We start from the raw sequence: 144,179 nt of genomic DNA on the forward strand, positions 1-144,179 counted from the left end.
CCCTGCGAGCTATGATAAAAAAGCCAACACGATTTTTGGCACATTAATACCCCTATTTATGTAAAAAAATGTTGCCAAAGTATTTTCTAGTGAATTTCAGTCTTGTTTTTTTTAATCAAAATTGAGACCATAAGAAATTTAAATATTCTAATTTTGACTTCATTTTTAGAATTATCACGCTTCATAATAGTTAAGTACCAAATTTCAAGAGGGTAGCTCTTTTGTATTAAAAAAATACAAGAAAAAGTAGCGTCTGGTAAAGAGACATTAAAGTGACGTTGAAAATTTTGGTCTGAGATGAGTATCTATATCTCAGAAACGACTCAGAATTGTGTACTGAAATTTGCACACTTAATTTACTCATGAATTTGTATTTTTGTGCCAAAAATCATCCAAATCTGATAGGGTTTGGTGATATGCCCTCGTTGATTTGGCATGGAATGTCCCTACCACCTGTTCTTATCTATGGCCAACACGGTTTGGGGAACAAATTTGACCTCAATAGAAGCATTTGAAAATTGGTTGGCCGAGTTTTTGTCAATAGGGACTAGTGTTTCTACTAAAATGGTATTATGAAGTTGGATTCTTATTGTTCACAAGTTATTAAACAGAACAGGGAACAGAACTTGCCTTAAATTGATTCCAGCACTTCTTATAAAGTATTGAAATAAAGCAAAAAATACGAACTTGCTTTTTCCCATAACCTAATATTTAGAATTGTAAATCCTAAGCAATGTTTATTGTGCTTTTTTTTTTTTGGGGGGGTTGATAACTTGAACGATGTTTTATGAAGCATTTATCATTATTTTTACATTTTTATGGAGATAGCATCTAAGCATTGAGTAACTACGTGTGAGGGGGGCCATGAAAAATGGAAGTAAATCTTCTAAATTAATAAAACAAATTTATATTACTAATATTTCTTATCATTGAAGCCTAATAACTAAACTAAATAAAATATTAATATTATTTTTAATGTTGAAGGTTCTCCTCTCCATAGCAGTAATACATCAAAAATCACATAACCGGCAGTTATGTTAAAAAAGGTCTCAATTCAGTAGTAAAATAAATAACATTCCTGCCTTCTCCTCGTGCTGAACAAAATGTACATAGTTACTATATGTATCGTTAAAGTTGTAAAAATATGACCTACTAGTATATTAAAAAAACGAAAATAAACTTGGTCACCCTAAAAATTTGAAGAACCTTTGGGAAAGACACATAAGCAGGAATTACCAAGATGTCAATCCCCAATTCTACACCAATTCTAAGAAGGATTTACACTTATAATTTCGCAATAAATTATCAGTGTTACATATCGTCTTTCACGCATAAGTGAATACTTTATACATATAAGTTATATGTTCTCTCATCAAAAATAATGATAACAACTTTGAAATTTATAAAACACTTCCGGTTGCAACTACAAAAATAATCGCACTCCTCCAAATTCATATTTTTACAACTAGATGTATAGTCAGGGGCGTCCGCAAGGGGTGAGCTGTAGCTGCCCCCCCCATCCAAAATAAGGAAGTTTTGTTTTGGACAAGAAAAAAATTATTTTATGGATGTTTTTTCTAAAAAGTCAGAAATTTTAATTTTCAAAAAAAAAACCAATATAATCTTACAGATGTCTCTGATATTACTATATATTATATACAACTCTACAATAGATTTAAGGATCGACATCGGAGTTATTCATACTTATAAATCTTTAAAAAACGTCCAAAGAACCTAATAATGACGTTTACAAACCAACATGTCATATTTTATACAGCCCAAAAATTGCGTAGTAATGAAATTAAATTGAGGTTTCGTATTTATATCCTACAGTAGGGATTATACAATTTATAAGTAAACATTATTGTGTAGGTAGGTACAAAGGACACCATAAGAGTCGGTTTAGTCGAAATTATTCTCTTGATGATATTCCCTACATAAGATTAAATTAATGGTGAGGTATGTTAGAATACTTAAAAGCATACTCCGAATATTCTCGCAAATAATTTAAGGAGGGGAGGAATGAGTAATCAAAGCATTTTTTCTTAGATATAGAGCAATGATATCAAATATAATTATATTGCATTTATCAATTCAATTGATCAGTATTCTGATATCTTAGCAATGTAAACAGCTAAATGGAATTTCGTGTTTAATGTACAGAAGTAGTGTTACTATTTATTTATAATGATTTAAGTAAGTATGAAGCACAATTTGTGTCTAATGACCCCATTTGTTGTTGCCATTGCCTAGACATAAATCAAATTAATTAATAAATACATAGTGAAGTAAGTAAATGTGTTTCAACATTGTCGTTATATCAAGAGTAACAGAAAAGTCAAAATGGTCATTTAAAAAAAAACCATGTACATACATAAATGGGCTAACACTCACTAAAGTAGAAAATTATGTTTTAGAAAGATATTTTTTTATTTTGTTTTCTGATTATATTGTATGTGATTAACAGTGAAACAAAGTTGAAATAATGAGAATAATACTATATATAGTACAAGTCAACGAAATAATACTAATGATAAAATTAAAACAAATTTAAATAAAAACATAACTATGACAATAATAAATAAAAAGCCGTTTTCATGTTTGCTATTTGCATGGTGGCTTTTGTTTTTAAGCACATACGTCATCATTATAAATAAGTACGTAGCCCTGCCTTAATATTGTGCAAAATTGTTTAATATGTATGTAATAAATTTTACAATATATTGTATTGATTCTGAATAAGTATGGGTTCCCAATTCAAATGGATTAAAATATGACAATTTTCCAGTGTTATTTTAATCCTGTTTATAAGGGTGGCAATGCCCAGAGAGTAGCTGTCTTATCTGCACTGGAGCTCAAAAAACTAAAGTCTGTTGGATGCCATCGACCCGATATCACTTTATCAGAATGAGTAGCAACTACTACGCTGGGTAAAGGACTAGTAAGATCCCCTTGAAGATCTGTAAGAATTACTTTGTTATCATAGCCAGTGCTCAGCAAGTAAAATGCACTAGGAGAGAATCGTACAGATCGCACATCCGAATTATGAGGCTTGAAGGATTGAACTGTTCGACACCCTCGAATATCATATAAAATAATAGAAGAATCTTCATGACCAGTTACTAGAAGTCTGCCAGAAGGATCCACTGAGCAAGAAGCGACAGACGAGCCTCCATACTGAACCATGTTAACACACCCACGTGATCGAAGATCCCAAAAGCGTACAGTCTTATCTGCAGATCCAGACACAAAAAGTGCACCTCCCCAAGTGTAAAGGGACAAAATATAATCCCTATGTCCAACGAGGGCATGAAAAGGAGACGCGATTGTGCAGTCCGTGAGATATATCTTACAATCACCAGCACCCGCAGACACTAAATATGAAGACTTTGAATCGTCCAAAAAAGTGCAATCTCTGTAATCAAATATAGAAATATGTAATTATTACACTTGCAATTTAAATAAATTGTTTTTTGTATTCTTCGATAAAGGAAGGCGTAGCAAAAAATAATAGAAACCTGAATGATTTTCCTAATTAATAATATTGAATATTAAAAAAATTCAACTCATATGAGTAAAATTAGACAGACGTATTGTTTTCAATCTCTTGAAGCAAACACGTAATATTAAGGATCAAATTTAACCTCATGCAAATATTTATGTCTTAGTTCATATTTAAAAAATTATAAATTATTAAATGAAAATAATAAGTATATTTACTCCATTTATAATAGTTACTAAAAAGACAACAGATTGTATCATTCAATTTTTTTTAATAAAAAAAAACGAATAATAAGAGTCATACATGAGAAAATTCCTATTCAAAAATGAAGATATTATATTTAATTAGTATATTTTTATTGTAATAATCACCTTATGGTTCCGTCGTGCATCGTTAATTCAACTTCGTTGCCTTCAAGAGAGCAGGTATCAGTATTGAATTTCATTAGCTTAACTGTTTTATCATTAGAACCAGTGGCTACTAAATTTCCAGAGTTATTCCAAGATAAACAATAAATAGATCCCTTATGGTGCTTCGTTCTTTTGAACAAAACCACTGGTTGATTTGTCTCATGACTTTCTGTGAGTTCATCAATGTTGGGATACTGACAAATTCTGAGTGTTTTAGAGTTCGAGCCAACAGCGTATATTTTTCCACTTGGATGAAATTCAGCGCAACGTAAGGCTTGTACATCCTCAATGGTCGTAACATTTAGAAATCGAGATGTCGAGGAGGAGGAGGAGGAGGAGGGAGCTGCTTTAATATTGTTGTTGTTTTGATTAGTATTCTCAATAGAGCTTGGTTGTTGGGGTTTGTTATTTTCGAGTGCATGTGATTCTGGAATGGTGGGAGTATTTTCGTCAGGCTTTGAGGAATGATGAAGTCGTGTTTTACTAACATACTCCATTTTTGATGTGTCTGTCTCTTTGGATAACTGACTTTGTGGAATTTGTGAGGCTTTCGTCGCGGAAAGTTCTTCTTTTAAAAATAATTGATCAACAGATGTGTCCATGAGTTTCTTTCCAGTCAAATGAAAACTAGCAAAACTTTTTGACATGTCCACCATGGAATTACCACTCGGATTATTTCTATGAACCCCATTTTCTCCTATACACCTATTACCTCCTTTTGCAGATAAAGCACCAATATTTAAAGACTTTGTCATGATTTCTGCTCCTTTCGACCGATGAGGCATGGCTGAATGAGGAAATATATTTGGTTTAATGGGAGTTACTAGCATATGCTCCGTCCAGTTGGTCTCAAGGACAGGAGCTTTAATCCGTTCAACATCAACATTAAGTGAACGCTGTTCAAAGGGACAACTAAAAGTTTCGGAGGGAATGCTTTGTAGCCATGACAATAAACTTAGGTCTGAATCACTGAAATCTGAATGACTAAGTAATTCAGTGAATTGTATTTGTCCTCCAGGCTTTTTAGGACCTGTGGCTTTTTGCTGACAATAATCGACACAAGACTCATAGAGTATTCCTTTGATAAGAAGCTGAAGAAGACGATCATTCGTTGCAGAATGGGGCCCTTCAGTGAAACTCCTAGAAGGATCTTTTTTATTTTCAGATGATCCACCCAGTAGCTCTTCACAGAGAGGTTTGATCTCTTTAAAACATGCATTGCGGCCTTTGTTAGGATTCCAAGTTTTGAAGTCTGGGTGTTCAGAGAGCTTGTTGACGGTGAGAAGAAGGCAAAGATTGGAGTAGACTTCCTTGGTGGGGGCCACTTTCTCTATTTCATTGAGCACTTCAACGACGGCATCCACTGCAGTCTCTGGATTGGGTAGAATGAGAGACTCGCTCTTGATGCATAAGAGTTCAATGTATTTGGCTTTGAGTATCATGAATTGAAAGAGTTTGTAGTTGAATGAGGAAAGAGAGGCCAGAGGCTGAATGAACTCCATCACATCATCCCACTGTCCATCCAATATTAGTTGTCGCAAGAAAAGCATGTCATCAGAGTAGTTCCCATTGATCACTCCAGATTCCCGTTCCACTGTCACCTGCGATATGAACATTTCACGATTGCCCAAGAATTCACATGCCAATTTAATGACATCCTCTTCCTTAAGGACAAGATGAGTCGTGGCGCTGGAAGAAGATGCCATGATCCAGGCTCTTGGATACAGAGTACCAAAACACCACAATCACCACAATCAATGGATGAAGAAGGAATTACTTTACTCAATATCAGGAAATATGGAAACGGGACTTTCGTCCATGCGCGGGCACTCCACCACAACTTCACTTTTTCTCTTTTCTCTCTCTCTCTTTTTTTTTTATTTTTTTTACTTTTTAGTACTACTACTGTCAGCAATCTTCTTCGGCTCTTTCTTCAGCTCACGCACGACTCATAGCCATCATACTTGTCACAGGCACACTAGGCAACAAGAAGAAAAGAAAAGCAAGAAGAAGAAGAAAAGTCCCGTAAAAATTAGATATATATTTTATTACATATTAAACGAAGAGAAACCAACTACCACGCCCGCCGGACAATTAAATGTAGCCATTCATGCCTCAGATTCCTTCTTTAAGATAAACACAACCAGTCAGCCATCATTTTGTATTATTTATTAATATATACGATCCTTATGTCTTCTTTTTCTTATACTGCCTACATTAATATATAATAAATGTTATATACCTACTAATTTTTCAAAAAGAAGAGAAAACTACATTAATACATATTATTTCAATACACTTTGATAATAATATTAATATAGACATTTATCACGCTTTGATCATAATAATTTCTCTCCATATTGATAGTATTTGTTTTTTTGTTCGTACGTATGATTCTATGAAGGAAACACCCCTCAGTATTTATTTAGACATTTTCATCCTTTTCTTAAAACATCACATGGGCCTGTGTGATCAATTATTATTAATGTACCACTGATATATTAATAATAACTGATATTTATAACAAGAAGAAAAATGGTACACATGCAAAGTTTTTTGAATATATAATAACTAAAATGAGTCACTAAAAATTATTATTTTCAAGGAACAAGCTTTTCGTGAACTTGAAAAATTTTACAAGTTCAAATGAAACAATTTATTTTAGGATGGTGTTTCTCCCAAATAATATAACTATGTATTTATTCTGTACAAGTTGCAACTTCTATAATCAAATTGTATAAGTTGCAAATTCTTCCTCTTAAAATATATTATTTAATTAGAACATGGGTCCTTCTAATGACCAACTTTACACAGATACCATCATTTAATTTTGATCTATTAAGATTGTTTATTATGCATTTAACTGTGGGTATTTGAACATTAAAAGGTGCCACAGAATATTTTTATTTAAGTATTTTTATTCAAATAATCAAAAATTACACCATGGAATATTCAATTAATGCATGATTCTCTTTATATATTTACTAATATACAAATCCAAATGATATGTAATATAATCTTTTTTGAGTTCATAATACTTAGAGTCAACTACTTTAAATGATACAATCGATCATCTATGAAATATTCAATAATTCCATGAGCCTCATCCCAAGTACTGTAAATCCTTCATTTAAAATTATGTATTTCATTTTTTGCTAGCAACTTGTAAAATTTGTTTGTACAAGTTACAACTTGTATAAACAAATTATGTATGTATGTAACAATACGAGAATATAATATATTATGTGTTATACGGATTACCCTTTTACTTTATTCGAATAGGTTTAAACATTTTGTTTCATTCCTGAGAACATGTTATGTGCAATGTACATAGCGGGTGGTCCATTGAAATTTGAATTAATTCAATAATAAATGAAGCTTGAGTAATTTAAATTAATTCATATTTCGATATATTAAAGTATATACAATTAATTGCAAAACAAAAGAAATTGGAGCTCCCTAGCTTACGTACAAGTCGAGAAAATGACACTTGAACGTGATCGACGGATTTCCATTCGCGCACTTCAAGCAGTTGTGTGTCTCCAGCACCACCATTTATGCCGCCAGTAAGTCCAAGCGGTGGAGAGGAAGCAGGGCTAAGTCTAAAAAGTCAAACTAGACCAGAAGGAGTTAAAGAAAACAGCCCATAGAAGAGATCTCGAGGTTTCATACAAGACTGTCCAGAGAAACGTTAAGAAGAACGTGGCAAGAGCCTTGTGAAGGTGGAGAGGCCGCTTTAAACTGCACCAATGAAAGAAATCCATCTCCTCCGTTGCAACACTCTTTTGAATTAGTCTTTCGAGTTCTTTTGAACTCTTTTTTTTGACAATTTTGGCCCTCCCTACAGCCCTGATGCCCACCCCATCGACGACCTTTTGGGTGCATCTCGAGGGGAAGCCATGCAGTGTCCTTCCTTCAAACATTGAGGCCATCAAAGTCACTGTCAGCCAGTATTGGAGTTCCATGACAGAGAAATACAGCCGCCGCCTGGAAAACATAATTGCCACTAAGGGTGGCTACATTAATGATTAAGAGAGCTCAGACATACATCTATTTATAGTATTAATTTTGTTGAAATTCTACTGTTAATTAATAAACTATATCTTGATGAAGTTTAAAATTTAAAAGTGTTCATATTTTAATGGACTACTCGGTATTGTGTTTATGTCGTGTATTACAAGTCGCAACACGAATATGAGAGGAAGAATATTAAATGAATGGTTACAGTAGTCAGTACTTATGGAAAGGATAATCATAAAATGGTAATTGTCTAGACAGCCCCCTCCCCCTCCGTCTGATGATTACGGACCTGATATTCCATGAATGGTCGATATATTAATGATATAATGATGACTTTTTTTTAATGAAAATGACTTCTTGATAAGAACTCATTGGGACATTATAAAGTTTTAATTTACAATGCTATATTACTCGTGAATACAAAATAATCTAGTAATTATAATAGATAAATATGCAATTATAAGATAAATGTTAATTGAAATTAATCATGTTGTTATTACATAATGCGTTATGAGACGTCGAAATTGTAACTTGTACAATCGGATTAATAATCCGAGATTATACAAGTTACAACTTGTATAAGAGAATGAAATGTTAGCTACACAAGAATAGCTACTTGGGAGCCCTCTATCCAATTAAAACCTGGGGATCTCAAATTTTAAACACAAAGGAAGTCAAATTTCAGTCGAAAAATACAAATTACTCTGTGGCATCATTTTCTTGTGATATAAACTTTGTATTGAGCTTGTATTTGTCTTATTCCATAATGTTATCAGTCATTATTGTCGTTTTAAATCCTATTTAATTTTGTCACGATATTAGAGCCGTCCATCTTCGGACAAGTTGTGCCGGACGTTAAACAGTCCCTGTTCATATTTATTCCAGTATATTGAAATGGAAAACTGTACTCAGGGGCGGGTACACCATATGAGTTTGCAAAATTTTAATTATATTATTTGTATCTTCTTTTAAAAAAAGCCACCCAAAACCTCCCTCGTCACAAAATCTTACGGGGGGCGTAATTTTTTTTAGTACACACACAAGGAGAGAAAAGGTGCCAATGTCATCAAGACCGTCGCTTGAGATAAAGGTCAAATCATATTTATTATATGCATCTGCCTTTGAATACATTGATATGATACATAGGTAAACCGGTATCCATTTTGTTTTTGTTTTTTACTTTAGCTCATATCTCACATGATGATGAAGTGTATGGATGAAAATATTTGTCCAATGAAACTCTGGATGTATTTAAGGAGGCATTGACTTGCTTATTATTTATTAGATGTGTTAATGATTAAATGTATAGCAATAAAATAAGTATGAACTGCCAAGTTAATAATTTTAGAGGGATATGCCTGTATTAAGTCAGCCATGGTGGATTTTCTCTCTATTTTTGAGAGATTTTTTAAGTGCTCATGGGGATTTCAAATGAACTCTGATTTCATACAACAAACAGGAAGATGTAATCCATATGTTAATAGTCATGATATCATAATTTTTATCTTTTTATGTGATAGCGAAATAAGCCAAGTTAGAACTTGTATATATTTTACATAATGAAATGAAAGATAAGAATCCAAAAAGGAATGATTACTTTTAGCTGTCATTACAAGAAAAAATATATACCTAGGGTTGTAAATTGTAAGAAAAGAATCGGAAAATCAACGTAATAACCCTAACAATTTGAAGAATGTTTTGAAGGAGAGAAAATTAGCCTTCATGCTGTTTCATTAGGTTGACTGCTAGCAGCTAAGTTTGGAAGAAAGTAAACAAGTCCGACCCCATTTCAAGCAAGGGCATAGGCAGGAGTTACTTCATTTTTGATCTTCAATTCTACGCGGAGTTCAATAGGATTTATAACTACTTATAACTCCCTAATACATCCTCGGCGTTACACTTCGTCTTAAATAAGCACACACACACTCGTTGTTACATTTTCTAATTAGATGTTCTCTCTCAAGAATAATGATAATTAGAGATGTAAAAATTGACGAAATCCTCGTGAGTGTAAATCGAAAAGAAACGTAATGTTGGCAACTTTGATAAACGATATATCTACTGACAGAGATCACTATAAAATATTAGTGCATGCTCCTTGGTCGCTAATACTTTTGATTTTTTTTTTTAAATAGGGAGAAATAATATGAATAATCTAGCACTAATACCTTGCAGATTAGAAGCATATTCTTTTTTTTAATGTAAGTAGGAGTTAGACGATTTTCACATCCCTAATGATAACAGCTTTAGAAAATGAAAAAAGCTACTCAGGTTGACAACAACAACTTGCATGCTAAAATTGCATAGGATTTACAGCCCTAGCTATAACCTTAATAATTGTTAACTGTTTCTTTGTTGTATATTTATATTAAGATTCTAATTTTTATTTGAGAATTTTTTGAGAATACATTGTAAAATGTATATACTCCCACATGTCTTGCAATACACTGATATGAGATGCATATGGTATTATGATATAGATAAAGGTTGATCTCATATTGTAGATTTTGTCATGGGGGGAATGGACCATCAAAACGTTGGTACTAATTACATAGTACTAATTAATTAAATACCATTTGTAAATCCATGAGTCATAGTTAGAAATTGGATTTGTTTAAGAGTGCAAGGAGAAGGTTGGAGCGAAGCATCTGGTTAAACTAAATTAGAACCCTTGTTAATATCAGCTGTCTGTTATATGATTTTGGAATGGGAAAATGAGTTACTGCTACAAAAAAGGGAACCTTCTACATTTAAAATCCATAGTATTAGTGCAGGAAAATATTATAATTATATATAAGATCATGTATATTTATTTTATTATGATGTTTAAAACAATTTACACCAAAGATAGTAATAAACAATAATTCTTCTTTTAGAGGGAGATGTTAATACCCCACGACTAATTAAATAATGAAAAGAAAAAAAAAAAGAGCAAACATCAAACTTTTTTGATCTTTTTTTTTTGCTATACTTCGTTTTTTTCTTTCCACTTAAGTTTAATTAAAGTAGGTTGATCAATTGTTAATTGTTCTTTTTAACCCGAGAAATGTCCTCTTTTTACATCCTATCTGGAGTGTCCGGGGACTGTCATAAATGTATGTCTGTTTTATTATTTTTTTGCGGGTACCTTGGGTATAGGTATACATTCGACTATTTGAATCTAATAAATGGGTGTTGTTGTTTGCTTTTTCATACAAATCAAGGTTAATAGAAATACAAAGTTATGCCATCATGTAATCTGCCTTTCCATAATTTTCAATTTGATCTACCGAACTGACTACTGGGCAAGACAGAAATTTTTTGAACAGCGGTACTCCAATAGTAACAGTTATTCTATTTGACGTCACTATTAAAAAGCGTGGTAGAAGTCAAACATCAGTCAGAAAAGCGTTATGGTATAACCTTGTATTTCTATTAACCTTGATAAAAATATGACAAATGGCCCAATGAACTTATGCTATGTTATTGCTGTAATTTATCAGCTCTTCAAGCCCATTTGTAGCGGGCGTGCTTGAGCCTCCGCTTACACCCCTTTCTACCCAAAAGAAACCTCCTACCGACTTCCCTACTGATGGAGCTACGTGTCCTCTTTTTAGGAAATCAAAATATGATCACGCTAAATTAAATTTTTTACTCAAAATCATATTGTAAGTTGAAATATTAATACTTGAAAATAACTTGAGGCTAGCAAACATCATTTATTTCAATAATAATTAACTAATTATTATTATTTAAGTGCCTTTTATCTTTTTGTACAATGATATTTTAATATTAATGATGATTGAATCCGAGTTGGAAACTTGTACTTGAATTGCACTTATGTCTAATTAACAGACTCCAGTTGGACTCGTATTCTCTCTCCAGCCCTTGCATATGAACAATTATTAATATGTGTTAAAAACACCTGTCAGATAGTTAATGAAATGCTTCCGTGATAAGAGTGATGATGAAGAAGGGGGGAAAGTAGGGACTCACTTATGTACTTGTATGTTTGAAACCCACGATTAGCCTTCGTATAATAATACTCAAATGCATTTACTAGTTCATAATAGTAACATTCTATCGTTAGAAGAAAGTTTTGTGAATATTGTGTACACTATTGTACGTTAGAATATTATTATTATGTAATTAAGCACAATTTCATTACGAGCTTTTAGCTAGAGAATTAGATTAATCAATTTGTGTACATACAACACATTGACAAACTGATGTACTGTCTAATATTATAACCACTCCTAGATAAAATACTCATTTTTCATCATAGTTAGTCTTGTTTATTCATGAATATGCAAACTTAGGGTGTGTTGTTGTGCTTGACTTCAAGATAACTAGGTACATGCAAATACAAGAACAATTAATACGAATTTATTTTCCTTTAAGCACCCCTTCTATTGCTCTATGTATTAATATTTTTTTAACTTAATAAATTGGTATTATTATTAAGTATGTTCGTATATTATAAAAAGTAATGCAAAGCCACTCATGATGACTGAGAGGTTTCATGCATGAATCAATGTACTTTTATTTTAATTTGTCACATGACAACATTCAACAGTTGTTCTGTGTGTCTTGCTTAAGACAAACATACAAAATGTGATTGTTGATACATTTTGGTTAGAGAAAATATTATGATTTATATACAGGACTATCAAACATCATAATAATTCCTGATACACTTGATATCTTAATGTTATGTTATTATTTATATATATTGTATACTCTTGGGGAGTAAAATACATGCATATAGCAAGTAATGGACCTCGGCGTGTAAAATTAGATGGCCTTAAATGCCTACTACAATATATATCTAAGCAGCACACATAAAGTCGTATAAATATGTACTTATAAATGTATATGTGAAAAAATAAGCCTACGCTTATTATCAGGCTTCAAATAAAACATAAAACCGTAGCGAATAAGAATCCGTATAAACACGTCAGATTCAAGAATAAGCCAATCATGTATACACTTTATGACACTTAGTTTTTGGGTCTGCGTACATACAAGATAGTTGTACAAGTACTAGTGAAGAAATAGATTTACACTCCGCCACTTATTTATATGTTTTAGTAGCTCACTTTATTATTATTAAACAAATGAATGAATACTGTAAGAGATTTGAACATTCGTGTATGTTAATACGCTCATCATTGATAGAAAATGGATCCATCACTATCTCTAAATGTCCACTTGGCCGTTCCACAAAATTCTCATTCGGAATCACATACTCCGAACACTCCTGAAATTCTAAATTCAATTGTCAATATGACAAATGGACCTTTTGCAAACTTTGCATCGTCTAATTCATCCTCTTCAGCCATTCCTAATAATGAGGATAGGACACTATCATCATCTACAACTACTTCCGCACTTGTATCTAATGTATCAAGTCCATTGACTCATTTTTCAGCGGGAACTCCAGAAAAAAGTTGTTCAGGACTAAGTGTTCAGCAATATTGCTCACAATTTATAAAGGAAGGACTTAAAATGAAAGTGAAACGAAAGCTTGGAGCAAATAACTCAACAAAGGAGGATCCTGTAATAGCTCCTCCAATCAAGAAGCCTAAAATTAGTATAACCCCTGCGCCACAACCAGTTACCAAGGCTCCTCCAATACCAAAGCCTCCTCGCATTGAAATCAAAGAAGAACTTTTATCTCCTGATGATTTAGCTAAGCGACTTCGTCGACGTGAGAGAAACAAACTGGCAGCTACCAAATGTAGAAATAAAAAAAAGGCACAATTCACAGTACTTGCACAGGTAATATACGTAGACAACATTGACAGAGAGTATCCATGTACTTGACAGTTGAAATACTGTCTGATTTAGTTAATACAATATGTGCAATTCTACATGAATCCATATTTTATTATAGGAGCACGAAGACCTCAAACGTCAACATGTATCTTTCAAATCCGAGAGCGCACGTCTCGAAATCGAGAAGAGAAAGTTAACAGAAGTCTTAGAGAAACACAAAGCTCTCATCCCTAGTTGTCCACTCTTCTTAGTCAAACAGGAAGAATCTTCAACGACTGTGACAGAGAAGGAAATGGATCCTTCTCTGGAGTTTAGGAGATCCTGCAGCTTCTCGAATACTCAACAGTCCGCCAATTCAGATTTTTTTTTAGCTAAAAGTGCCATCACACAATCCTTTTACGACTTAAGCAGCCGGTGCATGGCAATGTGAAGGCACGAAATAAAAACAAATCTAATTTTCACAAGTTCAGTGTATCGGCTAATGCAGACATGTCAGAAATGTTTTGTACAAAAGACGAAAATTATTATGAAATAACCTCCTCTTACGCTTCAACCTAATGGTATCACAATAACGATAGGCTATCGTGTTTCCATTCAAATCAGCCAGCCATATTTCCTACAAGTACAATCAACTACACTAAATATAATAAACAAACAGATAAATAAATATAATTGACTTCCCCTTTTTTTATATATTATAGATTTAATTAAATGGAGTGGCCCACTGTAATTAATATTCATTCATAGTGTGAAGAAGGCTATAGGTATAAGTATGAAGACAAAAATATATATGGCGAGAAAGTGACTGATCTAATTTTGAAACGTATACTGTTTATAATTGTAACTTGGCGATTTCCTCCAAAAATTCTTTCTCCTTTTTTAACTTTTCTAATTGATTAGTTTCCAATTTTTTCCCTTCACTTTGAAGTACCTTTAGCTGAGATATTTGAGCTAACTTATCTTGCAGTTTACGTATCTTCTTATAGTTTTGAGAAGGATCTCCTCCTTTTTGTTCCGTAACAGTAGAATCGGCGTTTGAATCAGTAGTCCCTCCATTCAATGAAATAGTTTCTTTTTTCTTCTTGGCAGCCTCTCTGCGCTTCAAATTCTTGGCAGCTGATTTGTTTACACCCCCCTTTTCCTCATTCCCTTTACCCTTTTCATTTTCAGGAAGCTCCTTCTCTCCCAAAGGTGCAGTCATTTGTGAGCCACCTCGATTACGTGCCATCGGAGGGCGATATGCTTGTTTGGATGTCACAGGCGTTGATGACTTAATACCCTTAACGGGTACCTTAGATATAGGAAATACAGGGTAGGGCTTTAAAGGATTCTTCCAACACACTTCCCAGAGCTCTTCCTCGTTTCCATAATTCTTTTCATAGAGGAGGCTACCGGAGTAGTGCCAAATTTTGTAGCCATTTCCTATTCTTAGTCTCGGTGCGCAGGTTGAAGTGACAAATAATTTGCCATCAGGGCTCCATTTCAAGTCTGTTGTGTAAGGAGCTTCAAAGGAAGCCAATTTTTCCTTTTCTCGAATGTCCCAAACCTCAATAGCACCATTAATGTTCCCGAATCCTCCAAAGAGCGCTATGGTGCCTTGAGGGTTAAAATGAACAGCGTTCCTTGGGCCAGTGCCAAAGTCAAAGATTTTGTTACAGGACTTATCATATAAAGTGACTTTAGCAGGCATAAATCCGTACACCACAATAAATTCATCCTTTGTAGGACTCCAAGTCACACAGTAAATAGGACCTTCCTTGGGTGTGCGCATGTTGACAGAGTCTCCACTACTATTCATGAAATAGAGTTGTTGTTTTCCATAATAGGATGAACTATCCACTTCAGCAGTAGAAAGAAGCAAAACAGCATTTCCAGATGCACTCCAGAAAGAATCCATTTTATCGGCGAAGGCGAGACTCTTGTTACCTACCGGACTACTTAGATTAGGGTAGGTAAAAAACTTCGCAAAACTAGCAACAGATTCCTTCTTTTGTCCTCCTTTTTGAAAAATGACAAAATTATTTCCTTTAGGACTCAGGGAAAGATAATCAAATTTGGTATCAAACTTTGGAGATGATTTCTGTAAGGAAAATGAAAGTTGTTTTACTCAGGGCAATAAATTAAAGGAAGGATGGAAATGAGAGAATAAATGTGATGATAATTACCTTAGAATAGTCAGATGTATCGAAAACGAGGATTTGTGAATTTGGAAGTTTTCTCAGAGCTAGAGACTCATCAGATGACCATTGAATGCACCATGAATCCGTTCCTTGGCTTACATAGGAAGCCAAAGGGGTTTCACTCTTGGTCTTGGTGTCCCAAAGATAGACATTGGCACTGGGGACCTGATTGTTACGAATGGCGTATGTCTCGTAGCTCGTCAAGATGCTTCCTTTGGGACTAAACACGAGTCGAGCAGCCCTTTGATGCGGAAAAGAATGAGGCTTGCTCCAGGAGGATCCATCATACTCTGTGAGGAATACCGCCGTACCCTCAGCCCACGCTAATTTGGAGCCATCCATCGAAGTAGCGAGGACCCGGGTGCTGCTCCCACTCTGCGATGGAAAGGAATCGCATGGCTTTGGCTCATCTTCGGGTAACCCTTCCAGGAGAACAAGACCCTTGGCATCACGCACTGCGAGAGAATTGCCACTCCACATCATCAATGAGGATGGACGGAAAGAGTGAGGAACAACGTGGGTGAAGCTGGAGCATAAAGCCTAGTACTGGAATTATAAGTAGAATTCCTCTCTCTCTCTACATATTAGACTCCTCACACAACTTCGAATATCAATATACTCATTACGTCACTAACAGCTACTTTCACTTCTTATTCATTCTAAATAAACGTACTTTGTTTCATTAATTATGTATATCGGTCCTAATATAAACATTAATGTACTATTATTTTTTTAGTAATGTTCATAGTACACAACCCATCATTGTAATTAATCTCTCAATAAATTATTTCTTATTAATGATGCATTTCCATTAGTTATATGTAATAGTAGATCCGTACTTCTGTAACAAGAGTTTGTGTGGTTCTGTATCTGTACCTACGTATCTTTTTTTTCAGATAGTAGTTCCGTAGCGGGATATCTGTACCTTCGTATCATTTTTCAGAAAGTAGTTTCGTATATTCATAATCATACCTCCGTTCTATACCATTTTTTTTTAAATTCCTAACCAAAGAGAAAATCGTCCAAAAAGCCAAAATAAATACTCCTTCTTTATTATCAAACTTTACATTCACGAGTTTATATTGATTTTATTTAAATTGGTATAATATAAAAAAAGGTTTTTATTTTAAATAATTACACAGGTCAACAAAATTATACTTTTTTTTCTCATTACAAATTTTTCTAAACGCATTTTTTGCGCTGATTTCAAACCGGATTTTATAACACGTAAAGTTTTCTAAATACAGTAACAGTGATTTGAAATTTTTATCAATTTCATCAAATCAATAAAAATGTATTTCCATTAGCCTTGCAATTTTATGAGATTATTATGTGACATAGATTAAACTTTATGCAAATAGTCTAATTTAGGGAACACAAAATAAAAATATACTAATACATATAAAGATGATATATTTAATTAGAAGCGTTGTTAATTTGTCTTCCTTTTGTATACTTGGGTGGATTGTGACGATACAGCATCCAACAATAGTCTGTCATCATGGTTTCATTCTAAAATCCTTGGTAGCAATTCTCTAAGTGAAATTGCTCTCCTTATTCGTCAACTCACTGTACCAAGGTTTTTTGTGAAGAGATCTAAGTGGGGATGCAGGAAGTGCATTTTCAACGACATTCGGCACTCAAGTTCTTTTTAAGTATCAAGCAAGTAATAATTTTTAGTTCATTAGTTTATTTCATTTAACACTCGGAAGTAAAATTCCTTTTTTATGGCATAGAAATAACAAACAAGAAAAATCATTTTAAATTACCCCCAAAATTTGGGGTAATTTACCCCTGCTCCCCGACCACTGCCCTAAAGGTACAAACAGGGACATATGTAGAACTAAGATGCAGGTCACTTCTGGTGTAATGTTCCATAGTGAAAAGACTGTCCCACAGACATAGGAAACAACAAAATGTTGTGAATTATGATTTCATACCCATAAGCATTCCTATAATTTTGAGATATTCACAAATGGTCTATTGATAATTGTCATATTTAATTGTTTTTTAGAAGTATTTCTATATTGTCATATGTCTCTTTTATATGGACGGAATGAGCAATGCGAACGGACATAATTTTATTACCTTTATGCAGAAGGACAGCATATTTTATGTTATAATATTATATTCTAGAAGAATAACAAGGGGATATACAAATTTTGACACTCTTAGGTCCATTTCTTATTTAAAAAATATCATTTAAATATAAGGAGATTTTATCAAAATTATTAATTTACCAAAAATGAATAAGCAAACTTATAAAAACAAGATTAGGTTCATCTTAAAAACTGTACGTGCTAGAAGAAATATAAAGAAAGATTTGGAATCAGCGTCAAAAATGTTGTAAGAAACACTAAACTGTTAAACTGTGTTATTTGTATATATGTTGTGTACAAGTTAATGAAAGAAAAAGTTGCAATGTCTTCGTCTTAAAATGCATTATTTAATTACAACACTAGCCATTTTAACTGTCAGCTATACATTAATACCATCATTCCACTTTTATCTATTAAAATTATATGATTATGATGTATTTAATATAACTGTGTGCATTTGAACTTTGTGATGTGCCGCAGTAATTTGTATTCAAATTATCAAAAATTACACGATGAATATATCAATCATTCATGGAATATTCAATTATTTCGTGATTCTCATCCCAAGTTCTGTAAATCTTTAATTAAAATTATTCATCTCATTTTTTGGTTGCAACTTGTACAATTTTCTTATACAAGTTGCAACTTTAAACAACATTATCTATCCTCTTTTTTAATCAGTGATGTGTAGCGAGTCAACTCAGCTCGTGGATCTACACAATGAGGTTATTAAATAAAAATCATAATCATAACCGAAGCTCTAAAAAAACTTATAACCAAAGATGGAAAAATTGTCTAAATCCTCGTGAGCGTAAATCAAAAAGAAAAGTATATTTTGGCAAGTTTGATAAATGTATAACTACGCTTTTAATAAAATATGACATTAATACGGTAGACTTTGTTAATGTCTACAATTAATTATATTTCGGTCTCGCTTCCGGTCTCTGTTCGACTTTGTCGGTTCCGGTTCTAGCGGTACAAGAACCGCTTGAACCGTTAGAACCACTAGACCGATAAAATCACAGCCTTGGTGATAATATCTTGTAGATTAACAACTTAAATATATTTTTTTAATGTATGCTCATGTAGATTTGAACAATTTTCACATCCCTACTTAGTGTTATGACCCATCACTACTTTTTATTATTGGAGGTTTTGAGATATTAAACTAAGACAGAGACATAAAGAGGTACATTTTGATAGATAAATTGTAATATTTGTAGATTTGATACGGACTTCATTTCAGCTAAGTAGTGACGTGTCATTCGTGAACGTAACTGCTCTATGAGCCGGCTATTTAAAGTTAACGACGGGAGCCGGCTCCCCACCAATTAGGAGTAGCTTATCCCAAATGATGGAGTTCTTGCCTTCTTATTATAATTTTTTTTCGTCAGTATGAAATTTTAAGCGAATATAGAAGGATTTTTTTTTTTGGGGGAGATTTCAAGGTAATTCGGCAAATTATGCAGCAGAGAAAATTTTTCTGAAGAGCCGCTTGGGAGCCGAAAGAGCCGGTTCTCTAAGAAGAGCCGGAATTCGCATCACTAACTTAAGTCTGTACCGTATATCCAGACCACTTTTTTCTGATGGTTCCGTATCGATACGGAGCTGCGCTTTTTATATATACTGCCCGACTTTGCGGATTAGTAATACAATCAACAGTGTACATGCAGGATGACTGATGAGCAATGCACTTTTTTATCACATTCTAAAATACTTGACCTTTTTATTGAGTCGTACTGAAATTTTTCTTATGATTTCTTTAAATGTTTCCATATAAACTATTATCTGCCACCTTTTTTGCAAGTCTTGTTAGGAAAATGTGTAAAATATTGCCACCTTTTGAGTAAATATGCAGTATATATTATATACAGTCACTATGTCTCAAATCAGTTCTATAATGTAACATTTTTGTACCTTCATACATATAGTCATTTTGAGTTTTCCAAGTAATTTGTTGCATAATTCATTATTCTGCAATAAAAATGCCTTCATGTTATTATTTACACTTGAACGATGGAAGTTCTAGAACTTATCATTTTAAACCCATCCTACTAGGGACAAACTCCCAAAAAGATTTGTACATATATATCTACTTCAAAACTGATATGATAGCTCGCATAACAATATCCCTCTCTTTATGCCGGAAATACCATCATCAGAGTTGTTTCAACTGATATTGTAATAAGGAGGATATTATTTACCTTAATTATACTTCCTTCTCTCCAATAATTTCTCTAATAATGCATGACTCATGAGTCATCACATTGTACATACTTTAGCATTCTTTTTACATCCTTTTTACATTTTTATCTACTACTATTAAATGACCCCATGAAGTACTTGGAGATAAAAGTTGATAAAACTTACTTTATACATTGGAGAGACTAGTGTCAGTTGAATAAGTTTATACAAGCACGTTCAAAATGTTCATATTTTTTGTTTTTTTAACAATTTCTTTTTCACAAATTCATTAAATCATTAATTGGGAATGAGCGAAGTTTACTTATATTCGTTTGTAAACAAAGCAACAAAGAGTGGTGCCATCTTGTGGCAAAATAATACAACTCTCTGAAGTAAAATATTATTAATATTTAGTAAAAAATTACATGTACGTATGTTTCTCACATAGGAGGTGCTGTCAAAATTCTTCTAAGCATGCACCATTTTTTAAACAACAAGGTACAGACTGTTACACCACCTTCTAGATAGTATATATTTTTCAATTTCCTTATACCTTATTGACAAATATGTCAAGCTTTTTAAAATCAACATCACCATAAACATTTTTATACTATATAATATCTCTGTACTAATGTAAACATAATCAACTTCCCCCATGACTAAGTTAAGTTGATCACCATGGTAGGACAAGATGATTTTTCTTCTTTAAAAAACCACCTATGTATAACCAGTGACATAGTAATAAATGAATAATTTTAAAATGGTGAATGGTTTTACTATTTTATTCTCTAACTATCGGAAAGATGTATGTAAATATAAATAGGATTTATCAGTAAATTTTCTATTGCTCCAAGTTACACGAAAGAGTGAGCTGGTTTTGACGTCATACTGATCCACCAACAGCACAAGGGAAATTAAGTTTTGTTAGAATGCCTTCTTTCTTAAACATAGCTTCGTCATTATTGTCAAGGATAAAAGATGGTTTGTCGGTTATTCAGGTTAATTTTAAGTGATCAATATACTTAGGATTATTGGGCGTTTTTTCCCCCAAAATAAGCTCTAAAATTTTGAAAAATTAGCACCAAAAATATCAAAATTGAGCAATCTGTATTTAAAGAAAGATACAGTTTATAAAAATAATTTATGTTGTTTTATTTTTATAATAACTTATTGATAAATTTTGCTATATTATATCGATAAATCAAGATTTAAAAAAATATATTTTTCCGTAATTTTTTGCCTTTGATCAGTATTGGTAGTTATAAATATACTATAAGACTGTTCAACACCCACATTAGTAGTTGGAACCATTTTAAAGTTAGATAGATCTTCAGAAGTATTTTTAGTAAGAGGTATCCCATCATCACTACTACTGATTATACGTCGAACCTTTTGCTTAAATGGAAGATCAGGATTGATGTGAATTATATTATTTATGTTTCTTTGCATTATGCCTCCTTTTTCTGCAGGAATTATTTTGATCTTTTTTTACCTTCAGAAAATATATTCAGAGAATCATAAAGTGGAATGAATTCTTTCTCTTTCAAGTTCTGTAATTGCTTCTGATAAAAATGACATAATAGCTTTGATGAAGAAAAAAAATTGTTTTTAATGGCTGGATCTTCAAGAACTTGCTGTCAATTTTCAATGATGAGGGCATCATTTTGGTTCAATTCGCATACAATTTTCGTTGTTTCTTCAAAATAGCTTGTATATTAAATGTAACATGGCAGCCTTGACGCATGACCTTCTAACGGCTTAAAACTGGTTCCAATGGGAGTACCTCTCCCACTGAAACTTGCTTTAACCGTTAGGAATCATGAGGAGGTAAGAACGCCATTCCTTAAAAAGACCAGCTTGTCTGGGTTATTTACGTTTTGAAAAAGCTTTATAATTTATTCACAAATGTTGTGTAATCTATGGACTAAACAAGTGGCATGATATATATTTGGAAAAAGTTATTTAAGGGTTTTTTACAGCCTACACCATGTACTGAGCTCCATCAGTGAGTAGCAAATAAAAAATTTCTGAATTGTAAAGGAAGGACATTTCGAAGGGATTCATTGACTAACTTTAACATATTTGGAGCTTTCGGGTCAAGAGAAAGGTTTTTCAGGTGAATTTTCCCTAAAAAAATATCATGAAAGAATCATCAAATCTGTTGTATAATCTAACTAAAATCCAAATTTATCTCATTATTTCATACTGGTGTAGAAAAATAAGCAATTTTTTGAGCGATCCAAAATCTAGTTACACCGCCCATTTCTTTTCGTATGTAAGTTAACTATTCATTATGAGTTATAATATAACCCATTTATTAGTCACGTTGGCATGTAAAATAACCCGTGGGTTGTAATATAAATCGTGTCTATAGTGGATGGCGTTTCTGACGATATTAAATGAATTGACGGTGGGTTCCAACCTGTTTGTTATTCGCGTTGGCTCGCAAGACCACCCATGGGTTGGGATATTAACCGGGGATACATCGGATGGCGTCCCTGATTGTAATACATGCAATGACAATGGGTGTTGACTATAAATCAAGCCCTGTGGATATGCTGTATATCCCATGGGCCGAGGATCAATTTTGTTTGTGAGTATAATGTGAAATTTATAATTTAAATGATATTCAAATTAACGATCTTTTTTAGTTATTATGCAGATTAACGGTTTTGTTCAGTTATTATGCACATTACCTAGTTTTTATGCGCATTAACGGCCTTGTTCCGTTATTTCCACATTAACGATCTAGTTCAGTTATTATGTACATTGACTAGTTTTTTTGTTGTTTTTTGCATATTAACGAATTTCTTACATTAACTACAACATATATGTATATATATATAATCCTGCATACCCTCCTGCAAACGATATCTCTGACACTCGACTTCTAATTCCTTCAGTATGCTTACATTGTGAGAAAAAATGTTCTGGGGGCTCTACTATTTTCATCATTGATAAATTTATTGTAATAGATTAATTATATATATATTGAGAAATTACAGATTATGTTCTCAGTAAGCAATATTTTTTCAAGTAGAAACACTCTTATCTACACAATTAATCAATATATTTTGCCCATGCATGATATTATGTACTTAAAAACAAATATAAGAGGGTCTAAATGATTTTTGGCGATACAAAGATACATTCAAAGTCAGTAAATAAGGTAATACTTCAATTATGAGCTGGCAAATAATTAATTCATTTCATTCTGATAGCATTAAGATAAAAGGAAACTAATTTTAATATTGAGTTAAGCATGTGGTATTTTATCACAATATTTGATAAATTAGCAGAACGAAAACCATTGATGCCTCTCTCCAAATTATGAGAACGGGGGGGAGAGCTGAGAGAATAAGATCATATGAAAAGTGAAGAAAGTAGAAAAAGAGGGGGAGGCGAGAATAAGAAGTACTAAGAAACTTTGGGGAAATCTCAAAAAATATCTCCTCGCTTTCTTCAACAATTGCTTTTTCTCCCCTACTAAACATTTTCTGTGATCATAGTCCTTAAATTTATTCTGTACTAAAGTCATCAACCATATACTAGGTAAATAAACTATATTAATAAAATCAAACAAACCCTGTTTGAAGGTGAGTATTTTCATATCCCCTGATTTTGCTTTCTATTTTCATCCCAAGTGCCAACAAATATAATTTAAAGATTATCTTCTTCTCTATGTAAAACCCATCGGAAACTAAATTTACATCACAAAGCTATGAAGGGTATTTCATTCATGTCAATTGGGGATTTCCAAATGATGTAGGCTGTATTAATTGTAGGATAAAGATCAAATACTTTTATTGGGTAGAAGTACCTAATTATTTAAAGGACAATTTACATCATGACGACTATAACAAAACATATGAGGAATGTGATAGAAGGATTTTTCTAGGAAATGAGGAAATTCTTAATCATTATTAATTAGTTAATTATGCAATCCAAATAATGATCGTTGTCTTTATTTTCAGGGAAATGGATGAAAAAACAAGTGCTTATATGTATTATTTTTGGGCATGTAGCTTTGTCATTTTCATAATTGGCTTCATTAATCTATTTATACTCATTGCTATAATTCAAGCTTTAGGTAAGAGGCATCCTTTGTCACATTTCTAAGTGTTTTTTCGACATCCTAAAATGCACATTTGTCAAATATTTAGGATTATCCCTTCATGGATTAAATACCATGCAATTCCTTCCGAACCAATTGGGAATTAAGTTTACAGACGATCTAATTGCCAATAATATAACTACAGGAAATGGTATAATAAGTAGCTTCAGTGATGAACCCCTATATATTCATGCCAATGATGAGCTAAAATTTCGCACAACAAAGGATGGGGCTAGCCTATTTTTAAACGAAGATGAGGGTCTTAAAATTGAGAGCATTCAATTTCTTAAAGTACAAGATCCTGAATCAAAGAAAATTATTTTCGACTCTCAGTCTCCGATTTTAACATGGGAAGACTCTGTTGAGAACCTTCATATCAACGAGCTAACATTGGATTCAATTAGTTCACCACTTTGGAAGGATTTGTTTATTCAGTCTGACTCCACGATTGATATATTAGGAGCAGAAGGGATTTCAATTGAGTCAAAAAATATAAAAATGGAAGCCGGAGAGCATATCATTTTTTCTTCTGACTCTAAAATAGTAATTGATGCAGAGGACATCCGACTTGACCCTTTGGCCCTCCCTGTAGGAGGTGATGGTGGCTATCCTGGAGAAAATCCACATTTCAAGATTTGTATATGCTTACCATCAGGACTTGTATACACAATCCCTGAAAACGTATCTGGGACACCTATACATTGTGATGATGATAATTACAGTCCTTGTCATCATTAAATGTACCTTCAAGACTCGAAGGTACTTTGATGCATGTAGCAATAGAATATAACAATTATTATTCACTGAATCATTTCTTACACATTGTAATTATAAAAAATTTGCTTTCATATTATTTTAGTATGAAATATGTCTATATTATATACAAATAAAAGGTTCGATCAATTATATAGGAATACATATAATGATTAATCAATAAAAATATGCAACAGATTAAATTACAAGCCAGAACAAAAATAATTATGTATTATATATTTATTATGTACAATAAATATTTATTTATTTATTTAGTCCTAGATAGTTTTGAACAACTTTCTATGAAACTTGATCTCCATATTACCTACTCAGAGATGCCAGACATACTCTTAATTATAATAAGTTTTCTTTTTGAAAGATTCAATCTCAAATCTTTTACGTATAGGAGTGTTTGGATCGCGATAAACAGTTTCACAATGATAATAGTAAATAAATATCCTCAAACAAAGATATTTTTATAAGAAGTCCTTACCTATAGGGACTGTTTAAAGTCCGGCAGGACTTGTCTCTAGATGCACGGCACTAGTATTGCAGCAAAAATCTCATAAGTCATAGGATTGGAAACGATAATTATGACAGAAAGCATAATGAAATGTGAAAAATCTAAGCTCAATGTCAAGTTTATATAACAATATATTCATGCTTCATACAAAATAGCTTCCCTGAAGATTCATGTAGCAAAAGCTATTCAAAGATTGATTTTTTTAAAAATATTGAATTATCTAGAGAGCTCCATGATAAAAAAAAGCTGATAAAATTATTTTTCTCCCCCTATAAAAGGAAAATATGAATGTGAAAGTGACTATGAAATTAGTGGAACAGATTATGAGTTATTACAAATTTTAAAAATACTTATTTAAATTAGATTTATTATTTTTTTTATGTCTGTATTGAAAGAGCACTTACTACGGAAGTGCAGGAACAACTACGGCGAAGTAAATTGTTTCCAATTTTTTCAATACAGACTATAAACATATTGTTAATCAAACTAAGCAATAAATTATTGTGAAACTGTTCGGCAGTAGACATAAAAATATGCAGTTTTTGCTCAACTAACTAATATAGTTACTTAATTCTGAATTAGATTTGTGTGTAATAAGGATTTCTCTTTATAATCGAGTATTTTCAATTTAAGACAAATAACACTTCTTGAACATTGGTTAGCTGTAATGAGTCTTTTCTTTTTGTTGAAGATCTCGGATCATAACTTGGATAAGTTAAAGGGAATAATCTACTAAAAAACACTGTTTAACATGATTTACTACTAGGTATGTTATCAAGGGTCCTGTAAAGAATTTACTCATTACAGAATACATTTTAAAAACTTTAGCTGTTCAAAATTAATAAAAACTGTTTATTCAAGTAATATTTTATATAATAAATTATTTATAGGTTGCATTAAAAGAATAAATATAGTATTTAATAGTAAGCTAAAATATGTTGAGTATGTTAATAATCAGTTCAAATTGTCCGTCGCTCTCTTAGAAGATAAGATAAACCTATTAAATTTTTTTTTGAGATTTTTTTTGTAATAATAGTATTTTCAAGTATTATGTTAAGTTTAGAAATTACACTAGTACCTAGAGTTAGCAAAATATAAAATTATCGTTTGTCTAAAATAAGGTTATTCGTTATGTTATGATTTAAGTATCTAGAAAAATATAAAATAGTTCATTTTTTGTTCATTATACATGATAAATTATGGTTCTAATCAAGATTCTTTATACATAGATACATGTAGTTCCAAAATAAGTCTATTGATTAATTTTTATATTGGAGTTTAAAATATGTACAGGCAAATAACAACCTCTGAAACATCAGAATGAAATCTCAAAGTTACTCGGAGTCATATTTCTATCCTCTTCAACTGAATAAATAACCAAAAAATTCCAGTTGACATGTTCCGATATCAAATTTAATTTGATTCTTGGCATCCATTTTTGCTCATTTTTGAAAGTCTTAAGGATTTTTTTAAATACCGTACAATTCAAACCAGAGGTGGAGACTTTGACTCGATTATCTATTTTCTAGATTTGCGCCATGACTTGATTTCACAATAAAAAAAACTCAAATCTAGACTTGGACTCAAAAGTTAAGACTCACGACTCGACTTTAACTCGAAAGTCATTTCAATTATTTTACTAGATATAACTTCAGGTACTCTTCAATGTATCTTTCATTGTCTCAGGACTTGAACTGGACTCGATAAAAAATTTCATTCACTTGCATTCGTGAGCAATGACTTGAGACTCAACTCGGATTTGCAGTATAAGGACTTTTGCCCACCATGTCTCACATATATCTTTATTTCATTTTCTTTGACTTTGTAAGCCAATCAAATAATAAGGCAGAGTAAAAATTAGCCATTCAAGTGATAGGGTAAAGAAAGCATCCTTTCCTCTTTGCATCAATGCCCTTTTGCCTTTAAGAACTCGACCTTTTCCTTAAAGACTACACGAAAAACGGTACGGGCAATGAGGCATAGTTCTACTTTGCCCGTTGGTCCACCAAAAATTGTCATTATATTTATTGAGAAGACAAATGGAAAATGTGGATAATTAACAAATTCTTTTGATATATTTTGTACTTGGGGCTTTGAAATACACTTTACCTTATCCCTCTTTTCCGACGTCATGATTGCTAACGTGGCTCCAGAGTTCTCTCAATTTTCTCTTTGCATCTAATTATATAATTAGCTTATCACAATTTCATGTTGAAGGATCTTTATATTTTCACCCTATTTAATTTTTAATAACATAAAATAGTACTTCCAATACCACTAGAGAGAGAAAAAAAAGAAGTGGATGGAACGTCGTCCAGCTATTCCAGAGGTTAAAAAAATATGAAGTTTGAAGATCGCGCTCTTTTTTGTAATTGCTACCTAAACATAATTTTTATTTACCAAAGCTGTCATCATTATTATTTTATTCTCGAAGAGACAGCTATAACTTATAAGTATACAATAATCGCTAGTGCGTGGAATAGAGCTTTAGTGTGGAAGACAAAGATTATCTCTGTGGATTTGTTGTGTAGTTATAAGTGTAATTCCTTGTTGGACTCTTATAAGAATTGAGGATCATCATAGCTGTAATTCCTTCCTATATCATTGCTAGATACGGAGTGGAGTTACTGATTGATTATTTCCTTCATCAAGTTGCAGCTCGCAGCGATTCCAATGAAATGCCATGACATCTAAGCTGCTCTCCTCCCAAGCATTCTTCAAATTGTCAGGGGGACCACATTCATTTTTGCTTTTTTTGTTAACATACTGGTATTTAATATTATTTAAATATCTGCCATCTATTACCTTAGTAAGGCAATAAGAGCCACATAAACAGCTGAATCAAGATCTCATGTTATTGCTGCTGACTATTAAGTGACAACACTTTGACGAGAAACAAATATTACTATCAGTCATCAGATATGAAATATTATGTTGTTTGGAGAAGCTCTTGCTTAAGTTTTCGTACCCTACTTTAAGTTTTGAAATAGAAGGAGGTATGATGAATGTTACGTTCTACATATAGGATTCATTTTTGAGGCTTCCTAATCCTTGCTACTTGATTTGCTTAATAGTTTTTTTCTTCCAACTTATTTACAGGATTCAATGAGGATCTACTTTCTAACTAACATGAAGGAATGAAATCAATATGATGAGTCCTGTACATGTAATCTATTTTCTGTCTACACTTTGCTTCTTTGTCGCCCATTCCATTAACTTGCATTTTGACGCTCCACGTCTTAACAACGAGCAATGTCCAGGGATTTATCCACATGTGTTTTCCAGCTCTGTTCCACTCGGTGAACTCAAACTTAACTTTGTGAAAGTTGACACTGTCAACTCTCCTGAAGATTGTGTCTCATCCTGTTGCTCAGATCCATCCTGCAACGAAGCATTTTTATACGAGAAAAATAATACTTTAGCTTGTTATAAGGTGCTTTTCATAATGTAATATTTATTCAATGATGAATACTGTATATCATTCCTTAACTCATACTGCCCTTTATATAAATGATCCAAGTCATTCTTATGCATCCATGTTTTCTAACTTGAAATATGTTATGACGAAAATATTCGTTATTTGGGAATCATATACATATTTAATTTAATTATGGTTTATATGCATAGAAACTTGATAATAAATGAATGTTTTTAATTCATCATTTTTGCATAACTTTTAGGTAACGTGCAAAGAAGTAGAAAATTGTCTTCCTAAAGCAGATGAGAAAGGTAACTCGACTCATGTCGTACTAGTACGATCAGGCCTTTCACAAAATTGGGAAACCCTTCTTGCTCAGCATCAAGTACTTTTACCCAAAAAATCGACTACATGTGAAGTTGGACTTGATTTAGCAACTTGCCATGAAAACGAGGTTTGTACTCCTGTAAACGCAAAAAGTAGAAATGGAAAATGTCAATGCAAAGAAGGATATACATATGACTCTAATGGACAATGTACTAAAGCATATATCAGTGTGCCTTCTAGTGCGACAACAGTTGCATCCACAAAAAGTAAAAAAAAAAAGGATCTCTGTAGATATTTTTATTTAAATTTTCGTTTTAGCTCCTGAACCAACGCGAATAACAGTTGAAATATCTTCCAAAAACATTACTCTACCAAAGAACTCAGCAAGTCTAACTGCTTTTGCTATACCAGAAGCCTCTAACGGAGAAAAATATGAATATGAATGGGTTTTAATATCCAATCAAACCTCTGGTGTCATGGAAAATGGAAATAATCCAACTCTTACAGTGAAAAATTTAATACAAGGAACTTATAGATTCAAAGTAGTTGTCAGGGGAAAATCTGTTATTGGAGATGCCTTTGGAAATATAACTGTTTTCCCCGAAAAAAGAGTGAATAAACCTCCAAAAGCAATTGTCCGTCCAACAAATCAAAAAATTTATCTTCCCATTAATTCAGCTATCATTGATGGATCAGAGTCATGGGATGATGTACCATCGAAATTAGTTTTTAAATGGGAGAAGGAAATAGCTCCCGTCCAGTATCCCTCTCTTTCTTCTTCTGAACAAACTCTGGAATTGAAAAATTTAATTTTGGGAAATTATAGTATACGACTCACTGTTACAGATTCTGATGGTGTCTCTGACTCCACAAATTCAACTCTTCTTGTTCTTCCACAAAAAGATTATCCACCAACCGCCAATGCTGGCGAAGATATAATTATTTATCTTCCTCAAGATAATGTGATTTTGAACGGTAATAGAAGTACTGATGATCATGGAATTGTAAGTTGGGAGTGGAAAAGAGCCCCTTCAGATACAGATCTTGCTGCTGATATTCAAGACGTTCGAACTCCTTATCCCAAAATATCTAATTTGGTCAAAGGAGTTTATACATTTGTTCTTAAAGTTAGCTCATTTCTATGTCTTCAGAGAATCTATTCATTATCTACATATTTTTTAGGTATCTGATGTAAAGAATCAAGTATCTGAGGGTACGGTTACTGTCTATGTGCGTGATCCTATCAATGTTCCTCCCAAAGCAAATGCTGGAGAAGACAAAGAATTATCTCTGCCAGTGAATTGGATAACTCTTGACGGTTCACTTTCTAAAGATGATATCAATATTTCATCTTATTCCTGGACACAAGAATCGGGCCCATCCGATTCTAAAATAATCAATGCATCTGCTCAAGTCACTAATGTCACTAATCTAACTAAAGGTGTTTATATTTATAAGTTGGTAGTTATTGATAATTCAAAGAATAAGGGCGAGGATACGGTTAAAATAACTGTGAACCAAGACACTAATTCTTCTCCTGTTGCTAACGCTGGAGAAGATATGACTGTGAATTTGCCATTGTCTGTTATTGCAGTCAATGGAAGTAAATCTACAGATGATTTTCGAATTGCAAAATGGGAGTGGATTCGAGATGAAAATTCCCTGGCAGCTGGAAAAATTATTGGGAATTCAACCTTTGAGTCCGTTTTATATTTGACAGATGTTGTTACTGGGGAATATATATTTCGATTAAAAGTTACGGATGATCAAGGAAAAACATCTGAGGATTCTATCTCGATAATTGTTCAAGATAATCCTCACAAAAAAGAGATTTTACAGCTTATATTAAATGAAAATTTAGATGCGTTGACATCAAGCCTTCTCGATCGTATTCTAGAACGAATCAAATTATCGATTGTTAGGGGCGATGATACAACTATGAAGATTGAACTTATCTCCTTATTTCCTCAATTGGATTCAAGTAAAAAAAAATATATATTATTGCGTATTCGTATATTTTGGAAATTGTTTGTTCATCTCTCATAGATTTTGTAGTTATGCATTTCTTAATGAAAAAACAGGATAAAAAAGGAAAGGAAATTATCTTGAAAGGTGTTGATGTTTTAAAAACACTTCAAACTAAACTCAGAACAGATCCAGATATCCTGGAATTGAAAGTAATTAATCTAGACACATTAGTCTGTCAAAATAATTGCTCTGGACATGGGAAATGCCATCAAGCAACGAGAACTTGTATTTGCCAACCTTTTTGGATAGAAAATTTTGTACGAAGGCAGCTTATGGATGGTAAAAGTAATTGTGGTAAGTTTGTTTTCTGTGTTGCAATTATAATGCATGTATGCATTGTTTCTATATAGAATGGAGTATCATTTATGTGGGTATATTTTTATCAATATTGACGACAATAATCACTTGTGGCCTCGTTTTTATAATGTGCAAGAATAAGAAAATTCCTGGAAAACTAACAATGAAACGAAGATATACAAAATTAGGACAACATGATCAGGATATGGAGCTCCGAAGTATGTCATCTGTCAATATTTTTTTATAGAAATAAAAAAAAATATATAAATAAAAGAGAGTTATTGATTTATATATATATATATATGTTTACAGGTCCTTACACGTCGAGTTTGATGGAATCTGAAACGGATTCTGACGAAGAGATTATATTCGAGAATGCAGCCAATGGATCGGTCCTAGGAAATGGAGGAACATTAACAAATAGAAACGTATCAGCGCATACTTAAAAGATAGAAGCTCCATTATCCTTATAATGGGCATTATAATTAATGAATACATATTATGTATTTGCCTTCAATGGAATGACCTAGTCTCGCTCGAATTAAAGTGATATTTTCAAAATTCTCTACATAAAAATGGCGATCTGTTTTTCAACAGACATTATTCGTAACGATATTCATCACGTTGAACTTAATTATGTGATATTACATTTTAAATATTGTTACCCTAATAAATAGTGTTTATTATCAATACAGGTTCTAGTCAGGATAGAATTCATGTATATAATTTTTAGGGTTTATAATTATAATTATTATCTTGCTATTACTCCTCCAAAAAATTTACATCTTTATTCCTTGCATTTAATAACCGTATAACGGGAGGCCAGAAAAGCAACCAAGCATGTAACAAGCGTGAAAAATCCAGCAAATGCATAAAAAGTATCCTCATCAAACACGTCCGTAAAACTAGGAGCTTCGTCGTAGAATTTATTGATAAAATTCATGACGGCTGGCCCAGCCTTGGCTTTTGGTTGCGAGTGGCTACCCATTTCTAGAAAAATATGCAGAAAAAACATTAAGAAATGAATAAATAAAGTCAACGAAGGGGATTTTTTTGTATAAAAATATGAACAGGAAATTCAAGATAATAAAAAAATAAAGAGACAATACACATTTATTTATTTAAAATATGTGTAAAGAACAATTTTTATAAAATGGTTCAAAGTGTTAATAGATCGATAAGTTTAAATGTTTATAATGAGCCAACACATACATTTGAGGCTCTTAGGCGAACAAATAGCCTGCATGAAAGAAAAAGTGAGGACAAAAAGCTGATATCTTATTTAAATCATGAGCCTATACCCTTGGAAATAGAGTCACTACGTCAATTAATAGATGAGCTCAGTATAAGCCCGCGGTGTCGAGAATTTTGGTTTCCCAATGAAGTAGACAAAACACAGATAGATTTATACTTTTCACAGAAAGAGGTCATAACAGAGTGGGAAACTAAATACAATAGTCTTCTGAGGCATCAAGTCACACAACAGGATACAGGGTTTTTGGGGATGAGGAGACGAATAAAGGCATTCGTAAGAGTGTTCTCAAATACTAAAGTAACCGAAACGAATGAGACTGCCTTGGATTTACATTATCTAGAAGCATGGATCGATGATCTTAGTGAAAAGGACTATGCCCAAGAGAATTTAGAAATGAAGCTTGTGTATGGAATCGGTAAACACATAGATACATGAAAAAATATTGCATGTTATCACATATTTTTCCAGATTTAGGAAATTTTAAGGAAGAGATGAAAATTGCTGACAAAAACAAGGATGGAGTTCTTTCTAAAAATGAATTCATACAAATGATGATGAATTATCATTCTAGAAATAATTATCAAAAGAGTTCAGCATGGGAGAGAGCATGGAATGCAATAGCATATGCCGATCAAATAAGTTGTTCTCCACCACCATTAGGAATGTTATCTTAGTAATTTTTATTTGACATATTATCAAAATTATTTTCACTAACTAATTAGGTATCCTGTGTCTATGCATTTTGAATGTAGTCATATACTTTGGAGGTCTCATCGTTCGGCCTGATATAAGCATACCTTTTTGTTCAAGATGGATTTACAATCCGAATAGACGCTATGAAGTTTGGCGTTTCTTTACATGCACTTTGATACACGCAGATCCATTTCACTTGATTAACAACATGATATTACTGCTACTAGTGGGAGTCCCATTAGAGATGTATCACTCCACATGGAGAACTCTTTTTGTGTATTTGATTGGCAGCGTTTCGGGCTCTGTCTTAGTATCAGTTATCGATAAGAAGAGACCATTGGCAGGAGCCTCCGGAGGAGTTTCTTCTCTTGCTGCAGCTCATGTTGCGGATATTGCATTGAATTGGACGGAAGATACCATCATTTTTAGACATCGACTTAGAACTAATCGACCCGCAAGAGTGATCAAATCGGAGTGTGTAAGAATAGGACGCTTATGCATAATTGGCTTCATTATCTCTCTAGATGTATACAATTGTCTTAGACAAAGATATGGATCATCCCGTACAGGTAAGAAGAATATTATCACTTCTTCTAATAGCCTTTTCTCTTATCTGGGCTAATTTTTAGGAGACATCAGCTATATTTCACACGTAGGAGGAGCAATATTTGGTTTCCTCGTTGGCTATCTTGTACTTCATCACCACTTTTTTCGAAAAAATAATAAGTTGATTCGATGCTTAGTTTTAATTGGGAACTTGTCTGTCTGGGCATTTATGATCTTGGAACACATTTTTAACGATACTGAATTCCCACCCCTGGATCCTTGTGACTTGAGCACTTTCCGAAAAGAATGCAGCGATAAATGCTATAAATATATTCCTCAATTTAATAACCAATGTAATATTACCTTTTGTTGAGATATGAAAGCTAATGAGTAAGGAATAACAACGACAGTGCCCGTACTGCTACTCTTTTCACGCCTTTCCTCTTATTTGTTATGCATCCAAATAGAGCACAAAATGAAAAAGTCGTAGTGCTATTATTGTTTCAACAATCATCCTGCTCTAGCAATAGGTACACGTAACATGACGACTATTCTCTCAGCCCAAGATGAAGATACAAATCAATGCTTCTTACAAAAAGATTCGTGAATCAGGGTTCAATGTTTTTTTCTTTTCATGTTCAAAGATTTGGCCGGCCATTTATAAATAATTTAAAAAACTTACATAAATATCAAAAGAATAATAAACCTATAAATAATATTTATATTTTATAGATTGCAAAACAAAAACAACAACTTTAAATAACTATATCGGTATATAAGTCAAATTTAAATCTGAACTAAATTAAGAACGATACTGGACGATTTTTATCATAATAGTTATAATTATTTCGATTCGTGTATAAAATATATTATATAATTATTTTTTTATCATCTACTATTTGCTGTCAGTCCCCTTCTCCCTCCCCCTCCCACTACGGGCCCCGGATAGGTGGATGCGAGAAATACATATACATGTAACGCCAATGTAATCAATCTACTATTGAATAAAAATATATAAGGTATTTTATAATGTAAATCTGTAAAGAAACAGAAAAAAGGAACCAAAAAGGTTAGTCAATTCTTCCCTACCATAAAATATAAGTTATATTCTATAGTAGGGAAGAATTGATAACATACTTAGCTTGAGACGAGTCTCCAATTATCTTGGATATTATTATGAACTCAAAAAAGCTATTATGACATAGGATTTGGATTTTTATAATATTTAATAAAAATCAAGGAACTTCGTTTAGAATTCGTGTCATTTCAATATTTTTTTTTTTAAGTTGAATTTCAATAAGATTATCAATTCAATTTAAAGATGGTGTACAAGTTGATTTTACCTTTTTGACAGTCGAGGTTGAGAGTAGTTAAAAAACCAGTCGTGATATTATATTTCTAGCTTTCTCTAGTATTATGCTCGTATTTCATTTTTATAGCTATTTTTGTGTCTGTATTTAGCTGAGGATGAATAGCCAATGGCAATAAATATAAATTAACAAAAGAAGGCAGAGCTCTGAAGAAGAAAGACATTACTCACTAGACAGTCAATTGAGGATTATTACTAAGGATTTTAAAATGTCAGGTTTATTAAGTAGAATACCGTTCTCGTTCGACTTTGAAAATAAGAGGAACTACATTGCATCCATTTTGTCAGGATTTTTGGTAAGAAAGACACTCTCCCTTCCCCAGTCATCACTCATTCCCTTTTCTCTCTTTTAGTTTGCTGCAGGCTGGTGGTTCGCAATTGATGTATCCGTTCTTTATGGAGGAACTACGGACTACAGGCCCATTTTTCACATTTGCGGCGCCTTTAGCACCATTTCTATGATTATGTATGTAATCCGTCTTGGATTGTTACTTTAGACTCTTTACTATTGTTTTTTGTATCTGGATTCTGTATAGGTTGAATATGGTTACCAACGAACATTTAGAAGGGGGAGATACAGTTGGTGGTTGTTGTGGATCTGTTGGGGCTAAGGCATGGTTCTTTACAGGATTTGTTATGGCCTTTGGTGCTCTTATTGGTGCCGGATGGATATTCTTTGGAGAGTATATGCTCAACAGTAAGGGATACATGACAAGAAATAGAGATTATACCTAATTCCTTACTCTTACTATATTTTAGGTGATTTCAACAATTTCAAGCCCTCCACAAACTACCCCGGATTTGGATTTTTTGCCCAAAACTTCCTTATTTTTATAGCGTCTCTCACTTACAGATTTGGAAGGAGTGGACGTTACGAATCCTCTCTTTATTAATAAATAACTATTAATCGATAGTAATCTTTTTATTTAAAGTTGTATATCAATATGTAACTCAGTCATGTTCTTACAAATGTCTATTTCTATGCTTACTCTCATAACGTTGTATTAAAAGGCCCGTCAATGGTAGATATTTATACTATAATACTTTTTCATTTACTTTAATTATGTCCATGTCTGACATTTTTGCACACATTTAAATATGTACTAGATTAATAATATATCTATATATTTTGTACCTAATTATTAAAAATTTATATTGATTCGGTTGTTAAATAAAAAAAATTAATAAGTGAGTAGTAGAGTAGGATCATTCTATTTCATAACTGGACGAATTAGACTGAAGAAAAAAAAAACGCCGTATAACGTGAGTACATTGTTGATATCATGTCCAATGTGGATAAGCCTTGAAGATCCAGAAAAGTGAAAATAAATAATAATAATCATTTCGGTACATAAAATGTTGTACTATTGGTAGCACTTGGCGGTGGTGACGTGATGTGTAAGCCAGAGATGACTGAGTTTTGAGGTGAAACAAAGATTTGCTGCTGTTGGGTGTCAGCACTATATGAGGGTGATATACTACATGGAATGGTAGGAAGCATTTGAGAAACTGATTGAGAAGGGGGCTGCTGCATGAATGACAAAGAGTTGGAGGTTTTGGATGAGGAGGAAGCTGGAACACTATTCCCATAATTGGGTGATTGAACCATAAATGGGGAAGCAGTCTGTTGCAAAAGAAATTGTTGTTGAACCTGCTCTTGATGAATTTGCATTTGCTGTTGTTTGAAGATTTCTTGATGTTGTTGTTGTTGGAACTGTCTTTGTCGTTCTTGGTCTTGCTTGAGCTGTTGTTGACGTTGTCTCTCGTGCTCTTGTTTAATTTGCTGTTGCCTCTGTCGTTCTTTTTCTAAGCTAATTTGTCGTTGACGCTCTTGCTCTTGTTTCAGTTGTTGTTGTAATTGTCTTTCATGCTCTTGAATTATTTGTTGCTGCAACTTTCGCTCCTGTTCGTGCTTAATCTGTTGTTGTCGTTTACGTTCTTGTTCTTGCTTTAGTTGTTGCTGTCGTTGACGTTCCTGTTCCTGCTTGATTTGTTGTTGCCGCTGACGTTCTTGTTCTTGCTTGAGTTGCTGTTGTCGTTGACGTTCCTGCTCTTGCTTAAGCTGATGTTGCCGTTGACGTTCCTGCTCTTGCTTAAGCTGATGTTGCCGTTGACGTTCCTGCTCTTGCTTAAGCTGTCGTTCTTGCTCTTGTTTGAGCTGTTGTTGTCGTTGACGTTCTTGCTCTTGTTTGAGCTGTTGTTGTCGTTGACGTTCCTGCTCTTGTTTAAGCTGTCTTTCCTGCTCTTGTTTAAGCTGTTGTTGTCGTTGACGTTCTTGCTCTTGTTTAAGCTGTTGTTGTCGTTGACGTTCTTGCTCCTGTTTAAGCTGTTGTTGTCGTTGACGTTCTTGCTCCTGCTTAAGCTGTTGTTGTCGTTGACGTTCTTGCTCCTGTTTAAGCTGGTGTTGCCGCTGACGTTCCTGTTCCTGCTTTATTTTTTGCTGTATCTGTAGTTCTTGGTCTTGCTTGATCTGTTGCTGCCTCTGTTTCTCCTTCTCTAAACTGATCTGTTGTTGCCTCTGCCTATGCTTTTCTTGCTCTTGCTTGAGTTGCTGTCTTTGCCTCTCTTGATCTTGCTTGATCTGCCTTTGTTTTTCTTGCTCAAGTTTTAACTGTTGTCTAACCTTTTCTTGATCTGGTTTATGTAGATGTTCTTGGAACTGTTTTGGATTATCAGAGTTGTTAGCATTTTTACACTGATCCAATGAGAAGGGATTGGCATTTTGAGGTGGTGATTGCAATTTTTTTATCTGATCTTGCTTAATAGATTGTTTTTTCTTCTCGTCTTCAAACCATTTGAGTTTTAAGTTTTCATCCTTGGACTTATTATTTTCATCTTTACTAGATGATGAAATATTGGCATTTGATGATTTCGTAATTGTAACATGTGGGGACGACGACTTAAAATGCTGCTGCATCTGTTTTCCAGGCATTGACTGAATTGAAACGGAATTAATGTCAGAGTTATTGGAATGTGACGTGGAAGACTTTATTCCTCCAGAACGAGACATGGGAGATAAAGACTTGTTGGGAACTTGAACCTTTGGAGATTTGCCCTTATGGCTTAATGACTCTACAGTAACACTACCTGGCAATTGTTTTGAAGCAGTAGCTACTGAAGGTGAAACAATATGATTTGGGTAAGAATTCTGACTTGCTGATGTAGCAACAGCTAGTGCATTGGCGAATTCAAGATAACTTTTGGCAGCTTCATTTAAAGTTTTAGAATTACTTCCCGTAATACTATTGATGACATCAACATAAGATTGAGAATTTTTGCTCCCACCCCCAGAAACGGATTGTTTAGTAACACTAATTGCTGAGGATTTGGCTAGTACATTTAACTGTTCGGCAGTGGACTTTACTTTAAGTCCATCAGAGTAAGAATTCACATCAAAATTAGGCTGAGACAATGGGTGTTGTTTTTTTAGAGGAAACTTTATTCGCAGAAGAATGACTCTTTTTCGATTTGGCTGATGACGATGTTGTTGATGGTGTAAGGGACTGTGTTGTAGGACTATTCACAGACAAACTGTTAGCAGTAGGTGTACTTGAGGTAGTACTTGAAACGTTGTTTTTTGAAGGTAAAGGAATATTTTTAATTGTTTCCTTCACAGTTGCAGCTAGTAATTGGAGCTGAGTATCCTGAACTTCACTGTTATTCTCTATTTTTTTCACAGTCTCCGAGCCAGGAGTAGAAACTTTAATCACTTTTTTTGGCTTTTTTCTTAGGCTTATCACTATTGTTATTAGCCTTAGAGTTTTTGGTAACATTTCCATCAAGATTACGTTTCTTTGACCGATTAGAAGATTTACTGTTCGTTTCCTTTCTATTTATCTTTTTGGAGGGCAGCTCTTGAGTTTTGGAGGACATTGGAGTATTTGACTCAATATCTTTCTTAGGTCTTTTTCTCTTTTTAGTGGTAGAAGGTACTGAAAGTATATTTTTGGAAGTATCAGGGTCTGATTCTTCGTTTGCAGACTCGCGTTCTTTAAATTCCAGGGGTCCTGAGTTGACATAGAAGCCACCGTAAGCCGTCGTTACATCTCGAGGTACTATTTCATCGTACACATCCGAGTTGTCAATAAAAGGATCGTTTGAGTCGTAGCCGTAACCTTAAAGAGAAAAGAAAAGAGATGACAAAAGTGGAAAAGTGGAAAAGTGGAAGTGTCCAAGATGAGCCACAATTACCTAAGTCTGCATAATCGTCCAACTTCCGCACTTTCTTCTTCTTTTTTATGGCCTCCACTCCATATTTAGCCTCATACTTGCGAGCCAATGCCTTACATTCCTCATCATCTTGGAGATCATTAGCTGGAAAAAGGACTCTTTTCGACTTTTCCTCTTCTTGAGCGACTAAATCCAGCCAATTAAATTCATTGTATTCCTTGGAGGAGAGATCCTTCAGTTCCAGGATAAAGGAAAATGTCTTCTTCATCTCTTTAGTCTTCACTTTCTTTTTTGCTCCCACAACCATGGAACAGGGTGCTCCGGAATCTTCTTCGCCCTCCACCATTCCGAGGATCGCAGCAATCACAAATATTTACTTAGTAATTCAATATTAATTTCGTGTCCTCTTTTTTTTTCTTTTTCTTTTTTCCTCTTCTTTTCTTTCCTCCGCTCGATTCAAGTTAATTCTAACTTAAAGCTTTAATTCTAGCTAGTAGCTGCTCTCAAATCCTAGCTTAGCTTCGGTCTCCATCAGTTCCTCCTTTTTCTTCTTTTCACCTTATAGCTTCTTCTTAGCTTTATTAATATTAAAAATTTATGATAGAACTCAAATACAATTAAGTACAACTCTTGATCCAGAGATGGGATTCAATATTCAATAGATAATTCACCGCTCACTCTAACAATCAAGGACTTACTTAAAATATTTACATTCACAATGTCCCAAAGAAAGAGGGAAAATTGAACGAGCTACATTTATTCCCTTGGCTATCTAGCTGTACACAAACAATTGTCAATATAATATGTACATAATAGTATAAATATAATATATTTGCCAGGAAGAATGAGGGATGCTCGAGGGAATACTGAGCCTATGCACTCCCCTTTTTCTAAAGTGAGGTGCTTCTTTCCTCATAAATGAGTAAAAGGAAACTGCAGACAACAACCAGTCAAGCAAACACCCCCTTCTCCCGGTTGTGCAACATCAGATGTAGGCGGTTGTTTTAAATCTTACGATAAGTACTGTAAATGTACAGTACACGTTGTGATACATATTTAACAGCCAACCATTCGTGGGAAAGCAAACATCTTCTAGCTCTATTTTGTTTGATAATATCAAATATGTATTCAAGAAATAGGTCATGATGCGTTAGTTTAATATCCAAAATAATTCTTATGATGAAATTCGATCAGTCGCATACGATTTTTAATTTACATCAATTATTTTTTGTTTATTTATCTTGATTAAAACTTAAGTTAATTATACAATTTGTCTAGCAAGAGGTTCTTAACTCCCTTCGTCTCTATTTCCAAAAGGAAGACCATGTGACAGCGTTTTCTGATTTTATTTTACCCTTTTCACTTCTTCCAGTAAACACTGATGCACAGAGTTTATCCTCGGCGATCCTATGTACCGATTTTCTAAAGGAAGGTCGCCTTTGTTTTAAAGCTCTGAAAAATTGAGGGAGTTTCTTACGATTACTCAAAATCTGTTTGGGATTCCCTAAGAGAATGAGTCGATTGATAAGTACGCCCAAGTAAATGTCAGCAACGGAGAATTTCCGCCCTAAGACCCAAGGCTCGAGACTGAATTTTTTTTCTATATCGTCAAGTATGAGAGATATTGAATAAAGTAAAGCCTTATACTCTTCAATTTTTGTGTATCGTGGTAGAGTACTTTTATGTATATCCGCCTTGGACTTCAAAGCGTTTTGAACTGAAGGATCGTCAACTGAGCTTGCATATTCCATAAGTAATGTAGATAAATGACGAACATCATTCCTAATTTTTGAAAAGTAAGGCTCATTATAAGGCTTCAAAACGCTTACTTCAGGGTGAAATGCAATTCCATCACTCACGATGCTCAATGGAATCTAGAATTACACAAAATACGATTAATCCATTAAGTATAGGTTGGAAATTATAATGAAATAATTCAGCTTATTGCGGCATATATATTTATAAATCTTATTTTACTTATAATTATCTTACCTTGCCAATTTTACGAATAAACTCTTGATACTTTGGATATAGAACTGGATCCGTGTTACAAGGAATTAATGGGGGCGGATGAGAATTGACTGGAATGTTACTCTCAAGAAATTCAATGATATTATATGCAGTGGACACAATGTTTGTCTCGTTAAATACCATTGTTGGAATTTCTCCTTTCGCATTCAGCTTCAGAAACCAATCGCCATAATTTTCGTTCTCCGCCAAATCCATATGATATCCTGAAAACTCTATTCCCCTTTCACACAGATACATCAAAACTTTCTCAGACTCTGTTGATTCGCGATAGTGGAAGATACGTATTCGATATGGATATAATTTTCCGCCGACTGAGTTCATTGCATTTAAATCCCCATCAACGTCATCAATTTGTGGACTTGACTTTGTATTTGAAAATGGTACGGCACCAATATCGGTAATAACTTTTGACTCTTCAAGAGGATGATTTGAATCTTGCAGAATGAAAGTTTTACGTCTTTTGAATGTCTTTCGTTCTTTAAAACCTCTGAAATGAGATTGTATCTTTATAGCAGCATCTTTCTCTGAAGTTTGCCTTTCATCATAATTATTGTTTACAAGATTAATATTATCTTCTAGAGGTTTAATATCGGGGCTATTTTTAGATTCAAAATTACGTTCCGAGTATTCTGTACTGTCGTCTTCTAAATTACTTGAGTCAATAACAAATTCAGCATCTTCAAAGGAGTCTGACTTATCTTTAGCACACGTAGCCTTGTTTGCATTTTGTTTGTATTTGGTCATAGAATCAAAATCATTAGTGGAACCCTGTTTTTTTATATAATCATCATGACTTTTTTTACCTTTAAAGTAAGCCTGTATTACAGAAGCAGCATTATTAATCTTCAATAATTCTTGCTCATTGATTAACTTTTGGTCTGGTATCTTGGAATTTAAAGATCCAAACCCAAAGGCAAGCTTTTTTCGAATAAGGTAACCTCGGAAAATAGCTTGAATTACAGTTGCTGCACGTATTTTATAAAAATTTTGTAAAAGTTCATCTGATAAATAGTTTACATTATCGTTAACTATGGAAGGTTCTATAGGATCTACAAAAAATTCATCCAAACGATGATTAGCATTATCTTGTGTAGACAAGTTTAGTTCACAGTTTTTAGGTTGATAATTACGTGTAGCTATATCTTCAAAATTAGAAGCTTTTCTGTTTGTCAAACCAACTCCGTCACATTTAATATTGGAATCCTTTTTTTCAACAATTTCATAATTACATTTTTTTCTTATTTTAAAACCACGGTAATTGGACTGAAGTTTAGTCGCCGCTTCATTAAAATCATCTGGAATAGTTTTTTCTTTATCTTCTGTAAACTTATGATTAAGTTCAAGGAATTCTGATTGAATTTCTGATGTAGTCTCATCCAATGAATCCTCTCGAGGTTTGGTTGCAAGTTCTTTTCTCGCTTTAAACCCTCGATAATTGGCTTGAAGTTTAGTCGCAGATTTGTTTAAGTCATCTGGAACATTTACTCCTTCCATTTCGGAAATCCTGTGATCTTTATCATAGCAAGCTAATTTGGTTTTTGTAACGGTTTTAATTAATAATCCATAATCTATATTTGCAATAAGTTCTCTTCTTGTTTTAAAACCTAAATAATTGGCCTGAATTTTAGTTGCAGCCTCATTCAATGAATCATCTTGAGTTTTAGCTTCAAGTTCTTTTCTTGTCCTAAATCCACGATAATTGGATTGAATTTTAATTGCAGCTTCATTCAAATAATCTGAAACAGTTTTATTTCTACCTTCAGAAATGTTTTGATTCACTTCATGAAATCTTGATTGAACTTCCCTTGTCTCATTCAATGAATATTCTTGAGTTTTAGCTTCAAGTTCTTTTCTTGTTTTAAACCCACGATAATTGGCCTGAAGTCTAGTCGCAACTTCTTCTAAATCATCGGAATAAGTTTTATTATCACCTTCTGAAATGGTTTGATTTACTTCTTCTACATCATCTGAAATTGTTTCCTTTCCGTCTTCTAAAATATTTGGATTCAGCTCATAAAATCTTGATTGAGTTTTTGTTGCAGCCTCATTCAATGAGTCTTCTTGATTTTTCAATGAAAATTCTTTTTTTGTTTTATATCCACGGTAATGGGCCTCAAGTTCAGTTACATCCTCTTCTAAATCATCTGAAGATGTTTTTCTCATAACTTCAGAAATAGTAATATCCTTATAATTTAATATTAATGGGATTTCTATAGGGACCTGACTAAATAAACCATGTTCTGATTTTTCAGCAAGTTGTTTTCTTGTCTTAAATCCGCGGAAATTTGCCTGAATTTTAGTTGCAGCTTCATTTATTTCTTTATCTTCTTCAGAAGTAATTATATAGTTATCTTGTGATCCTGATTGAATTTCTGACACCAACTCATTAACTGAATAACCTTGATTTTTGTATGCAAGTTGTTTTCTTATTTTAAACCCACGGTAATTGGCTTGCAATTTAGTTGCAACTTCATTTAACTCATCTGAAATATTTTTATTTCCTTCTTCATAAGTAATGTTATCCTTATCATGTGATTCTGATAACAACCCTGTTACGGGTTCTTTGTTTGATTTATCAATATTTTGACCTTTAAGTTCTTTTCTTGTTTTAAACCCACGATAATTGGCCTGAAGTCTAGTTGCAACTTCATTTAAATCATTAGATAATTTTCCTCCTTCATTTTCAGAAATTATTTGTTTATTATCTTGGAGTGTTAACTGTTTTTCTATTGGCGCCTGATTTAATAAATCTTGTTCTATCTTTGGGACTAGCAGTTCTCTTGTTTTAAATTCGTAATAATTTGTCTGAAGTTTAGTTGCTGCTTCATTAAAATTATTAGGAATAAGTTCTCTATCATCTTCATAAAATCCTGATTTTATTTCTTTTACAGACTCTTTGATTAAATGCTCTGGATTTTTGGTTGCAAATTCCTTTCTTATTTTAAATCCATGATAACTGGCTTGAAGTTTAGTTGCAGCTTCGTTCAAAACAGTTACATTTTCATCTTCTGAAATGTTTTGATTCACATCATGAAATCTTGATTTAATTTCTGTTGTATTATTCAATAAATCTTCTTTAGGTTTGGCTTTAATTTCTTTTCTTGTTTTAAACCCACGGTAATTGGCCTGAAGTTTAGTTGCAGCTTCTTCTTTATCATCTGAAACATTTCCTTCTGCCTCTTCAGAAATAATTCGATTCAATTGATGCAATCTTGATTGAATTTCTGTTGCGGCCTCATTTAATGAATCATTCTGATTTTTCAATGTAATTTCTTTTCTTGTTTTAAACCCACGGTAATTGGCCTGAAGTTTAGTTGCAGCTTCTTCTTTATCATATGAAACATTTTCTTCTGCCTCTTCAGAAATATTTGTATTTCGTTGATGCAATCTTGATTGAATTTCTTTTGTAGCCTCATTTATTGAATCATTCTGATTTTTCAATTTAATTTCTTTTCTTGTTTTAAACCCACGGTAATTGGCCTGAAGTTTAGTAGCAGCTTCTTCTTTATCATCTGAAACATTTTCTTCTGCCTCTTCAGAAATATTTGGATTTAGTTGATGAAATATTGATTGAATTTCTGTTGCGGCCTCATTTAATGAATCATTCTGATTTTTCAATTTAATTTCTTTTCTTGTTTTAAACCCACGATAATTGGCCTGAAGTTTAGTCGCAGCTTCTTCTTTATCATCTGAAACATTTTCTTCTGCCTCTTCAGAAATATTTGTATTCAATTGATGAAATCTTGATTGAATTTCTGTTGCAGCCTCATTTAATGAATCATTCTGATTTTTCAATTTAATTTCTTTTCTTGTTTTAAACCCCCGATAATTGGCCTGAAGTTTAGTTGCAGCTTCTTCTTTATCATCTAAAACATTTTCTTCTGCCTCTTCAGAAATATTTGGATTCAGTTGATGAAATCTTGATTGAATTTCTGTTGCGGCCTCATTTAATGAATCATTCTGATTTTTCAATGTAATTTCTTTTCTTGTTTTAAACCCACGGTAATTGGCCTGAAGTTTGGTTGCAGCTTCTTCTTTATCATCTGAAAATTTTCTTCTGCCTCTTCAGAAATATTTGTATTTCGTTGATGCAATCTTGATTGAATTTCTGTTGCGGCCTCATTTAATGAATCATTCTGATTTTTCAATTTAATTTCTTTTCTTGTTTTAAACCCCCGATAATTGGCCTGAAGTTTAGTTGCAGCTTCTTCTTTATCATCTGAAACATTTTCTTCTGCCTCTTCAGAAATATTTGGATTCAATTGATGAAATCTTGATTGAATTTCTGTTGCAGCCTCATTTAATGAATCATTCTGATTTTTCAATGTAATTTCTTTTCTTGTTTTAAACCCACGGTAATTGGCCTGAAGTTTAGTAGCAGCTTCTTCTTTATCATATAAAACATTTTCTTCTGCCTCTTCAGAAATATTTGGATTCAATTGATGAAATCTTGATTGAATTTCTGTTGCAGCCTCATTTAATGAATCATTCTGATTTTTCAATGTAATTTCTTTTCTTGTTTTAAACCCCCGATAATTGGCCTGAAGTTTAGTTGCAGCTTCTTCTTTATCATCTGAAACATTTTCTTCTGCCTCTTCAGAAATATTTGGATTCAATTGATGAAATCTTGATTGAATTTCTGTTGCAGCCTCATTTAATGAATCATTCTGATTTTTCAATGTAATTTCTTTTCTTGTTTTAAACCCACGGTAATTGGCCTGAAGTTTAGTCGCAGCTTCTTCTTTATCATCTGAAACATTTTCTTCTGCCTCTTCAGAAATATTTGGATTTAGTTGATGAAATATTGATTGAATTTCTGTTGCGGCCTCATTTAATGAATCATTCTGATTTTTCAATTTAATTTCTTTTCTTGTTTTAAACCCCCGATAATTGGCCTGAAGTTTAGTCGCAGCTTCTTCTTTATCATCTGAAACATTTTCTTCTGCCTCTTCAGAAATATTTGGATTCAATTGATGAAATCTTGATTGAATTTCTGTTGCAGCCTCATTTAGTGAATGATTTGGATTTGTCGATGTAATTTCTTTTCTTGTTTTAAACCCACGGTAATTGGCCTGAAGTTTGGTTGCAGCTTCTTCTTTATCATCTGAAAAATTTTCTTCTGCCTCTTCAGAAATATTTGGATTCAATTGATGAAATCTTGATTGAATTTCTGTTGCAGCCTCATTTAATGAATCATTCTGATTTTTCAATTTAATTTCTTTTCTTATTTTAAACCCACGGTAATTGGCCTGAAGTTTAGTAGCAGCTTCTTCTTTATCATCTAAAACATTTTCTTCTGCCTCTTCAGAAATATTTGGATTCAATTGATGAAATCTTGATTGAATTTCTGTTGCAGCCTCATTTAATGAATCATTCTGATTTTTCAATGTAATTTCTTTTCTTGTTTTAAACCCACGATAGTTGGCCTGAAGATTAGTCGCAGCTTCTCCTTTACCATCTGAAACATTTTCTTCTTCCTCTTCAGAAATAATTAGACCCTTGTCATTGAATATTAATAGGGTTTCTTTAGGGAGCTCACAAAATAAATCATGTTTTGATTTTGCAGCAAGTTGTTTTCTTGTCCTAAATCCGCGAAAATTCGCCTGAAGTTTAGTTGCAGCTTCATTTAAATCCTCTGAAATAGATTTTTTATCATCTTCAGATATATTTTGATTCAGTTTATGAAACTCTGATTGCGTATTTGTTGCAGCATTATTCAAATCTTCTTTCTTTTTCGATGTAATTTCTTTTCTTGTTTTATATCCACGGTAATGGGCCTGAAGTTTAGTCACAGCTTCTTCTAAATCATCTGGAAAAGGTTCTTCACTGTCTTTGGGAATCTTAGTGTTTACTTTATGAAATATTGATTGAATTTCGGTTGCTGCATCATTTAATGAATCTTCTTGAGTTTTGGCTGTTAATTCTTTTCTTATTTTAAATCCACAATAATTAGCCTGAATTTTTGTCGCAACTTCTTCTAAATCATCTGAAACAAGTTTTTCATTATCTTCTGAAATCATTGCATCTGATTCATGAAATATTGATTGTACTTCTGTTGCTGCATGATTCAATAGATCATCTTGAGCTTTGGCTTCAAATTCTTTTCTTGTTTTAAATCCACAATAATTAGCCTGAATTTTAGTTGCAGCTTTGTTTAAGTCACCTAAATTATTTCCTCCTTCAACTTTAAAACATTTTTGATCTAAATTATGAAATCGTAATTGGATTTCTGATGCAGCCTTATTCAATGAATCCTCTTCAATTTTGGATTTAAATTCTTTTTTTGTATTAAATCCATTATAATAAGCTTCATTAAAATCATTTTGAATGGTTTTTTCCTCTGTTTCTATAGAAAAGTAATTCAATTCTTTACTTTGATTGGAAAAATTGCATATACCTTCTATTTTTTTATCATCTTTTGTCTTTTCTTCTAATAATGAATGTTTATTAATACATGCTTTTCCATAATTAGTATTGAATATATCTTGCTCATAATTAATTTCATTGTTTACTTTCATATTGGTATTGTTCTCATCATATTCAGTTATTTTATTTTCAAGAGCTTTTTTGACCTTATTCGATATATCTGTTTTTGTCTTATATCCCTTAAAGTATGCTTGAATAATTGTTGCTTTGATTTGTCGGTCATGTTTTTTTTACAGTTTCTAAATCCATGTCATTTTTTTCTTGTCGATCGGGTTTACAATTAGAAGATTTATCTTCGTTATTATTTGATTCAAATTCATTGGATTCTTTTCTATCGGCATAGTCATTAATGTCAATACTTTTTTCTTCATCACCAATTCTTTGGAAATCTAGCAAATCCTCTTTTGAAATGATCGTGATGTAACTATCAACTGGTTCATTTATTCTAAAATTAGGAGAATTGGTGTTCTCTACGGTTGATAATAAATTAATCTCGTTCGTATCAACATCACTGTTGAAATTTGTGAGTTTTTAGCTGGCTTTATTGCCAAAAAGTCTGACATTAAATCGTTGGGCTCGGAATTATTATCATGAATTTGATTAATGTTAGAATGTGCGAGAGATTTGTTCAGAAATACAGTTGTCTCATCTTTTACTGGTGTCATTGTGGTCTGTTCAATCAAATCCAAATTTGAAAGGCTCATTATATTAGTTAAATCCACTTTAATTTTATGAGACTCATTTTGTTCTAGTTCTTCATTCTGAAGAGCTTCAGCTTGAATACTCATAAAGGAGGACTTATACGTATCAATATTATTACATGTTTCTGATCCAATTATAGTAATAACTTCTGATTCAATGTGATCTGGTCTTTCAAAATTAATTTTATCTTTAGATTTTTTCTTAAAATGTTGTCTGGTCAGATATCCTTTAAAAACAGCCTGTATTAAAGATGCTGCACAATTGATTCCAATACTTCTATTTGAAATGTAATATTGATCATATTTTTTTTCCTTTTTCATAGGTTCAGTTGTTACTTCTCCTGTCTTTTTTTTCACTATCAATTACTTTTCTCCCTCTGGAGGACATACCTTTAAATCCGGACTGAATTTGGGTAGCAGCGTTTTCCATGGGACGAATATGATTATTTTCTGGATTTGGAGTCTTTGGACGTTCAATATCAGATAAATTTCCACAGTTATCCTCTAAAGTACATTCATTTGTTGAACTGTCTTCATTAGTTAAGAAATCATGCACATCCGTGACTGAGTCATTATCTACGCCAATAACTCTAGTTGGTAGTTGAATATCAATTGATTTTGTACGTGTAAGAACATCATTATACTCAATATCACATTCATCAGAGGGTTCTTCAAAAGGATTATCAAAAGGTTCAATTGTGATATCTGGTGTCTCTTCATTATCTAAAGTTTGGACATTTTCTATGTCAGAAAGAATGCTTCCTTTTGTACCAAAGTCGTCATAGTAAGACGTGCCTAAGAAACGAATGAATGTTAATGAAGTTTTAAGCAACTGACCTAATAAAGTTCAAAAATTAAACGATATATGTATGATAGTATGATCATCTAACATTTTTTATGACGCATTACTTCATTTTTTTCCTGCAAAAATGCAATTGATATTTTAAAGGAAAATTGTTTAATCGATTTATTATAGTACTTTTATACATTTACTGTACGTGGATACTCACAAAGTCCATCACGTCTTCTAAGTAAGTCTTCGAAATGCAGAGCCGAAAATTCATATATGTCCGAAGGTTTATGCCGAAGAACTTCTTTGGCAAGACCTTCAAGGATATCTTCCAATCCGCTCGGAAGAGTTAGTCGAATAAACAATGGCCGATCAGACATTATGTGTCCTCATGCTATGTTCTCTATAACCTAAGTTATAAAATAAATTTGTCCTTTTTGATATATAAGTATATATATTTGAAAGCCATGAATTGAAGAAAGTTCATACAGGTATAAAAGGAGTTAATCATAAAATCTCGAGGTAGCTGAACCTTGATTAAATGTACTAAGAAACACAAAAGTTTGAAAAATGAATGAGAAAAAATAACTTCAGAATGTTATTTAACATTCACATATATTTGTAATATCATTGTATATTTTCTTATTAAAAAAAATCGTAGGTATTTCCTGTAGGAATTAATTTAATATGATATGAAGAAATGGTAAATGAAGTACATACGTATATAATATGTGTTACATGTAGATTTTAGACAACTAACAACTGATTAAAATTCAAACAATTTGCTTTGTGAAATCATAGTTTTGCCATTTTCCACCAAAGCTCAGGACTCTATTTCTTTGCTCTTCAAAATCTTCACTTTTTCTGCCTTTCCATCTCCGATGATCTAAATCCAACATGCCTCCAATTATTTCATGAGCAAATTTTTTTGGAAAATAGTCCTCATCCTCTATTACATGGGCAAATCCATTATCCAGGCCGAAATCTACATGAAAATAGGGAAGCCCCTTAGGGATTGAGCGCCTCAGTCCTTTTTCTCCTAATTTGATTAGTTTTTTATTCATTGACCATTCTGTTTCACATTCCTGAATTGCTTTTTGAAAATAAATAGAAGGAGAAGCAACATCTAATTCACTATTTCCTTCATTTGGTATGGGCACAGCTTCAATTTTCATATGGGGGTGCTTCTTCAAGCCCATTACAGTTTCAAAAAATACAACATCCGCGTTGTACTCTTGCTTAAACATTTGAAATAGAGCTTTACGAAAATACTGAATCTCCTCAAAAATGTCTTCATCGACTATCGTTGAACAGCTCACATGAGACAAAGGAACAATGAGACAATGCCCCTCAGTAAGAGGTATATTATCAGGTAAAATTAAAGAACAACTTTTTCCAGTAGCAATGACTAGGTGCTTGGAAAACGAAGACGACTTATGACAATATTGACAGTTTTCTAAGGTCTTTGTCATTAATTTATGCTCTACTATTGCACGTTCTTTTTCTCGAGCAGAGTCTTTTTCAATAGATGCCTTGGATGCCTTACTTACGAACAAATCATCCACGTCAAAATCTTCATTCATTCGTTCCTTAATACGCTTGCCAGATAATCGTGTGAAGGTTTCAGCTTGGCTCTCAGATGATCCAGACTTCTCTTGCATGAACAGTGTTTTCAAATCGTGTCTACTATCGTCAGGAAAGTAGTGGTCTCTATGGCCATCTTTATTATGGGTAAGAGGTTTCAATTTTTTAGATGATGAACGAGATGAGTTGCTTGCATCTACTACATCAGATGGAAGAGGTCTTTCATTTCCTTGAGAATCTATCCTGGTTAATATGACAACTTCTTCAGATTCCTTCCTATTAGAGGCAGTTTCTGAGACTAATTTAGCCTTTTCTAATTTTTTTTTCAATTTATTAGCAAGCTCCGTATTTCCAAGGATCTCAGCTTTGATAATTTTAGCTCCAAGGGCATTTAACTCTTTCTCAGAAAGAATTTTATTTTCATCCATCTCATCTTTTACTATTACAGATTCTTTTTTGATAGATGAAGCCTCCTCTTTCTTGGGTTTGATGCTCGCTTCGGATACACTATCTGTTAATTCATTCTTATCATACTTTCGCCGCTCTTCTGTTTTCCACGAAGAATTTGGATGGCTTCGTCTCCCCCAAGATGAATGTTTCTTCTTCCTATACTCCTCATCTTCTCTTGGTTTCGAAAAATTCCTACTCTTTCGAGGAGATGGGCTCCTACAACTTCGAGAATGTCGTTGAGGTGATCGACTTCTGCCTCCATGCCCTTCAGCCTCTCTTAGGAGTTCATAATATGCATCAAGGGAACCCCACCTTTCCTCTGCAATCTCTTCAATTGATCTTCCTTCAGCTTCAGCTCGTTCTTCTGCTCTTTTAAAAGCCTTTTTCAACCAAGAAACGGGCCCAGCATTAGAACGAACAGATTCATTTGTTCTCGAATTTCCATCCTTACGCAAATGTGGATTTAATTCTAAGGAGGCCGCCTTTCTTGCATTTTCTTCTGATTTCTTCTTCTCTTCTTCTCGATCACGCCGACCCTTAAAAGTAGAAAACATGATGATGATAGTCACACACTCACAACGATAAGGTCGAACTATACACAGATACTCTAATCAGAACTTCGTTCAATTCACAGGTTTCTTTACTTTTATAACATGACGTCATGAATTTTATTTATTTATATGATGACGTCATGGTAAATGCTATGACATTGTGCTCTTATATTATAATTTATGCTATACTATACTTATAAGTTATAATTTATATCTTATAACTTATAAGTATAGTATAACTCTGTATAAGAACTCAATGCCTACGAGAATGAAGTAGTAATATTGTACAAAGACAATTAGGTTTTTCCATTTGATTTTTAACCCTAAAAATAGTATACATTAACTAAGTCTACTGTATTAATGTCATATTTTAATAAAAGTGTAGCTATTCATTTGTAATTCCGTTTCTACCCAAGCTATTTTAGAAACAGACACCGATACTTTACAATAAGAGTCTGGTCACCCTGAACCTCACACTCTGTACGACATGCAAGGTGACTATATATAAGGGAACAGCCCCCCCCCAATAAACTACCCCTCGTCCTTTAACCCCTGAACCCTTTACCCCCCCCAACCTTTTCTATTTTTATTATAGAGAAGTACAGTTAGTGAATGATAGAGGGCCAAAGTAATACATGAATTTCATGGTTGCTTGGATCGGTTGTTGAGCTATAAAACTTTCAAGTTCGAATTGGAAAATAATTAGGACTTCTTAAAATCCTCAAAGTTTTAATTCTAAAATAAATAAAAATAGATGCTTAGGCTCATTGTTTAACCATAGGCATGATATATAAGTAAAGTTGATAATATTGTAGAGAAAAACGCGTGCAAGGGGGGTTAGACATACGGTATCATTGTTTAAAATACTGATGTGATTATCAGCTGCCTGCTTAATTATGACTTTTGAGGGTATAAAGAAAGTATTCATTAGCAAAATGTTTCATGAAGATATACTACGTATAATTGACTTAGACGTTTTTTATCCCTTACAGTAGATTTGAAAACGTCACACACCATGAAATTGTAATTCATTATGAACCATATTCTCAGAATAATAACTAATGAAACGACAAAGTAGAGTATTTCGAAATATATTTGAAGTTCCAAGTTTAAAAAGAAGGCTTAAATTAAATATAATCTACATACTAAAAAATAAACCATCATACATTTATGTTAAATATACTAAATTAAACAATTGTAATCATATAACTAATAATAACAATAAATTATAAATACAGAATATTGAAATAATAGATTGATCCAAATAATATTTTCTTGTTCTGACATGAATTCAGTTAAATATTTCATAACTTTTAGTTGCTAAACACAAGCCAGACGTGGAGTTTAATCAAAAAGAGCATCACCCTTTTTTCCTAATGTAGAAGTTGCTATATACAATTGTGCACATGATAGACATATAACAACGGATGAGATCTAAATAAGTATAAATAATAAAGTAAATGTCAAAATCATAAAATTAGACAATAAATATACTAATAAAAAAATGTTTGAATTAAATCCATCGTAAAGATTTAGTGTAAAAGCTAATTATGTAGTAATGTCCGGCGATATTACTCCTTATTAAGGGCATCAAAAAAGATTTCCCCTTGTTATTTATTCTTCTATAACAACATATCATGAAGGATACGCATAATTGCTAATTATAATGCTACACCCAATGTAACTGCCCCGTTGTTGTGACCATTTAAGCAGTTGTTTTTGCCTTTTATGAGTTTTCTGAACACCATTTCTTGTGGCTTATGAACCATAGCTAATCCTTTAGTGATAAAAAGTCATATTTATTGACTATGTAATATTGGAAAACCTAATGATCCTACTCAAGTCAAGTGAAGAAACTAATGTCAAACTAACTAGTTGCGAACCATCCAAAGCTACTACTCCCATTGTTATGACCATTTAAGCTCTTGTTCTTGCCATTTAATGAGTTGTGTACCATAATTCTTGATCATTTTATCCAAAATATAATCATATTTTATGATTAGATTTAAAAAAAAAAGAATAATAATTACTGTTAGATGGTACAAAATTCAGAGTTCCATTTCGTAATTTTGTGTGAATGACTCTAAATATGCTGAAAATTATCTTAACTTCACAATTTACAATGGGAGTATTTCTATAAATGACATCATTACCAACATCCTCCATTAATTAATGATGGTTCTTCGGGAAGGGAAGAATTTACCCGTGTATTCCTCCATAATTTTTTTGAACGTAGGATGATTAGCAATGGATAAGGGTATATACATGCAATAAGCATCTTTGTGAGATCAGATTTAAAGTCTGACTTGATGTATTCATCATTAACTTGATTTTTTAGATGAATATCCATGCTGTTGATTTGAGATGAGGATAGTGAGTGGCGTGTAATTCTAGACAGGGGACTAAAAGCACATTTATATCGATAAATCCGACAAGCCATCTGTTTCTCATCTAATAAGTATTTTCCAAATTCCTGGGCCTCCATTTTCATAAATCCAGACAGAAGGCGACGTCATTTTAGGCATTTTATTCAGTTCTCTGTCGACTATCAGCATCTAATATTATATTAATATTGAATAATAAAGGCGGGAACGATAACATTTTTGATTGATAGAAGAAGATGTATATTATTTAATCAATGATGCCATGACAAAAAGTAGGTAAAACATTGAATTTTAGTATGTTATTTATACTAGGAATTTAGGGATTAATTATATTGAACGAGTATACACATGATGTCATAATAAATGTCTGAGAAGGATTTTTGGATAACTCCTTAAATACGGTGAAATAGAGTTATGCATATCCAAAATAAATAGATTAATTATATCTAATTTTTAATATATGTGTTTCAACACCACAAAAAACAAATAGAATCATCTAAAATTTTCTCTAGTAATATCAACGGCATATTTGTAATAGAAAGATTCAAAATACTGACTTAGATGCATATAATGATGATCTCGTATTTGATATATTAATTAATAATAATAGTATCACTAATATTTACGCTATTAAGTTAAATCAAGGACTCCTTGGTTAAATTAATATTTAAGTTTGTATAGTTGTTAAAAGGTAGAATGTTTGGTCGTATATTTGCTATTTATGGTAATAGGGGGTGAAATGCTGGGAGTAGATGCCCTGGGGGGGGGTAAAGGGTTTTGGGGTAAAAGAAGGTAATTGATCGGGGGTTAAATGACGGGGGGGGGTAGTTGGTCGGAGGTAAGAGCCCTACAACCATATATAAATGTGAGGCAGCAAGGAAATTCTAAGCTTGTGTTTTTTTCATTATCAAGAGAAGAAGAAAAATTTAATGACGTCACTGTTGAGGTTCATAGCAATGTGTCCTATATAATTGTAAATAATAATTTTGCAATCCAGACTTAATTCATTGTTGTTTTTTTGCTGTATGATCTACTAGCATTTCATATACAGTCAAACCAATCATTAACTATTTGAATGATTCTAAACTGAGATTCTTTCTTGTGCATAAAGTTGGCGTTTTTTATCAACAGGATTTTCAAATGTAAAGTTGTCCGGAGAGAGCTGTAACTAGGAGATTAATGATTCGCTTATTTCAAGCTCAGCCAGGAGATTCCGCTCAAAATCATTGGATGTAAAATGCACATCAGTATCACAAATCTTAGAATTCTTAATATTAATTGGATATTTTCTACTGCAGACTGAGATCCAAAGACGCTGGAGCATCACATTTTTCTGATGAAATGCAAAATACTGGGCATCCCGTGGATTGGGACAGTTGGGCATGGCACAAACACGCTTTGTACCTAGAGATGATTCCATTTTTGCTCAACAGATCCAAAGTCGTGTACTTCACTTCAATGAAATTATCTAAACTGCCTCAACAATGACGTCACTATGTCAGCTGAGTCAGGTAACGCCAACTAGACTGTCTTAGAAGCTTGTTGCGTCACTTTGACGACATGTGTTACTTTTCTTACATCATTCTCTTTCTCCTGATAGCCGTAACTTCAACTAAGTAAAAGGGATGGCAGGAGGGTCTATTGACAAAGGTATAGCTACGCTTTTATTAAAATATGACATTAATACAGTATAATTACTTAATGTCTACTATTTTATGTCATAGCGTAGCTATACATTTGTAATCCTACAAAGTTGTTTTACTCCAAACCAGTTGGAATGAAGGAACACAAATTAAAACACAATTATTATATTCTTTACTAAATATCCATTTGCGATACTTCGTAACTTCGAATTTTAATAGCGGCCTGTAACGAATAAAATAATATTTTATCAATTATAAATTAACTATTTCCTTAAATTGGAACATTATAAAACTGATGAAAATATCGTGATTCCTCACACCAAAAACCCTCCTCAATAACTTCCACAACTGAACTGTCATTAGCTCTTTCTAAAACTACAACATCTCTTAAGCTATGAGCTTTAAAAGCTTCAATATTAATACCATTACCTCTCATTTGCACGATCTTTTAACCATTTATTAGCAGTCTGAGTTGCAAAGGGGGGTGATAATTTCCCTCATTGTCACAAACAATTTATCTTTTAATTCTAGTCTTATTTACATATTCAATGATATGTCTGACTGGATCCACTCTCTTGTCTGAGAAATACTTGCTAAATTAATTCCACTGCTAATGTGGCATAAACTTGATTTTTTCTAGATCCAATACAGCCTTATCAGTCCTGAAGACTGTCGGTCCTTCGAACTGTCAGTATTACAACTGATTAAAAAAAAGAATAAATAAAGTTGAATGACGTCATCAAGGGCTGAACGTCCTATGTTTTTAGGACTGATTTGCAGAACTGAACTGGACGGGCCTGCCAGTTTTCAGTCCTAAATAAAGATTGATACAACACTGTTTATAAGTACTAATTTTTTAGATCAAGTATCAGTACTCGTGTTTCATGAATACTTCAAAATAAGTACTAAATTATAGGACTTAAGTACAAGCACCAATGTACTTGGCCAACCTCTGCAAAATACGCTGTATATTTTGTGTTTGCGAAGTAACGCCGTCTACTACCACTGAGTTTGATCAAATCATGTGAACATTTGATGCTTACCTTATATAACTACGTTTAATACATATGTACCTATCAACATATTGTTATTATGTATTTGGCATAATAACCTCCTTTTGGTTGACGAATGCGAATGAAAAAAATTGAAATACTTAGTAGTACAGAGATATATGTATTTACTTATCAAATTGCAAAATACCTTAGCGATTTTTTTAAAGATAATATTTCTTGGGCAATAACTTATATCATAAAGTAGAAAAGTCATGTTCTCGGAAGAATGCACTAATTAAAATTAAGGACATAACATTCTTCAAATGTAATTCCACCATATAAAATATGTATTAAAATAACACTTATTTTAACTCACGAATGTATATTTTTAAATCATGCAACCAAATGCGCTTGTTAGTCATTTTCTTGCATATTAAGATAGGTCATCTTTGATAATGATGATGTGTTAGTAAGTTAATTGTGGAAGTCTACTATAAATCCAGGAACTTTTGATAACAAAAACTCTACAAACCTCTCATTGAAATATTATATTCAATTAATCTTATCTATACCTACAAGTTACAACCAAAAAAGGAGATGAATAATTTTAAATGAAGGATTTACATTATGAGAATAATGCAATAAATGATTATTCCATGGCTGATTGATATATTAATGGTGTAATTTTTGGCTATCTTTATATAAATTACTGAAATATAAGTATTATGTGACACATAATAAAGTTGAAATGCCAAAAGTTATATGACACACAAACACATAATAACCATGTAATTTGAATAGATAAAAATAAAAGGATAGTATCAATCTATAGTTGGTAATTAGAATGACCAATATTGTAATTTAATGCATTTTAAAATAAAGAAATTGCAACTTGTCCATACATCGCAACTCGTACAAAACATCCATAAAAATATATATTGATGCTTTTTCTTATTTTTCCACCATCTTAAAATGAATATAATTAAATAATAAACCTACCATAATCAAATAAAATTTAAACTAATATAATCATTGAATATTGCTCATTAAAATTTTTCTATCACTTCTATCGTAATATAGCTAAGCACCATAGACTTAGGAACAGGGAGGCTAGGAGCTTCACTTTTTTGAAAGACAATAACAATAAAAAAATATGTGATAATCTTGTGATTATATTATATATTTTACGTCATTTTGAAACATCCCTCTTAGTTTTGAATGCGTTCTTGCCCCCCCTGCAAACTCCCTAATCAAAAACATATATACATTCACAGCATTGAATCAAATTCAGACGCAAGAATAATCTTCAAAGATTGCATCTAACATGATTGCCAGCTTATAATCAGTGTTAAAAATTAAGTAATAATTGATAGATTTATAAGTGACATATTACTTTACTCAAAATCACTTCAATTATTATTCTGATAATATAAAATTAATCAAAAAGTAAAAAATAAAACAATAATAATTCTTTCAGTTCTTCGCACGATTCGATTATCTCTCTTATGTAATAACTATTATATGTACTAATAGTAAGATAGAAAAAATAGCCATTAGTTGGTCAATGTAAAAAAAAAAAAAAAGCACGTTCCATTTATAGATAATTTTTTGCATGTATAGACAAGAGATGGGAAAACTAGGATCCTCGGGCCGCATGCGGATTGAGATTATTTTCTGTATGGCCCACTAAAGCTTTTAGCAAATAATGTTGAAAAATATTAAAACGGATTGAAATCACACTAATATTGATTACAATTAGTAATAAGGATCAAGGAAACATTGGTATTCGTTCTATTACTATACCTAAACAACGTAGATTCGAGATTGTTCTAATAAAATTTACAGACTCTCTAATAAAAATGAAATTCGCCGTAGATGAAATGAAAAATTTCCAAAATCTACTGACACACCAAAATGAAAAACTCATCAAGATAGAGGAGGGTACTCCGTTCATCCAGTTCCTGCTCCTCTTTCTACTAAAGATCTTATTAAATACTTAAAAATTGCTTGAAGCAATAGCAAATATTGTTTATCGAAACTTCTTCGTCTTTAAAAAAGAGCCTGAAAAAGACAAGTTTTGTATTAGGTATTAATATTGCAAAACAAAACTTAAAGATTGTATGCTTGATGTTCTCAGTGTTGTTTTTCCTAAAGCTAAATCGAAAGTAAAAGCTATATCTCAATCAAGTAGAACTATTGTTCATCGTATAGATTCCATTGTAGTGAATATTCAAGAACATCTATCAAAAGCTAGTACTGATTTTCACTGTTTTTCAATTGCCTTGAATGAAAGTACTAATCTTCTGAATTGACGAAAACTTATGTATTACAATAGAATTGCAATCGATGGATTCCCTTAGTAAAGTCAGTACTACTGGAAATGATTTGTACAACAATGTCATAAGCTGTTTAATTAGGCCATAATTAAGTTTTTATAAATTGGGAAATATTACAACAGATGTCATCTTTGAACATGGGTGTCTATAGGGGTGGGTCAAATTTAGCCTCTTCCAAAATAATTTACCTCTAAAAAAATTTATAAAAAGTTTTTTGTCTCTTCTAAAAAGCCTAACCTAAAATAAAATCCTACGAATGTACCTGCTACATCATACATTAAGAAAACACACAGACTGAAGCACCAGAAATTTTGAAGTTTCTTAGAAGAAATGAATACGAAATTCACAAAAGTGCCTTACCACATAAATGTACGCTGGTTAAGCATAGGAAGATTGCAAAATAGAGTGTGGGGATCAAAAAAGAAATTGTTATGTTTTCCAATATGAAAAACATAAAGAAATGAAGCTAGAACTGATTTTTTTGCTGATGGCTCCTTGAAGAAATGAGTGAAAACAAATGACTGATTGAATTTTATGTATATCTTAACTCAGACTAATTTAAAAACTTTATAAACTTTGCTAGAAAAATACTTCTGATATTAACATCAAAGTATATTTACATGCTCTATTTGTCAATACTCAAAAGTAACAAATCAAACAACAGATCACTGATCACAGAGTCAAATCTTTACTCTTTTTTAAGAATCAGCACAATCAAGTTCACACATAATTTTGAAAAGTACATCATGATTCTGATCAAATATGCAAATCTCATTGATACTCGTACTCGTAAACTATAGTGCAGGCCTAAGACATAATTTACATCTGAATGCAGATCTCAAGCTAAAAAGTATTGACTATAGTTACACTAATGATTCATTTGGTAAAGTAATATAATTATATTACTCGTTACTAGGTAAAGTAGTTGTATTATATAGTAACACGTTACTTTTCAATAATGCTTATAGACTACAATTCTGCCTCTATTTATGACATTCAAGCGAAACGGATGAAAATAGTGTTCCTTTATAAAAATATCTCTTTTTACGTTTATCAGCATCGGCCAGTGTTTCCCAAACTGCACGCTGTAGAAATTTGTCAGGAAAAGCGTTTCTTTTATAAAAAAAGAAACATGAATTAATATCCAAATTATAAATTAAAAAATAAGAGGAACTTTATATACTTTTTATTTAAAAATAAAAAAAATCCAAATTTTTCTGGTGCACCTTATGGTTTTAGATATCTCAGTAATGTGCTCTGGGATAAAAAAGTTTTAGAAGTACTGCATTAGAATATGAAAGATACTTTAATTAAGGATATCATGGATTCAGTTAAAAGGGCAAAGAGTCGGCCATCATAATATTTTCTTATAATGATAAATATTTGTATCTAATGTTCTATCCAGTGGAGGAGGGCATGGGCCCATAGATAAATTCAAGAAATGCTATTATAAAGGGTCATTAAAAATCCTTATATCAAAAAAGGCCTTCTCTTCGAAATATCTTTTTTTTTATTTAAAAAATCCCTTTCCTCAAAAAATAAGCATGTAAGAAAAATAATAATAATTAACTCTCGCATGCATTTTGTATGTAGCATATAGGGATCACTGGTTTTTTAGTGAGTACCCTAGAGGCCAAAGTACTCAGAAGTCATTCCATCATAGGTATTATTTTTTCTCAAACTCTCATTATCATTCCTGAGTACAGAACACGTCATATGGATTGATGTAAGTATTGAGTAGTTACGAGTGAGTGTGCTCATGAAAAGTAGAGAATACCACTTTCACAGAGGATTTCTGGGGGAGTTATGTTCTTTATTATAAAGCATAAATTGTCTTTATCTCGACGCTTAATTACTAAGGATAATGCCGGGCACTACCACTTTTAAATTAATGTAGAAATCCACATCCTATGTAATACATTTTTTAATTTCATAATGCGTAGAGTCAGATTCTTAAATCATACAAGAGTCAATTTATGAAAGTTAATGAAAACAGCTGAAAGAAAAATACTTTGTTTATTTCCAAAAGCGAGGCGTGACTCTCTTCCATGTCAGAGAACAAATGATTTGAAACAAAATAATATATTTATGTCCTATTATGTCCATATGAATGAATGATGCAGAACCTGCTTTCCTTGTCATTGATTTGAAACGACAAGTGCTCTACACAGCATCAAATGAGTAATGTGATAATAACGATCAAAATTGAAAGAAGGAAAAAACCCAACTCTTCTTCCCTTCCCTTTACTCTTCTTTTATCAATTCATCTGATATCATTTCTTGATGGTGTGATAACACATAGTACATACATACATATAGCTATAATAATAAAAATAATCAAACAACAAAGTTGATCTTCACATTGAAGTAAATCGTTATTTATCCTTTCTCCTTCTTCTTCATACACAATTCACATTGTAGCTGCAGCAATAACTATAAAGAGAGAAACAGAGAATATAAATCTATCAAAAGATAACTAAGTAAACAAACATTATCTAAAGACTTGAGCGAGAGATCCTTTTATGTCACAGCTGTATAATCTACGTACTTACAAATACTCAGAATGTATCTCAGATCTGAAGAAATCAAATGAAACATCATCGTTTCCGACTTTTCACCCTGTGCTTTCTTTTCTTTCCTGGATTTCAATTATAATATCCTACGTACATAGGTATACTGTAGAGGAAATGGGTATGTGATTCCTTGAAAATTTTGTAAGTTTGCCCACTCATTAAGATGTTATATGGGATTGATTGAGGTCCGAAGACTACAGGCTAAGCCACTCTATGAGCTTAATGTACTTCTTCCTTAGTCACTCCTTTGTTAGCATATTCGAATGTTTGGGAGAGCGGCTCATTTTATGAGCCATGAGGGAAGGGGGGGGGGTCGCGCAGGATGCAATTTAGCTGTCCTTTCCTTTTAGCAAAGAAATAGCTCCAATGCATAATGTATCCCACCCCATACTTAACGACCAGGAATCAGGATGGTCTTCTTAAGTTTATACTTAAAGATGTTTTTTTAATGTAAGATCACGTGGATAAAGCGGGAGCAAGACATTGTGACAAAATGCCGACATACGATGCGAAAAAACTCGAAGCAGGCATGCTTGGAAGTCTAGTAGTGTTTGGGAATCCCAACAGAAATGCTGGTTTCTCATAAGTTAAATGGGGGGAATCAATTTGATGTCACAAATTATGACGTAGATAAAATCTTAATCTTTCACCAAGTGGATTTTTTTTTTGAAATACGTTGTTTCATTTAATCGCAGCATTCACTGGACAATAAGTCACTTCATGATAGCTTTAAAAAAAAAACCGGATGATGTGTTATGGATCGAATAAAAAGTATAATGGACGTTAATTCACTTATTTAGAATCTTGTAAAGTTTCCAACCAATCTGTCCATGCGAAAACTACATCAATTTCAACTCGATATTGGTACCTTAAATCTTTATTACTGCGTACTTTAAGTAATTTGTCTTCTTTTTTTCTTCAATTGCAGGTATTTAAAAGTAACAACTTTTGCAAAATATTGTACTCTGTAATTTATTAGTATTCTAGTATTATTATAAGTTAATTCAAACTAAAAATTGATGCCTAGTATAAAAATAATATTTTTTTGATTACATTAAATTTATCAGTTACAAAAAAGTTATAATTTATAGAAGAAAATGAAGTATTTAATTAGTATTTCACTAGCTCAAAATTTAGTATTATTTTTATTAAATCAAATAAATATTGTGATTATTTTTTATTTCAGAGTACTGACTTCAGAAAACATTGGTTGACTGCTCAGATAACATTAAAATAGATTGAATCTCAATTTCACGATGTAGTCCATATACCCACACTAATGAGAAAGCTCTTTTAGATACATGGTTTGTGTGCTTCATATAAGCAAAAATACTTTTAACCGAGTAAAAGATTTCAAATCTCATAAATATTTTCTATGGGATTGAGGTTCAGAGACTGGCTAGGCCAATAAATGATCTTAATGTTCTTCTTCTTAAGCCACTCTTTTTTTGTTATGGTCGTATGCTTTGGGGGATTGTTGTGCTGGAAGACCCATAACACGGTCAACTTTTAGTGTCCTGTCCTTAGGGAAGGAGGATGTTGACCAAAATTTCCCGGTGAAATCGTCCTTTACCTTTAGAAAAGAGAAACTCCCAAAGCATAATGTTTCCAACCCCATGATTGACAGTGGGGATGGAGTTCTTGGGTTTACACTCAGCATTTTTATTCCTCCGACAACTTTTTTTTGTTCATATATTGTTTCTTACAGTTAAAAACCATCTACCATTATAATTATAGACCTTTCTTTTCTTTGTCAGTGGGCAAACTTACAAAATCGGTTAGAGATCAAATAATTATTTTCTCCACTGTACATATTAGGTTGACCATATTTTGATTGAGTTGTAAAGTGGACAATAAGTGTTGTTTCAATGGGGGATTAATAAATTTAAGAATAAAATAATCATATATTTCAATTAATTTTCTTGCAAATATGACCAGAAATTTCTTAAAAATCTCAAAAAAAAAAAAAAAAATAATAATAATTATAATAATAACAATAATAAATAAAAGAAACTCCTATTTTTAAGAGGAAAAGTTGACAATCCGGATTTTTCTTATATTCAAAGTATATAAAAACCACAATTTTTAGATATTAATGTAAATAAGTAATTCCGAAACTTCTCATTTCGAAGTAACCAGTGTATGATCAAGTCCTGTTTTGAATGGTCATAGAAGATTTTTAGCTTATCTTCCAGCGAAACCATTTTTCGGAGGCGCTCATAATATGTATCCGTATTGACTGAAAAACCATGTGAAATGAATTTAAAAGTAAACATTCAAAACAAAATTTTTGGGGCCGCGGGAATTCTTCATTCTGATGAATTTCTATAAAGTTGATAACAAAAAATGAAGAAAAAGTTGAGTTTATGCGGATTTTTTACTTCGTGTTTCTTCAATGCGAAATATTAAAAATTGGTAAATGAGAGAACGTGGATTATAAGCGTTTTTTTATTGTATCCGGATTTGAATGTATTTATAAAAAAATCCCCGGAAGTTCTAGAAAATATGTTAAAAGAGGAAACTACATATGTGTAGGGAAAAGAGGACAACCAGTACTGGTTCGAGGAGGGCTTAGGTACGTAGCCATAGGAGGCCTATTGGGGGCTTATCCCACCAAGTTAAAAAATTGTATATAATTTCTGTATTACATGCTTGGTTTTTGAAATTACACCGACTATCTACTTAAATTATTTAATTTTTCATATGGAACATTCTGGACCAATTTTGAGTTTAAATTAGTAGTTGTGTTTATTTTTATCGATCAAGGTCTGCTGCTTCTTCATAACTTCCGTGTTTTTACTCAAAAATGATAATAATATTCCTATAGCACTGGTTTACGAGTCAAATAATGAGGCTTTTTTTTTGAAATTTCGGTTTATATAAACTAATAAGTATTATTCAATTGTTTTGTATATGTAAGGAAGCAAATAAAATACAAAAATGAAAATTAATAGTAAAATATTTCATGATATTTCATAAATATTTTATACTTTTTTTAAATCGAGAAAATGAACTTGGAGTTCCAAAAAAAGAACCTTTTTTTTTTACCTGTAGCTTATATTTTCTTCATTATGATTATTTAAACAATTGTTTTCAACATAAAAAATCTTAGAGCTTTCAAAATAATTTCTATAAAAAAATCTTTTATTTGCTGAGTAACTGAAGATTTAGAAAGTGAAAAAATATTTAAAATATATAACAGTATAGATACGCTTGATTTATGTACTGTAGAGTGTACCGTATTGACAAAAGTTAAGAATTTGTCCGAAAAAGAGGTGCTTCATTGATACTTTTTGATCTGAAAAATATATATACAAAAATGGTTTTTTTCATTTTATTTCTTCAAAATGAATGGAGATACATGATCTTTAGTAAATTAAGTATTGTATATTATAAGTATATCTTTGAAAAATATTTTAAGAACATTGCTCTAATTTACTTCCCGTATGGAGTATTGAAGTCCTATATATTTCGCAAGTAAATAAATATACTCTGTTGGTAAGGCGTATTACGCAGAGATATTTTGATGTTTTTCTTCATTTTTACATCTGAAATCTCGTTTTTTGATAGAAAGGGTCTAATATATTATTATTTAATATACTTCCAAAATATCTTTATGCCAAATAAAAAGCCTTAATTCACATATTTATTATTTTAAACAACAAAAAATATCTTTTAAATAAGATATTTTATTTATCTTTCCTTCCTTTCTAGGGTTGATTTGTTTAGCAGGACATATATTTTTATTTTATAATAAGGATTTCAATTTTTGCTCTCTGTCAGCCTTCTCATCTTTTTTGCTTACAAACTTGAGGTGAGGCTTTCGTTACCTATTTTACCATTCACAACTCTAGAAATTACTAACAACGACAATAATCGCATGCTAAAAAATGTTTTGGATTTAGAATATAGCTATTTTTGTTAGAGAAGTTGTAGTTAGGGTTGTAAATACTAAGCATATTTTCACGTGCATTTTTTGTTGTTGTTGGCAATTTGAGCAGTGTTTTTTTTATTTCTTTTTTAAAGCTCTTATAATTATTCTTTCACTTTCGAGGAGAAAGTATTTAAGTAAATATAAAAAGTAACCAGGAGTGTTTTTTCTCATAAATGAAAAAAGAACTCTGAGGACTTGTTGGGGATTTATAAGTGTAAGTCGTTGTTGGAATGAAATTAGAATTTAGGATCGACAACGGAGTCGTTCCTGCTTATGTCCTTGTTTGATAAGGAGTGCGACTTGTGTTTATTTATTTCATCTCACCGCTGCTCGCTGCTTGCTAACTTTATGAAACGTCATGACAGCTAAGCCTCTCTCTTCTCAAACATTCTTCAAATTGTGTGGGTTACCGTCTTATTTTTTTTGTTTCTTTTTTAATGTACTGAAAGTGATTACGAGTTCAACCCTTATGAATTATAACTAAGGTTGAAATCGTAATCACTTTTAATGAAAAAAGATTTTCCATGATACTCTATAGAGTATTTCTTTGTTTGACATAACCTAATTTGTTCAAAACTCTATTAGCTTATTTATCTCACATTGACTTGAGCTCCCTCGGTGCCCCTCTTTAGTTTTTGGTCTGTATACGAGCCTGATCCATTCTTACATTTATATACAGGATTGGGTAGCAAAACATGGATTGTTAATTAATGTTAATTTCATCATTACTATAGGAAGGTTTAGTTATGATTTTTTTAAATCCTGGTTCAGTCATCCTTTGTGTATAAATAAACTATAAAAACATTACGTCATCATGAGTAAGCAAAATGGCAGCGTATTTCAGATCTCCTAGATGCCTAAGTTGATGTGGCTATTTTGGCTATATTTTTATGGACGTTTTGAAGTACTCTAGGAGCCTGGTTTTGAATGTATCCAAGATGAAGAATGATGGAAAGGACCTCATCAGGAGAACAGGAAGTAGAAGGCTGAATTTAAGGAGAAATCCTGAGTTCCTGTTCTGCTAGGAGAATAAAATCTATGAGAACCCCACCAAATCGATTAATTATCTCGCCAACCACTTCTCCGTGGCTACTAAGACAAATAGAAGTGCCGTAAATGAAGACTCAGGATTGTCCTTATACATGAGTACTGTCAGGATCTAGGCCTCTCTCAATAACCAAGGATAATGAAATTAATGAACTTTATTACTTACTTTATAATAAAACACTAGACAATAATTACAGGTTTATCGATAAATAGTTATATATAGGGTTGTCAATAGGTGATTATATGGCCTTATATGCATAATACTCAGATTCCAACAAGTACCTCACACTAACTTCTGACAGAGGCCATGAAGGAAAGAAGCCTCGACAGGCAAAGAAATGTGGCCCCCTTCTTCGCCAGATTTGAACCTGCCGGACTTTACTGTGTGGGGTTCTTTGGGGAAGGAAATCAACAAAACTTCACACACAAATGCGGACTCACTGAAAGCCACCATAGTGGCTGTGTGGGACAACTTGTGCGAAAAGATTGTATGAACTCCTGCAAGGCCTTCCGGCGACGTATAAAGGCAGTGATTGACGTTGAAGGATGCCATATTGAGTGAATAAGTTTACTATGGCATTGTTTAAAAGTATTTTTTAAAATAATAAATTATTGAAGTATTTCTAAAGCAACCTCCCGAGTCCATGTTTTGCTCCCCGACTCTGTATATGTATAACCAAAGACATAATAGTAAGATATATATAATGTATGTACATTGTACATATAAGTAACCACACCCAGTTGAGCAAAATCTCTGCAATACTTAAAAATGGAAATAATGAATACGAAATGAAGGCTGTTGAAGACGAGAAAAGGTATAAAGACAAATACTAATAACAATATTTTGTCTCTAAATTAATTAAAACTCCTATTATAATTAAGAAAGACTGCATTTAATGCAAAGCCACTCATTGTACATTTTATTCGAGAAAAGTTTTTTAGTAAAAAAGAAAATGAAAGAAAAATAAATAATATCACTATCATAGCACTGAAGGATACCACAACTAAACTAACCTACAGCTTGATTTGTAGAATTTTCTATTTTATTCTAGAATTATTATTCAATTTTGAGCTACTTTGGTTTGTATGTTATTTGTAGTAGAAATGTGCTACTGATCCTAAATCTCTATATAAATTTTCTCATCAAATAGCCGTCACATGACGAATAAACTACTCGAAAAATTTTGCAAAAAATTTGTTATTCCTGCGATACAATTAAAAAAATTTTTTTTTTTTTTTTTTTTGGGAAGAACGTTTGTCATATTTTGTGGTATTTTCCCTCCTTCAAACAAGAAACATATCAAGTCATAAAACCTTTTCAGTTTGAAATTTGTTGAAGCTTAACAAATTAAATTGTACATTTATCTAACATTATTGGGCTGTTTAATGTTATGAAATTACCTTAAAGAACGTGCCTGAATTAGACGTATAACCCCTTTCTATAGCAAAATGAAGTCAAGGACATTATCATATTATCAATATATCTCGCCATATAGAAAGTATAAATATCCAATAATGACAAACTACACATTATCGTGCATCTGTATCCCCAAATAGGTATTAAAACGAATATAAAAAACAGTTTTACGGAATAATTCAATGGTTATACCTGGTCGTCCATTAAAATCTTTAAAACACTTTGAGTTTTAAACTTCAACAAGATATAATTTATTAATTAAATATATAACTTTAACAAAATTAATAGTATAAATAGATGTGTATCTGAGCTCTCTTAATCATTAATGTAGTCTTCCTTAGGGGCAATGATGGCTTCCAGACGGTGGCTGAAGGCCACCGACCCGCAGCAGATACAGTCCTTAGTCATGGTGTCCCAGTGCTGGCTGAAAGCGGCTTTGAGGAACTCGGAGGCTGGATGACATACACTGCAGGCCTTCCTCTCGACATACACCCAAACAGTTTAGTCGAGGGGGTTGGGATTAGGGATGTAGGGTGATGGCGTAGACGGTGGTCCTGGAGACGCCCAAATGCTTGGATGTACTCATAGAAATTCGTCAATCACATTCAAGTGTTATTTCTCAACTTGTACGTAAGCTAGATAAACTTTTTTTTGCTTTCTAACTAATGATTTATGCTTTAATATATCGAAATATGAATTAATTTCAATCAATCTTAACTAAATATTGAGTTAGTGAGTCTTCAGATTTCAATGAACTACCCGGTACTAAAGTCTAGTGATGGGATATTCGAGACCAGTCTCGGTGACAAGATCAAGAGACAAGCAAATAGGTGAAAATAGGATAATTTTCTTTCCTAAAAATAAAAAAAAAAAAGATAATTTTTAAATGTTAGTCTCGGCTTTGTTTTGATCCCAGATGCGAGATCAAACGGCCATGACCTCAATACTACAGGAGTCTCAAGATCTATACTATTCCTGAAACATGAACAATTCCTTTTTTTTTTTTTTTTTGCCGGTTGTTAAATTGTCTACAGGTTTCGAAATGTATTAAAATAAGTGAGATTTCTGAATTTTTTTTTACTGCAAAAATTTAGAAAATGTATGCCAATAAGGTAAAGTAATTTATATTTTACAAGTGTTTAATTTTATTTGACCTCTTCCTGCAGTGATTGCTGTCTCAATATGAGAGCGGAATCTACAAAATACCCTATAAAATACTTCCAATTGAAGTACTTTGGAGTTTAACATGTATTGACCTTCAAACCCTCGAGAATGAAGATCTAGTCCGCCTCCATCCTTCAGGATCTGACACCCGCCCAGACCATCACTGAGGCAGAATTTTATCCCTTGAACAAGCTGGGATTGTTTGTTCAGGGGATCATCCTCAATGCTCCGATCTAGCATCCTTTTGTTACGGATGTTTTAATTTTACATATACATAGTTTCGTACCTTTATTTGATTTAAGATACTTATATTCGTACCAATATGACCCATTTAATATAAAATATGTCAATTTCTTATTATTTTATTGTGACGATTAATTTTGGCTACTTTAAGTGCAATTTATGACACATCCGAAGCATTATTAGAATAATTCCTGATAGAAATTGTCGATAATTATTCAAAGAGTACAAAAGTAATCCAGACTCATGTTTGATAAAATATCATTCTTGCTTACTATTGTATTGACAGGACGCATACATATTATGTATATAGATATACAGGGTGTGGCAACATAACTTCCTCTTTCCAAAAGGTAATGACATTCCTCATTGTCCATACACTGAATAAACTGAACTTTAACAATTTTATAGACGGTTTATATCTTTAAATAGCTTTTCATTGGGAGGTTTTAGAGGGATAATTATTTATACAAAAAGATATAAAATTTCCTTGGCAACATATATTTTTAGATTGCTGTTGATGATCATTTTATTAAATAATTAGTTATTGGCAATATCATAAAGATTTTAAAATGTTGGTTGTTCCGGGAAAAATCCTCTTCTACCGGGTGCAGCGAAAAAATCTTTCACTTCGTTTTTGCTGCATAAATCAAGGTTTTTGTGAGTGTGGTAAAACTGTTCCAGTCAAAAAATAAATCTTCCTAAGTGTCTTAGAACCCGAGAAAATGCCATCTGAACGTGACCAACGAATTTCGCTCCACGCCTTTTGAACGCTGTCAAATAACCAACAGAGATTGCAAAGCATTTGGGGAAGTCTAGGCCAACCGTTTATGCCGTTATGAAGTCGGAGATTTCATAACACACTCCACACACGTCCAAAAAGGCCCAGAAGTGGCTGTAGGACAACTTGCCTTTCTGGCCAAAGAAAATGTGTCCCCTACTCACCAAATGCCAACCCATTGGACTTCACATTTGAGTACATGTTGAGTCTAAGGCATCCACCTTCTGTCACCCAATTATCAGCAACCTTAAGGACACCGTCGATCAGCACTGGGATGCCATGTCTGATGGCTACGTCTGCAATAGTTACAAGTGCCTTCCCTAGCCGCCTGGAAGCCATTAGTGCTACCAAGAGGGGCTACATAGATAATTAGGGTAGCCAATACATCATATTGGTTATTTTAATTTTAATTGACATACCCTATTACAACTAGTTATAAAAACTAGTTTAATACATCTTAAAAAATTTCTAGATTGAAAGTGTAAAGATTTTTCCGTCGCACCCGGTAACTATTTGAACTAAATAAAGTGCACCAATTTAGAATTTTTGCATGATTTCATATCTAAAATTACCAATTTTAGTTTCTAGCATCATTAGTTTTTACTTTCATATAGAATTTGCCCTTAAAGTTGCCAACATTGATCCTGATCTTAAAAGAATGAGAAATTGATGGATTTTATTTAAAAGACCATAGTGGAGCCAATATAAGTCTCTTCAATCAAATAAACGTTTTAAGTAATAGACTAAAATCCTTGGGTATCTTAAATCATCCCACAAATTGAATACAAATCCTATCATTGCCTCAAATTTATCTACTTATCTAAGGGTTATGTGTATATCTATTATGAAGTATGAAAGTAAATAGGGGTTTTCTACTCTTCTTGACTTTTGTTCTAGATTGTTTTTATATTTATTCACGAAAAAATTATATTACACAATGAACATATTATACATATTGACAAAAATAAATAGACACACAGAGAAGCAGTAAAGTTTTTGTATATAGGTAAAAACATAAACTGTAGGTCTTAGTATATGTATACTACCAACATATATACTCGTATTATTTGCTTGTAGGTACGTACGTATGTATAGATACATACATGCTTTAAAATACATAACATATCCTTATCTCTTGAAAAAGTAAAAAAGTAAAAAAAAATTGAAATGAAAAATAAAACTAACATATTTACATTATGAATAAATGAGAAACTACTACTCCCAGCATTTGACAGAAAATAATATAATGAAATATATGTATGTATAGACACATTCTATAACTATAATATATATATATATAGTGTATACTACGAACATACATAGATACACACGCCTGACTATGCTATATGTATGTATGTACACAACTCACCAGAGGATGGATGAAAGTGATATTATTTTGTATTATATTTTATTTTGCAACTGATGTCAAAAATGAATATAAATGAAGTAAATAAATATATTCAGCATATACATAGGTATATACATATATATATATATATTCAAATTAATTAGTACGTCCTATGCTTATAGAGTATATAGTACAATACAGTCATAGCTATACTAACATCACGGGTATATTTACATACAAAAAACAGAAATTAAAAAAGTGGATTTTGAATTAAATTATGTCGGTTTATACTACTATTTATGTACATTCGTTGTCTATTCATAGATATTTTGACAGATTTTGTTGGGTGTTAAGAAAAATTAAACCAAGGCTAACAATTGTAAATTAGTAGCCATTTTGGGAATGAAAAAGAAGAAGAAAGAAACCTAATATTGAGATGATAATCCCTACAATTTGAAGAATGTTTTGGAGGGTAACAGCTTAGCTGTCGATATATTTCATTCAATTACCTGCAAGCAGCTATGAAGTGAAGGAGATAAACACAAATCCACTTCGTATCTATCATGGACATGGGATATGATCTGTCTGTAGGGTTGTGTCGAAGCTTATTTATCTGGCTCAGTCCAGTCTTAGACCGGTCTTTTTAGTCCTTTTATGCCTTTTAAAGAATTGATCCTTTGAATAATATATGGAAAAAATGCTCATCAAAAATTGTCAAATTTCAAAAGTTTTAAATAATAGTGGTTCCTGGAGATTAAATACTTTTTAAAGTGGTTCGCAATATAAAAAGAATGAAAACTGATAATTTCTTACATTTTGTCTTTTACTTGAAGAATTTGTAGTTTAATTTGGAGATTTCTTCAAATAATATGTCGAAAATAATTACATCAATGATCCCGTATCGTATAAAAAATAAATAGCGAAAGCTATTAAAAGAAAAAAAAAATTGTATACAGCATAAATTAAACGAGGTACCTAGATGAAAATTAATTTTTATAAGCCATTAATTTCCTTTTTTATATTTAATAATCTTAATAATAAGTGCATTTTAATCGTCTTAATGAGCATACTCTTATAAATCTTTAACAAATTCCAAGAATTTCAAGTGATGAGTATCACATTACGTAGGTACATACCTAGTACATAGCAAACATTATTTATTATACACACATAGATGCAAGTACAAATTTCTCTTCATCTTGATAGTTTTTGCATTTAAGTAAGTGTTAACAACATTGGTGCTGTTTTGAGTTAATGCGCTTAAAAAATTAAATTAATGAAATCTTTTGCTATGTGTGCATAAATGGATGTAATTAACAGTAGTAGAACGAAGATTAATTTACTGCAGGAGGATAAAGAGTTTCTACAGCGTGTCCCAGCGAATCGTGAAGGAAACTTTCGAAAGGTTTTATTATCTTACTAAATAATTTACCCCTACCCCCGGTAGTATAATAAAGACAAAGAATTCTCGTGAAACAAATATCTTCATCAGACAAGGACTAATGAAATGGAGGCCAAAAGAAATCGTATGTCAGCAATTCCAGACACAAACGAGTTATGACGAAATCTTTCGGATGGTCCTCTACTCCAAGATTCTCATTACCAAAATTAAAAAGCTGAATGACGACAAGAAGAGTCTTGCAAGGATGCCACAAGGCCAAAAAAAAAAAAATTAAAAAACCTCGAAAGTGGTTTGAAGACAACTTATCAATTTTTAGGCCCTGGTCAATATGGTCTCCGTCCTTACTAGACTGCAACTCTCTTGACTATGGGTTCTAGACCGCCACCACCTCCCATGTGAATGCCATTAAGGTTGCATTGGAGAAGGAGTGGGCTGATATATCGGAGGAACACGTAAAGAATACCTGAAAGGCCCTCAGGCTTATGGTAATGACCAAGGTCGAGCGAAAGAGTGGCCACTTTGAGATTGAATTGTTTATATAAAGTAAAATAAATATATAAAGTCTCACAGTGAGGAAATAAGTACATATTTGATTACTTACCAATTTTGTAAGTTTGCCCCCTGATAGAGATTTTCTATGGGATTTAGGTATGAAGACTACTGGCTTTAATGTGTTTCTTCTTGAACCACTACTTTTTTTTGCCATAGCAGTATGTTTTGGGTCATTGTCGTGCTAAAATACGCGGCCCATTTTCAGTGTCCAGCACTAAGAAAGTTTTGCCAAAGATTTCCTGGAGGATTTCCCTTTAGTAAAGAAATAATCACAAAACATAACGTTTTTTACCCCATGCTTGCCAGACGGGATGGTCTTCTTGGCGTTGTACCAATAATTTTTCTTCACGAAACAGTTTTTCTGTTGATATAATTTCTCACTGATAAAAGCTATTAAAATTATAGACACTTCTGTTCTTTGTTAGTGGGAAAACTTACAAAATTGGCAAGGATCAAGTACTTATTTTCTCCACCGTACAGGATAGTTCGGGTATATCCGGACTAATTTTAACTGCATTCTGATCAATAAGGGACTCAAATAGAGGTTTGAAATTATCTTTCTAAATTCTAAAATACAAAAGAAAAAATTCATTGCATGTGTTTGCCATTTTCGCCAATCCTTCTCTTGATTCGAGGCCAAATGTATTTACAGGGCTTTAGCACATCCGAGGGGAGACTTTCTTCCAGTAATTGATGATGGAGGAGGCTTTCAAGAAGTCAATACTGTTGTGTGAATTGGAAGAAACCTTCCTCTCTAACTCCCCCTAAAATAAGTTATCCATAGGATTCATATCGAGGAGTTAGAGGGCCAGGTCTGGGGATCCTAAAATGACACCTTCTTTTCTTTAAACAAGTTTTGGGTCTTGCAGACCTTGTGAGAGGGGTCGAGTCTTGTTTTTTTAATTAAAAATAGGCTGCATTTGTTCTCCCAAAATGCCAGATAAAAATCTATAAGTTTAATTAAGAACCGTTATTGGTCTCCAGTTCTTAGAATCAGTTCTGTTACCTTTTTTAAGAATGAAGACTATCCATCCATTGGTTAAAGATTTTGGCATTTGACCAAGCTTTTCCATAGCTTTACTACGTGCAAGAGATATGGCACACTTTCCTTCGGGGAAAAGAATAAAAATTTCCCCAACAATACCATCTGGAATAGGTGTTTTTTTGCATTTGAGTTTTTTTGGTAATATATGATTCTATTGGAGAAAATCTGCTCATTTGGAGAAGCCTTGAATGATCGTTTCCGTGGAAAATTCAACCTTTCAGTGTCTACAATTTCTTGTAATTTTCTATGAAAATGATTCAGGATATAAATTGTACTTTTTAGAACTTTCCTGTCATAAATGATCTTCTTAATAGTAGAGGCCTGATAATTTACCTTCATTGAAAACAATTTTATTATTTTACTTAGATCTTTTTCCTCAATAACCTTCTCTGTGTCCGCGTAAACAACGAGCTTTCCCTAAGAATTCGATCAATTTTTTCTTGATTTATTTTGTGGATTTCCCTTTGATTCCTCATGTATCCTAAATGAGCTCGTTAAATAATGTGACATAGCATAAATACTAGTTGGGTAGATGAATGAAGAGGATTGAATCTACCTCAGAATTTTTTTTTCTGTACTTCCCTGAATTTTCTTTCACTTAGAATGTCCTGGGAAAATCTAAAATGTCTCCACTATGTCTCTTCAAGCTCCACTAAATAATGTCTGAAGATGGTTCAGGTCTGTAAAAACCTGTTTCATTTGAAAGAACAGAGAATGGGAGACTAGAGCCAGGTTTACTGTTGAAGATTGTTTGCTTCTTCCCCAAGAAATATTTTGGAGATGACTAAATTTCTTTATGCAGTCTATAAGGGTAAATCTTTTAAAATTGCTCTATAGGGATACAAATTAGATGCCGTAAAAAAGGATTTTAATCTTTTGGGTAGGCAGACTGGGCAATTAACATTACAAGAAGTAGACACCTCAACCCCAATGTCTTGTAGACAAATTATTTCTAGATTAAAGGATAGTATATGACTCATAAATCCATGTTGGGGTTTTCTATCCTTTCCTTCTCTAGTATTAAGCGATAAAATCTTATGAATGCCCAGATTTTATTTTACTTCAAATCACTTCAGGAAATAAATCAGTTATACGCATTTGCAATCTTTTTTCTGACAATGTAATCCAAGTAGATGAAGTTATCATAGGAAATTATTTATATGAATAACAACGATTAAAGACTAGCAAACATTTATTCTTGAGTACTTTCCTGGGTTTTTTAATTTTCTTTGGGGAAAGACTAGTATCTGGAGAATATTTTTTTGTTACTGATCCTGACCTTGTACGTGAGCTCATAGTGTGTTCTACATTAATAGCGGGTTTCTTCTTCATAGTCGGTTTTAAATTTTCAATTGAATCTCTTGAAATATTTTTCAATTGTTCATAATTGTTGCCTTAATTCCCTGTTATAGGCGTAGTTATACGACTACCTGTTACATTATCAACTGAAAGTGAAGCCGCCTATACTTGACTTATTTCTGTATTAGATACCTCGTTCAATGCATCAACTTCGTATCACTCTGTCACATTCATAAAATAGATGGAAGGAGGACTCCGTGCGATCCTCTCTGTTTCATCTTTTTTTCTACTTGTTGGTCAAGACCTCTTCATTGGTATTTGATAATAGTAAGTATCCATTGACGATGTTAGTTTACTCTATTAGTTTCAGAATTAATAGCAATATGTAGATTAATATGAGAAATTATACCAAATAAAAAATATAATTTTCATTCCAGTTGCTTTAAACTTGGATTTGATAACTTATTAATTTATAATATACAAAAAAAAACGATTTTTTTCGATTCATGTTTATAATTTGTAGTTTGCATAATTCTTTGAATGCGAATAATTCATTTGATAATGATACTGGATAGGTAAAATAAGTACCATTAGATTTTTTGTTTTTATGTAATTTGTACCAATTAGGTAATTAAAATTCGATAACTTCCGGAAAACCCAAGATTTGTAAGACCTCTACAAAATCAATAACAATCTCGATAGAAAAAATAAAACATGCTGTTAATAAAATTTTGCATCTTTTCGGATAAATTAGTAATTCCTACAAAACTCAGTAATAAAAAGTTACTTTTCTGATTTATAAAACTTGTTTCATTAAGTTTTAAAAAACGAAGTTATGTTTTCCACCCTGTAAATGTACCTAGTTACTTTTTAAAAAAGTTGTGTGTATTTTGGGCATATTACAAAAGAAGGAAATTGAAAATTAACATTGGCCGGCCAGATAATTTGGGTATGTACGCAGGGGGTGGGCTGGAGGGGCCTCCCGGATTAGGGAATTAAAAAAAAATTTAATATCTGAAATTTTTTTCAAAGACCTGATTTTTTTGAATAGCTGTGGATTTTTTTAATTTTTTTACATAAGAATTTTATGTAATTTGTTTTTCAAAGATTTTAACTTTTTATAAGTAACTGTGGTTTTTTGAAATTTTTTCGAAAAATTTAATATTTGTTTTTTTTTCCCAATTTTTTTTCAAATGGTTTTTCAAAACAAATTCTGTAAATAGCTATGGACTTTTTTAATTTATCTCCGATTTTTTTTTTTTTTGCAAACAGCTGTCGATTTTGATTTTTTTTGAAGAAAATTTAATTTTTTGAGAATAATTATGAATATTTAAATTTTATTTCAAAAAATTTAATTTTCCATTAATAGCTGTGGATTTTGAAATTTTTCTCCAAGCAATTTGAAATTTAATTTTTCAACTACAATTATCTGTGACAAAGGAGGAAGGGGAGAAGGAAATAAACAAGAAGGACATTGGCAAGAATGTCTCTGATCTCAACCTTCAATTATATTCTGAGTCTAACAAGGATTTACAATTTTAATAGGAAAGTAAGTTCACTACTACGGAGTTAAATGAAAACAGCTGAGGACATGGAAAATCATCCTTCAGATGCCCAATTCCATAATAACAGGCCCACTAAAAAATAAATTCGATTTACATCACTAATCCAGGATTGACAATCCCCAGAATGTACATACGAAATCCCTCCATGTCTTTATATAGTCAACAAATATGTACAATGCCTGTATTTATTATTGGTACTAGTTACCTCCATATATCATCGAACCATATAATACATACATATTTTGAATACATATTTGTGTTTGAATCTTTCAAATCCTACCCACTTATGAATGCCTGCCCAGATGTTGTGACCATTAGTCCCTTAAATCATTTCCCTCTCCTCCACTAAAAGAGACATCATCATTGATTTGATGACGCTTCATTAGCTTTAATGTAAAAAAATAAAACAAAACATTTTCAATTTTTATATAACGCATTCGAAATTTTAAATAAATATGTTTTTTAGAGAAAGAGAGAACCAAGACTGTGTCACTTTACCTTTCATAGCAACATTTAACACATGTCTCTTTGTTTCTTTCTCTCTCTTTATATTTTATTATTATATATTTCTTTTTCGAGATCCAATTTGTCAAGTTTAATGGTTGACATTTTTTTATATATATTATATTCCTTACGATATATTTATATGTAGTATTTTCTCTCCCTTAGAAAGAAAATGACCTGATTATTGCTATTTTATATCGTTTACTACTTAGAGAATGAAGAAGAAAAAGAAGAGGCAGCAGACAAGGAAGAATATCAAAGTATATTTTATTTGAGAAAACATTGATTTTATTGTAATATGTCCTTTGCAGTACACAACAAATCTACTTATGGCACAAACTCAAGTCACACTTAAGACTAATTAAATTAGGGTGACCCTAGTTTAATGTCAAAAAAGAGTAATTGATCAGTATCCAAATTAGCCACATTTAGGAATAAAATATTAATAAATGTTGATTTAAAAAAAATATTTTTTAAATTATTTTAATCTTTTTTTTTTCTCAACCAGCTGCCCTAACTTTATTTCAAACAATATACCGGGTGTCCCGAAAGTCTTGACCGGTACCTTCGATGTTTTTTTTCGAGATTTCAGAGACTTTTTACGTAAATGTTGCGTAAATAAAAGTTAAAGAGCGTTTTCAGATTAACAAGTTTTGTTTCAATAACATTTCGAAATTCATAATTGTTTTTGACATGGAGGCTAAAAGACATGAAGTAGCTGCTCTGCTTCGTGCAGGAATCAGCCACAAGGAGATCTCTGAGGCCACCAGCATGTCTGCCAGCACCATTGGCAGGATCAAGAGGAGGTTGGACAAGGGGAAGGCCTTGAAGACAAGCCTCGAAGTAGGAGACCTGTCTTAAAGGCCACCAAGGCCATTAAGAAGAAGATCAGGGCCCAGATCAAGATAAACCCTCTTCTGAGCATCAGAACAATTGCCAAGAAGAACAACATGGGTAAGACTACTGCTGCCAACATTGTCAAGGACATTAGGGGCAAGTCCTTGGTCCACACCACTCGTCCCATGTTGTCCATGGCCAATATGGAGGCCAGATACATCCGATGCAAGAAGATTTTGAACAACATGAAAAGCAATGGGGACAGAATTCTCATTTTTTCCGATGAGAAAACTTTTACAGTGGATCCAGTCTTCAACTGCAAAAATGATCGCTACATTAGCCTTAATGGTTATGTGGGATCTGAGAAATATGTGTACATGACTAAGCACACAGCCAGCATCATGATGCTTAGAGTTGTTGGCTCAAATCGTAAAGTCATACCTCCAGTCTTCTTCCGAGAGAGCTACAGGCTTACCCCGGAAGACTACATCAAGGTGCTCAAGACCAAGGTGGTCCCATGTAACAGGAAGGAGTATCCCGGCAAGAGGGTGTGTTTCCAGCAGGATGGGGCACTCGCACACACAGCCAAGAACACCCAGAAGTGGTTGAAGGAGAATGTGGAATTCTGGCCTAAGGACTTCTGGCCCCCCTCCTCCCCCGACCTGAACCCCTTGGATTTCAGCATCTGGGCGCATATTGAGAGACAGGCTTGCAAAAAACGCCACAGCAGTACCAAAGCTCTCAAGGCCAGTATCACCAAGGCCTGGGCCAAGATGGACCCCACCTACATCAAGAACACCTGCTCCTCCTTCCGTCCCCGTGTTGTGGCTGTTATGGAAGCTAAAGGCCAAATTGTTAAAAACATATTATAGATTATAACCAAGCAAAGTTTTTTTATTAAAAACATTTCTCTTTATCTCTACTTTTAGTCCTTGTAGATCTTAATGAAGTTGGAAGTTAAAAATCAGTCAGGACTTTCCGGACACCCGGTAAATATCTGTACATACAAGCTTAGTACAGCACATCAGTGATTCTCAAAGTGGAGGAATTTTAAAAAGTATTTTCCAGAAGATAGTACTCCTCAATAACATAACTGGATACTGGAGTGTTTGCTATTTTTTTTAAATTGACCAAATTCAAAATTGTCCTGAATTATGATTTGTGTTTAGATGTTCGTAATAACCTTCTAATATTTTTTTAGGTGCCATCAAAAATCGTTACATTCCATCCGGCTAAAGTTCTAGCGCTCCAGTATTACTTCAAAATGAGGGTAAATTAAAAAAGAAAAAAATCTTATTACAATTAAGGCATAAGAAAAGAAAAACATCTTTTATAATATTTTGAATTTGTTAGTAATTTTTTTGACTTTATTATGTAGGTTAAAGCTCATGAAGTAGCTGTTGACGGCATACAAATATAAATGCATAAATATGGATTTTCTATTTATTCAACTATTTATATAATTAATTTTTTCAAGAACAAGATACAAATGGGCATAAACATACATCGTTTTTAAATTTATCGTCCCATCTGACGTCTGATATGGAGGATACGCTTATCAAACTTTCCTGTGATCAGGTTAAAAACAATGATACAAATACGAAAGATCAAAAAACAAATATAAAAATAACCGATGAACAATTAAAAATAAAATAACGTTAGAAGCAAGAGAGTCCTTTGTTAACTGAAGAGCTAGTCCATTCCTTTAATACCTTCGATTTATCATTTTATAATGGGGATGCTGTAAAATTCTTAGTATTAATTATTTTCTATCCTTTTGTAATAATGACGTTAACCTTGTTTTCCTCCGTCTCACAATAATGTCCTAAAAGTTCATCTCTACCAGTTGTTGTCCCAAAGGTCAGATCAGATCTAATCATAAGACTCATTTAAAAACAGCCAGATCCATTATATATGGTTGGTAGTCTTGCTAGCTACAATGCAAAACGGGAAAATACTCCTCTGGTCGTTGAAGAATATGCCCTCCAATGTTCCTGAGAGTAAGGGATATTTGAATAGCTTTTCAGAGGATGTCGAATATTTGTTCTTAATCACTTTGATACTCTAATTGGTATACTCCTCAAATGATGTTTCTTTTTCTCAAATAATCAATAAAAGGAACCATTTTGGACTTTTTGAGACATCTCCTGATTTCTGACGTAGAAACCGTTGAGGGTTTCATCTTGAACGGCAACAAGGACCTTTGACACCCTTAAATGGTCATCACTTTTGTTCATTTTTTATAGTTATGACAATAAAGAAAAATCCTCTTCTCTGAGAAATATGAAATTTCAAAATCTGTTATTTGTTCATTTTTACTCTCTTTAAAAAAAATTAATTCTAAAATTAAAAAAAAAGAAGTTTTTTGTAAGATTTGGGGTTTAAAAAAAAAAAAAAAATAAATAAATCATGTTGTCTAATATTATATTTATCTACATAAACTCCCTTGGCTTTCACACATTTGATCCAGCGCCTCTCCAACATCAGCATTCGTTCCCAGAAGTGAAAGTTTGGAATTTTGTGAAAATATTCATCTATGACCCTCTTAACTTCTTCATTGGATACGAAACACTTCCCAGAAACAAATTTCTTTGGGTTTGTGAATCTAAAGAAAGTATGTGGGTGCCAAATAAGGAGATTAAGGGGTAAATAATTTTCAAAAATTATGCAGTTTTCCCATTGCCAACACGCTTTTGTTTGGAGATACGTTGACCTGGAGAATGATGATTTTTTTACTGCTTTAAGCAGTCTTCTTTTCAAAAATTTTGTCATCATACTGGCCAAGAAGTTTGGAGTAATACTGCCTATAATTTTTCTGCCTTTTTCAAAATAATTGAACAAGATTCACGTGGTCATCTGCAAGGGATGTGCGACCACGTTTAAATTCAGCTGCCCACTTTTAACAGTTGACATGGAATGAGCAGAGTACCTGTAAACTTGTGCCATTTTCGGAAAAATTTCCTTAGAGGCTGATCCATCCCAAACGAATAATTTTATATCTGCACGATATTTAATTTTAACAAAAAAGACGAAAAATGTTCGTGTAAACAAACTAATTGAGCAAACCAGTTGAAACAAGCCATAGAAAGGAATGCCCCTTGCACCCGGTAGGTAACAATTTTTTTGCTAATTGGAGCACCTTCTCTGTGTCAAGTTGATAACTTTTCACCTTACCCTAGTAGTTTACTACTGTGCTCTATTTAAGTTTAATTAAAGTATATATTATTCCTATATGATGATGATGTTATTAAGCAAAGGATGACTTCTGGGAGGACTTTTACGTCCTTAAGGCTTAGAACAAGACCTGACGGAACGTAAAAACTTTAGAATGGCTACATCCCTAAAAATCCCAAACCACGCAACTTTACATCGTTATAGCTTTTGAATTGGTAACCCCTTGACTCTCCGGCTTCGGTGCAAATGTATTTCTTCTATGATGATATCCGAGTTATCACTAGACTTATCATTTTTGAGCAAAAAGAGTTAAATAAAAGAGCGCTAAATTTTTGAAATATGAGCAATTTATTTTTAAAGAAAACTACAGTTTTATAATGATAATTTAAAGTATTTAAACTTATTGGTTTTAAACATTCTAAAAGACCCATGAACGTCCACATTAGTAGTTGGAGCAAATTTGTACTTAGTTATTTCTTTAAACACATTGCCTCTTTATTCATCAGTATGCTGCTTTTTACAAGTCCATGCCTACTCATCAAAATAATTTAACTACAAAAATTCAATTAATGGAAAAGTGTCCGTCTCATTTAGATGGATGTATTTTTGTATCTATTATAGTATGTATACCTATGTAGATTCTAGAAGAGTCAAATAACATACCTGCCTTTTTCTTCAATTGTCATCAAAGAGCTAATATTATTATGTAGTAGGTATACTACTTAGATGTATGTAGAATGAAACCTTCTAATTTATAGACTCAATTACGAAAAGTTCATCACGTAGAAAAATCATTTGGAGACTAAATGCAATAATGTTTATTTGTATTTTATGAAAGAAAAAGAAGAAAATGGTTCTTTCAATGTAAACTGCTTCGAATACTATGTAATTATAAATAGTGATGAAAATTAGGTGTATTTTGGGAACGTTAAAAGAAATCGGAAGACAATATGGACAGCTTCACAATTTGAAGAATGTTTTGAAAGAGAGCAGCCTAGTTTCTACTCGTAGTTCTACTTGAAGGAATGGAATCAAAAATGAGGTTGACTCTTTCCCCTTTTTTCAACCCTTTACTTATTTTTGTATACTCTCCTTTTTTGAAATAGAAATCTACATGATTATTCCAGGTCTCTGGAATCCCATGATATGTTGTAAATATATTGTACATATTTATATGTAGTTAAAGAATTCATGTCCTTATGTATCAATGAGCACAAACTAAATGTGCACCCGTTCTTATTTGCCATCATCATCATCATACTCCATTTAGTAATTTTAATAATAATTATTATTATTATTGTATGATACAAAGTGGAAGAAGTCTTAAAATATTTGCGATATTTTTGGACAATAATTAAAATATATTTTTTATTTATTTTCATACCTAAGTAAATCGGTATGCGAAGAAGAAGACAAACTCCAATGAAATGGGTTCTGTTTTTTGTTTGGACAAAATTATTGGGCTGAAAGTAACAAAGCTAAATAATTAAAGTGAAAATATATGTACGTATGTAGTCATCTAATTTGAAAATGGTACGAATGTATGTACAATATACATACTATATACAGGGTGCGTAAGTTAAAAATATAAAACTAGATTATGAAAGCTTGATGGATTTTAATTTATTTTACCAAAAAAATGACGTCCATCCTTAATTACAGTCTCTATACGATGCCCAAAGATCGAGCAGGCCTTCTGCACTTGTCCCCTTGATAAATCCTGGAATTCCTTCTTGACCTAAGTGTTAAGTTCGTCTTTGGCGTCGTAGAGTGTCGGTTAGATTGTAGTTCTATCGCACCACACACAAAAAAAATATATCAGATTCAGATCCGGCGAGATGAAGTCGTCGAAATTGTCTTGGAGCCATTTGAGACTTTTTTTCGTGTTACTGCTGCGACATGTGAGGCCTCCTATTGGCAATCATATTGATCCATGGATTCACCTCCAAGTAAATGCTATGTTGTCACTCCCGGTGCGGATCCAAGGAGGGCTCCGTGCCTTTTTCAAATATTTGGAATAACGAATTCGTAAATTCATTCAATTCTTTCCAACTGATGCAAGTTTAAACAAGTTATCTTACAACAAAAAATCAGCTACCGAAGTGCACGTGTTTGACCGAGAGAGTGCGCCAAAGTAGCGGCATAGTTAGTTTGCACACCCTGTATATGTTGGAAAGTATAGAAACAAAGAGCCAAAAAGATAACATTGACAATATTAAATAAAGGTATATTTTGCCATTTTAACTAGGAGTAGATATTTTTGTCTTATTTTTATTTTGTGATAACAATTTATATGGGATTGAAAATACCAATCCGAATGACGAAAAAAATGTATATATACAATAAAATAGGTTTTTTTTCTAAAAACAATTCAAAAGTCGAAAAAGAAAAGAAGTTAATTGCAAAACTTGAAATCCTTACTCAATACATACTTACTTTCAAAGTATTATTGAGGTACTTACCTGTAGCAAGTAAATAGAGCAAATATAATTATGTATGTATGATAGCATTGAAAGGTTGCCAAATTGACCTCAATCTCGAGTTATTTGTTAACTTTAAAAAAATCCTTACATTGTCCTTATCATAAATATATGGACTAAGGACTGTATAGACACAATCCCTACACAATCTCCATGATTACCGTATGCATCATAATTTCTTGTGAATGATAAATAGAATTCAATTTCAACACTTTTGTAAAAATATTTGTCTAAATATGCAGGTACTTTTTTACCTTTTTTTTAATTATCTGTTTAACATCTACAATTATTTATCAACAACTCCTCATTTGGCAGCAATGCAGGCCTCCAATCTAGACATAAATGACTTGTATACTTTATGGATATACTCTTCCGACATGATGTTCCAATTCTATGCAATGGAGGACTTTAGGTTGTTGAAATTGTGATGATAAGTACTACAGGCTCCAAAGATCTTGGCAATGTCAACAAATCTGTCTCCTGCACAAATCCATATGTATATTTATGAACGTAGCCTAGAAATTCTTAATAACAGAAAAACAGGCCATTTCCTATTGATGAAAAAAAACCAAACCTTAATATTTAGAAATATATCACAAAACCCTGCTTAACAATTTCCTTACTTCAGAATCAATTATTGCATTTTGGATTGTTCCTAGTTATTAGGCGTCGAAGAAGAAACAAATTTACTTTCATAACATTAAAAATAACTCTCTAAGAAATTATCATTATTACTCTCCATTTTTCAATAGACCACCCACTCGTAATTACTCAATACTCAGATGTTCTCTTCTCAATGATTCATGTTGCTACCAACAAAAAAACTCGCATTGAAAAAATGCTTAGGATTTACAATCCTAAATATATGTATTCCCCCCTCCTTTTTTTATATCTGAAAGGCTACACAGGCTTATTGTTAAAAATGAGTCTTTTTCAGACAAACAAGCAGATACACTATACTTTATTAATATATGTAGATTTAACATTCGTGAGCTAGGAATTTACATAACAGCCATTCTAAACAGATATCACAAGATAAAAAAATAACCATTCAGGTCTGTACCCTATTTTGTCAAGACAGTGTCAAAGATATATAAAACTTATTAAGTGTAAAAAGACACAATTTTTACAAATACACACTCAAAACCGAAACTTTAGTAATACTTGATTGAGATTTTGTTGGATAAAGATTATATCATTTTTTTTTTTGAATTCTTGACGAGATGAAAAAAGACACAATCACAATTCATGATAACATTAAAAGACCATTTAATTATTCTTATTCATTGAGATGTGGGACTGGACTAATACTGTCACAATATTAATATTTTGTACTGGTTCCAATCCCGAAATTGATATCCGTGTTTTCGATACTTTTTGACAGTTAATATAAAATAAGGCCAGGGGATTCACAAGGACTTACATGGACGGCCAGTTTATTTTGAGTAGTAGGGAAGCTTCATTATAAATTACAATACTTTTTGTAATAAAAGTTAGTTTTCATAATTGTATTTATTTATTTATAAAATACATATTTTTGGTTTTTTTGGGAGAGGTCTGAAGAATATAATTGAGGTTTATATCATTGACGGTTCAATATTTTTATGATGTACCGTTCCAAGCAACCGAACAACACTAGACTAGACCGAGATTAAAATGTAGTCCTTGGCTCTGAGTTAGGACTAATACAATCCAAGGAACACTCTATACATTAAACATTTACTATTTTTTTTTAGCTTCCTTTTTTTGAACAACTAAGGGCAATATATTCTTTTTTTTAAATATTATGATGTAGGATATTTTTATCTCCACCAAAGAAAGTTTAACGGTTTTGTTTGTTTGTCACCAAGATTAAGACAAAAGTTAATGATGTATAGGGTCACAGTAAGAGCCCATTAAATTTTGAGACGTCAAAGTTCACGGTAGCACAAAGTCTGACATAATTGACAATATCTTTGGAACAAATTGAGGTACAGAGCTCAAATTTATGTCATTTTGTAGGTATAATAAATATAGTTCACAAAGCAAAAAAATCCAAGCTCAAGATTAAAGGTCAAAGTCAAAGAAAAGATCAAATGCGCGTAATCGACTATCCCTTTTGAAAAACTTTGGATACATGGCTGAAATTATCTCTTGAACAAAAAATTGTGCTGACTCATCTCTAGAGCAAATTGTTACTATTATAAGTTGTAAGGTTAGAATAAAATTCATATTGTTGAAAACTAATGATGGATTTTTATTGCAGTTTTTAGCGCACAATACATATATATAAATATATTAATCTATTGCTCCTTTTTTACTTTAACAAGAGAAGATATGATATTTCATATAGGAAAAATGACCAAGGGGTAGGTTTGCACTCTAACGAGTGCCCATTCCAGTTTATTCATTATTTATGATTCTAATCGACCCACAAAAGCTTTTAATTCCTTAAGACACTCATTACATGATTGAATCAATTCAAAACAACCATATCCATGAACCATGCCAAACGAGTAGCTTTTATTATTTTTATTTTTTTTGTCAAAATGGCGTATTAAATAATAAGTACGAAAATATTTTTCAAATTTACCTCCTTTTTTAATGTGAAATTTCTCCACGCAACCTTTACAAGTCCTCTTCCGTAATGTACATATGTTTGTATATATAATAATTTGAATGAAGTGAATAGCAAATCCTTTTTGGCGAAAAATGGCGCAAAAAAAGGAAAAAACAAGAAGTAGGAAAATATTCATCTTCTATTTTTTCTTGTGAGAGAGGGAAGAGGGGGGGGGGGATTTCGTACTCTCAGTCCGAAAAAAAAGAAAGAAGGGGAAAAACATTCAGCAAATAACAATGAGAGTTGTACTTTATAAATTTGCCGTTAAAATCAAGTCTTTCTCTCTTTTTTCTCTCTCAGCTTCGTACAACTACTACATACTATGATGATAGTTCTTGGTGTAATAGCAGTATAATAATAATAAAGCGAAGAAAAAAGCACATAATTCAAAAAAAGAAGTTGAATATTTGAAATAGACAAATGATATAACAGATGAACTTAATATTATGATGGATAGAAAGTTGGGAGAAAAAAAGGAAAAAAAGAAAAAAAAGAAGGAGAGAGTGAAATAAACAGAGAAATAATAATGATAGTATAAAAAGAATATGAAATGATGAGTTTTGAAGTCATTTTTGCACTTCCCTCTTTTTTTTCTTCCTTTTTCTATGAACGACGGATTTGACAATTTCCTTTGCGTCAACTTTTCTTTTCCTACTAGGTTGAGTGAGTCAAGTAGGAAATTATAAATAATTATTCTTATTTATTTCCTTCATTGGATGGTTTTATTTGTATATATGTAATACAATTATGTACTTTGTACAAGGTGGTTTTTGTATCGGAAGAAAATTTTGCAAGTTGGGATTTGCAACCATAGAGAAAGAAAGACGTGGGATGAATGACTTAAAATGAGAGTATAGTTTTATATGTTCTGTATTTCACATCCTACATTTTAAATGTAGAAACTTCAGCAACAAATGATCTATCCTTTTCATTGTAGAATTAATCTTCTGAATTCAATTAAAAAGGTCAATTTATGGAGATTGCATATTCATCTAAAGAGTTATGATCCGTGTCCAAGACCTGTCCCTCTCTAGTATAGATATAGGACGGGTCTTGTATCCGGATCATAACTAACCTGATACAGGTATAAGTAAATCCCTAAAGATCCGAGACTTAACCTTGCTTCTTAAAAATCTTATACTAAGGCTTAATAAAAATAAGACATGTCTTGGATTCGGAGTCTCTACTGGGAGAGGGAGCTGGAGGGATATATAAAAAAAAAAAATAATAATAAATTCTGCGATACCTGTGAATCGGGTATGACCCAAGGATCCAAACAGGCAAAAGTTACTCGAACTTTTACAGATCTTAAAAAAGATCCGAGGGATTTTTAGGATCTTTCTACTTGTTTGAAGAAAAACTGTCATATATGGCGTATTTTCTCTATACCTGTGTCCATCTTTGACGACCGCTCAAACAAAATTGAGTCAAACAATCACATAACTATCTAATGAGTTTTTTTTTTGTACAAAATATTCGAAAAATAATGAATTTCATTTTACTAGACCTCTTATACCTATATAGATATAGGTATGTGAGATTTTTGTTCATCATACAGGATCCGTGAAATCTTCAATGTCATTAAATTGGTAATATCTAATAACAAATATGTAATACTTAATAATATGATTAAATATGAACATTACCAAAAAACCATACAAACAAAGTTAAATACTCTGACCTTGAGGGAAAAATACTGACGAGGAGAGGAGGGAGAAAAATAGATAATAACCACCAATTATGGATTCTTATTTTGACACACTAAATGTCACATACATGTATAATTTGTAGGATGCGGACAATATGTCTCACGTTGTTACCTTTAATGTATATCGCAACCTTTCCTTTAATAAGAAATATAATTTTTTGTTTTAAATAACTTGCAAGTTTCGTCAGAGTTATTCCCAACTCTAAACTATTCCTTCATTTTTATAGTAGAATATTGTTCACACCTTAAAGAGAGTTAACTTGAGTTAAGCCAATCAACATGCAAAACATCAATAAGAGGCAAAAGTAGTAGACAAATCAGGAGTTGACAAAAGTTCCAAACTATGAAACTATCATTTAAAATTTATCGTTGTTCAGAGCTAGCTTAATAAGCACTCATTCGAATTCATACAATGAACACTGTTAAGTAGAAAAGAAGTTGACAATCGAGATTATGGAACGACGTAGCTTAATGGACTGCGCACTCAGGAGAAATTATTCCCTTGAACTCAATATATGTTCGTTTGCGCCTGGTCGTTCTTAGAGAAGGAAATATACATTATGTGTATGCACTTCAAAGAAGATCCGTAGGTCAGATGGAGTAAATGCAAATACTATAATGTTTACTTATACTTAATCAGTGCAAATCCATCTTAACAATTAAAGGTACATAAAAAAAAAAAAATAAGTAGTCAACAGTACTATGTGCAAGATTATTGGACTTTCTCGCCCCACAAAGAAGAGTTGAAGGGGTTCAGATTTCCTTTACCCAAAAACATGGAGGCATTAAAAATGTTGGGGTTTCCAGAATAAATCCGGTTTTAATTACCCGATTTGGACAAATAATTGAAAAACTGTTCCTTGGTCGTGTCCCCGGCAGGGTGGCACAATAATTGCAACAATGGTGTCCGTATTCGGAGGGCATCTACAAGATTTTGTATTTTATCTAATACAGTTTTGTAAGTTGAATCTGATGAGTCGATTTTCACAAACATGGAACTCAGCGTTTCCAAGATTTTGAAGTCTAAAATTATTCCAGATTTATAATCTCCACCCTGTATTTACAATATAGGTACACATTGTACTTGTATGTATAGGTATATAAGAACTTGACTAAGTATGTTTAAAAAATGAAAAAGAGAAAAAAGATATCGAATATCTTCTCAAGTTAGTTATTTTATATATATAAATATAAAATCGTCAGTGCAAAATAATAAAGAAATTTTTATTTATTTCAAAAACCTTATTTATAAATAGATCATTTTATGACCAAGACTCTCTTCTACTATGTATGTAATGGCACAGTGACGACGACAACGACTACTCAAGGATGAGTGAGTGAGTGTGTGTGTGTGTACCATTGAGGCACAAATGGAGTAGGTATTAATGAACTGCAAATACTTTTTATATAAATATATATATCTATAAATCCAACATTTTATATGTATATATTTCTTATCAAAGGGGAAAAAGCAAAGGGCTATAAAGAGTTATTTTAATGTTTTTTCTTCTTCTTGGATTTAAATTACCGCTAGAGGGAGTACTTAAGGAAAAAGAAGGAGGAAACATCATCATGGTATATCTAAGTACATACATTCTATTAGAAGCTCAAATAAATTGAATCTTTTGGCTCCTCACGCCTCTTTGGACTAAGACTCTCTCAAAACTAAAGTCAATCTGTTTCTTCTTTTTTAACAGCCTAGTTATATTAGGAAATAATAAATAATATAGTATCACTTATTAGTTGTTAATATTAGAGTGATTGCATGTCTAGATACTCTGACGGAAGTTGTAACTTGTATAAGAAAATTCTTCCAGTTGCAATAAAAAAAAAGCAGATGAACAATTTTACGTTCTACATACATATATTGAAGGTAATGCAATAATTGAATATTCCATTGATGGTTGATGTCTTAAAGATATAGTTTTTGACATTTTTTAATACTAATTATTTTATTATTAATTAGTATTCTGTGGCACATTATAAACTTCAAATGTCCACAGTCAATAAAGGCGTAATATTAATTGATCAAAATGATTGCCATCAAATAGTAGTTTGTAGTTAACTGAGAGACATTGTACATAGTAAATATATACGCAGGTAGAAGGGGTGCTTGAAATGTTTTTTGAAATTTTGAACACAAGCTATAATATACAGGTTCACTGTAAAATGATTGTGCTAAAAAGGTCGCAGACAAAAACGTTGGGGTATTATCGTTGCGTGGTAATATGATTGTGAGTAATTTCATTGCAAGACAATAATATATTGTGCAATTTCGTTACCATTTATATTCTATTCGGAAGATAAAACTATTGAATGATGAAGAAACATACTAGGATAGAACCCTTCGAACATGCTATAATATACCTCGCCCCACAGGCTGTATAGGTGAAGTACTGGGCCCCAAGGCAAGTTGCATTTATCTGCCGTGGTTTCCCTAACCATCAATGTACCCTTCTTATATCCCAAAATACACCCCGGCCCACAGGCTGTACAGAAGAAGTCGTTTATAAGTACCAAGGAACCCTTCTAACATGCTTTAGTGTACACAACGATATTACCCCAACGTTTTTGTCTGCAACCTTTTTACCACAATCATTTTACCGGACAGTATAATATACATACCTACTATGTACTTCATAAGGATAATGGGTACAAGGCCACAAGTGTGCCCTGTATTCAATAAAATCCTGACAGGATCTCAAATTTTAAATACTAAGAGGGAGTCAAATTTCTGATGAAAAATTCAAATGACTCCTTCGCATCATTTTCTTGTGATATAAACTTTCATAATATTTTCAGTCATAATTATAAAAATCGCATGAAGTTTTTCCACGATACAAACGCCGTGCATCTGCGTACAAATCGTGCCAGAGCTTAAAGAACTTCGAGTAGAATTGATGAAACTATAGCCCTACCTATAATAGGAGTGGGATTTGTGTTTGTTCTTCATCTGCAGCTGTTCAGAGTTGATCTAATTTAACGTTATAACAGCTACGCTTCTCTCCTCCAATATATTCATATTTTATACAAGTCTAATATATATATTATTATTATTTTTTTTTTGGGGGGGGGAAGTAGGAGTAAAAAAATATGATCCAAAAATTAATTTTTTTGAAAAAAGTTTCAAAAATCCATAGCTATTTACAAAACAATTGAAAAATTAATTTTTTGAAAAAATTATAAATATTAAATTTATTGAAAAAATCAAAATCCACAGTTGTATACAAAAAATTTTAAAATTCAATTTCAAATATTACATTTTTGCAAAAAATTTCATTATTAAATTTTTTTGAAAAATATTTCAAAAATCCACAGATTTTTACAAAAAATTAATATTTATGGAAAAGAAATTCAAAAATTAAATTTTCAATATAAAATTTTTTGATAAAAAATTCAAAAATTCATAGCTATTCACAAAAAATTATTTTTCTTGAAAAAAAATTCAAATATTAAATTATTTGCTCTGCTGCATAATTTGGCCGAATAATCTTTTATTTTTAAGAAAATAGATCTTAATAAAAAAAACAAAAAACTATTTTTGTGCAAAATTATATATTCCCTACCAATAAAATGCCTAGTAAAATGCAAAAAATTCCTTAATTTTGGGGGAGGGTCTACAACCCTTCAAGCTCATCCCCTGCAAACACCCCTGAGGAGGTGAGACGTAGTAAAAAAATGCCAAAACCATAGTTATATAGTCCCGCAAATGACAAATATATTGCAACTTGTACAAGTAGCTTATACTTGTAGCGTTTTGTACATAAATCGCAACATGTACACATGTTATGTACGTTACATGTAATTTAAACATAATTTTTTCCGTTAGAAAACAACACGTTGCTCTATCAGGAAACGATGTGCACTGTTTGTTTATCATTCACTCATTGGGTGAAGGTCAACCGACATTATGAATGTGAAGTCATACATAAATGTAAGAGATGAGGCTGCTGATATTGATGGTACCATGGGGTGTTGCTAAATTTCATCATTTGCCTAAGAGTTACGATCATGAGTTATGATCAACACCAAAAAACAATTTATTTATATAAATTAGTTTACTTTATATATAAATTGTGTGTACAAGTTGTAACTTGTACAATAACATTGTACATGTTACAACCAAAAAAGAAGGTATTAATAATTTTAAATGAAGAATTTACAATACATTGGATGAGGATAATGCAATAACTGAAAATTCCATGGATGATCCCTGTAATATATAATAGTTTATAATAATAGTTTTTATTAACTTAAGCTTTTCAGACTGAAACATATTTCCTTTTTTTTTAGCTTGACTAGCTATTATTTTGTATAAATTACCTATCGATCAGAGAGTAAATTTTTAAATATGAACTCTCAAATTTAATATACTCTAATAATACCCCTTTTTACTAAACAGTAGACACCTATAAATACAAATAATCAAACCACTTCAACAAAATGTCAGTATCATGCAGCCGCTACAACCCCAAAGTTATGGTTACTTATAAAAAAGGCCACGATTTTTCCGCAAAAAACACCCCCCTAAAAAGTGGCCCACTTATAGGTACATGTAATTACATATATATATTTAATATCAGTTTTCTGTGGTACATTATAAAGTTTAAATGCCAAGTTATAAATACATAACAATCATGTAATTTTTAGCGATCGAAATGAAATGATTGTTTCTATGTGTAGTTGGTCATTAGAATTACCAATGTTGTAATTAATGATGTATTTTAAGAGGAAGAAACTGCAACTTGTACAATTTGCAGCCTAAATATGAGATGAATAATCTCATCCAAAGAATTTGCAATACCTAGGATAATGAAAATGGAATAATTGATTATTCCATGGATGATCAATTTATTAATGGTGTCATTTTTGATTATTATAGTATTAAGTACTATAATAAACGTATTCTGTGGTAAATTATTAAGTTCAAATGTCCACAGTTATACTGCTTATAAATGCATAATTGTAATAGATCAAAATGATAGTATCAATTTATAGTTGATCATTAGAATGACAAAATTTTAAAATAAATAATGCATTGTAAGACGAAATTTTTGTACAATTTGCTTATACAAGTTCCAACTTGTACAGAAATGAAAACTTTACACAACATATATATGATAGTTTTTTTTTTGTCCAGGGGCTTGAGATCCCACCATGACCAGGGTTTAGCTTCTGGTTTTTCAAGTAATTCTCAACACCGTCATATATTAATTTAAAAAAAATAGGTTCATTTTATATATATATTCTGTACAAGTGGGGATTTTGTACAAATTGTAACTTGTATAAGCAAATGGTAAAAGCTGCAACCACAAAATGAGATGAATAATTTGAAATGACAAATTTACAGTACTTGGAATGAATATAATATTGCAATAATTCAGCATTCCATAGATTATAGACATATTCATGGTGTAATTTTTGACTATTTTAATACAAATTACTAAAATAAAAGTATTCTGTGGCACACAGTATAACGTTCAATTGCCCATAATATACATACATATACATAATAAACTGCAATTTTAGTAGATCAAAATAAGATAGTATCTTTGTAAAGTTGGTAATTAAATATTGCATTTTAATATTGAAACTTTTACACGTTGCTTATACAAGTTGTACCTTGTACAGACATCACAACTTTACACAACATATGTACAAGGACTTCCGCAGACTTATTTTTTTATCTGGGAGGGGGGGGGGGCTTGATTTTTGAATTTTTTGAAAAAAAAATCCATTTGATAGCTGCTGGTTTTTCAAGTAAAAAAATTAACAAATTGTACTGCCCCTCTCCTCATCATGTGAGATTTTGAGACAGACATAATAGGTAGTGTTATGCCTCACTGACTTCAGTCCTAAATATTACCTAGTTAATCCATTCCGGCATCATTTGAGTAGTTATTTTTCTAAAAAGAAAAACAATTTCATAATAGCATGGGAAAAAGTTTTGGTGCATGACTCAGGAGTAAGGTGACCAGGTTTAATTTTATTGTTAAGGTTGATTAATATTTTGTAGGTATGTATGGAGTCTTTTGCACAAGGAGGAGTTATCTAGAATGTATGTATATGTACACTTAGTCTTGTCAAGATGGTATTTCCATTTGTGAATGAGTGTTTTTTTTTCCCTTAAAAAAGAAGAGGAATTAATAAATAATTGACCTAATTTTTCTAGGTGGATAATTTTATAGGAGAGGAATACATAATAGTTATAATAATGCTTTAGAAAATAAGAAGTTATTTGTGAGATAAGCATCTCTCTTCTCTCTCTCTATCAAGGAACGACTAAAGCCATGTAATACAATCTCTTAAGCTTCTACTTATTATATATACTATGTATGTCTAAAGAAATAACTTTGATTATTATTATATTTGCAGTAATAACGAAATAAAACAAATGAAAAATATGAAACAACTTTGAATAATTATTATTATTTGGTCAGTGCTCCGACATATTTGGAAATTCTATTCATTTTAGTAGTACCCACATATAAGTACTTACATATGTGGCTATACGTACATATGTAGACATGTCAATCACCTAGATGAAACATGAATATATTACACGTAGGCGATTACGATTATAACCATACATATGTTTATATATATTAAGGGGAGGTTGAGTTGTCTAAAAAATTACTACGTTTTCGTTTTCTCTCAAAATATCGAATGACTTTTTTACATACGGACACATCTCGACACAAGTTGTAGCTTTATTGTATCACACTGCCTTTCTTTCGAAAAAAAAAACAAAAAAACAACAAAAAAACAAGGCAGAAAGACCTAAAATCTGTTGGTAATTCTTCTCAACTATTGATTTATCATTCAACAATTGAATTTAATAACTCTAATTCTACCAATCAGCATTCAGAAGACTGATTAGGAGAAAAGAAGCAGAAAGATTAACAGTTACTAACAATATACAAAACATAGTGTGAACCCAAAACATGAAGTTGAATATAGTACGAAAAAATTGATTTTTGTGGAATCAAGAAAAAACAAAGCAAAACCAATTTGTGATATGTTTAAATACTATATTTTGTATTCAATATATCCTCCTTCCCAAACAATAACAGCTCTTGACGATGCAGACTGTGTCGATGGCGTACTACGCTGTCATGATGACATATCGGAGCGAATACTAGTTTGGATGAGAGTTGCAGCAGACATTTTTTTCCAAGACACCTCCAACTGCAAAGTACAGGGGGTGAGGTTAGGGATGGAGGAGTGTCACATGCAGGACGACCAAAAGTCAGCTATATTGTTGCTTCCAGAAATGTCAGATCATTCGAATCAGAATTATCCTCCAGGACCATTCCAGTCCTGAATGAACTACTTGACGTTGTAGGCAGTCCAGATGGGGAGGTCAATGGTCTCTGCAGCCTACTTAACAATGACACCAGCGTAAAAGAGATCGCACACCCATTTCCTTTTTTGTTATTGTTCTTTCTTCTTGTTTCAGCTGTCGTTTGGTTGGCTAATGAAGCATTAAAATTAAAAATAAAGGGGAAAAATTCTAATATTTTTACTGCAAGTTTTGGGTCCCCACTCTCTCTATATTTTCCTGTTAGCGAAGTAACGTCGTACACAACGTCAACATTTCCAATGTATTTTTCTTTCAGCTGTCGATGTATCTACTTTTTCCCAATTAGTATTAAATATATTATTAAAATTGAATTCATTTGCAAATATTCCTACTTTTAGTAAATAAAAAAGAGTTTTGCAATTAAAAAAAATATAAATTATGCGAAAAAGCTTTATATATGATATTTTCTGTGGTAGAATAGTTCGAAACGCGATCAAAATTGTAAATTCAAAGATTTAAACACTAATTTTTTATTAAAAATATGCATTTTGCATTATTTAAACAAAAATGTACTTCAACGCACTTTTTCCACTTAATTCTACCAAAAGAGCTTAACCCTTGGGCGCTCTTTACTTTTTATGCACGTCCAAGTATCCAAAACGACTCACTTTCAAAAGTATCCCATAAAAATATGTCAATTAGTAGTTTGAGATAAATTATAAAATACATAATTAATTAAACAACCAAACAGCTAATTTTTTATTTAAGTACGTATTAATCTTAAATGTAAAATTATTATGAAAAACATCCGTTGTAAATCTAAGACGTATGAAGAAATATATTCGATTATCAATTATGAGATATACTTAGTATAACTTATTTGATAAATAGTATGAAAAATACCTTCCCCTCACTGCATCCCTAAGGTTAGGTGTTGCCTTTTCGCAAGATCTACCGACAACTGTCAATATCAACAGCTCAATGTAGCTTGAAGGTACTCATATACCAGGTTTTCAATTTTTTCGGGATGTCTTCAAAAGTCTTCACACAAGGTTTTCCTTCTTTGGAGTGGCAAATAAATAAAACGTTGAATTTATGTCCGAGTGGGCTATTGAATTCATCGTCGGACTAGGATTAATTGTTTTTAGTTCTAAAAAATGTTCATAACAGGTATTTTTTTTGTAGTTTTAAGTTGAAAACGGATCAATTTGACCCGTAAGACGAGATTATAATTGAAATGTAGTATTTTCTGTGGTCAAAATAGTAAATTTTATGATTTAAAGACTAATTTTCTACTAAAAATATGCATTTTTCATTATTTAAACAAAATAGGCACATTTTTTCAGCCTAATTCAGTAGAAAAAAGTTTGAAATGTAATACTATTATTTATTTGTATTTTGTATTATTTAAACAAAATATCCAGATTAAAATCACTTTTTTTAAAACTAATTTTGCAGAAAAAGATTAAAATTGGATATTTTTTGTGGTAGCATGGTTCAAAACGCGGTCAAAATGTTAAATTTAAGGACTTAAGCACTAATTTTCTTCTAAATACATGTATTTTACAATATTTAAACAAAATATGCACTTTCAAAGTACTTTTTTTTTGCCCTGGGAATTTTCACTATCATATACAGGGAGTGGGGATCAAATTGTCGCCAAAATATTTTTCTACAAAAACAACACAAAATATACATCTTTTAACTTTTTTATTGAAAATCAAAACTATGCCATTCATTCGATATAATCACCGTTGGCATCAATAACGGCCTCAATACGGCCTCTGAACCGGCCGCACGCTCTTCTCACCATCTCATTGTCCATGTTGCCGAATACCTCCTTGATGGAGTCCATCAGGCTGGCCTTGGTGCTATGGAGATGTCTGTTGGTATTTTTCTCGACATAGCCCCAGACAAAATAGTCCAAAGGATTAAGGTCGGGAGAGTTAGGAGACCACAAATCCTTGGTTACGATGTCATAGCAGTAACAGTCATAACGTCACCTGCATCTTGTAGCTCCTGCACCTTAAGCCCTCAGATACACAGTCCCTTATTGTTTTCTCATGGCAGCCCAGATCCCTCGCCATGACCTTCATGGACCTGATCGGGTCATCCTCAATCATCTTCTTCACCTTGTCGACAAAGTCGGTGTCCCTGACCTTCCTGTCGGCGCCCTCCTCCTTGTGTGCCCTCTTTATGGTGGCATCAACATCCCAGGTGTCCTCTAGCTTCTTACGGATACGCTGAACAGTCCCTAAATTCACTCCTAAGGTTGAAGCAATCGTTGAATTGGAGATTTCACCTCCATTATTAACCAATGCCATGACTACGGCGGACCTCGAAAGCTCCTCGTTCCACTTATAGCTCTTTATCTTCTCATATGATGACGGCATGATCCTAACTGAACTACGTATCGTCAGCTGACAAGAATAGCTTTCCTATTTGATAACCGGTTTTTATTTGATAATGTCGTCTTCAAGTTATCAAGGTTTAAAGTAGGCGACAATTTGATCCCGGCTCCCTGTATATATATATATTATGGCAAAAACATATCCTCTCATATATAATTTAAGGTTTAAAATGGGTCTTCCTCCACTTGAAGTCATTTGTAATGCATTTTTGCAATGAGCGAATTTAATTCAATGACGCAGAGGGATATGAGGACAGGGGATAACTTGTGCTGTATTACGGAAACATCCTTGCAGATCTAGTCAGATAAAAAACGCACCAACCCAACTGCGTCCTTTTTCAACGCCTTCAAGAATGAGGTGGCTTTCGTCACCCTGAAATGTTTATGGAATTTTTATCTAGTGTTTGAGTCACAAAATTCCCAAATGTTAAAGTATGTAATAACACTAACTGTGATGATTAAAATTTATATATTTGTGTTCATTCTTCCTCTTTCCTCTCAGCTAAAGTACACCCGTAGGAAAAAGTTCGAATTCACCATGATAACAAAACAACATTAACTTAATCTAAATGCGATTCCTACATCCATATTTAATTAAAATACCTCATTTCAAATTATTCCATGTAATAAAATCAATTACAAAGGACTTCAAGTGAAGCAAGACACATTTTAAGGCCGAAAAACTTAGCACAAAGATACATTTTTCCTATAAAATATATATGAAAAAATTCCCATAATCAAACCCTCCCCCCCTCCAAAAAATATAAAATAATGATAGATAATAATAATTTTAATATACATATATATTCTCAAACCTTTCATCATGAGTGAGCAGGAAGCAAAAAGGCAGAGGATCTCAGACCTTCTGGATGCCAAAATTGAGTGGAGATTATGGACACTTTGAAGTGCTCCAGGAGCCTCATATTCAAGGTGGCCAAGATGAAAAAGTATGGAAAATACCTGTCAAGGAAAGAAGGAAGTAGGACACACAACTTGAAAAGGATTCTGAGTTCCTGGGAACCTGAAGAAGAAGCTCAAGGAGAACACCACAAAATCCATGAATCGCCTCTCTAACGAGTTTGATGTGGATGAGGGGACAAGCAGGAGGGCTGTGAAGGAGTACTTGGGATTTTACTCTTACACAAGGACCCCACACCATCTGTTGAGGGACACTCTGAAGGAAAGGAGACGGCAGAGATGCAAGAAAGTTCGTGTGTGGGTCAAGGCAAATGGATCCACAGTAAAAAATTTCTCTAACTAGAAGATTTTCACCGTAGGAACGACCGTTGGCTTGGGGGATCACCAGAGGAGGTCAAGGGGGGAGGGATTCCGTACAAAACATCCCGTCCAAACAATGGTCCTGGGGATCGTGGCGTCCGACGGCAAGAAGATGCCTCCCTTCTCTTTTAAAGCTGTGGAGAAAATCGTCTAGGAGGCCTACTACAAGGTGCTGAGGTTCACCATACTGCCATGGTTCAAGGCCACCTACCCCGAGCACAACTATTTGTGGACCCAATATGGTGCACCCTCACACACATCAGCCAAATGCCAAAAGTTCTGCACCAACAACATGGCTGATTTTTGGCCAAAGGACATGTGGCCATTATCTTTGCTGGATTTGAACCTGTTGGACTTTGCTGTGTGGGGTACTTTGGAGAGGGAGACTAACCAGACATCTCACTCGGACGTGGACTCCCTGAAGGCCGCCTTTGTGAAGGAGTAGAACAACTTGTCCGAGAAGTTCATACAACTCCTACAAGGATTTCCATTACTTTGTGGAGGCTGCAGTTAGTGCTGAGAGGGGTCATTTTGAGTGAACATGTTCACAAAGGTCCTGTCTCAAAGTTTGTTAAAATAAATCTCAAAATTATTTACATTTTTCTAAAATCAGTCATTCAGTCCACGTTTTGCTTCCGAACCCTGTATAATCCTGCAAACGCCCTTGAAAATATATTAGCTAGACTTTATTTTATTATTTTAGTTTATTCAATAATGAATCCTTAAGTGTGAACAGTTTAAAGTTCAAGTGTCCATGGTTGTCTTAGGAAGAAAGGGATGCTTATGAAATAGAAAACCGTTAGTCGCTTATAGGAGGATTAAGAATTAAAATGTATTGGACTTTTGTAAATAAAATAAAAGAAGATTTAAAGTCAATACATAATAAAAATAATGAAAAAATAAAAAAATATCATTTCTTCATCATTTTTTTTAACGGAATAGATATTATCTGAATTAATTTTTCCTTCGTTTTATCTCTTATTTCTATAACGTACATAAACGGGAAAAAATGAAATTGCATCCAACCAACTTTCTATTTTCCTTCGTTCTATCATCATCATCATCATCAATACCCACGAGCTTCATTGGTCATAACCTTGAATTATTTTTATACATACATACACAACATTTTTTTATCAACATAATTTTTTTATATGCCTAGAGGTTATCGCTAAGTCAGAATTTTTTTTCTTCTTATTTTAAAAATATATATTATTTGAAAACATGTTTATATTCCTTTTTGAAAAAAAAGAAGAAGAAGTTTGTAAGATTATTTCGTATGTTCAATGTACCTATCTAGATATGACTTATTGTCCCTTTATATGTACGTTAGGGCAGTTTGTTTCTCCATTTTATTTTATTTTCGATTATTGCCAGTTCGGAAAAATTGTCTTGTGGTTTAGATAAAAAAGTATTCAAAATTTCATTTTCCTACGATCTCATGTTTAGCTAGCACATTTAGTTCAAATTTTGGAAGGAGACAAAAGTTATTTATTTCGTCAATAAAGATTAAAGTATATCATTAATCATTATTAGTTTTTTTAATAATCATAGACATTATTCTAATCTATAAAAAACATTGATAAAGTTTTTTTCTAAAGCTACCTTATGGAGCAAATACCGGGACGTGCAGAATTATTTACCAATTTTTGTTCAGAACATATCGCGGACAATAATGACATTTGAATGACTTGAGAAACAATTTATTCATACATTTTTAGAATAATAAAATAGTTTTTGATCAAATTTAATCAATGTAGCCACCATTTGACTCAATGACACTGGTCAGGCGACGTCTGAAGCTGCCACAGACTTGCTGGATGTAATCGGCGTCCATGGAGGCCCAGGCCTTGTTGAGAGCAGCCATTAAGGCATTTATGTTCTTGTGTCGTTTTTTGCAGGCCTTGGTCTCCACGTGCGCCTAGATAGGGAAGTCTAGTGGGTTCAGATCTGGGCTCTGAGGGGGCCAGTAGTCCTTGGCCAAAAGTTCATGTTGTCCTTGAGCCACTCCTGAGCTTTCTTGGAAGCGTAAGCGGGTTCTCCATCTTGTTGAAAAACCCAAGGAGAGTTGCCGACTATGGATTTGATCCACGGAAGGACTAAGGGACGCCAGAATCTTCACATAATCCTCCGCTGTTAATCTGAGCCAGTGGGGAACCATACCGGCTTCATGGCCTTCCCGTTGGATCTCCAAACATTTCCAAACCTCACAACACGGTCATTTTGCCTGTTGAAAACAGGATCGACCGTAAAAGTTTTCTCATCTGAAAAAATGATGATGCGTCCAGATGAGCTCTTGATATCATTCAAGATTTTCTTGGCACGCTCAAGTCTGACTTCTAGTTGACGTTCAGCTAGCAGAGGGCGTTCAATAAACCTCAGGGACTTTCCTCCAGCCCTTTTCAATGCACTTGAAACAGTTGATCTTGACGTTCCCATCTTTCTGGCCATGTCGGCAATGGACCTGTTGGGAGTCCTCTTGAACACTGCCTTTACTTGCCTTGTTGAGACAGTGGGCTTCCTGCCAGCCCCAGGGGAATGTTTGAGATCACCCCCAGCCTCCAAGCGCTTGGAAACGTTGTAAATTGTCTTCAACGAACCCCAACCTGTTCCTCAATGTTGTTATGAGGCACTCCCGCTCGGAGGAGGGAAAAATACGAAACAATCAGATGCGTTGCCACAAAACCTCTTAAAAAGTATATTCACATCATTGGTAAATAATTTTGCACGGCCCGGTAGAGAGAATAACATTAGAACATCAATGAAAAGGAAAAAAAGAAAGAAAAAGATGTACGCTATATGCGGATCTTCAAACTTTAGAATAGTTTTATAAAAATCTTTTTAACCACTTTTTCTGTGTTAAAAAAATGTCTTTCAATATTATTTAATACTATATTGACTTAGTAGAGAGTTTTTTTTTTCTTTTTCCATAATTTGATCAAGACGTGCGACTTAAGGATCACCACGTAGGACGACTATGTAGAGGTAATTTTTATTACATATCACAACAAAATTAAACTGCTCTATTGTACATACGAGTATGGATGCAGTTTATAAACATCATATTGAAAAGGGATAAATTTGGAAAGAAACATAAATTCGACTCCTTATTTCAAGGTTCAATTTTGCCATTCAAATCCAAGGATCTGGTATAAAATGATATTATATATTACTATCATTTCTCTAGACTTGCTTGATATATTTTGTGTACAAGTTACAATTTCTTTGTCTTAAAATCTATTATTTAATTATAATTATTAACTAGAATGTGCACTCGGTAAAGCTCCAAAACCTCAGGCCTAATATCAAATTCAGTCATGGATCTCAACTTATTCAAAAGTTATGGTCGATTACGCATATTTTACGTATCTTCTTACCTTCACCTCTCAAAATCTAATGGCCTCTTACTGTAATCATATATAATCGTTGTACCAATTTTGATCGTAATCGATCGGTAACTTTTGCTTTAATGCTGATGAATAATAAAAAAACAGAGGCAAAAACATAAGGTCCGTTCAACTTTTTTTTTGAAGGTATTAAGACATTGATCCAATAATTTCATGTATTTTGTATTTATATGAAATGAAACTGTGGACAATGGCCCATTTTAATGAGCCGCAGATATCTGATCAATTAGTATTTAAAAAAATGTAATTAGACTAAAATTACATCATATAGAGATTGGAAACCCAAAACTTGCAGTAGCATTTGATTACAATTTTATCCCCGTTATTTTTAACTACAAGATTTCATTATGTAATCAAACAACAGCTGAAATAAAAATAAGCAAGTTTTGTTTTTATCCCATGCCTCTAAGTGTAAAAATGTCTGAACAATAACATAAAAGACAACGCGTGTGCGATCTCCTACGCGGCGGTGTTATTGCCGAGAAAGGTACAGAGACTGTTGTCATCTCTATCCAGACTACCCACTACCTCAAGAAGTCTATTACAGCCCCATACATTCGAGAAGAACAAAAACATATCCAGCTACAATATGGCTGACATTTGGCCTGCCTCCATGTGAGCCTCCTCTATTCCTGACATAAACACCCTGGACTTTGCAGTTTGATGTATTTTGAAGAAAAATGTCTAAGGTACGGCTTATCAAAAGTTGGATTCGTTCTTGCTGCCATCATGACAGTGTGTCGTCATGGATGCGGGCTTCATCGTCAAAAGCTGACATTCTGTTCGCGGGTCGTGACGAGCCAGTAATTATTTGAGAAAGAGGACATATTGAATAAAAAAATAGCTAAATAGGGTATACATATAAAAATACAAATATCAACGGTGACTTTGTAAAAAAACTTTTATGGGAGTTAGGATATCCTTGTGTGTTAACTATAGTTTAGAGCCTTCATTTGATTTATGAGAATGTTAATTTGACCCTGACAGTACTTCTTAAATGAAATCTATGAATTGCTGATTACATCATTGTGAAAATGAATTTTTGCTAATTTAAGTACAACCTACGACGCCTCCTTCAAAGGATTGATCAGAACAATTTGTTTATATATATCGACGTTAATTCGACGAACAATACAAATGTAATCCACCCGCCACTTTGAAAAAAATCATGTTATCTTGCTTTTGTGTACATGAAAAATCATTATACATAATATGAACTCGTATCTAAATAGAACACTCCTACATTGGTATTTATGTGGTAGATGCAACTCTCTACTCTGATGAAAAGGAGGAGACATGTTTTGCCTAATTAATTTGACATATACATCCATACCTATTGACAAATTACTCACCACATTTTCACAAATTTAGAGCGTCCAAAAAAAACTAATACAAGAGAAAAAAATTATTGGAGCATGTAAATGCAAAGACCAAGGCACCCTCACAATCACTCCTTTGTCATCATTTCGCATCATCAAGAAATGCTTGAATTGAATTAGAGCAGCAAAAACGGCTCTATTGTGAAAATTAATCAAGGACTTTTGTAAATACATATGTATAAAAGGTTGGGCCAGCAAAGCGTGGGCTCGAGAGGTTGCTTTAGAAATACTTCAATAATTTGTTATAATTTTTTTTTTAAATTGTAAACAAGGCTTTTGCAAACTTGTTCATAAATATGTTTACCTTCAACATCAATCACAGCCTCTACACGTCCCAAGAAGATCTCACAGGAGTTCATGACAAACTCCTCAGACAAGTTGTCTCACAAAACCACTATGGCGGCCTTCAGTGAGTTCACATTTGAGTGGTGGAGTTTTGTTGGTTTCCCTCAAAAGAAGTACCCCACATAGCAAAGTCCAGCAGGTTCAAATCTGGCGAGGAAGGGGCCACTTCTCTTGGCCTCTTGAGTCTCCCAGCATTTATCACCTCTGTCAGAAGGTGGTGTGGGGTCGTCGTGTTTGAGGAAAATACCAAGTTGCCCTTCACGGCTCTCTTGTTGGCTCTATCAGCCACGCAAAAGTCGTTGGTGAGGCGATTCATGGAGTTGGTGAGGTCAAGTTAGACAAGAACTATGGATCCCCCTCTTTAAATTATACCCTCCACATCTTACTTTTCTGGAGAGGTCTTCACTATTATTCTTCATCTAGGCCACCTTGAATACCAGGCTCCTTGAGCACATAACAATGTTTATAATCCTCGCCATCGCAAATTCAGCATCTAGGAGATCTGAGATGCGCTACCTTTTTGTTTTTGCTCACTCATTATGACGAGATGACGAAATGTTTAGTATAGTTCGTTTATGTACAAAGAAAGGCTGAGTTAGAATATTAAAAATTAATAACTAAACCTTCTATTAATGAGAAAATTAACGTTAATTAGCAGTCTACGTTTTGCTTCCCAGCCTTGTATATGTAGAAGCTTTGTTGGCGAGCCTTTATTATGTGAACCTATTCAAAGTAGATTTACTCTGTCTACTTTTTTAAAATTATACGTACATATAATGTACAAATATATACCTAAGTAATAAAAAAACCTCAGTCAAATATTCCAAATACTTGAGGTGAAATGGCCTTCTGTAAGATTGCAGATTGGCAATTTCTTATTTTATTTTAATCTTCTTTCTTTTCTTAGTTAAAAGTTTTTAATGGTCTATAAAATAAAATAAACCCGAGGAGTATTGGGGGATCCAAAAATTCTCTTTTTTCTAGTGAAGAAAAGACGGGATATAAAATGCAAAAAGTGTACTTTGTTAAAGTCAAAAAAGTACCTCTGACATTAAAGTCTAAAGAATGTTTCAAAATAAGGGTCAAATTATTATTATAATAGTGGACCGTTTTAACCTCCTGATGTATACTCCATGAATCTTTAATCAAGGCTTGATTGCACATCTTTTGCGGAATTCAACTATTTATATAATATGCTCATATATGTATAAGTTACTTTTTACATACAAATGTAGGTCTAAAGTTCAATTATATTTACACATTATATGTAATAGCCAAGTCATGATACCCATATTTTTGTACCGATACTAAAATTAAATCTGTATTTCGATACTTTTCTAAAAATTTTTTCACTAGAAATATAAAAGAACTAGAATTGGCACTCGGTAGAGTAAAAAACCTTCCCTTAAAATCAAATTGAGTAATGTATCTAAATTTATTCAAAAGTTACGATCGATTATCAATTTTTTACGTTTTGTTTTGCCTTTACCTTTGGTAAAACTTGACTGCTCAAAAGTTTAATGGCCCCTTATTGTGACCATATATAACTTTCATACCCACTTTGATCAAAATCATCTTGGTATCTTTAGCCGAAATTCTGGTGACATACAAAAAAAGATACTTTGTTGGCAGTGGTAAAAATGTTGTTAAGGGAAATCAACATGCCCTAATCGATGCAGTTTTTTCTTTGGATTGTGGGAGGGGCTAGTTCAGGAATTTGATCTCGGTCTTTCCTAGGTAAGGAAATATACACTGTGTATATGGACTTCAAAGACAATTTCTAAGTCAGATGGAGTAAATGTAATACTATTGTGTTTACTTCTACTTAATCAGTGCAGCTCCATCTGACCAATTTTAAAGGAACATTAAAAAAACCTATTGAAATATTTCCCCAAAAGGGAATTCAACTAATAAATGCTGAACACTATTAAAGAACTTCCCATTATTTTTTGTTATATTTTATAAAGGACAATTTTCTAACTTAAAAATTTGATTGGTTACGTGATGTGAGGGAAATACTTTTTTGTGAGTCATGGGGATGCAAGAACCGGTTCTAATATACCCATTAAGTGTAGTTCTCTTTTAATCTCTCCCGGAAACACTATAATGTTACTAATGTTACTAAATACCGAACAACACAAATATGTAATTGAATATATTTCCACGGATCATTTGAATGCTGAAAGTGGATTATTACATACATGTGTTATGTATTTATATAAGCCTTGTCATGGCAACCCATCGCTAATAATAATAATAACAAAATAATTTCACAAAGGTGCCAAAAACGTTTTCATAACATCCTGGAAGTCATAATGCATAGTTATATTGTAACTTTTAAAAAATATATAAACAAGTTTATTGAGGGATTAATATATATTCAATTTTATGGGTTTTCTTTAAGAAGTGGAAGTACATAGTGAGTATGACCAGATTTTGAGCTAATTGGAAAATATATAACTGGTGTCATATTAGGTTGAATATGCACTTATAGCCAGTATCGATAATACCTTCGATTGAGAAATACATTGGTTTGTGAACATTTGTAATTTTGATAATACAATACAACTCAAATAGGGTGTTGAACAGTTCATAATTAATGCCCTTCTTCTTAAGCGTGGGCACAATTCAATAGGTCCGCTAACCCTTTTCTACATATATTGCAATGGGAGACATAGACAACTGTATGTTCAAGGGTAGTATTGAGCAGGAAGATCTGACCCTAAATAACCCCTGGATTTACAAAAAAGTCACTCAATAAATCCAAATAAGTTCTAGGATTTAGAGTTACAACCTTGTCGTTGTTCATCAACAAATCAAATCACTCGAGTAGAAGGATGCACTATGTATTTATGCTGTAAAGTTGAAGAAGAAACCTCAACATATCTATTTTATAAATGTCTCACCTCTCATTACCTCTGCCAACGTATTACAGTAAGACCGCCATTAGATTTTGAGAGGTTAAGTTAACACGAAATGAAAAATATAGTTAATTGACCATAAGTTTGTAAAAAAATGAGATACATATGATAGCTCAATTTGATTTTAGATGGAACCTAAACCCCACCATGTGCGCATTCTAGTTTATCTTTGGGATGCAGAGAAAAAAGAAGAATTTGACATCTCAATTTCTAAAAGAAACTGACTGGTATATAATAGCTCAAATATTATAATGTCTATAAAACATCTTTTGGGTGCATGTTGAGAGGAAGACCTGCAAGTGTCCTTAATCCAAACACCGAGACTCTCATAACTCCTTACAGCCATCACTCGGACGTTATGACAGATTACTTCATCCGGAGTTGGTGCCAGGCCTTCCCTACTGCCTGGAAGCCATCAATACTGCTAAGGAATGCTAAATAATGAAACAGAGCACCGACACACATCTATTTATAGTATTAAATTTATTTAAATTCTAATAAATTATATATTTATGAAGTTTAAAAATCAAAGTGTTTAGATTTTAAGTATCTGATCTAAGTAGTGTTGTGTCTGTCCTTATATAAGACAGTGGTCCAGTCCAATCCTATTCAGCACAGTCCCCTCCCACTTGTTGGTCTTAAAGAATTGATCCCTCGTGACGTCATTGAGAGTGTTTTTCCTTTATTAGTTATTCCTTTATATAATATAATAGATTATATACCTAAGTATAAATATAATATGTTAGTATTATATTGTATTATAATGATAAAAGTAATATTTTTGCTGGATATATGCAACAATCTTAATTTATATCTCATATATCTTATTTCCCAAATTAAACCATCTATATTTTTATTAAAAATTCTAAAGACCGATCGTTAAGGACCTGTTCAAGGACCGACAGTCGCACCAGACCAGTCCAAAGGACAGATAGGAACGCTCCTAAGACAAATACTATATTGCTAGAATATTTTTTTTGATGTTAAGACTCGATATGTCTTTATTAATGGAAGAATATTTAAGAAGAATTTTGTTTAATTTCATGTCATTATTAGGTACACTTAAGGCTTGAGGAGCAGACATATAGGCTTGGAGGTATTCTACTCTCACTATAAACACACAAATATTGTGCAATCCTCGCTGCTCTATGTCGGTCAATTTGAATGGAGATCGAAACATTCAAATGTTTAGACAGTATGAAACTTTTGATAACTATCGGGTGTGGTGTAAAGCAACCAGGTGACATAAATTTTACATCTCGTGGCTACACATCACCAAGGAATATAATTAGCAAGTTGAAGAATTCTTTATAGTCGTGTCAAGGAAGATTTATTTTCATGCATCTCTTCGCATAATCAAAAGTCTCTTGTCGCATATCTTCTATGAGACTAGCTATTTCACGATGTTCAATTCCAGTGTCATACTTAGGTGTATTAATGAATGACTAGTTTTCTTAAAATCTCTTGAACATCAGGAGAAGACGTAGGTCCAAACATGAATGCTGTGCTAATGATTAATTCCATAATATGGTGTCTATTTGCGAGAGGTGAAAGTTTCTGAAGAAGAACATAAGCTCCAGCAATACTAGTCGTATTTGAATTTATTCTGGCCAAGAAAATGCCTTAAATTTGATCACGTATTTTCTATATAAAAAAAATTGAATTCAATAGCAGTGCTCAGAAAATTAATCTCAGTTTAAAATAAAATAAAGTTTAGTTAAACTTTACTTATTGATTAAAATTTGGCTATCCAGACTTTTTGGATGAAGTAAAGGCCAGAAAAAGAATGTTGATCTCCTCAATGAGTATTTCTTAATACTCAATTACGAATTATTAAATGTATTTAGCTTATAAAGTCCTTTTACTCATTAAAGGTCAGTAAAAGATCGGAAACTTATCTTAACTGATCCTAACTTAACCTGATTTTTCTATTTTGAGTAATAGAATAACAATTGCTAATAATTTGAGACATATAAATTATTAATATGTTTACCTCTTCTTAAAACAAGCATGACATGGACATACAACCAAAAATGCAAGTTCTGGAAGTCTTTGTTCTTTTTGACCAATTAGCACAAAACGTCATTGAAAAAACTATAACATATTTTCCGATATAAATGTTTTTAGATAAAATTTATTTTTTAGAAAGTATGTTGTCACACAAAGTATTTAGATGATATTGAGGTCAAACATTCATTTTTGAAAAAAATCGTAAATTTCAAAACTTTGAAGCCGTTGAGCTACTTCTAAATATTTTTCATAACTGTTCAAAATTTAATTACAAAGTTTTGCAATCTTTAATCAAGCCTTGGATAAATTATTTAAATTTTATTATTATTATTGTTACTAAGCAATTGTGTAGAAATCTTGATTTAAGGGGTACAAAGGAACTGTTTGACCATTTGATTTAGATATTTTAAGTTACAATTTGCATTCACTCATATCTTCCCCTCTTTTACTATCTCTTTCTTCGACTTACTTTTAATGTTATATATGTATAGCTTTTCTTAGAATTCGAAGAAGAGTCATACTGAGGAGAATAAAATATGTACAATATATATTACTATCAGACTATAGAATGCAGGTCTTTTTACCTATATATGAATGTATTTAAGAAATACGTCTATTGCAGAACCTCAATGGGTAACACAAACTTATATATTAGATATATATATATATATATATAGGTAATATGTAATTTCATGTTCCCAATAATGTAATAAAAAATAGATTAAAATCTATAAAAAAAACCTCGAATTTTTTGTACAATGAACATTGAACAATGGGTAAGTAAGTAATGGAGGTTCTGTTGGGAATTCACATTTTGGTTTTATAAGTAATATGTACCTATGTTGTACATTGTACATATCTATGAGTGCAAATCAATCCTCTCTCCCCCCCTCCCATTCTTCTATGTACGGTCATATTTTTACGTTTTATGTTGTTTCCAAGTCCATAAAAAGTGTCTAGGAATGAAGTTAGTTAGGAAAATACAGATGTACATAGAAAAATAAAGTTATATTTTCCTTTGAATAAGGGATTGTCCACATGGGAAGAAGACAAAAGTAAACCATTCATGATTTTTTAATAAATAGTATTATATGTATGTATACCTTATAAGGACAGTTTTTCAAATAGACTTTTACTCATCATAAGGGTGTTATTATTTTGTCATCAAGGAAAGGGCAGTACAAATAGACTCTGTCGTATGTACGGTTGCCGACCCCTTATTTTGATGGCTTTATATATATAATTATAATTTGGTAGACGGTCATTTATTGGTACTCTTTTTTTTTGTATGCGGTATAATATCTGTGATTGTTACCCTGGACATTTATTTTGGACATATTACTACTAGCAACAATAACAAGAGCTAAACAGTGATTAAAAATCTACTTCACCAATTCAAGAGGAGTTGTTTTTTAGTGCTTTTATTTTACAGTGTGCGTAAGACAATCCTACCGTTTTTGATAGAAAAATTTAAATCAACTTCATCCCGAACAATTACATGTATTGTATCAGGAGTACTGTTTTATTATAATTATACCTTATAATATCAAAAATTATTTCTTAGAATATCCTCCTTCTACGGCCATCTTAGCCTCCAATCTGAGACTGAATGCATTGTACACCTTGATGACGTGGCTATTGGATATATCAGCCCACTCCTTCTCATTAAATCCTTTCAGTGAATCAATATTGCAGTAGGAGACTTTGCAGGCCTCACTATCCACGAATTCCCATATTCCATAGCTCCGTTACGAGCAGTCTGGTAATGAGGGGCCGCAAGTTTGGAGGGGGTAGAAATCTGTGAGTTTTTCAATGCTCCAAGTTTGATTTTTTATGGCGTTATGGCCAGATGCTGAGTCTGGTCGTCAACAATAATCCCCATCGGATAGTTGGCATCCAATTAGGGATTATCAATCTCTTTCATTACTTCCTGGTTGGAGAGGCTTTACTTTCAAAGTCTTGAGTGATAATATTGTTATGTTCTCCACTTCCTGTCTTCCTGGAAAGGCTCTTGACAATGTTAATAAACCTCTTGACCTTAAGGACAAGTTCAAACAAGCAATTTACTTTGTCCGTGACATCCTTTACAGCGTGATGTGTATGGAGAAGATCTGCAATCCGTTGCCTTTTTTTCTTCATTGTGTTGTTTGTCGACGTATCGCAACCAATAATAAAGCGTATGAAAGCATATATATTTTGAAACACTTTCTTTGTAATAAACCAAGATCGACTGCATGATGTTTTATGAATTTCTAATTGGTGTGGACCGATTTGCTTTCACAGATTGTAAGTGATCATGTCTCTTCCTTCTTTTTATTATTATTGTTTTTGTTATTATTAGACCTATAAAGAAAGCGATTATCAAACAATTATTTAATCATAATGGTCTTAATATAATAACCATTATCGATATTTTTTCTCATTTTTCGCATTGTATTTGTTAATATATTTTTATTATTATATTATATGGAAAGTGTAGAGCAAGGAACAACAAAATTACAATAACAATAATAACAAAAAAAGTGCAATATTCTTCCGAGTCATTAATGAGGGAAACTTCCTAAAAAAATAGTATTATATTTATCGAAGATTCACAGATTTGGTTGTTCCCAGATTCTTTTCTTTTCTTTCGTTTTCCCTTTGTGCAAAAAGTGAGAATGTCAAATGGTTGAACCTAATTTGCTTCCTCTCTAGAGTAAGAAGAGTGTGGGGAGAAAGCAATAAAATATCAGGTAAGGTCCACTCCACCATTAAAATGACCTACACCCAGATTTTCTTAAACCACCATATCACCTACTAGGTATCTTGCCAGGTTTTTATGACGTCCCGACGAAGAGGAGACAGGGAATTATTGTGTTTTTTTTATTACATATAGATTATCGAAAGACTGGTTTTCTCCCCCCTCCTCATTTCCCCCTTTACATCTCCTGCAAAATATTACAAAAAGTTGAATGATTTATTCACCGGTTTCCCCTCCAAGTGTGTAGTATCTATGTACACACATACGTTTAAATACCACTGAATACCGGGATTTGAAGTTTTATATTTCAACTTTTTTTGTGTGTACTTCTTTTAGCAATAGTTATTTGATTCTTTTCTTTTTAAGTATGTAGTGTGATGTACACTCCAAAGTCACAATAACAATAATAGTAATACTGACATACCTTTCCCATCAACTCAAACCATTTTTAAATCCCTTGACAAAAGCCTCGACTACTTATGTGACCATAATATACCTATTTATGTATGTACAAGGTTGGGCAGTAAAACGTGGACTGTTAGTTAAGATTAATTTTCTCATTAATAGAAGGTTTTAAATAACATTGCCTCATCTTGTCATCAGGAGTGAGCAAAAAACCAAAGTGCATCTTAGATCTTCTAGATGCTGAAGTTGAGTTGGTGATGATTATGGACATGTGAAGTACCCTTTGAGCCTATTTTTTATGATGACCAAGGTGAAGAATGATGCCAACGTGGAGAGTATATTTTTAAGAGTGTTCCGGAGTGGCCTGTCCAACTTGGAGAAGTCGATCACGGAGAACCTCATCAACTCGATCAATTGCCTCACCAACAACTTTTCTGTGGGTGCTCGGACTATCAGGAGGACCCTGAAGTTCGACTTGGGATTGTCCTCGAGGACCCCACGCCACCTTCTGATGGAGACCATGAAGTACAGGAAGTTCAAGATTCCACATTTGCTGCCCAACCCTTAATAGCATTTCAAACGATTATGCTAGTAGTGTCGCTTTCATTACCAGCATATATATCGAACAGTCTGGATAATCGGTTCATTAGATATACCCGCAGTTCTACGTAGACTTTTACATGAACCAAATATAATTTTGTTTGTAAATTATGGATTTTGAAATGAAAAACGTTGAATACTATAGGGACTGTTTAATGTCCAGCACGACCGGTCTGCAGATGCACGGCACAATTTATGTATTTAACATGTGCACAACTTTATACTTGTATATGTATCTTGTACAAGTTGAAATATATGAGTCGTATAAGGGACTATGTGAAAAGTATGTACACCTAGTTTTGACGTTTTTTGCTACGTCTCCCCTCATCCATGATGAAAGTTGCATAAAGTAATACCTACTGCTTTTAAAAAATAAAAGAAATAGATAGCAAACGTGGTAATCCTTAAAAGTTGAAGAATGGTTCTGAGGAGAGCAGTTTAGCAGTCATGAAATTGTATTATATCTGCTGCAGGCAGCCATGGGAGGAAGGAAATAAACACAAATCTCACTCTTTATATAGCAAGGACAAAAATGCTCCTCAATTTTACTCTTAGTCCAACAAACACTTACACTTATAGGGACTGTTTAAAGTCTGGCACTGAAAATATTATGAAATGTGAAAAATCCAAACTCAAAGTTTATATCACAAGAAGGGATGCCATGGAGTCCTTTTAATTTTTTAGCTGAAATTTGACGTCCTCTTCGTGTTTAAAATTTGAGATCCTGTTTTGAGGGGATAGAGGGTGCCCTAGTGGTATTCTTGTACATTTAAATACTCATTATAGTTAAAACATTCAATCTGAGTATCCAATAATTTACTCGACAGTCCAGGTAAGGGGTTCTGTGCATATAGCGGACAACTCTAGGTAGACTCACTGCGAACGGATATCATTTTGTCGCTAAATGAGGGGTTTTGAAATGAAAAACTGTGCATACTAAAGCAAAAACCGGACTGATCGAATACAAACTAAATTTATGAGATGTAATAATAAATATTTTTGTTCTGGAAGCTTCATTCAACATGTTTCTTCAATAATACATACTTAAGTATATGCCCGTTATTACCTGGTTTTCGTTCTTATAAACACATGCAATTTAAGTATGTTATATGATTCATAGTTACATAAAAGTCATAGTATGTACAATAATAAATATCTATGTATATAGGTGGATTATATGTATGCATTAGTATGGACATACCATTTGTGAAAATCTGTCCTCATTTTTATGAACGTACAATTATTCTACTTGAAATCCCAATGCAGAGCTCTCAATTTGTATGTCGTAGAAAGTATATTTGATTAAGATATATATTATACACTTGGTTTAAAAAAAAAAGAGATTGGAGTAGTAAAATTAAGAAACAAATCAAAATGTATGCGCTTAATACGCAGTTCCAAGAGAATATATTTATTTACTTGTGACATCATCTTTATGACTAAAATATTCATACAGTGACACAAATTTGAAAAATATTTTTCAAATATTGTCGAAAGACATATTTCAATCTACAATACTGATTTAGATAAAAATCCTATATATCGATGCATGGAAGTTCTGGATACATGGAAGTCTAAAAGCTTACCCCCACCCCTCCTTTTCCCACTTGAGTCATAAATCCTTCTACTTATATATACTTTACAAACACTCAGAGTCTTACTTTGTATTAAGATACATTTTTCGTACTTAATTCTTTGTAAAATTAAAATTAAACGATATCCGTGGTAAGTAAAAAGTATTTTTTGGCGAATTAAAAAAAAAAAAGTTGTAAAAATAATTCTTTTAATTAAAGCTTAATAAAATTGAGGAAGAATAATTTTTGCTCAAATTTGTAGTTTTGCATTTAAAGATGTCCATGCCATGCCGTGACCAACAAATTTAAGGGGTCTAAGATGTGTTTTTATTTTTATCAAATGTACTTTGCCACCATTTTGTTCTACAAAATACCTCTCCAATTCAACGGGTGTATAACAAAAAATATCTTATTTGGGAAAATGAAAAGCGCCATAATTTTTCTAGATATATGGAGTTCCATGCTCGATTCAAATCGATAATTTTAAAGAAAAAACATGAAATAATCATTTTTTTTGTATATTTTACAGATTTTCAAATAAAAACACGTTTATGAAGGACATTTTTTCGGACGATTGAAGGTTATTTTCTTTTTCAAAGTAATAAAATACAAAATATCTTACAATACCAAATTCCGAACTTGTGTCATTTTGTTATAGTCTAATGTAAGCTATATAAGTTGTGTGAGTTCCTTCTCCTTACTTTACTTTGGTATCAATAAAAGACCATAAATTGTGGTTATGAAGGGAAAGAAAAGGACTGGAATGTCTATATATAGCCATTATACACGGAAGACCAGGGGTCGGGAAACCATGAGTAGTGAGCCAGATGTGGCTATTTGATAACTGTATTTGACTCGGTGACAAATTTTTAGTAAAAAATATGATTAATTTAAAACTATTGTAGCAACCTGTTGATTGCTGCTATCGTCCGTGTGGCACAATGTTATCATAGGTTTTTTTTTTGCATTTATTTAATGATTTCTTTTCTAAAAAAATTAAATTATTATAAAAATCAATTATAAAATAAATATATATATGAATTTAAATATAATTACAATATTTTCCCTGCAAGACTGCTATTTTAAACGTTGAAGGGGTTCCTAACTGATAGTAGTATTGCATATTCTTCTCCCAAAAACAAATAAAAAGGCTGTTGATATTAACAAAGGTTTTAATTCAGTAGCCCCATATGTATCGCTCCCGTTTTCTTCTTGTGCTCTTTTTTCCGTTACAAAAATGTCAACTCTACTTATACCCCTTTAATGATTAAAATCAAGGTTAATTAGTATTTACTGATAAACCAAATACTAAAAATATAATAAGTAATATTTAGGACTGTACAAGAGGCATATAAATTGTCAATTTTGGCCTACAAACACGATTTATTGCAAACTAAAATGGCTTGTATTTCTCTAAAATGTGCTTGAGAGTCCCCAAACTTTGTAAGAGAGAGAGAGAGATAAAAGTTGATATGGACTTATACTACATAGATTGAATTTTTTTTTTGGTTAGTATCCCAAAGGCCCAAATACCTTTCCTGCTGAGGAAAATAAAATGACTAATTTTGGCATAGTTTGAGACTTCTTATGCCATTTTTGGTGAGATACATCCCATTTTAAAATGAAAAAAATGTATTTTAGACCTCTTGTACCGCCATGCTAAATATGATGCCATGACCCACAAATTTAAGGGGTCTAATATGTGTTTTTATTTTTATCAAAGGTACTTTGCCTCCATTTTGTTCTACAAAATACTACTCCAATTCAACGGGGGTATAACTTGGCTATTTTATAAAATGGGAAACTGAAACTCATTGTGAGGATCTTATACTTCTAAAATTATTATAATAATTATTTATTTTTCCACCTCGGTACCACTATATTTCAACTTATTCTCTTTTAAAAATATCAATTTCAATTTTTGGAGATATTATATTTATATAAAAATAAAATCCTTTGGCAACGTTGTTCTTGAGCATCTAAATTTATGTATAAGAAATTGTAACTTTGCAGTAGTATAATTTATTTTCTCTTCATTTGGGCTTGTGTAAAAATGTGAGAAATCCTCAATTCAAATTAAAAAAAAACAAAAAAACAATTACTTGGTACATTATAGGTACTACCAATATGAGTACACAAGAACAAAAAATGTTTGTATGTCTCCAGTGATTGTTTACAAAAGAGCCATGTTCTTTTTTTCGATGTTGTACTATATAAACTAACGAAAGTTGGTAACCACTCTGTACTTCAACCACAAAATAAGGAATAGTGAATCATCCTATTATTAAGCCCTCTAAGTATATCCCTAACTGTGGCTCCTAAAATTATTGAAAAAAACACCGCACAATATTTTTTACTTATAGAGCAAATACTAAGGAAATATAAACCGTGCAATTTTTGACTAATAGTATCAGTTTTGGGACAGTACAATAAGCCTAAAAAGGAGAAATTTCGACTAAAAAATTCTATTTAAAAAAAATTAAAAGGATATGTACCACGCCAAATATGTCCTAAAGAGGCCTGAATCTTTGAAGAAATATATTTTTTGATTGTCCTCGACAGCAAATGTCTTTTTGGAAGAGGAGAAAAATATTAAAAAGTATAGTATCCCAAAAGCACAAATACCTTTTTTTGCTGTGAACAATAAAATTTCTATATAAAAAAAAAAGAAAAAAGAATCTTCGACAACTATCACTCCAATTCAACTTGGGTATGACCCTGCTATGTTAGGTTTGATAAAACAGGGAAACTAAAAATCATTGAGTACATCTGCTAGCTACAAAATTAAAAAAAAATCATAAACAAAATACTAAAAATATAGTATTACAATGACTCCATCTGACCTAGGAATCGTCTTTGAAGTCCATCTACCTACATTAACTATATTTTCTTTTCTAGGTCGACGTAGACGCAAACCTACGCTCATTGAGTTCAAAGAATAATTTTTCCTTAGTGCATTGTGCATTTGACAACTTTTGACTCATAGCATCATATTTGGAACGGTACAATAGGGCTAAAAATGACCCCATTTCGACTAAAAATACTTCCAAATCAGAATGATATGTACCACGACAAATATGACCTTAAAATGCTTCAAACTTTGTCAAAGTATGTTTTTTGATTGTCCTTTGTGTAGGAGGAGAAAATTAATAATCCAAATAACGGGACAGTCAAATGTATATATATATATATATACAAAAGTGTAGTTTGGCTATATACTTTAAAAATATGAATGAATGGGCCTCTCAATAAGGAAACCTGTGATTACCCCCCTCTCTTCCTACTTCTACTCACCAGACGTCTTGCGAGACAAAAATTGTCTAGTTTTCATTTTTTTTTCTCTCATTATTATTATTATTTAAAGATGTAGTTTTAAAATCTTTGTTTTTTGGTTGCATTTTTTGTTTTGTTATAAAGAATGACCACTCAAAATATATGTATGGCAAAAAAACCTACCTACCTACAAAGGAATGATTATTTTGGCCTCTATATATGTATACATGAAATTTATAAGATAATAAATATAACAAATCGAGGAGCAACAAAAGGGGAAAAAATAAAAATCTTGTTTAACAGAATATATAAGTACATAATATATGTAAGTGTTTTGATAAACAAAACATTGTAGACGAGGCAATAACTTGATAATAATAAATACTCTAATTGAATAAAGAACATGTTTCATAAATAAAAATTTATGACCGATATGAGATTTTCAATACTCAACTTATGGTACATATAATATGTAAATACATTATTATTTGGGCCCATTGTTACATATAAATGTATAATATAAATAGCATGTGTTAAGAGTTGGTACCAAAAACTTGCAGTAATATGACTAAATACCGAAAAACATGATTTCTATAGAGTCAAGAAAAAACATGCAGTTTGAATGCAGCTTTCTCGGCACTGACACCAGCTCAGAGGAGATTGCAACACTGTTACCTTTTTTGTTGTTGCTCATAATGTCGTTTGGTTGCCTAATGACACCCTGTAATTGAAAATAAGGGGATAAAGTCGTAATTAAATGTTACTGCAAGTTTTCACTTTGTATATCTTATAGTTTCTAATCAATAATTTGGATATAGATTTTGAGCCATTCTTTTTTTTGTTCAAAAATCATAGTAGCAAATCGAATCCTTTTTCTAATAAGCATGTTAAGTTTTTTATTTCTAACGAAGCTTTGTCAAACATCTAAAATAGTTTTGTTCTGCATACAGTTCTATAGGTAGTGGTTGGATCAATGCTAGGTATATTATTTTCATTTTTTAATAGTCAATACAAAAATAATCAAAAATTCCAAGTGACATTTGATTTTTTGTTACTCTGATACTCGATGTGGGGACTCATACTGTTATGTCGTTAATAGAATATATTATAATTATCCTTTCAACCATTATGTAAATATCAAGAATGACTTGACAAAATTTAAATTCTATATCATGATTTATTCATGACATAACTTGAAAAAGTATTTGTTTGGTTAATTAAATTAAACTATGGCAAAACGTGTTGGGTGTTATTAATATCGATTAAAGAAACGCAATAAGAGGTCAGTTTTTTTATATTATATGCTGTCGATTTATCTATCAATTAGCATTTAGAAAACAAAGGATTTTTGGAAAGACCAGTCAAGGCTGTGGTTAGGATTTTTCTAAATGTTGTTGAATGTTTGGTACAAATTTTTTGACTGACATATCATTTTTTTCGAAATTAACAAAAACCAATTTGATAAATAATTTGGATCATTTTGGATGGAAGGACTTTTTTAGAACAGCTACAATTCTACTTATAAAATAGTTCTTTTTCAAGTCACTCTAAATAATTAAAAATTCCGACTTAGATCCCCCTTTTTCCGACTTAGGAATACACTCTATGGAGAAGGTATTACCTCTTCCCGTTGCAATAACCCTAAGACCAGTGATGTGTATCTAGGATACAATAGATCAGTGGTTATCAGACTTTTGACAGAATATACCTCCTTGGAAAATATTAAGATATCCAAAAAGCAAGTGAAAAACAATAGGGAAGGCGTTATAACGTTCTCAAACGGAGGCCGTAACTAAAATTTGTCATTCGGAAGAGGAGGGAAGTTACTTTTACATAAATAAAATATAATGTTTTTGAAACTGTTATTATTTTTGTCATTATTAATTTTAGATAATAAGTGTCATACAAAGAAATTAATTATTTTTCTAATAGATAGCTTTATTAATGTGTATCTCGCTTTATATAAGTGCGATTGGTTTACACTAGATGGTGTTTGAAAGATATAATTTCGCAATAAAAACTTATTAGACAGTTTGTGATTATTGGAATTAGTATTGTTTAACCCTGCGTCAAAGATGTACACCAGCAAATAGAAAATACTAATATAAAATGCATATTATACAGTTTTTCTTCGAACAAGGCGAAAACGCTATCCAAGCAGCTGAAAATGTGAATAGTGTAAATGGTCCTGATAATGTAATAGGGAATTACACGTAATTATAGTTTCTTTTATTCCGTGTCTGTATTTTTTATGTCAAAGATGCACCACGATCTGGTTAGCCAATTGTCGAAAATATGAATAAATAATGATTTTTTTTACTATATCTATTATTATGTCACCATCTTAAAATTGTACTTCTAAGCCTGAGGCATGGGTTGAGTTTGAAATTTATACTAGGAGTAGAGGCCAAGAGTTTGAATTTTATATAAAAAGAGGCAATTTATTAATATTTTTATACTGCGTTTATAACTAGAGTTCTATTAAACATGACGTGTCGGTATGAAAAAATAGGACATGGTAATCATAAGAATTTGATAAATGCTTTGGAGGAGAGCAGCTTAGCTGTCGTCACGTTTTATTGTTTAAGCTGCGATCAGTTATGGATACATGTAGGGATTACTCCTCCCAACTTCATCCTCAATTTACCCTTAGTCCAAAAAGGACTTACAATAACAACCGACCACAAATCCTCAGTGTTACTCTGCTTACTTCATACGCACATACACTAGTGCTACTTTATATGCATTTACAAGTTCCCTCTTCAAAAATAAAAGTATAATGATTACAACTTTGGAAATAAATAAAAACTCTTTAAAAAATTTCCCACGTGTTATAGTTATATTTTACATAACTCGTGATATAAAATAATTTACATACATGATACTTATACGTGCTTTTACATATTAAATCTTGCTGGAATTGGCGACCCTCCCCCTCATTCTCTTAGTCTTGGGCCGGCCTTAACGTACCACTGGAGGGAGTACCACACCGGTGTCGGAATGTATTGCAAGATGGGGGGGGGGGCACAAATTATATACTGATGACGTCGTAGAGTGGTATCTGATGGATTTTTGAGGGAGGAGTGTTGGGCTTTTCGCCAATTTTGAAAAAATGTGTTTCTTTTTAAATTAAAATTTTTTCAGGAAAGACAAAGAATAAAATAAATAAATAAATTTTGACTTGAAAAATTATTTAGGTAGGAACGGATTAAAAAAAATCCTTCTATTATAAAAAATCCCTTCTGAAATACGTTCGTGGCCTTGTTGGATTTGTTCATGGTCTTGGTGATCTATGGGACCATATTTTCCTTCAACACCATCAACTAGTCGGCCACGGGTAACCTTTATCCAACAGGAAACCAAATTGGAGGCTTCTTTTTCTCCAGTTGATGCCAAAAACCCCAACATCTTCAGAGAGGCCGGATATTTGGTCTTGGTGACTGTCCTGATGCTGTTGGGCCCTTGCATAAGCATACTATCCTATCATTTTGTTTTTTATAGACAGAGCAACAATAAAGGTATTTTCATCAGTGAAAAAAAAATACCTGGTGCTTCATATCATACAAGTGTTGTTGACATTGTAGAAGACGGAGTTCTTTTTGACATTGGGACAGGAGTGGCCTCTCAATTCTTCTAAGTAACCTTCCTCTAGTCTTTCGGATGGCCTTGCCAACAGTAGACCGATGCACCTTCTTGGCTTACTCTGACATCTTCATCGTTGTATTGACCTCTTCAGGCTTCACTTTGTTAGGTCTTCCACTCTTGGGATTATCCTTAAGGTTGTTCTTATCAGCCAAACGATTTCTGATCCGACAGACGTTGGCCTTGTTGACATTTAAGGCCTTCATGATATATGAGGTGGTTATACCAGTATGGATTAAATTGCCTAAGATGGCTCTTTCTGCCTCCATCGCGACATATACATAATTTTTGTTTACAACATCAATCAATCAGAATCTCAGCTATTCAAAAATAATCGGAACTTTAACATATATATTCAATAATGCCTATTCAAAACTGTATTTTTGGAAGGCCTACTTACTGTTTCTACACCCGGTAGATGTATTTGCCAAAAAAAAAAAAGTTAGGTTAATAGAATAGTAAGTCTCAGAGCGAATGCATTTAACTTTAAATATTGATGTACGCTAGAAACACCTTTTTTTTTAAAACTCAATATAGATGTATGAGAAAATAAATCAAACATTAATCCTATTGAAGTAGACAAATCGACGGAGCATCTTTATTTGGTCAGATATTTTCACTTGACTGGTTCAAGTTTTTTTCCCCTTCTTTCTTTTTTCTTATTGTTATTATTTTTATCCATTCTTAGAGCCTTTATTTAAAGGGTATGATTCAGCAATTTCATATTATATATTATGTACAATACATTCATATATTGACTCTATGTACATAATAATATATGTTAAAGTGGCAGGAATAGTGAGACAACTATCTAACAGTAACAGAGGAGGAGATGATGACAACTTATTATTCCTTGTTCATTAACTCATTACACTTGTCAATAAGGGGACATTTTCTTATTGTATATTTCATCAATCCTTATTTGATTCTCAAGTTTATTGTTTTATTGTGTTGGTAAATATGCCTATAAGGGTTTGGTTAGTATTAGTTTGTTTTTGACAAATAAAAAGGTTAGATGTCTTTTGCTGTGCTCCGACATTTTCGACTATTGAAACATATGAAAATTAAAAATTAATTAAGGGAAAAGTTCTTAGCATTTCGTAGAATAATAACTATTTTAGAAGAATAAACAATTTTTGGTTCGGGGAAAAGGTAATTTCCTATTTTTGGTTTATTTCAATGATTTATAAGAAGTGTTATAATAATTGTATTTTAAGCCAAGTATGCCCCGTTCTGTTTGATAACTTGTTGCAAACGAGAGTTCATCTTCATAATGCCATTTTCGTAGAAGCTCTTGTCCCTATTGGTAACAAAATCTAGTAGGACAGCAAATTTTCACAGGCCTCTATTGAGGCCAAATTTTTATCCCCAAGCGCGTTGCTCATAGACAGTAACAGGTGGTAGTCACTTGGTGAAGGTGAGGAATGTAGGGTGGATCCATACGAAATTCCCATCTGAGCTCCCGGAGCTTCTGCCGAGTTATCAAAGATGTGTGTTACCTGGCGTTGTTTTCATGATGTCTTATTTTCTCATTTTCACCAATGCTGGCTACTTCTGTTCGATCACTTCCTTCAAACGTTCAAGTTATTTACAGTAGACGGCAGAATTAAGCAGGGGAAAAATAGCTCAAATCGCGGTTTTTTTTTTCAAATTTTCTTTCAATAACAAGTTTCTTACATCTTTACCCAAAGCTTTAAATAGAGGTGTATGATGAAAAGTGTCCTAGAAAACCGGAGTGGCTTATTTTAGTTGGTAATCTGAACAGAATTTTTAGTTGGACTTGGAGTAAAATTGAGGATTGACATTGTTGTAATTCCTGCCTATAACATTGCTAGATATGGAGTGGGCCTGCTTGTATTTATTTCCTTCATCACACGTTTGCTTTGAGCTTATTTAATAAAAGGTCATGACAGCTAAGCTGCTCTCCTCTCAAACATTCTTCAAATTGTCAGGGTTACCACCTTCATTGTCTGTTTCTATTGTTTAAACACACCGGGAGGGGGAAAAAAATAAAATGTATTACTGACTTTGGGTCACTCTAACTTATAGACAGTATGTATTTAATATTAATAAGAGAAAGAGGGCGTTGCACCAGCTCCCCTCTCCCTATACCCTTGAATGAGCACAAACAGTTTTCCTTCCATCAATTGAATTGAATTCAAGAAAAAAATATACATGATTTTGATTAGAGAGAAGGAGGTATTTGTGTAATATATATTCAGTTTGGTAGCTGAGTTTCTTTATATATAAATATTAGATATGTAGCAACATTTGAATTTGGTAGACTCCTTAGTACTCTTATACAGGGTGCGCAAGTTATCCTGCCGCAACTTTGACGCACTCTCTTTGGCAAACACGGGCACTTAGGCTGCTGATTAATTTTTTGTGAGAAAACTTTTCTTCAAATTTGCACAAGTTTGAAGAAATGTAATAGATTGACGAATTTGTTGTCCCAAATATTTGGAAAAGGTGTAGAGCCTTCCTTGGAATCCGCACCTGGAGCTACACATAACAATTGTTCTACCTCGAGGTGAAGCCTCAGATCGACATGGGAGGCCTTACATGTGGCTGTCCCTACCCCACCTCGAAAAAAAGTCTCAAATTGCTCAAAAACAAGTTTAAAGACTTCATGTCAGCGGACTTTTGGCCTTCTAAATCAAAATCCGATGGATTTTTTTGTGTGGGGTGCAATCACACGAAAAACCAAACGAACCCCCTCCAACACCAAAGACGAACTTATCGGTCGGATCAAGAAGGAGTTCCAGGGATTGCCAAGGGGCAAAGAGCCAAATGCCTGCTTGTGCTTTCGGCCTCGTATATAGACTGCAATTAAGGTTATTAAATAAAATAAATCAGAATCCATCAAGCTTTCCAATTTGGTTTTATTTTTTTAATCTGATAACTGGTTCGAGATAATATTGCGTTTGAAAAACATCATTTTCGCAGCACAGATATCTTGTGCACCCTGTATATATTAATATGGATTTGTGTATATTTTTCAAAAGCCCCCTTCTTTTGTTCCCCCCTTCCCCCTTCTATCCTTCATTCTCCTCAATTTCAATGATCAAACGGGTTGAGGGATATACATATAATATTAAAATCTTATTTAGTATCAGATAAAATAAGCATTCAATTCAGATATCTTTTGTTTTTTTATAAATTGGAAATATTATATATATTTTTTTTGTCAAAAAAATAACAAAAATATTCTTTGAAGAATTAAAAATAATATTTATATATTCTACTACTAGAAATAATGATAAAATAAGAATGTTATTTGACAATTAGCGAGTATTTACGTAAATATATTTGTATGTACATTTGTAAAAAAAAGTCCGTTATATCATTTTTCTCTCTCTCTGATTGCATTCATCAAGGGTATCCATCCCTTGTCATTTTCAAATCACTACACATTGAGAGAGAGATTACAATAACTGCATAACGAACTTTAGGTAATAATAATAACAAGAGAAATAAAAAATAATAATCATAAAGAGATCTCTTCGGAAATAATCTTCAAAGTGGAGAAGAAGAAGAATCGCTCTTCAAGGTCATTGCATATTTTGCCTCACGTCAGCTAACTAACTAACATAGGAAGAAAACAAAAGTTAAGATGATATAAAATTAAGAAACATCTTGGATACATTTTGTTTTTACCTATATACATACATATGTAGTGACGTTTGTACATTGTACCCCAATGTATCTTATATGAGAACATTTCATCATCCTTGTCAAAGTATTCCTCGCTTTATTGATTGCCTTTGGGTATTTGAACGTAGAGTACATTATTATTAATATGAAATGAATGTGGGAAGTCATACGAACACTCGTTGCAAAAAATACATCTGATAAATATACTGTGATCAAGTATATTTTTTCAGTCCTTGATTGCAAATGTGCATTAACGAAAGGGAATTCTTCCGTTTCTTTGGCTATGCAGCGTGAGTTTCCTTCTCATAAAAGGCAATCAAAAAATGCATATATAAATAAGAAAAACTTTATTTTTGTTTCATAGCATAATAGCACACCTTGAAAGTTTTGTCTTACATAGTTTTAAAAATCATATGAGATAGATGACGTCCACCATTGTTGAATAAATCAAGCTTTAGTATTTTAATACCTGATGATTTTTCCATTTTTTTGTTTCACTTTAAATATTTTTTCATTAAGAGGATTTTGAAGGATACAACATACTTCATACAAAAAGATGCTTCATGTCATTAGCAACATACTTAAATTTTAAATTGTGGTTGTTTAGTGGATCAAGTAATAACTAACTAATTCCCAATTCTGTAAACGTCATAAAATGTTGGGGTTTCCGGAATAAATCCGCTTTTCATTACCTGAGTTGAACAAAATGCAGTCAATTTAAAATTCTTACATATTAATCTGATAACTGAAATTTTAAATCTCTAACTTTATTATTTGTGGAATTATTTGCTTTGAAATAATTTTGAAAACTACAAATTAAGAAAATATATTGAAGAAATTATTTTTGTATATTAGAAATTGAAGCAAACAACGGATTTTCATAAATCTACCAATAAAAACTCAAGAGCTTAACTGAAATTCTTTTAATTAGGAATATTTATTTTAGACGGCAAACACAGGTTTCTCACTACTCCAAAGTAGGATAGCGAGTGATTGTATTTCCAAGAAAATGTTAGAATCTTGCTTATTACGTTACTACTTTTAAAAAATGATATTTTTTTTGTTGATAAAAAATATCAACAAAACGGGTTTTCAGTCTTTTATATATACATATATGAAGTGCTAATTGTTGTTACAGTACAAAAAAATCATTTATTTATGTAACTAATATACAGTAAAACCTTTCATTACGAGAAATAGAATTTGTATATGAATATTTGTTAAAATACTTGTTAAACAAACGGTAGTTATAAAAAGAGAAGCTTATACCTATTCAAATTGACTTAATGGGTGAGAAATTAAATAATCCAAATTAAAAAAACAACAACATTCACAATATGAGGTTTAACTGTATATTTTCGTTCATTTATTTAATATGACATCTTTCAACTCCCTTAGCAAAACAATAATCTCTTGCAATGATTTTTTAGTAGATATATTTATTGTAATTAATTAATAGTTAATACTTTTTGACCTTTTACTTTTTTTTCGCGATTCAGATCTGCATGTACAAATAAAATGTATTCATTCCTCATAACTTAAATAAAGATGCTCTTCTTTTTCGACTCATTGCATTGTAGAAGCCAATAATTTTGCTAGTTTATGGATCTGCAAAGATATACTCAAATCCAGGTCGTTATTTTTAATCCTGTTTAAGGTAAAGTCTCGGTGTCTAAAACATTAACAATATAAGGTTTGAATATAGAGGCTTGGATTTTAAATCCGAAACAAGTTCAGATCCAAATACCATGGCAACCCTCAAATCTATGTGTCCACTCATCAGATTCAACTGACAAAACTGTAAAAGAAAAAAAATAGAAAACCTTTGAGAGGTCCTCGGAAAACGAACGCAGTACAGTCATTATTGTGGGCCTCCGTGCGAGTTCATGCATACCGTCGAAAATAACTCCACAGATAATGATGTGAAGGAACATAAATTGATGTTAACAGATCCAGTGTCATACTAGAACTTTAAATTGACACGTTTGGTTCAAATTAGGGTATTGGAACCGGGTTTATTCCGAAAAAACCAAAAATTTTAAGACCTGCATACATTCTGGAGGCAGTGGTCAAGATGGACAAAGAGTTCCTTAACAAGGCCTGTGCCAGGTTCAGGGCCAGGTTGGAGGCTGTGTTTGAAGCATGAGGTGGTTGGTTTGAGTGATGTACTTCACTATGGACCCCTTCATGCAAGAGCAAAATATTTGTTAACTGCAGAATGAATTTTGGGAAATATACTTTAATTATCTTTAACTTTTTCGGATTTAAAATCCCCAACCTGTATGTATATAAATATATAATATTGTCCTCTATTCTTTGTGCCATAATAATGAAGTAATTTGTACCATGAGGTTGTAGTATTTTGTGCAGTTATTATCCGTTCTGTTTGACCTTTTGAACTTAATTTTTGTGTCGTGTGTTGAGGTACGCCTAACAAAACGCGTATATCCATCTACTATGTAGGTATATACGTATATTTAGATTGTAACGAAATGAGTTTTTAGTGAAATGAATTCAATCAATTCATTAGTGTGTGTGTATCATGCTTAGATGGGGGAAAAGGAAGAAAATGCTTTGATTTTTTTTCTTTTTCCTCAGATGAGTTCATATTTCCCTTAGATCAAAGTATCCTTGTTTATGTATTCCTAATAACGTATTACTTGTATTTACGTAAACAACATTTTGTAACCGTTACATCTATGTACGCATACACATAAGACGAATAAAAAAAAATCGTTTATGAGGGGTGAAGATAAAAATTATAAATGTTTTTTGATGATAATTTCCTGTGAATTTTTCTTGCCTTCAAGAATGTTTGTGTTCATCTGATACAATGTGTTTTTTTATCTTCCTCCTCTCTGTCTTACTTTACAAACGTTCCACATAATCAGAAATGAATGATTTTACACCATTATTTGTTTTCACACAATGTATCACGGGTAGGTAGTAGTGTTGGGTTCATGTTTGAAAATCATTGATCCGTTTCCGGATATTTAAGATTTTAGTGGACCGAACTAATTCGAAGATTTGAAGATGTTTGTATTGGAGAGGTCTCAATGAAAAATGTATGAAAAAAAACTAGAGATGCACCGATACCAAAATTTCACCTGATTCCGATACCATCTTTATGAGATCGTTTCCAATATGAATTCTGTATTAATTAATGAATGAATTAAATAAACAAATATAAATGTACATGAATAAATTCCTATTAATTAGGGTCCGACAAGAAAAGACATAAATATATCATAATTATAATTAGTTATAAATAATTTGAAATTAAAATTATTTAATAAGTTAGTTCCTCAGCCCTTTTTAGGAGTCCATTTATTCCTGGTTTGATTATATATAATGCCAGCACAACTGAATAGACTTTCAATTTCAATGGTTGGATATGAATTTTGTTATACAATTGTATGTTAAAATACAAATTACGAAAAAAATAATGTTATCCGTATCCATATAGGAAAGAGTCTTAAACCTAAGTTAGTCTATAGTATGATCCTCACTATCTTTTATTAGTTGGCCATTGAAATAATAAAATTGGAATGGTTTTTGTTTAATAATGTATATAAATAAGTAAGCACAGGTATCGGTGGAATCGGCATTATTGAGCCGTTTCCAGTACATTAAAAAGGCAAATTCTTGCAGATTCTCATCCTTCGGTAAACTACTGAGAAACTATTTTCGATATAATTAATAACTACATTAAGCTATATTTTCAATTCAAACTCCTTAAGCAATAACATCCTTTGGCAATTGAACTTGACGATGAAGGCCATGTCCACAGCGTGCCACATGATGGCAGCTTGCAGCGAATTTGAATGAGGGATACGAAAAACATTGTTCTCTAGGACACCTTAAACAGGAAGTCAGCCATATTGTTCCTGCAGAACTTTTGGATGGCTGATGGGACTGTAATGGATTTCTTGATTTTGCAGGAAGTCCAAATGGAGATACCATCGGCCCTTGCAGCCTTCTCAGCACTGACAACGGCGCAGAGGAAAATGTACATGCCTGTTTCTCTGACATTTTTATACTTAGAGATAGGGGATAAAACAAAACTTGTTTATTTTCGTTTCAGCTGTTGTTTGGTTGCGTAATGAAATATCTTAATTAAAAATAATGTGGATAACATCGTAATTGAATGCTACTACATTTTTGCGTCCTTTTTCTCTTGAGGAGTTGTTGATGACGTCAGTGGTGTGTCGAAATTGAGGTCATCAACCTACAATAACGTTATATGGGTTGCATAAATCCTATTTGTACAACTCATAAATGAGGAACGGGGTGAAAATAGCTCCATAGATAGAGACTGAAAAAATTGGTCTACCATTTCGAAATATATTTTTTGAACTGGTTGTTTCCCTCGGCTTCAAATGACCACGAATGTCATTTTTATATGAGGATGATTCTTAAGAAATTTATTATATTTTTCGAAAAAATTCCTGACTTATTCAATAAAATTGAGTAATATAGATATGTTTCTTTAAATGAAGGTAATAAAAAGGTCATTCATGTTTAATTTTTCAATTTTTTGTTTATCTAAGTCAACCATATGCGTGTTTTCAAATTTGCTATGTATCAGTTGAATACGATAAAGAAGAGACAGATAAGTGGAAAGTTACAATTCACGTCACTCCACTTATCGTTCTTTTGGAAATGTATAAACGGAATTTTCATAAAAATGTATAAAATATGCTTTATAGGAATTGTGTTTATCTAAATTTAATATTTCCTACAAAAAGTTGTAATAGGTACTATGTAGATGATATCAACACATTAATACATTTTTTTAATAAAAAAGTGCAAAATTTCAAAACTTTATGGACGTTGAGCTACTTCTAAATATTTATCAAAAAATATTTAGGTGGCCAATGATGTCTATAGACAATGGGGAATATCCAGTGTAGAATGGGCATGTCAAAAAAAAAGAAACCGAAAATCAACATTGTAACCCTCACAATTTGAAGAATGTTTTGGAGGAGAGAAAGACTAATGCCGATGACGTATCATTTAATCAGCTGTGACGATGGAGGAGTATGAAATAAACACAAACATTGCCAAGAATTACTCCGATGTCAATTCTCAATTCTACCTTGAGTCCAACAAGGACTTACAATTATAACTCCGTAACAAATCTACGAGTGTTCAATCAGCTTTTGAATATAATTGAATCTATTTACAAAAGGATGTTCAGTACTCAGGGGAGGAAAAAAATCTTCTAATATTACCAATCAAAAAAATTAACGGGCCAGCTAAAAAAATACACAATTTACATGTATACCAATAGACTAAAAGAAACATTTTGATATCCTAAGAACCTCATATTTCGAACATTTAAAAACTAAGCTCCATCCTAATATAAAGGATTTTTTTTGGGTTGCGGGTGTATCTAAGATATTTACGAGTTGCATTAAATATATGGTACAATATTTTTATAAAGTAATGATGCTGTAAGTACTGGTTTCAATACCAATTTACTCTGATAACGTTCTATAGATATGTGATGTGTGAGTAGCAGAATAATACCAGTATTCCGAACTGCACCAGTACGTATTGTAATTACTTTTGCTTGGGAGTATTTTATTATAGGACACTCCAGATGGATGATTCCTATAAACTTGTACTAATTTATTGAAAACCACTTATCTTTGTTACATACATAGTTTGGAAGGGACCAATATCTTTTAAGAGAAAAAATCGCATTTTATTATTGAACATCGTCCAACTGACTATCAATATATATTCTTATCATTTAAAAAGTGGGTAACAACTGCGAATTGTTATATATTATCATTAAGTAAAATTACCTATGTAATAAAGATTTTTAAAAGTTTGACTCATTACTTTACTGCGACCATAGATATATGTATCTCACTTATAATCCATTTCTACATATATTTAGGTAAAGATAAGATGAACAATCTTCATTAAAACTAGTGATGGAACGATTAATAGGAATCGGGTGTTTTTTTCTGGAATCCCGATCATCATCGGAAAAATAATATTTAATTTGCAATTCCGATTATTATTTATTATTGGGTTGCGGGTCTTATTTATTCATTACTTTTCTTAGTAGTTATGAATGATAAAAAAAAAAAATATCCCGCAAATGAAGGAATTTTTACTTTTGACTAGAAAATATAATATAATTTTTCTCATTTTTTTCCAAAAAATTTAATATTTGATATTTTTTCAAAAAGTTTTACATCAGAAATTCAAATTTTTAATTTTTTCAGAAAAAAAAATATATTCATTGGTAAACAACTGTAGATTTTGGAATTTTTTTTAATATCTGTGAACTTTGGAAATTTGTTTACAAAAATCAATTTTTTTTTGTGAATAGTTGTGGATTTTTGAAAAAAATACTAAATTGTAGTTTTTAAATTTATTTTGCTAAAACTTTAATATTTGAAATAAATTTGTTTTAATTTATTTTTTCAAAAAAATTCCAAAACCAAATCCCCCCCACCCCCTCAAAATATAATCATGTGGACGCCTTTGATTGCAAAATGGCATTTTTATCTATTATTAAAAATATTAAAGAATCAGCATCGGGAATTCTTACTAGAATCGCATCAGAATTGGCATCAGGATTTTTTTTTGGAATTGTCCCATCACTAATTAGAACATATACATATGTACATTATGCTGCATCTAATTAATCAATTATTTTACCTATCTTTCAAATGGGATCTTTGGTGCTGCCCACCAAGTGCTTATTTAATTGTGTTAGTGGTTGTTAAGATAATGTTGATTTTTTGTATACATGTTTCTATCACTAAGTTTAACAATATAAATACATATAGGTACAAATATATATTTAAATCCTCTTAAAATATCCAATTATACTCATTCATGCCTTACAAATGTAAATAGGCCTAAACATTGACTTATATAATATATATTATACACTGTACGTGTATAATATATGTAAAAGTATAGATATAGAAGAGAAACCCAGAATATGGGACCAATATGTATGTATTTATGTACGAAAAAACAGCTGCCTACCCATTGCATTTAGGCTAATATGTGTGTAAAACGATACATTTTTGCAAAAAGACAAATAATAAAAGAATATCATCCTCTACATAAAATTGTATATTAAAAAAAAGTTAAAACTCATTATACATATATTTTGATTAATAAAATTATTTTATGCCAAATGATCAATGACAAAATATAAATTTTATACCTACATATATATTAATAAATGTATATTTAAGTGAGATTTCAAAATCCATTCTTAAGTTTTTAAATTGTACTTTTGTTTATGAGTTAAGGGTGGCTAATTTGTATGTTAATATACCAACAGATGTATACAAGAACTCTAGTAAAACAAATCAAAGGGCTTTTGAGGTCTTTTGGAGTCACGAGTCGATGATTGTGGGGTAAAGTCGGTTGTAATTCTACCTCTGTATCCTAATGTGTTTCTACTAGTACTGCCATGGTACCAATATTTTTGTACGGGTTCTGGTACTACTACTCATTCTTAATAGTAATAAAATTTGGTCATTTATCGTTACGGTGTCAGTTATTTGTATAAATGTAACATAAATCCTGATTTTATTTATTTAAGTTGCGGGTAAAGAGCCCACAATATAGGAAATCTGTATATGTCTAATTTTAGTTATGAATCTAGAATTAAAAGTGTACAAAATTTACTCGAATATTAACATCAATAGATCCGAACCGACCCAGATCTTAAAAAAGTGGATCAGCCCTATTTTTAGTTATAGGGGCATCAACAGGATTTTTGTTTGGGGTGAAGGCTAGCCCAGAAAATTGATGATTTTTTAAATGAATGAACATTTGCATTCTTCCTTTTATTTATAGAGGAAAATTTTGTTTTGGACAGGGGCTCATAAAGTTGAAGGATTACGTCATTGACAGGCAAAATTTTGTATAAGATAGTGGAGCTCAATGTTATTAGAAACGGGGTGGAAACGCAGAAGATTTTATAAGTAACTTTCACTCATTTTCCTTATAGTAACGTCATTGGGTGCATTTGTTTGGGTAAATATAATACATAAAAAGCACAAAATGTAGTCATTTAAATTGGTTAATTCATTCCATTGATTTCTTATATTTTAATGTTATATTTAGATTTTTCAATTATCCTCTATATTCATATTCGTATATTTGAGGGCCTAATGATGTCATCTATAATTCTAGTAAATTTTCAGTAGGAATTGAAAATTTTTGCTGACTAAGCTTATTATAAAAACATTGTTGGAGCTTCAGTTCTTATATAAGTTTATTATTGTACCGTTTTAAATATATCAGTATGCCGGTTCCAGTATAGTACCGGAATACGCAGAGGGTTGGTGTTACATATATATGTTTTTCTTCCAAATTTACTGACCGACATTTCATTTTTTCCGTCACGAAGATAAGATAACTTTTGTCATGAAAATAAGAAAAGAAAGATTTCTCCCTTTTCATTTCCCAAAGATGATAGAAGTCTTACTTCATAAATAGTTGAGTTTATCTTTGACGTAATCACATTTTTAAGGATCTTTTTAAAAAGATCCCTTTGGTTTTGAGTAACCTTTTCGTAAACTTTCCTTTAATTATTTTTAAAAAGAATTACTGAAATAATCTTACAAATTTTGAAAAAATCTGGATCCAAAAGCTCATATGCACGAAATTTACTCGATTATTTAAGTCGAAAGATCCGAACCAGGTGCTAGGGTTATATTTTTTTTTTTTTTTTGGAGGGGGAGTTAAATATTTTTTATAAATACTCCAACCAACATCTAATTTCTTCCGACTCAAAACTGAGGAGACGATTTATAAAATATGGGCCTTTTCCTTTCCCAAACTTAGAAAAACAACTTACTTAATCAATAATTTAGTTCATTTTTAATGAAATAATGTTTTGAAGCACCTTTTCAAAAAGATGCTTCCTTCTTTTAATCACTTTTCTAAATTCACTTTTTTTTTTAAATCCTTACCTAAATAATCCTAAAATTCCATGTGACATCTCATTTTTTCCGATTCGATGATGAAATTATTTTTTTCAATAAAAAAAGAAAAAAAAAGATTTCCCTAAAGGTCCTTTTTTCATAGATGATTTTTTCCTTTCTAATAGAATGATGTTGTTGTTAAAATACCCTTTAAAAAGGTCCAGCCTCTTTTGTGTCCCGGTTCCTAAACTTTCCTATTTTTTAATATCTCTATCAGAATGATTATTGGTGTAATTATTGATTTTTCATCAGTTACATTTTCACTGATTAAACTACAAAAAAAACCTGCCCCAAAATGATACCCCAATATTTTTTTTCTAAGTTCTGGAAACTCATGTTAAACTTTTCCGGAGAAAAGTTTTTAGCATAAAGAATCCTACAAATTCCGACTGACATCCCATTTTGTCTTTTCTCTAATACGTCATGGGGGATTGTTATACAACCCCGACGAACCAATCCATGTAGTTCCTTCATTTATTGCTTATGTAAATTATAGAAATATTATGTAAATATCAATTCAATGGTACAAATAACTATAGCTATTGGAACCTTTATACCCTATAAATATAATTTGCAAAGATAAATCATTCAAGGCTGTACATTCATGCTTAGATCTTCTTACCTTAGCAAAAAAACGTAGAAGAAGAAGAGTGGTTGAAAAATAAGGTTATAATTAATACACGCTTTGCTCATCGTTAAAAAATTATCTCGCATGAAGTAACTACTACCCAGTAAATAACAATAATAATAACAAGAATAATGAAAATAAATAAATATCTATTGTTTCATAAAAGGCCATATGTGGAACAAAAGAACTTGAAGAAATAAAATAATAAAATTACATATTTTTTTTTTTTTGTTAAAAAGGAGGTTATCAAATTTCTCTCTCTCTTTCTATTTCATTTTATTCATTTGTAAGTATGTAGATTGTACATACATAAATACATAATATATTGCGGATGAGTGCTACTTTACATTTACTATATAAGTTCTATCTATGTACAATAGAATGTCCCGAATTTCGGGTTAATATGCTTGCACAAATACCTTTTCTGCATTGGATAATCAAAAAAAAAAAAATCTTTGGCCTAGTTTGAGGTATCTATGCGTAAAGTTTGTACCTTCAATAATAATGTGTATTTGGTTTGTTACTTAAAAATATTACAAAAAAGTGAGGACTCAAAACTTGCTGTAGTATTTAATTACGATTTTTTCCACTGTTATTCTTAATAACAATAATTTGTATTGAAACCAAACAACAGCTGAAACAAATACAAATAATGTTTGTTTTTATCGCATGTCTCTTAATATAAGAATGGTCGGATATACAACAATAAATACAACACGTATACGATTTCCTCCGTGCTGGAAAGGCTGCACAGACCGTTGGCATCTCCATCTGGACTGCTTACAACATCAGGAAGTCCATTATAGCCCCATATAGCCAAGAAGAACCAATAACTCTGTAGCAACAATATGGCTGACTTCTTGCCAGCCTCCATGTGACAAGCCCTGGACTTTGCAATGATGGTGTCTTTGAGAAAATTTCTGCCACACCTCTAATCCAAATTTGGATTCACTCTGAGCCACCATCATACCAGTGTTGGACGCAATAGACATTACCTTCGTCGTCAAGAGCTTTCAATCTGTGTTACTTGTGAGAGAGGACTATTGAATTTGATACTATAGATAACAGTAGTATTTAAATATGTCACAAACTCATTTTCTGTATTAAAGTCATACTACTGCAAGGATTTGGGTCCCCCACTCTGTAATATACAGGGTGAACAAGGTAAATTCAGAATAAATTTAACGCTAATTATGAGAATTGCAGAGGTTATGTGATAAAAAATTAATACTTGCTACAGGCTGAATGATTTAGCTGTCAAATTGCTAGGCTAGACAATGACTGCAACGTGAGCAAAGGGACCATCGAAAATGCCATCAAGATTGGCCTGCATTTCTTGTCTAGGGTCAGAGCCTCAATACATCTGCTAACATAGCAGAATAAGGCAGACAGAATGAGCAAAGGCAAGATTCTTATTGACCAAATGAAGAGCAAAGATGGTTACGTGATATTTTTTGGAAGAGAAAATCTTCACCATTGACGCCAATCATAAACGTAGAAACGATAGATGAATCTGTTTGGACCCTGATGAGGTTCAACCAGTCATCAAAACAAAGAATCTGGCTTCGATTATGGTCCTGGTAGTCATCCTTGCGGAGGGACAAGTAATGCCCCCCCCCCAATTCTTCCAAAATGATCAGAAGGTGACCAAGGTGGTATACAAGGACGTTCTCAAGGACATATTCATTATATGTATGAACAAAGTCACTGATTGGAAGCCATATACATTCCATCAAGACTCAGCACCTGCTTATATGCCCAAGATTTTCTAGATACTCTTAATGCAAAATATGCAAGATTTTGAACCTCCATTTTATTGGATGGCCAACAGCCCGGGCTTAAATCCCTGTTGTTTTACCTGTGGAGGATGGTAAAGAGGATCGCCTGCAAGAATAATTATACCTCAGTTTAGGCCTTGAAGGCCTCAATCGTCAATACAATGAAGGACATGGATCCGTGCGAGGTAGCAAAGCAAAGCAAGTTATCTTTCGATCCTTTATACATGTCTCATAATAAGCCGTAAAAGTTATTCCGGATTTATCTTGTTTACCATATATAATTTAATAAGTCTGTTCAATCATTTGCAATTTCCCTCCTAGTTGTTCAACAACTATCCAACTTGTTGGCCAGTGTATCGGGGTCTAGAGACTTGGAATATTGGTATAGACTTTTTATTACCATGTGAGAGGAATATTTAAAGGAGTGATGGGATGAAACAAAAGGAAAAAATAGAGCCAACCTCATTTTTTACTTAAAAAAACAAGCTGAGCTGTATGTGTGATTATTCCATATTTCCATAATTCCATGCCATGGTTACATTTGGCTATGTTATCTATATTAATAAAGCCAAGTTTGTCTTTCTGTCTGTAGGAATGTCGTAATGTATGATTTATTAAAACGAGTCATCGGTTGCACTTTACATAGTGATCCATCATGTATATCATAAAAAAAATTGATCTAAAAAATAACAATGTAGTCGTATTAATGAACTACAGCATGCATGTACGTACATATAGCATTGAACGTATATACAGGGTGTGCTGTATATAGTACTCACTAATTTAGATCATAAGCATATTTTTGATTTAAGAAAAATTAAAGTTGTGCGCTTGTATGTAAAGATCACTGTTTCTGTTTATTTTTGTTATTGATCTATTTTGTTTATCATAGATCAATATTCATCTGCATTTTCAGTGTATGTTAATATCTGAAATATAAATGCAGGTGAGTTTTATTAGTGAGTGCTCTTAAGACCAAAGTACTCATCATTCATGCCAACATATGTATTATATTGTTTTTCTTAAAGTCTTATTCTTCTTCTTTCATTCTTGAGAGAGAACACATATGAATTGATATAATTGTTGAGTAGTTACATGAGTGTGTACTCATGAAAAACGGAGAGTATGACTGATGATTTCTTGAGGAATTATCTTCTATATTATTAAAGAAACATTGATTGGCCTTTTAGCCGTTACCTAATTACTCTGAGCAATGCCAAATATTATCGCTAGTGTTTGATAAAACAGTGAGAAGTCATGATGCACATCTTAGAACCCCTTAAATTATTATATAACACATCTGTCAATATGTCCTGGTCCTAGATAGGAAAACAAAATTTTTTTGAACAAAATTTATTTTTATTCATCAATATAATCTCCTTTTAAAAACTATACAACTATTCTAACGTTTCTCTAGCATTTCGATACCACGGGTATAGAACGATTTATCAAGACCTTCAAAATATGCTTCAGTTTCGACAATCACTTCCTCATCTGAGACAAATCTCTTTTGACGGAGCATCGTTTTGAGTTTATCGAATAGCCATTATTCGATGGTGCCAGATTAGGAGAATACGGGGCAATATCAATTCGAAACCCAATTCGACCAATTTAGTGGCCTTTTTATTGACTTGTGACACGGTGCATTGTTTTGGTGAAATACCACCTTTTTCTTCTTCAAATTAGGTCTTTTCTGGGTAATTTCGATCTTCAAACGATCCAACAAACCAATATAATAGTCGCTGTTGATTGTTTTTCGATGTTCCAAGTAGTCAATAAATAAAATTCTATCTGAATCCCTAAATACAGAGGCCATGACCTTTCCAGCCGATGTTTGAGTCTTTGGACGGCTTTCACTGTCTGCACAACACTCAGCATACTGCCGTTTTCATTCTGGAGTGTAGTGGTTAATCCATGTTTCATCCATTGTGATGTACCAACGCAAAAACTCCTTCTTATTTCGCATGAACATCTCCAAACAGCTCTTTGAATCATCTACTCGTTGTTGCTTTTGCTCTACTATGAGCAAACACGGCACCCATTTGGAAAACAGCTTTTTCATACCCAATTGTTCGTGTATGATGGCGTAAACACTCCATTTGGATACCTACAGAGTGTCAGCTATCTCTTGCAACTTTACTTTGCGATTGCCTATGATGATTTTCAGGGTTTTTTCAATGTTTTACGGAACAACCGCCTCATTTGGCCGACCAGGGTGTTCAGCATCATCGGTGTCCGTACGACCACGTTTGAAATCGGCAAACCATCCTTTGATGGTTGTTTTCGATGGGGTTAGAGTACGGATAACATTTTTCAAGCCAAGTTTGGGCTTGAACGGTATTTTTTCCCATAAAAAAGCAATGATAAATCAACACACGAAATTACTTTGAATCCATAGTTTTTTTTTAAGAATCAAAATAGGGGCTTCATTTACACGATAAATAATAAACCAAACGTTATGAAATTTTGACAGTAACCTTTTTAATGTTTGTATTTCCGAGAAATATTTTCTAATGTTGTTAGTGGCGCCATCTGATAGTTAGGCCCTGACCTTATTGACCGATTAATATAAGGTGCACCAAATTTTGGATTTCCAATAAAATACTTAAAAATAATCATTTTCAACAAATTAGTATCACTGTGCTACAAAATGCATTAAAATGGACAATTTTGACCCAAAAATGATTTTTCCGTCAAAGTAATATGACTTGAACCACGTATGAAATGGCATAAGAGGCTTCAAACTTTGCCAAAGTGAGCTATTTGATTGTCTCCATTAGAAAAAGTATTTGTGCAGAGTTGAAAAAATATTTGACCCAAAAAGGGACAGTCTAATATACGCAATTACAGGACTATGAAGCCATATACTGAGTGGAGTAGGGCAGTGGGTATACGGGTATACATAAATATTTGTGTGCAATGATTGTCATTAATTTATTCTTCTTTTCCTTATAATTGGCGGAAGAGTAATTATAATAATACAAATTACATATGAGTGTAATAGTCAATTTCTATAGAAATTGGAACGATGAGGAGGACGATTGAGAAACTATGGATGGAATATAAAAATATGTAGCAACTCTATTGGAAAGGTTGAAGAAGAAGGGAAAATAGAAATCAATTTCTGCCAATCGACACAACAAACAAATATCATTATTATTATAAAACGATGTTATTTCTTTCCTTCTATGTATGTATGTATGTATTTCAAAGCATCAATCCTTTTGCCAAGAATAAGACGTTTTAGATAGAGAGATACATACGTACTCAAAGAATCAATATTTGTAAATATATATGTATATAGGAAATTAATCATAAACATACACACACACACACACATATTTAGTTTTTATTGATATTTTCTCCAATACTTCCTTGCTACAGGGAGTAGTAGTCCCCTTATTATCTATCCCTCACATGACGTATGCTAATTAAATGTAGTGTACGCAAATTGACAAAAATAAATAAGAATGATTAATAAACAAACTTTCTCTTTTATGTGCATAGGACTCTTAACTAACTCAGGTAGCATTAGATCCTACATAATATGTATAAATATATATTTTATATTTAAATAAGTGCTGGATAAAATAGGCACACACACACACACTCTGTCGTCTTAATTAACATACAACCATCAGTTAGGACCACCGCATACACACACCACCTCTCAATGCCTACTCTCACTCTTGTTTCAAAGATCTCTTTTTTATTATTATTATTTGCAATAATAATGATTAGTGTTGTGTGAGTCACTACTTATTCGGCTGAGTCCGGTCCAGTCTTAAGACCGGTCCTATCAGTCCTTGGGACTTTCTGTCCTTCGGACTGTCAATACTAAAACTGAAATAAAGTTGAGTAATGTTATCATGGACCGAAATTTGTTGTATGAGTTTTTAGGACAGAACTGGATGGAACTGCAGTTTTCAGTCCTAAATAAGGCCCAATTTAATACTAATGATGATATTAGTATAGTGGTGTTTACAGTGGGCTACATTAATTTTTGGATATCTTAAAGCGCCTTTATCCTGTCTAGTTGTAAATTGTGATCCTAATATATTTTTTAATAACTCGAATGTATCATATACCTATATACACCAATACAAAAAATTTAAGGATAAGGTATATTACAATATATTTCTCAAAATTAATTCAGCAGCTCACAAATATTTTTCCCTTACATGTAGGTGTTTAAAGTGAAGTCATTCACTCAACCCCCCTCCAGCTTCGACCACAGCTTCTAACCTGCTCCTGAGCCTGGCACAGGCCTTGAAAGGAACTTCTTATACATGTCAGCCATGGTCTCGAGAATGGAAGCTCACAAAGAGTGTCATATGCACGTTTATTGGACTTTTACTCGAAGAGCCCCACACATAGGTGAATTCCCCCTCATCTACAGCTTCACCCACAGATTAATGTATAGATTAATCTCTTTTTATGGTATAGAGCTTTTTTATGTGACGTCAGCATTGTTGATGTCGGTCAATTTGAAGACCTAAACAACCCAGTTTTATAATAATGAAAACCCTTTTTCATTGTTATAAAGAAAAATAATGAACTATTGAGTGTCAAAATTGAACGAAAAAAAAAAGGACTTGAACAATTTATCCCAGTATTGCCTAGTTTTATTAGATATCTTATCCTGAAATGTATTAAAAATATTTTATTATATCGTTCTAAGATCTCATTTCCTTATTGTAGATGAAAATTAAATATTCCAATGGAAATAATTTGATATTTTTCTCTAATTATCCTACTTTTCTCTTCCTTAAACGCTGATTTTTTTTAGGGATTTTTAATGCATATTACATAGATTGAATTCAAATATCCGTGTTTATCATTGGTGTTGAGCTTTTTTATATTCCTAAAGTATTTAATGGAGTTCAATCAAGATTATATTTTGAAAAAACAAAACAAACTCTGTGTCCCCAAAATGGTGTCTCCTTTAATTATGATGAAATTTAAAACGTCCGTGAAAACGTTCTATATCATCACACGAAAGGTAACTCTTCTTTTATGATGATTATTACATCCTGTTTCTGAAGCTCGTAGAGTAGGATCCCCCTGTCTCTTAAAAATGTAATGATAATTATTAATTTTTATTCCTTGGGCTTCTCGTTTTTAGTTGTGGTTGTTGTTAAAGATTCCCCCCTCCTTTACTGCCATTACTATACAACTTCCCCCCCCCCTCTCAATAAAATTTCATTACGTTTAAGAGAGATAAAAACAAAAAAATAAAATCCAGTTTTTTTTGTTTGGTTGACAATCAACCTTGTATTAAATATTTTCATGCTGTATGAGTCCATCTTATATTAGTAGACTTCTCATCATTCTATTTCGTCAGATGGGTTTAAGGCTGTTGATAACTAAGTATTTTTATAAAGTCATCATTCAGTGCAATGGACATGTACAGGTTGGGGATTTTAAATCCAGAAAATTTAAGGATAATATTACATTTCATTTCCCAAAATTAATTAAGTATTAAGACATGATCAAACAAAAATAAATAAATATATAATATCCGCAAGATCACGTGACTGTCTGTAGCTTGGTGTTTAAAAAATGGCGCATTCTCCAAAGAACTTTGACAGCAACTTCTATATAAGAAATATACATACATGTTATTTTTTATGAATAATATCATTTAGGGAGTTGTATTACTTTGCCGCAAGACGAAGCCACTCTCTGTCACTTTGTTTACGTATGAATATAAGTAAACAACGGTAATGCCCAATCACAAATCTTCTCTAACATCACCGGGTCCATAGTGAAATCCTTCACTCAAATAAGCCCCCTTCAGCTTCTACTACACTCTCCAACCTGGCCTGAACCTGGTACAGTCCTCGATGATGAATTCCTTGTCCGTGTTGACCACGGCCTTAGGAATGGAGGCCCACAAGGAGTATTATATGCACGTGTATTGGACTTTCTCTCAAAGAATACCACACATGATCTGGGTAGCTAAGAGGCCATATTTCCTTTGCTCAAAACATAAAGCTCTTAAAAATGTTGGGTTTTCCAGAATAAATCGAGTTCCAATTACCCAATTTTGACAAACTGAACCATTTTAAAATTCTAGCATGTCACCAGATCTGTTAATATTAATTTAAGCTCTCTAGCACCATTATGTATAGAGCTATTTACAACATTCGGGGTACTGAGCACATATTGGGACACAATAATGGCCACACGGAGTTCGTATTTGGAAAACATCTGAAGGATTCTGCTCTTTTTACAATTAAGTTTTGTCAGCTAAATCGGATGAGCCTACTTTTTATTAACGTAGATATCTGGGCTGGCAAGATATTCAGGTGTAAACTTGTTCCAGATTTAAAATCCCCACTTTATAGGCGTATGATCTGCTTATTATGTATATTCCATCCCAACTGTGCCCTCCTGTACAGATCAAGAAATGGAGTAGATGGACAATCATTATTATTTCTTCTTATTTGGTTCAAGTTTTATTTATTTGCCAGAAAACAATAAAAAGAAGAAGAAGAAAAAAAAAAAAAAAAAAAAAAAAAAAAAATTGCGAAGGCCAACGAAGTATAAATAAAGCAAAGTTACTTTTTTGTTTTTTCTAATTATGAGTAAGTTGAACTTTAAAGAAATTTGACCCAATTCTCTAATACATTTTTTTTGTCACTTTTTATGT

At 32.5% G+C, this 144,179-nt stretch overlaps 11 protein-coding genes across 17 annotated transcripts; 6 read left to right on the forward strand and 5 right to left on the reverse strand.

Moving 5' to 3' along the window:
* Positions 1-2,411: 2,411 nt before the first annotated feature.
* Positions 2,412-7,067, reverse strand: LOC121117648 (WD repeat-containing protein 47). The gene is made up of 2 exons (XM_040712094.2): positions 3,874-7,067; positions 2,412-3,415 (listed from the first exon to the last, which is right to left on the reverse strand). The coding sequence occupies exons 1-2, from the start codon at positions 5,616-5,618 to the stop codon at positions 2,806-2,808; spliced, it is 2,355 nt and encodes a 784-aa protein (XP_040568028.1). The 5' UTR covers positions 5,619-7,067; the 3' UTR covers positions 2,412-2,805.
* A 5,418-nt stretch (positions 7,068-12,485) lies between these two features.
* Positions 12,486-14,380, forward strand: Atf3 (Activating transcription factor 3). Its single transcript, XM_040711516.2, has 2 exons — positions 12,486-13,692; positions 13,808-14,380. The coding sequence occupies exons 1-2, from the start codon at positions 13,093-13,095 to the stop codon at positions 14,117-14,119; spliced, it is 912 nt and encodes a 303-aa protein (XP_040567450.1). The 5' UTR covers positions 12,486-13,092; the 3' UTR covers positions 14,120-14,380.
* On the reverse strand, positions 14,359-16,492 carry eIF2A (eukaryotic translation initiation factor 2A). Its single transcript, XM_040711515.2, has 2 exons — positions 15,855-16,492; positions 14,359-15,769 (listed from the first exon to the last, which is right to left on the reverse strand). The coding sequence occupies exons 1-2, from the start codon at positions 16,350-16,352 to the stop codon at positions 14,522-14,524; spliced, it is 1,746 nt and encodes a 581-aa protein (XP_040567449.1). The 5' UTR covers positions 16,353-16,492; the 3' UTR covers positions 14,359-14,521.
* A 5,469-nt stretch (positions 16,493-21,961) lies between these two features.
* Scgbeta (sarcoglycan beta) lies at positions 21,962-25,222 on the forward strand. 7 transcript variants are annotated; one of them, XM_071888213.1, is made up of 5 exons: positions 21,995-22,268; positions 22,367-22,423; positions 22,474-22,745; positions 24,127-24,242; positions 24,316-25,222. In XM_071888213.1, the coding sequence occupies exons 3-5, from the start codon at positions 22,642-22,644 to the stop codon at positions 25,002-25,004; spliced, it is 909 nt and encodes a 302-aa protein (XP_071744314.1). In that variant the 5' UTR covers positions 21,995-22,268; positions 22,367-22,423; positions 22,474-22,641; the 3' UTR covers positions 25,005-25,222. The 7 variants fall into 7 exon arrangements, with proteins under 7 accessions (XP_040568798.1, XP_071744314.1, XP_040568796.1 ...); XM_040712862.2 differs by having other exon boundaries at positions 21,996-22,268; positions 22,367-22,427; XM_040712863.2 differs by having other exon boundaries at positions 21,996-22,268; positions 22,367-22,427; positions 22,527-22,745.
* A 2,650-nt stretch (positions 25,223-27,872) lies between these two features.
* On the forward strand, positions 27,873-32,325 carry LOC121117689 (dyslexia-associated protein KIAA0319-like protein). Its single transcript, XM_040712157.2, has 8 exons — positions 27,873-28,538; positions 28,642-28,975; positions 29,223-29,553; positions 29,606-30,414; positions 30,470-31,268; positions 31,334-31,609; positions 31,666-31,830; positions 31,925-32,325. The coding sequence occupies exons 2-8, from the start codon at positions 28,691-28,693 to the stop codon at positions 32,056-32,058; spliced, it is 2,799 nt and encodes a 932-aa protein (XP_040568091.1). The 5' UTR covers positions 27,873-28,538; positions 28,642-28,690; the 3' UTR covers positions 32,059-32,325.
* A 149-nt stretch (positions 32,326-32,474) lies between these two features.
* On the forward strand, positions 32,475-33,659 carry LOC121117690 (uncharacterized). Its single transcript, XM_040712158.2, has 2 exons — positions 32,475-33,282; positions 33,336-33,659. The coding sequence occupies exons 1-2, from the start codon at positions 32,766-32,768 to the stop codon at positions 33,539-33,541; spliced, it is 723 nt and encodes a 240-aa protein (XP_040568092.1). The 5' UTR covers positions 32,475-32,765; the 3' UTR covers positions 33,542-33,659.
* Positions 33,586-35,128, forward strand: LOC121117691 (rhomboid-related protein 1-like; the record flags this gene model as incomplete). Its single annotated transcript, XM_040712160.2, has 2 exons — positions 33,586-34,129; positions 34,190-35,128. Coding segments are annotated over 2 exons (834 nt in total), but the record flags the coding sequence as incomplete, so codon positions are not given.
* A 460-nt stretch (positions 35,129-35,588) lies between these two features.
* LOC121117692 (transmembrane protein 50A) lies at positions 35,589-36,667 on the forward strand. Its single transcript, XM_040712161.2, has 4 exons — positions 35,589-35,771; positions 35,829-35,941; positions 36,012-36,172; positions 36,235-36,667. The coding sequence occupies exons 1-4, from the start codon at positions 35,685-35,687 to the stop codon at positions 36,366-36,368; spliced, it is 495 nt and encodes a 164-aa protein (XP_040568095.1). The 5' UTR covers positions 35,589-35,684; the 3' UTR covers positions 36,369-36,667.
* A 2,275-nt stretch (positions 36,668-38,942) lies between these two features.
* LOC121119137 (uncharacterized) lies at positions 38,943-49,124 on the reverse strand. Its single transcript, XM_040713773.2, has 6 exons — positions 48,610-49,124; positions 48,337-48,547; positions 45,850-48,281; positions 41,638-45,739; positions 39,667-41,519; positions 38,943-39,590 (listed from the first exon to the last, which is right to left on the reverse strand). Exons 1-5 carry the CDS (start codon positions 49,122-49,124, stop codon positions 40,950-40,952), a joined length of 7,830 nt encoding a protein of 2,609 aa, XP_040569707.2. The 3' UTR covers positions 38,943-39,590; positions 39,667-40,949.
* LOC121117911 (uncharacterized) lies at positions 46,892-50,074 on the reverse strand. The gene is made up of 2 exons (XM_040712440.2): positions 49,814-50,074; positions 46,892-49,598 (listed from the first exon to the last, which is right to left on the reverse strand). Exons 1-2 carry the CDS (start codon positions 49,971-49,973, stop codon positions 49,129-49,131), a joined length of 630 nt encoding a protein of 209 aa, XP_040568374.1. The 5' UTR covers positions 49,974-50,074; the 3' UTR covers positions 46,892-49,128.
* Positions 50,075-50,209: 135 nt separating this feature from the next.
* Positions 50,210-52,285, reverse strand: LOC121117910 (CWF19-like protein 2 homolog). The gene has a single exon (XM_040712439.2). The coding sequence runs from the start codon at positions 52,179-52,181 to the stop codon at positions 50,367-50,369; it is 1,815 nt and encodes a 604-aa protein (XP_040568373.1). The 5' UTR covers positions 52,182-52,285; the 3' UTR covers positions 50,210-50,366.
* Between the last annotated feature and the right edge of the window lie 91,894 nt (positions 52,286-144,179).

This window comes from Lepeophtheirus salmonis, chromosome 5, assembly GCF_016086655.4.
Source record: "Lepeophtheirus salmonis chromosome 5, UVic_Lsal_1.4, whole genome shotgun sequence".
Taxonomy (NCBI): domain Eukaryota; kingdom Metazoa; phylum Arthropoda; class Copepoda; order Siphonostomatoida; family Caligidae; genus Lepeophtheirus; species Lepeophtheirus salmonis.

Excerpts from the sequence above, each read along its gene's own strand:
- LOC121117648 (XM_040712094.2), bottom strand. The coding sequence starts at position 5,618 with ATGGCATCTTCTTCCAGCGCCACGACTCATCTTGTCCTTAAGGAAGAG. Across the intron at positions 3,416-3,873 it reads ATGCACGACGGAACCATAAG|AGATTGCACTTTTTTGGACG; the intron begins GTGATTATTACA and ends ATTTGATTACAG.
- LOC121117690 (XM_040712158.2), top strand. The coding sequence starts at position 32,766 with ATGGTTCAAAGTGTTAATAGATCGATAAGTTTAAATGTTTATAATGAG. Across the intron at positions 33,283-33,335 it reads GAAGCTTGTGTATGGAATCG|ATTTAGGAAATTTTAAGGAA; the intron begins GTAAACACATAG and ends ATATTTTTCCAG.
- Atf3 (XM_040711516.2), top strand. The coding sequence starts at position 13,093 with ATGGATCCATCACTATCTCTAAATGTCCACTTGGCCGTTCCACAAAAT. Across the intron at positions 13,693-13,807 it reads AATTCACAGTACTTGCACAG|GAGCACGAAGACCTCAAACG; the intron begins GTAATATACGTA and ends ATTTTATTATAG.
- LOC121119137 (XM_040713773.2), bottom strand. The coding sequence starts at position 49,124 with ATGAAAAAGGAAAAAAAATATGATCAATATTACATTTCAAATAGAAGT. Across the intron at positions 48,282-48,336 it reads ATGACATGGATTTAGAAACT|GGATATAAGACAAAAACAGA; the intron begins GTAAAAAAAACA and ends GCATACTTTAAG. Across the intron at positions 41,520-41,637 it reads TTATTCGTAAAATTGGCAAG|ATTCCATTGAGCATCGTGAG; the intron begins GTAAGATAATTA and ends GTGTAATTCTAG.
- LOC121117689 (XM_040712157.2), top strand. The coding sequence starts at position 28,691 with ATGATGAGTCCTGTACATGTAATCTATTTTCTGTCTACACTTTGCTTC. Across the intron at positions 31,269-31,333 it reads ATTTCCTCAATTGGATTCAA|ATTTTGTAGTTATGCATTTC; the intron begins GTAAAAAAAAAT and ends CATCTCTCATAG. Across the intron at positions 31,831-31,924 it reads TCAGGATATGGAGCTCCGAA|GTCCTTACACGTCGAGTTTG; the intron begins GTATGTCATCTG and ends ATATGTTTACAG.
- eIF2A (XM_040711515.2), bottom strand. The coding sequence starts at position 16,352 with ATGATGTGGAGTGGCAATTCTCTCGCAGTGCGTGATGCCAAGGGTCTT. Across the intron at positions 15,770-15,854 it reads ATACATCTGACTATTCTAAG|AAATCATCTCCAAAGTTTGA; the intron begins GTAATTATCATC and ends TTTTCCTTACAG.
- LOC121117692 (XM_040712161.2), top strand. The coding sequence starts at position 35,685 with ATGTCAGGTTTATTAAGTAGAATACCGTTCTCGTTCGACTTTGAAAAT. Across the intron at positions 35,942-36,011 it reads AGCACCATTTCTATGATTAT|GTTGAATATGGTTACCAACG; the intron begins GTATGTAATCCG and ends GATTCTGTATAG. Across the intron at positions 36,173-36,234 it reads TGGAGAGTATATGCTCAACA|GTGATTTCAACAATTTCAAG; the intron begins GTAAGGGATACA and ends ACTATATTTTAG.
- Scgbeta (XM_071888213.1), top strand. The coding sequence starts at position 22,642 with ATGGCGTCCCTGATTGTAATACATGCAATGACAATGGGTGTTGACTAT. Across the intron at positions 22,746-24,126 it reads GCCGAGGATCAATTTTGTTT|GGAAATGGATGAAAAAACAA; the intron begins GTGAGTATAATG and ends CTTTATTTTCAG. Across the intron at positions 24,243-24,315 it reads TGCTATAATTCAAGCTTTAG|GATTATCCCTTCATGGATTA; the intron begins GTAAGAGGCATC and ends TCAAATATTTAG.
- LOC121117911 (XM_040712440.2), bottom strand. The coding sequence starts at position 49,973 with ATGTCTGATCGGCCATTGTTTATTCGACTAACTCTTCCGAGCGGATTG. Across the intron at positions 49,599-49,813 it reads TAGAAGACGTGATGGACTTT|GCACGTCTTACTATGACGAC; the intron begins GTGAGTATCCAC and ends TTCGTTTCTTAG.
- LOC121117910 (XM_040712439.2), bottom strand. The coding sequence starts at position 52,181 with ATGTTTTCTACTTTTAAGGGTCGGCGTGATCGAGAAGAAGAGAAGAAG.